Here is a 144179-nt window from a genome sequence, read left to right as displayed (position 1 = left end):
ACTGTGCCTCACACACAATACAAGTCAATGGGGCACATTTTTATTTGATCATCTGATGGTGTCCAGGCACTCGCTGGAACTATCAGAAGGCTCCAGCCTCTAGAAAAATCACAACGGGTACCTGAGATGTGCTGCGGCACTGGGGCACTTGTACAACAGGTCTGACCTGGCATACAGTCGTGCCCTAGACTGTGCCTGAACGGGTGCAGGTGGAGGACAGTAACACCCAGCACGGGCTCACTGCATTGCCTGGCAGCCTCCCTGCCCAACCAGCACAGTTAGCAGAGTAGGTGCAATTCCTGGCTTTGTGGTGGGAATTTCAATAAAATCACATCTTTTATCTGTTTGCAGGTGTTCAAACCATGATAATTCCCCCTTATCTGTGCTATAAGTTTGACAGTTTGTTTGGCTAACACACAGCACACATATACAGTTGTGCGTGTGAAGCCTTAGGTTACATTGACACAATGTGTGCCCACCATACCGTATTCACAGCGGGCTCACGTCAGCACTGGGGAGAGGATGGAGTCTTTAGTGTGGAAACACTGACACACATTTACTAAGGGCCGTGCGACGGTTTTCTTTCAGATTTTGCAAGTTCTTTTCAGTGCCAACTGCTTGCATAGGTATTTAAAAAGTATCTGAGACATGTTTGGTGCATGTGACCGTTTTGTGGCGCAGGCTGCACTATACCCAAAGTGAAAAAAGTTTCTGCACTGATATGGGCATTCCAGTGCTCGTTCGGACCTTGCACCACTTTTATCATGCAAAGTCCTACAGAAATGTGCTGCACTCCCCATGTTAAAGCTGCACCAGAAAAAAATGCATATAGTGCCCACTGCACTGTTATTAGTAATTGTGCCCCATTATTCACTCTGAGCTTTAGTGAATGTTGGGGTATTATTCAGTGTGGAAGGGTAGGGGGCACATTGAGGGCACTTTTGTGGGCAGCATTTTATGGGTATTACTAGGTGTGTGGTTTCTTACAGTCTGCTTTTTTTAGGAAGTGGGTCACATTTAGGTGACAAGTAGAGATGAGCGAGCACTAAAATGCTCGGGTGCTCGTTATTCGAGACGAACTTTTCCAGATGCTCGAGTGCTCGTCTCGAATAACGAGCCCCATTGAAGTCAATGGGAGACCCGAGCATTTTTCAAAGGGACCATGGTTCGGGAATAAAATGTGTTATTTAATTGAAATAGAATGTCTTCTGATAAGTTAGCAGATGTATGCAAACATCTACAATCTATTCTTCACTGTTCCGCGCGTATATTATCTCCCGACAAGTTAACAGATGTGAAGAACAGTGAAGAATAGAATAAAAACAGTGAACACAGGATCATTTAAGTGAAAAACGCAGTGAAAAACACAGTGAAGAATAGATTGCAGATGTTCGGCACATCTGCTTACTTGTCGGGGTGATACGCTGCCCGATGTCTCCCCGCGCTGCCCGATGTCTCCCCCGTGCTGCCCGATGTCTCCCCCGTGCTGCCCGATGTCTCCCCCGTGCTGCCCGATGTCTCCCCGTGCTGCCCGATGTCTCCCCCGTGCTGCCCGATGTCTCCCCCGTGCTGCCCGATGTCTCCCCGCTGCCCGATGTCTCCCCGCTGCCCGATGTCTCCCCGTGCTGCTTGATGTCTCCCTGCTGCTTGATGTCTCCCTGCTGCCGTTCCGCGCGTATCTTCCGACAAGTAAGCAGATGTGCCGAACATCTGTAATCTATTCTTCACTGTGTTCTTCACTGTCTTTTTCACTTAAATGATCCTGTGTTCACTGTGTTCACTGTTTTTATTCTATTCTTCACTGTTCTTCACTGTGTTTTTTTAATTAAATGCTCGATCTCGAGCAGGGGAAATACTCGTCCGAGCAACGAGCCGTTTCGAGTACCTTAATACTCGAACGAGCATCAAGCTCGGACGAGTATACTCGCTCATCTCTAGTGACAAGTGTAGATGTTTCATTGAGGGGCATTATAAGGTGGAGAGGATATTGTGGCAGGGTGGCTGCCACTAGAGAAGCTTTTGGGCATAAAATGTGCATTTTGCCTTATGAAAAGCTGAGTAGAGGACAGACCTGGAAAAGTTGGGTCTGTCTAATTAAGTTGATTAGTTTTCAGCTGGAGGGGCTGCACTAATACATGGGGCAGACTTCACACTGGGTTCCACCCTGGGGAAGAGACAGGCTACGGCAAAGGCCTGTGGAGCGGTGGCAGTGAACTGTTACTGTGTTTTTGGGGTGGCTGGCAGTAGGCCAGCACCTGGTGAGGTAGGGAACCTCGATGTATAAGTTAGTGCCGGAGAGGCTTAGGTATTATTTTATGTTTTGAGTTTGTGTACTGCCAAATAAAGCTGGCTGAGGCCAGTTTTAACCTTACTCACGTTGTGTGAATTCCCTGTGTGTGCTGGTCGTCTGCTTAGGAGACGACGATCCCGGAGCTAATCTCCTACATATGGTGGCGGTATGCTGTGGCATGGAAATCAGCACACACAGCGAGATTTAAAGGGCCAGTAGCCCTCATGTGAGAGACTGTTGTTCCTGCTGCTGGAGGCGCTGTGGTCACGGGAAGATTTGTCTTGGTGTGAGAGATATACAGAGACTGCTTGTTTGCTGTGGGAGTAATCACCATGGGTCCGATGGATGAGTTCCAGAGACGCTGCCGGCAGATGATGTGGGAGGACCTTGGAATGCCAGAAGCCATTCGGGTTATGGAGACCCCAAATGCCAAGCCGAGCGGATCCCAGCCGATGGTTCGAGATGTCTGTGATCGGTCTGCAGTTCCTGAGGAGAGGTTGCTATGTGCCGTTGCCGGGGGCAACCGACGGGAGCAGCTTTGCAGATGTCTACGGGTGAACCGGTGTGTGGCGGAATGTCCTGCAGCCAAGTGGCCACGTGTTGCAGCGTGTATGCAGCAGCGCAAAGATGTGGTTGCTAGGGGCAACCAACGGCGACAGCTTGCGGCTGTGCCATGTGAGGTCAGTGCACCTCATTGTCCTCTGGTCAGGAGACCAGAGAAGTTGCCAGTCAAGACCTGTGAGATGATAGTGGGTGGAATCCCGCTGATGGTGGAACTGGACTGTTCTCAGGATGTCTCCAGAGTTAAACCGGACATCTTATTGTTCCTGAAGTACCAGCCAGGGAAGGGTAAGACTGTCTGGATTGACTTTGAAAGTGATATTGCGATTGTGACACATAAGCTGGAGATTTGTGCAGATCTGGAGGTGGAGTTCATCCTGGGGAAAAACCTCCCTTTTTTCTGGGACTTGTGGGAAAGTATTCCAAGTAGTGGGAATAGCTGCTTTTCCTGGGAGACCCCTCTGACATCGGGTACAGTCCCAATCTCCCCAAAGGACGATCTGGAGAAGTCTCAGCGACCTGAGGTGATGGTGGGTGGAGTCTCAACAGGTTGCAGTCTGAACTGTGACCAAGGGGTCTTGATCCCACAGAAGGAGACTCTGCCACTGAGACTGATAAAGTCTGATGGACTATGTGATGATGATAATATTTGTGATGCCTTAATTTCTGAAGTTAAACCAGAAAAGTGTAATGTTGTGCATAATCTGCCTCTAACCTGTGATTATAGTGTTAACTGTGATTATATGACACTACCTGTAACATGTGACAATTCTGCAATGCCGATAACATCTGATGTTGTGAGTTGTAATGACACAGGTAGCGAGCCTGAGATGTGTAATGTAGCTAATGGCAGTTCAGATAGGGATACCGCCATAGCAAGGGCAGGTGAAGATAATGAGATCCTGATTGTTAGTGGTTTCCCTTCAGCCCAGAGTTACACAAACAGTGAGTGTGAACAGAGCCCTAGAGAAGCAGCTACTCGCTCAGAACCTGCAGGAGGTGAGGATAGCCTGTGTCAGTCACCTGTGGAGGAGTCTCACATCAGTGTTCAGGAAATGTCAGGGGGAAACCAGACATCTGATACACCTGAGGCTTCTGAGGAGATTGATGTACTGAGTTCGTGTGTGAACAAGGCCAGAAGAAGCATCAATAAAATGAAGCGTCATGTGAATACTGGTTTGCGGAATAACTGGTATAAATGCTACAATTGTCACGTGTCTTATAGAAGAAAAGATTACCTAAAGAGACATATATTACAGAAACATGAGTTGAAGATTGATATCTCGTACTGTCCTTTCTGTGATACAGTGTTTGCAAAGAAAAGTGAATGGGAGGTTCACATGTGTACGGGTTCGGGGAACAAAAGAAAGTGCCAAAATGGTGATGCCGACCTCCAGGTGTGTTCTGTCGTGATGTGGCACCAGAAGTGTCCTAAGAAGGAGACCAGGCGTAAACTAGACCCCTGTACACCTGCTGATGAACCGCAGAATACGCATGATGGCGTGCTGACTGAAATTGTGTGTGAACAGGGTGGAAGCGCCACTCTTAATCATACACCTACGGATGAGGGGACCCCAGATCCCCAGAAGGTGGTGGAACATGTGATGCACCAGCCCTTTGGTAGTTCTGCCTGCAGTGTGGTGAGTGCAGTCTACAACTCTGTGAGGGAAGGTCGCCCATGCATCCGCAGTGATCGTGATGTTGCTGAGAAGGAGGAGAAGCCCTTGACTGACGTTACAGTGACTGGATCAAGGCCTCTCATAGGCATTCTGGAGCCACCGGTTGCCACAAGTAATGACTTTGCTTGCAAAGGTTTGGGGAAACAGGAGTCCAACCTGGCTTTTCTTCAGCAGCCAACTGGAAAAGCCGTATTGAAGACAAATACAGTGACTGGTGCCCGAGACACTATTACAGGTGCGATGTCCGGTATATTGGGCTGGGAAGCTGGTGCAGGACAAGGCGGTGTGGGTGTGACTAAGTCTGTAGTCTCAACCGTGATGGCCACCCAAGTGGGATCGCTTATAACCAGTAGCCTGAATACAGTCTTGGGAAAATCCGAAGAATGGGTTGATGGTTACCTCCCGAAGACAGGTGAAGAGCTGTCTCAGCCTGCTGAACCTGTGGAGAAGGTTGAAGTGGCGCCAAGTCTACAACAAAGGGACCAGCCGAGTTGCTGTGTACGTGTGGAAGCTCTGTCGTCTCGTCTCTGTCATAGTGCATGCCAGCATTCTCTGGGCAAGTGGAGGAATACCCAGATGGGCCCTACAGAGACTCCAGCACAGCTGCACCCAACGGTAGATCTGCCTGATCATCTGAAGAGCGAAAGTGAAGATGGTCTGGATGGTGAGAAGTGCCTTGAAGATATACCGGGTGATGACTGCAGTGGATGTGAGGAGACGGTGTCTGATATAATGTCAACAGAGCCCTCGAAATTCCTACACAGGAAAGACTCGGTGAAGACTGAGGTGTTGGCCAGCAAGGCGTATGAAGGACTGACCGAGGAAGAGGTCAGCCAGGAACCTAGTGCAAGCCATGAAGAGCTTAAGGCTGCCATTGTGGAAAGTCCATGCCAGGACTTGGGTCCGAAGTCCGAAGTGTTAGCTGGTAGTGATGAGGATGATGCTGATGTTGAGATGAGTTTCACCTACACCGAGAGCGGAGGTTGTGACCTCAGAGGTAGCAAGCGCACAGCTTTGCAGACATGTGACCAGAAGCTCACCAATTTGAATCGTGCCCTGGTTCTGAACGGTAATGCCCCCTTCAATGCCAAAGAAGGTGCCGAAGCTGAAGACTGGAAAACGGGCAAACCCGTGCGTGTCGTGTGCAATGCTAAGGGGAAAAAGCACAGTGCATATGCCTCAGTGGATGGTAACCGGTGTGACGGCATCCACAAGGTGATGAAGAGATGGGGCCTAACCATGCCAAGCCCTGAGGGGTATGTGGAGTCTCCAGTAAAAGGCAAGAGAAAGAGGAGAAGAAAATCTATCATTGTTAATAGAGACATGATTGAAGATGATCAGTTGTGTGAAGGAAGAGATGCTGGGACTAATTTTGAGCTGTCTGTGTCTCCTGCAGTTAAGGAAAAAAGCTGTCATTTTCCAGGTATAGAAGATGCAGTAGATTGTAGGGTCTCTACAGTGCTTCTAGGAACCGTAGGGATTAGACCCCAATATAGGAGCTTTGACCCCGGAGGGAGAATTAAGCTTATTGATCAGGCCTACGGCCTTGATCACAGGGGGAGGATATGTGGCAGGGTGGCTGCCACTAGAGAAGCTTTTGGGCATAAAATGTGCATTTTGCCTTATGAAAAGCTGAGTAGAGGACAGACCTGGAAAAGTTGGGTCTGTCTAATTAAGTTGATTAGTTTTCAGCTGGAGGGGCTGCACTAATACATGGGGCAGACTTCACACTGGGCTCCACCCTGGGGAAGAGACAGGCTACGGCAAAGGCCTGTGGAGCGGTGGCAGTGAACTGTTACTGTGTTTTTGGGGTGGCTGGCAGTAGGCCAGCACCTGGTGAGGTAGGGAACCTCGATGTATAAGTTAGTGCCGGAGAGGCTTAGGTATTATTTTATGTTTTGAGTTTGTGTACTGCCAAATAAAGCTGGCTGAGGCCAGTTTTAACCTTACTCACGTTGTGTGAATTCCCTGTGTGTGCTGGTCGTCTGCTTAGGAGACGACGATCCCGGAGCTAATCTCCTACAATATATATACGGGATGTCATAGATACATGATAGGTGCAGATCCCTCAGGACCATCTCTAAAACAGGGGTCTTATGTGCATTGTGCGGCCAGTCTAAATGAAAAGTCAATTTGCTCTGCTTTTTTCATAACTCCCATAGACTTGACTGGAAAGTGACCATGCATGCATGTAAAACTCTGCATTCTGCCCGTCTGTGTGAATAAGGTCAGCTGCCCCCCATTTTTGAGATGCAGATCCCAAAGTTGGGACCCAAAACTATGTTGTATAATAGTAATCCATAATAAGTACTATTATTCATAATATTCGGTTTAGTATTATGACCCCAATATCACTAGATGTAATAGGAGACATCTGTACATCTCATGTGTTTTCTGTAGCTGTAAATAATATGTACTGTTCTTTGTAGCATAGGCACATGTAGGCGGAGGGTATGTAGAGGAGTTATCACTACTGAGAATTCAGGGTGCGTTCACACGTTGCAGTTAAAACTGCTTCGCAATCAGCTTTGAGGTGGTTTTAGGTGCAGTTTTGTCAATTTAACAGGTGAAAGACATGAACTGAATGGGTGAATTTGATTTTGAAGGGGAAACCTGCTCCACAAATGTCACTCACCTGTTCAGTTCATGTCTTTCCCCTGTTAAATTGACAAAACTGCACCTAAAACCACATCAAAGCTGATTGTGATGCAGTTTTAACTGCAACGTGTGAACGCACCCTCAATGTTTATGCATTGGGTCCCGTGCCCCGAATCTTTTACGACCCTAGCAACTACCCTGATGTAAATCATGTAAGCTACAAGCAGCCAAGTTTCCTACTTGTAACAACCATTGTTCATAATTGTAGCTATAATGTATGTATATAATGCCTTTTGTAACGTATGTAACCGTATCTATAACGTGTAAGCATATGTATAAAATCCCCCCCCCCCCCCCGGGATCAATAAAGATGCATTGTATTATATTGCGACATTAATTAATGAAAGAATTTGGTATTTGAAATTATAATAGAAATTGTTTTCAATTATATAACATGTAAACATTTGAAAAAATGAATGCACAGTATAAATCCTATATTATATATTTACCAATATTTCATCTGGACAGACATCAGTCCAATCCATTATTTATAATAGTAAACAAGTAATCAGTAACCAATAAATAGTATAAATCCCAATCGTCAATTTATCTGCCATCCAATGGCTAAAAGCCCCTTAACAAGTAGATCCACATCTCAGATCAGATCTTCATGGCTTAATAATACATCAATAAAATACGATGGGAATCCTAAAATGGCAGAGATACAAACAAAATGGCTGTTAAACCCTATCGACTTATTTTGAGTCAATACCTAATTTATTTTCCTCTCCACCTGCTGCCACAGAGGACCCTATTAATCTTATGAACCTTAAAACCTTTAGGATCTTTCTGATGGTGTTGCTGTATTGTTTTAGATTTGGTTATACTGCCCCATATTTTTGTCTTTGTAATTGTTCCTTTGTGCATACTCCCATCTCTCCTGATGTAGACCCACATACATTTAAAACTTGCATAGTATATGACACAAGTAGTGCTGCAAAAATTGTAGTCCCCCATCAAAATAGTCTTGATTCAAATCTTTTTGGGGGATAATATTTGCTCATGCTTGACAATTGCAGCAAGAAAAAAACATCAATAGGTGTTGCCCATTGTCCCAAAAGAATCAGGCCTATTCAGTATATAATAGTAATTTTGACTTTTGTTTCCCCTGATGAGAAAACTGACACAGTAGCCTAGACCTGTTCAAGAAGGACGCTGGAGTTATTTATTGTATTATAGACATTTATCTCTCTAAAGTCTCTCAGAATTCAGAGCATTTTCACAAACTGGCTGTTGTTCTTGGAGACACTCCACTTGTGAGTCATCATCACTGGGAGGTCACTGTTCCATATATGAATACGTTGGTGTAGGCAACTGTTTGTGGGTCTTCAAATATATCCATTAAAAAAATGGAATGATTGTGAATAAAAGGATTCCCTATATAAACATGGACCAACCAAGCAAAGTGGGCCTTCCAGTGATCTATACAGGTGAAAAACATACAAAAGAGATTTCCTTATTCATACTCACAGATTTTTGAGATCCAAATGTATTAGTGTTTTCCTTGTGGAATGGTGAACTTCTTACCCACTCAGGCCTAGATGTCCCTTGATGTAAAATATTACAATAAAAGTACCACTGCAGCCCAAATCATATTCTGACATAAAACAGCTACACCTTCCTTATTCCATCATATACAATATAAGTATATAAATTATAATTTTCATTTAGTCGTTGCTTTGATTTCTCCAGCATTTCAGTTGTAAACAGTATAAACCTTATTTCTCATTTTTGCAAAGACTGAAGACGTTTTGTGATGTTGTGCTGAAAATTGAAATCTGGGCAGTATTTTAAATAAATAGACAACTGGGTGTTACCATTGCATTTGTCAAATACGTGTGTACCTAGATGGTTTGATACACCCATAACTGGTACCACTCAGGACTCCAGGCCCATATTAGAGGTGACATGTGCTGTTTGAAAATGTTGTTGTAGCAAGGAGATGATTTGCTTTGCTTTATATGCAGATTTATCATGAATTCCCTATAAGTTTTTTTTAAAGAAATAAATATATAGAATCAGGTGGAGAATAAAGTTGTGAATTTCCCTATTAAATTGCTAATTTTACATAAAGGTTGGATGTATTGACACATTTTCAATAATACTGTTTGTATAAAATAAATTTATGTTTTCTGTTATTTATAATCTTTTTTGTACAATACATTCCACAGCACTTTACAAAGTATCCACTCAGCCTTATTTTCGTATTTGAGCACACACCAGTCCTAATGACAAGTAACAACATGTGATTAGATAATCTGAGTAAGACCAGTTGTACACAAGCAAATTTGTTCTAAAAATACTTGTGCTGTGTGTCTGCAAGACTTAGTGGGCGAACATAGAACTGCTGATCTGAACTCAGCATGATCAATTCATCAATACTAAAAGAGGACTACAAGAAAAAGTAAAGAACGTCAGAATGGTCCAAGAGATCCCTTCAGCACCCAAATCATTCTAATGTTTTTAATAGCTTGTGGGCAAGCACCCAAAGGTCCAGTTAACACCTGAAACTGGACCTCTGATACATCACTAAAACGACAATAATGGAACTTTGACTTGTTAAATTGTACTTGTACATTGACTTCAATGGTTTCTGTAAGTCTTCATTTAGTAATTTACGTAAGAAATTGCACAGGTGCTGCAGCGTAAGATAATGCAACAGGTGGAAACAAACACTGACAGTAAAAGTTAGTTGAAATCAATGAGCATTTTAACTGATCCTTTAAACTTTCTTTACAATGTTTTTAGTGATGACAACAGATGCAAGAGTGAACTGGGCCTAAAAACACATTTGGTATAATAAAAATGAATCCACCACCATTATTGTTCAATCACCCATCTGTTCATCTCTCTACCCTCCCCCATTACCCTCCTGACACTGCCCCTCACCTAACTCCCATCCCCTTCACCTCCCTACACTCTCCCCCCTAACCTCTCCCCTTTTCCCCTTCCCCATCCACACTCTTTCCACCCCTTCTCCTCTTCCCCTTACTCCCCTCCCATTCTCCTCCATCATGTTTCCCTAACAGTCACTCCATCCAATTCCTTCTTCTCCCCTTACCCACCTCATACCTTATATATTAATATTATTAATAATTCTAATAATAAAACCCTGATGATAAATTGCATGATTGCCACCTGCTGTAATGCTTACCCTCCCAAAACTGATCTCTCTTCAAAATAGACTTTTCCAAATTTTATGGGTCACTACTCAGAAAGCAGAAAAGTTCCCATTGGAAAACATACCTATTGACTTCCTGGAAACCCCAATTTTCTTTTACACTTTTATTTTCTATATCAAATAATTGGATATCACATATTAAAACTTTGTCGTAGGTCATGAAGGAAGAAAGGACAATCATGAAATAAATAAGGAAACATAGGTAGATGGTGCTTCCCCCTGCATAGGATCTCCTATTCAATTGATGATCAACCTCGTATTTACTATTCAGAAAAATGAAAAAAAAAAACATTCTCATTTAGTCCTTGGGGTTTGAGGAGGGTCTGCATATAACCCATGAGGGGTTGGGGCGGCCTAGGTTGCATATATACGGTAATTAATCCATGGGGGTAAAGGGGGCTGCATATAATCCATGGGTGTGAGGAGGCTGCATATAATTAATCAATGGGGGGAAGGACAGCTGCATATAATCCATGGGTGGGAGGGGTTCATATAAGGGACTCCTATATAGGGATAGGTTCAGCTATCTTGGTTCAGTTGAGGCCTCAGGGTTTACTAGATTTTTCCCTTTATGGGATAGGGTGTAGCAGGAATAGTCAGTCCGGGTCTCCTGGTCACTTATGATTACAATTGGCTATTACTAGAGATGAGCGAGTATACTCGTCCGAGCTTGATGCTCGTTCGAGTATTAAGGTACTCGAAACGGCTCGTTGCTCGGATGAGTATTTCCCCTGCACGAGATCGAGCATTTGATTAAAAAAACACAGTGAAGAACAACGAGGAATAGAATAAAAACAGTGAACACAGTGAACACGGGATCATTTAAGTGAAAAACACAGTGAAGAACACAGTGAAGAATAGATTACAGATGTTCTGCACATCTGCTTATTTGTCGGAAGGGCGCGGAACGGTGCGAACAAAATGTGAAGAACAATATATAGCTCCTGAGCAGCTGCAGGAAGAGGTGTGTCCCGCTCCCCTGCAACCCTCCCCCAAGACGTGCACCCTGCATGGGCTCGACATGCGGCAGACAGCCCCGCCGCCACTGATGACTGAGCCGCTGCATTTAGCTGAATCTTCCTGCCCGCTGTGTTGTATGTGTCGGACTGGCGCTGACTGTGTACCGGTACCTTGTCATGCCCGGCGGAAGAAGGGGTACAAGCCGGCAGCAACTGAGCCGATCCGCTTTGCCCTCACTGCAGACTCTGATTGGCGGGATGTGTGGCAATGGCACAGGGTTAAGAAACAGGAATGGCAGCGCTGTTGGCCTCTCCGCCCCTCCGATAACCGCCCTGATCACCCCCGAGCCGGTGCGTCACTGCCGCATCCCTGACCTGCAGCTGGACGGGAGTCTTCTTTTCAAGTTCCTCTTCTTCATCTAATCTACCTTCTGGTGTCGCTTTTCATCCAGTATATAAACATCTATAAGACGGCATCGGGGAGACTTCGGTGGAAGCAGAGGAGCGGATCCCGGGACAGCGTATCTTGCGACAAGTAAGCAGATGTGCAGAACATCTGCAATCTATTCTTCACTGTGTTTTTCACTGCATTTTTCACTTAAATGATCCTGTGTTCACTGTGTTCACTGTTTTTATTCTATTCTTCACTGTTCTTCGCATCTGCTAACTTGTCGGGAGATAATATACGCGCGGAACAGTGAAGAATAGATTGCAGATGTTTGCATACATCTGCTAACTTATCAGAAGACATTCTATTTCAATTAAATAACACATTTTATTCCCGAACCATGGTCCCTTTAAAAAATGCTCGAGTCTCCCATTGACTTCAATGGGGCTCGTTATTCGAGATGAGCACTCGAGCATCAGGAAAAGTTTGTCTCGAATAACGAGCACCCGAGCATTTTAGTGCTCGCTCATCTCTAGCTATTACCTATCCCCCTTAGTTTGTTCGTATGTACTACCTCCTTGCCTTGTGTTGTTTCTGTTTGTCTATGATTACTATGTGAACAGCATGAAGAGTTATCAATATTACCACATCAAGCATCTGAGATGGTAAGAAGCATTTTTACTTACTACTTACTTACTATTAAAGCCATTAGCTTATGAGCACATTGCTGTGTCATAGTGGCTTGGTATATATTTTTAAGTTTGTGGCTGTTTGTCTAATTACGGGCACCTTTTATTACAAAATGTACCATGTGACTAGTTTGAGGTGGAAGAGTGTGGGATGCACTTGCAATGAGTTTTTGCTCAGGTAGCTTGTGCAAATTCATCTGGACCTCATCTCAAAAGCAGTGGAGGAGATAGAACCGTGTTGGTATCTAGATTAGAGGTATTTATGCTCCGCTTTTGTCTTGTAGTCAGTGGCCTATCTACTATAGGGGCAGAGGGAGCGGGTGCTACTCGGCCCATTGGGCTTCTAGGGGCCCAGGGCCTAGGCAAGGGGTGGGTGATCACTTACCCATTCTGTGCGTGCTGTCCCAGCCCTCACTAGTAATCAGTGGTGTGCGTCTTTGGATCCATGGTATAGGGCCTAACTTGCTGAGCAGTGGGGGTCTCAGTGCTGAGACCTCCATAGATCGCGAGAACGTATTAATGGAGCAGATGGCAGCGCATGACCGTTCTTCTCCATTAATCTCTATGGCGCTGACGGAAATTGCAAGCGCTGCGCCCCTCAATGTATGTAATACAACTTCTATTAAGTCTATTAACCCTTAAGTGTTTCACATGGGTTAACCCCTTCCCGCCAAGGTCCTTTTTCGTTTTGGGGTTTTCATTTTTCCCATCCCCACCTTCAAAAATCTATCAAAAATTTTTTTTTTCCCATGTACATAGCTGTGTGATGGCTTGTTTTAAGTCTAACAAACTGCACTTAATAGTGATTGGAAGCTGAAAAAAATTCCAAATGCAGTCAAATTGCTGAAAAAATGCATTTGCGCCGTTTTCTTGTGAGCTTGGATTTTGAGCTTTCTTTTAGCGCCCCAAATTACATGTCTACTTCATTCTTTGGGTCTCAACGATCATGGGGATACCAAATTTATATAGGTTTTATAATGTTTCTATACATTTACAAAAATTAAAACCTCCTGTACAAAAAATCTTCATTTTCTCATGTTCTGGTGCTAATTACTTTTTCATACTTCAGCGTACGGAGCTGTGGGTGATGTCATTTTTTGTGACTTTGATGACGTTTTCAAATAAACCATATTGAGAATGGTACGGCTTTTTGATCACATTTTATTGAATTTTTATATTTTCAAAATGGCAAATTTGCAAATCACACATTGTAATAGATATTGTAAATAGAGACAAAGCTGTATGACCCAAAGCTGTATTGTATGACCCAAAGCTGTCATAGCAACAGATCGCCACTCCCCGATGATGGGGAGCGATGATGCAGGCCAGCAAGCCAGAATGGCCGCGCCTTGCTGATCAAATCTGATCAAAAGGTTAACACCCACTTTGGTTTCTAGAAGCATGCAATTGTTTTCCAGGAACATTATTGCAACTGCAGTGCTGGGCTTAAATGCTAAAGGTTAATCTAGGTCTTGTTCCAGTATCCCAAGGTCCTGGAACAGATGGAGTTGAGATGTGGTGCTGAGTATTGAGATGCTGTTATAATCCTTGGAGGTTCCAGAGGCTGGCTGAGTTGGAGATGAGGGTAGATGGGGCTTCTGGAGCAAGCAGTGGCAGGCTAAAGTTCCAGTCCAGTCATGGGCATCCAGAGACGGATACGGCTGCTAATCAAGGACCCTACTTTTAGAGTTATGGTAGGCCATTGAAGGCAGCAATGACATAGGCCAAAATATGGCTCAAAATAGACTGAGATCACTGGATGGGGCTGGGGATGATCCTGGGACACTTTGTTGGTAGGATGACCAGGTATTTAGTCCCGATTGGTCATACTGACCCAATGAGTAAGAAGGATGTGTCATTTGTATTACACGGTGAAAAGTCATAGGAAGATGTGTTCCAGTCTAGTTATGCAACTAACAACCCGATTGGTGCTAGCACCATTCGCAGGTGTTAACCCCTTAAGTGCATCCATCAAATGCGGTGGCACTTTTACGATGGCACCGCATGGGTAACTGTCATCTAGGATTGTCTGACATCATTAGAGGGTCCTAACACAGGGTTCCATGGCTGTTATACCATGATCTTTACAGGTTCAGTGAATTTACAATATACTGCAATACTATTGTATTGCAACATATTGTATAATTGATCAGAGTCCCTAGAGTTAAAGTACCCTAGGAAGTCCAGAAATGCAGTAAAACATACTATTTCTATGCAGTTTTATACAGTTATATTCCCTAGAACTGGTACAAAAATGAATAAACAATACAAATCATAAACTTGTTAGATATCGCTGCCTCCCAAAAATGTAAATATATCAATTTATAAAAATTTAGCTTTTAGCTTACCTAGCATCTTAAGTAATCAGTAGTGATGGTACCCAAACTGTGTTGGGGCCATGCCGAACATTGCAGGTTTGGGTCTTCCAAACCTGGACTTTAGTTAGATGTTCAGGTTTGGGCTTGGCTCAAATGCCGGCAAAGTTTGCGCAAAACCATTTTGATGTCAAGAGGAGCAACTATTGGTAGGAAAATGGCAGCATGAATTAAGAAGGTGTTGCACATTTAAATACAACCATTGATCGCGGTTGTTACCACATTATATACAATGAAAAGGTCATTATCTATTCAGATATTTAAAATACCATCCTATAGTGATTAAAGAAAGATTTTGAAGCATAAATCCAGACATTTCAGAATTCGTAACTGTAAAATTGTCTTTCTAGAATGTATTGTCAATTCAATAATAAAGCAATTGTTTATAAGCTGAAATAATCAGATAACAAGGTTAAACCTGTGTTCATTAACTCAAAGCAGGTGTAGCATTTACCTGATGTAACATGTATATCCTCTGTATACTGTGGGAATCAATGTGGAAGGTCACTAAAATGAGTTAAGAACGATGACCTGTACAGGTGTTCCAGCTTTCTCTTTTACTTTTACTTCCTGTGTGGCTTCTTTAATACTTTTGGGGCTCGTGGGTCACTGCTTGCCTTTTTAACTTGTCTATTAACTTATGAATGGAGAAAAATCTTATACATATCATTTACTTCAATTGCTAAAAGTTAGTCTTTCCTAAAATGTAATAACTTAAACAGTCAGACACTGTTTATTGCTAAGTAAATAGGCTTAGAACTACAAAACTTGTTTTAGTAAAGTTGAAATGTTTTGCAGTAGCATATTCTATTTTGCAAAAACTAATGATGATTATTAAATTACTACACGTTACAAATAATGACTTCTAGAAATACTTTATTCAACGGCCACACTACTAAACCAATGAGAATACTTATTAGTGGTGATGTTAGGCAGTACTTTAGTATTTATCCATTTACATCAGAAAGTACAAGAATTTGAGCTTTTGTATGTTTTCAGTTCATAATAATATAAATAATAATTTTGATAATTTTTTTTATGATGTATATATAGTATATCTAACCAGTCTCATATACACACTGTCTATATAATCCTTTCTTCTTTTTCAAGTATGCTTCAGACTCCTGCAGCTCCAGCTGTCATGAGTAATTAAACATTTGGCCTCCACAATTACTCTACAGTGTACATATGCCAGCATTTCAAGCCTGGAATATGCATTTCAAAGGAGAATAATTCCCTAGAAATCCTAAATTGACAGGAGCAAAGACAGCCTGAAGGAAAGTAGTCAGAGAAAACTGTAAGGTCGGGATATAATGATTAAAAAGGAAACTTCAAGAAGAACTTCAACCCTTAACTAAACCAATGGGAAAAAGAACGACAGTTGGCAAGCAGATTTCTGCATAGGGATCCTGATTAGGGAACCTCTTGGGTTAATTTATTATTATCAGCTCTGTTCACCTTGTTGTTGTATGCTTTAATATTACTACCATTAAAACCAATATTGATATCATTCTGGGAAATTTATATGAGCAAAAAAAACAATGGAATGCATAATGTATAAGCACGGATTCATGTAACGCAAAACAAAGTGTCTTTTACAAGAAAATTATTTCTGGTGACGATTGATGTTTTTTGATTTAGGAATCCATAATCATGGATTACTTATTATAGCATCATTTTTAAGCCAAAATGGAAACAGGAATAGTTGTAGTTATGAAATGTTGAAGAGTAATTAATAATGGAAACAAACAGCATGTATGTATAAATATAGCAGGGAATAATTTGTCGTTCAGTCTTTATACATGATGTACAAGTAGTTTACATGCATTAAGTTTAGTATTTTGCAAATGTACTGGAGCTGGATTCCAAGTATAAGTCAGTTTCAAAGTCACATGACCAAACTCCTAGAGGGAGATTTTCGAAAACGTCAGATTTTTGGAGCAGCTGTGAATTTGCACATTTTTCTGCGACTTTTCCATATTTGCACCACAACTCGTGGTGAACCGGTATTAGTTGGATTTGCTTTATTTGGCTAGAAATCCAGCTGGTTAGAATATAGTTAGTTGTATTGACCGTCTGCTAGGCAGGAAGAAGCAGGACAACCAATACAAGTTTTTTTTGTGCAAATATTTTTTTCAAAAGTTGTATCCTCCACACTAAGAAGCAATGTTGGCCTAACAGGCAGGAATTTTACACAAGGAGAATCCAACTAAGACATATTAGACTAAGAAACTAGACAAAAAAGGAACTAGGCAGACATAAAAACTAGGAAGAGAAAAGATAAATCCCCCCTAGTGTTTTTTTAAAATTCTAAATTTAGTATACAGTGTATATTATACATTATGCTATATTTAGGATGAAAGGAAAATTTAATGAGTTCAGGTGTGGAATTCCAGGTTACATACATGTTACACAGGCTTGTCCAAAAATATCTTTCTACTGGAACCAAGTAATTAGAACTATTGAATCCAGCGGTGAAACAGGTAGATGTTAGAATGTTTGAGACATTATTTGGGGTAGTTGAAGCAGGGAAATTCCCCTTGGGGGAGAAAAATTTGCAGACTATTGGTTTCAAGAAGTGAAAATTCTATGAAAATTTCATGAAAATTCTGTGAAAAGCCTATGAAAATTGGTTGGAATTAGCCAAAATAGTTAGGGAATACGAGAAATGGTATTATAAAAGCCTGGGGAAAATACTGGTCAAGTATATGGAGTGATCCCCCTTTCTCAGCACAAGCGGGCAGGGGGTGGGGTGTTTAGAGGGGAGGAGGGAGGGGCAAACTAATATTTTACTATTATTGAAATAATATAGGTTCCATAGGTTTGTTAAGTTTGAATTTGTATGTAAGTCAAAACTGTTTATTTTATAATTGTAGATCAAGACAAAAACATTTTTTGACTCAGTGACATTTGGAGTTTCATAATTTCTTGCTGTAAGTGGACGAAGGATTATTAATAAATCTTCATTACAGACACTTTACAGCTGATTATTGTTGCCTGGGACTATAGTAACATCCAGAGAGCTTCACCAGAGGTCACAGGGGGCAGAGGGGTTCCTCTTTAACTAGAGGTCATCTGTAAGTTGGGTGTCCTTAAGTAGGGGACCGCCTGTATATATATACAGAGTGATTTTCACTCAAATTACAGGGTCCGTTGTGAGGTATCTGTATAATGCAAATTTCCATACTTCTTTGTTGCTAAAGTTGAGAGCAAGAAATAAGTGTCAAATCCACATAGTTTATAGAGTGATTTTCGCTCCAATTACAGGGTGTCGGTTGTGGGGTATCTGTATAACGCAAATTTCCATACTTCTTTGTTGCTAAAGTGGAGAGCAAGAAATAAGTGTCAAATCTACATAGTTGATTAACCACTATGACAGACAGAAAGATGGCAAGTGGAGCAGGCAGAGGTTGCAGCAAAGTAAGGGGACGTCGCATGCAGGGGTGGCTCTGTGAGGCCAGAACTGCCATTGTTATCTAAACTTCAAATTCATTGTACCACTCTGTGGCCTACAATGTTGCTGCCACCTCCATAATTTGTCAATGTGCCACTCTGCAACCCTACTCAGGCTGCTGCCAACTGACCACTATCTCCCTGGAACACTGTGTGATTTCCATAATGCTGTTTTCACCACTCTATGAAGTTGCTACATGTATCCGCGTTTAACAGAACAGGTTCTGTCGTAATCTTTGGAACCATCTGATGTCAGTGTAAAAAGAGTGCCCTCTTTGATGTTATAGTGGGATCTTGGCCCTTAGCTCGGTCCTTTCGAGCTGGCACAGACGTTACCTTGTCAGGCTGTGTTCCCGCTTTGCACATGGAAATGAAGAGTGAAGTGATTCTAAGAGCCGCGGCTGTCATGTGTGTGTCATACTAAAACACAGCATTGTTTGAAGAACAAACCACTCTCCCTATGCATATTTAAGCATGGAACACCCTACAGGCTCTCTGCAGCCAGGAAATGCCTGTTTTTTAACGTGATTCGTCATGATTCGATTCGGGTCGAATCAAATTTTTTTAACGAATTCGGCAAATCAGGTCGAATCGAATTTCAACAAATTTACCCATCTCTAATTCTAACTTTTCATTACACAAAAAATATCAATAATTTTCTGAAAGTGGACAACCCCTTTAAAGTGATAACAACCAGTATCTCTGACCATGAGTGATGCAGTTTACAGCTGACATTTTCTGTTAATGGTGCCAGCTCAGTGTCTGTGTCTCAGTAGATCTAAAGGTATTTTACTTGCATAATCTGTATATTGTGTGGGGGGTATAGGGAGGCATTCACCTTGCTTATCTAGACAGTATAGTCACAGGTGCTGCCTAATTAATAGTGGGGTGTGGCTATCTAATTAGCAGCCTTTATATACTTCTGTGGTCAGTTTGTTTGGTGGTTTGCAGCCAGATCTTGTGCAGTGAGCTCTGCAGATTTTTGTGGCCGATAACTTTAAAAAAAAAGCATTAGCAAAGCGAGTGTATGAGCTTGGCAGCGAGTGTGCACTGATCCCAAGTGTGTGCAGTGTCATAAGTGTGACTTAGGTTTAAGGGAAGGAGTACGTTTTGGATCCTGCAACAAATAGATAAGTGCATCTACATTTTTATTTCCTGATATTCATTGTGTGTTTTTTATTGCAACCAAGTAGATCTAAAGGTATTTTACTTGCATAATCTGTATATTGTGTGGGGGGTATAGGGAGGCATTCACCTTGCTTATCTAGACAGTATAGTCACAGGTGCTGCCTAATTAATAGTGGGGTGTGGCTATCTAATTAGCAGCCTTTATATACTTCTGTGGTCAGTTTGTTTGGTGGTTTGCAGCCAGATCTTGTGCAGTGAGCTCTGCAGATTTTTGTGGCCGATAACTTTAAAAAAAAGCATTAGCAAAGCGAGTGTATGAGCTTGGCAGCGAGTGTGCACTGATCCCAAGTGTGTGCAGTGTCATAAGTGTGACTTAGGTTTAAGGGACTTAAGTTTGAGGGGCTTTAGCAGGTAACTTCTGTGTTTTGTGTTACTTTGACTGTAAATTCTTTCTGTGCATATTTATATTGTAATCCCCATTAGAATTATGGACTCCATAAGTGGCATTGCTACACGGTGTACATCCTGTGCCATGTATGCTTTCCTTGAACAGCCGTTCGAGGGGGAATACTGCTGTGTGGGGTGTGTGAAAATTGCTCATCTGGAAGCCCAGATTCTGGATCTAAATGAGCAAGTTTCAAGGCTGCGGGCAATTGATAATATGGAACGAAGTTTGCTGCTCCTGGAGCACAAACTCTCTGGGGAAGATGGTTGTGGGGAGGGAAGTATGGAGGTGCAGAATGAGGGGGCAGCTAGTTGGGTAACATGTAGAAGGCGGGGTAGAGGGAAGAGTTGTAGAGAGTCTAGTCCTGATCTGGTGCACCCCAATAAGTTTGCCAGGCTGGTGGATGAGGGGGATATCAGCTCTGGGGTAGCAATGCTGCAGAAAGACATGGCCGCTAGCAACCAGGGGAATGTCTGCTCCAGTAAGAAGGGTAATGGGAGCACAGGCAAGGTCAGACAGGTGCTGGTAGTGGGAGATTCCATTATTAGGGGAACACACAGGGCAATCTGTCACAAAGACCGTGCATACCGAACAGTGTGTTGTTTGCCGGGTGCTCGGGTTCGGCATGTTGCGGATCGGGTTGACGGATTACTGGGAGGGGCTGGTGAGGAACCAGCGGTCATGGTCCACATTGGCACTAATGACAAAGTAACAGGTAGGTGGAAGGTCCTTAAAAATGATTTCAGAGATTTAGGCCATAAGCTCAGGGCAAGGACCTCAAAGGTAATTTTCTCCGAAATACTGCCTGTACCACGTGCCACACCAGAAAGGCAGCGGGAGATCAAGGAGGTAAATAAGTGGCTCAAAAGTTGGTGTAGGAAGGAGGGTTTTGGGTTCATGGAGAACTGGGATGACTTTTCTGTGGGCTACAGGCTCTACAGTAGGGATGGGCTGCACCTCAATGGGGAGGGGGCCGCTGTTTTAGGGGAAAAAATGGCTAGAAGGTTGGAGGAGTGTTTAAACTAGAGACCTGGGGGGAGGGCAATTACACTTGTGCAGGGCAAATAGACGGTGTACATAGAGAGCTGGGAAGGGTCATAGTCCATGGGGGAGGAAGGGGGGCTGGAATGAGATTGGGGAATAAGGACAAAAGGAATACGGACAGGGAAAACCATATAAAGTGTATGTACACAAATGCCAGAAGCCTCACAAACAAAATGGAGGAACTGGAACTCTTGATGTTGGAACGGAAATATGATATAGTGGGTATCAGCGAGACATGGCTGGACAGTAGCTATGACTGGGCTGTTACTATAGATGGTTATAGTCTTTTTAGAAAGGATCGTATAAATAAAAAAGGGGGAGGGGTTTGTTTATATGTGAATTCTTGCCTCAAGCCCGTCCTGCGAGATGACATCAGTAACGCAAATGTGGAGTCCCTATGGGTGGAGATAAGAGGAGGGAAAAATAAAAATAAAATATTACTAGGGGTTTGTTATAAGGCTCCAAATATAATGGAGGCAGCAGAGGAAATGCTGATAAGTGAAATGGATGCGGCTTCAAAGCATGGTGAAGTACTTATCATGGGGGACTTCAATTACCCAGATATTGACTGGGGGGCAGAAACATGCAGGTCCTTCAAAGGTAGCAGGTTCTTGTCAACAACAAAAGACAATTACCTGTCGCAACTAGTCCTGGAGCCAACAAGAGGGGGGGCACTGCTGGACCTTATCCTTACCAACAGACCTGATAGGATATCAAAACTACAGGTTGGGGGGAACCTGGGGAATAGTGATCATAATATCATTGATTTTGTATTACGCTTTACTAAGAGCGTTAGTGAAGGGGCAACCAACACTCTAAACTTCAGGAGGGCAAATTTTCAGCAACTAAGGGAAGACCTTAAAGGCATAGACTGGGATAATGCTCTCAAGGACAAAAGCCCCCCCCAAAAATGGGACTTTTTCTCATATATTCTGAAAAAGTCCTGTGAGAAACACATACCTTATGGGAAAAAGCATAAAAGGAACAAGAAAATCCCTATGTGGCTAACTAGTCTTGTAAGGAAAGCAATAAGCGAGAAAGATAAAGCGTTTAAGGTGCTAAAACGTGAAGGTAGCGATGAGGCATTACAGGATTATAGAGAGAAAAATAAATCCTGTAAAAAGCAGATAAAGGCCGCAAAAATAGAGACTGAGAGAAATATTGCCAGGGAGAGCAAAAATAATCCCAAATTATTTTTCAAGTATATAAATGATAAGAAACTAAAAACAGAGAGTGTGGGTCCCCTTAGAAATAACATGGGGGTCATGGTGGAAGGAGACGAGGAAAGGGCCAATCTACTGAATGTCGCCTTCTCAACTGTCTTTACCCAGGAAAATCCCCTGGTGGAAGACACAATGAGGAATAATGTAAATTCTTTTTATAATGTCAACAGTTTAACCCAGGAAGAGGTACGGCGCCGCCTCGCAACCACTAAGATAGATAAATCACCGGGGCCAGATGGCATACACCCCCGGGTTCTGCATGAATTATGTACGGTGATAGACAGACCGTTATTTTTAATATTTGAAGATTCACTGAGGACTGGTTATGTTCCACAGGAATGGCGCATAGCAAATGTGGTACCAATATACAAAAAAGGATCAAATAGCAATCCTGGAAACTACAGACCCGTAAGTCTAACTGCTGTGGTGGGGAAAATATTTGAGGGGTTTATTAGAGATGCTATCCTGGAGTATCTCACTGTGCACAACCTTATAACCCAGCGTCAGCATGGGTTTATGAGAGATCGGTCCTGTCAGACTAATCTGATTGGTTTCTACGAGGAGGTAAGTTCAAGACTGGATCTGGGGGACGCTGTGGATGTTGTATATCTGGACTTCTCAAAGGCATTTGACACCGTGCCACATAAAATGAGACTGCTGGGAATAGGAGAAAATCTGTGTATTTGGGTAAGTAATTGGCTTAGTGATAGAAAACAGAGGGTGGTCATTAATGGCACATTCTCAGATTGGGTTGATGTTACCAGTGGAGTGCCACAGGGGTCAGTATTGGGGCCACTTCTTTTTAATATTTTTATTAATGACCTTGTAGTGGGTTTACACAGTCAAGTTTCAATATTTGCAGATGATACTAAGCTGTGTAAAGTAATAAATACTGAGGTCGATAGTTTAGCATTACAGAGGGATTTGTGGAAGCTTGAGGGATGGGCAGAGAAATGGTTGATGAGGTTTAATGTAGATAAATGTAAAGTTATGCACTTGGGCCATGGAAACAAAAAGTATAATTATGTTCTAAACGGTCAATTACTTAGTAAAACTGAAGCTGAAAAGGACTTGGGCGTATTGGTGGATGGTAAACTTAATTTTAGTGACCAGAGCCAGGCGGCTGCTGCTAAAGCAAATAAAATAATGGGATGTATCAAGAGAGGAATAGATTCTCATGATAAAGACATAGTTTTGCCCTTATACAAATCCCTGGTCAGACCACACATGGAATATTGTGTACAGTTTTGGGCACCAGTGTATAAAAAGGATATAATAGAGCTGGAACGGGTGCAGAGGAGAGCAACCAGGATTATTAGGGGAATGGGGGGATTAGAATACACTGACAGATTACAAAATTTGGGATTATTCAGTTTAGAAAAAAGACGACTGAGGGGAGACCTCATTACAATGTACAAATACCTGAACGGACAGTACAAGGATCTCTCCAAAGATCTTTTTATACCTAGGCCTGTGACCAGGACAAGGGGGCATCCTCTACGCCTAGAGGAGAGGCGATTTTACCATCACCATAGACAAAGGTTCTTTACTGTAAGAGCAGTGAGACTGTGGAACTCTCTGCCGCAGGAGGTTGTTATGGCCGACTCTATGTACATATTCAAGAGAGGCCTGGATGACTTTCTGGAGAGAAAAAATATCACGGGTTATGGGGATAAAACATTTATTTAATTCTTGAAGGTTGGACTTGATGGACTTGCGTCTCCTTCCAGCCTTATATACTATGATACTATGAATGATAGCACTGTAATACTGCAGTATAGTGCTTTGTGGAAGCGTCTTGCCTGCGATGTCATGTCAATATAGTACAGTACAAACTAAAATCCTGGTGTAACATCTGTGCAAGCATCGTCCGTGGTTTATGGTGTCTATCTGAGGAGAATGTCATTTTGTATCTTTATTGTATGTTATTTGCCTGTGTGAATACACACTTAGCTTTCTGACTGAATTGGAGATTGCACCATACCCTTATCCTCTTACAGTTAAATGATGTGTCAGTGCTCCGCATTTGTGTTAGCAATGCGTTTTCGTTTACGTTGAGCCACATATATCAAAGGGTTTGCACCAGTTTTCTGTCTGACTTTGCACTGAAAAGGACATGTAAACTGCTTGTCCATGTATTTATAAAGTGTGTGCACTGTGACCAACAAGCCAGAAAGAGTGAGCACCTAAAGGGGCGTGTTAGTGCTTAGTAGGAGTTTTCGACACATTTTTTTTATTGACAACCTCCACAATTATGTCTGTGCCACAGTTCTGCAGCATGAACAAAGTGCACCATAAAAAGATTGTGCACACTTCCAGAATAGTGCAGGCGGCACCAGATTAATGATGAATATGCATACCTCCCAACATTTGTGAAAGGGAAAGAGGGACAAAAGCCTAAGCCACACCCCCAATCACTCCCTGGCCACGCCCCAAATTTTAGCCATATTATAATAATAAAAATCATCTCAATAAAAAAAAAAAAAATTATCCTCATTGGGATTTGAACCCAGAACCTGCAGTGTCTATGTACAATAATGACACTGTGCCCCAACCAACTGAGCTATAATATTAGTGATTAAGAAGGTGGAGAATTTTGGTAACTAAGAACTATGACTATTGTTACACTGTGACACAGATTTAAAGCCTTGGTATATAGGGAGGGATCTTCTCAGAGATTATTGTAATTATTGAGACTATTATTATTATTATGGAGATGATGATGATGATTATTATTATTATTATTTTTACTATTATTAATAATCATCTCCATAATAATAAAAATAATAAAATTAATAATAATAATAATAATAATAATAGTCTCAATAATTACAATAATAATGTAAATGGCAGATAACATGTCTTAGTTACCAGAAATCCTCAGCTCTGTATCACTGGGCTTATAGCTCAGTTAGTTAAGCTCCTGTCTATGGTGCACAAGGTCCCAGGTTCGAATCTCAGCCTGGCCAAAACTTTATGTAATTTAATTATATAAATAGCTTGTGTCTGGGGAAGCCCTGGAGACCCATATATGGACAGATGCTGATCAGACCTGATGACGTGGTCCCTGCTCTCTCTGCTAAGCCGACACTTCTCTGAAAAGGATTCCCTGCCCGATGTCTGCTCTGGGGAATCCTAGGAGATGCAGTGACCATATATGGACAGATGCTGATCTGAAGCTGATGACGTGGTCCCTGCTCTCTCTGCTAAGCCGACACTTCTCTGAAAAGGATTCCCAGCCCGATGTCTGCTCTGGGGAACCCTAGGAGATGCAGTGACCATATATGGACAGATGCTGATCTGAAGCTGATGACGTGGTCTCTGCTCTCTCCGCTAAGCCCGACACTTCTCTGAAAAGGATTCCCTCCCGATGTCTGTAGAAGCCATTCTGTACTGTGAGTTCAAACTTTCAAAGAATTTACTATGCAGACACAGCGCCGGGACACAACGGGACCTGGGGGCAAAATCCGTGACAATCTCATAGCTGCCCGTGACACGGGGTAGAGGTAAGAAAAACGGGAAAGTCCCGTCAAAATCGGGACGGTTGGGAGCTATGTGAATATGCACCAGTTTTGATGAATCTGGCGCACCCTGCACACTCCACAGGCAAACTGCACACGGTACAGACCGCACTAGTTTTGATAAATATATGCCATTGTCTTTGCAATCATATCAGTTCTACATTTACATTGTGTTTACATTGCTTTTTGCGTTTACATCATGTTTGTGTCTACATCGTGTTAAATTCGCATTTGGGTTTATACAATGCTTGCATCACATTTACACTTGCATGACGTTAGCATTTACATTGCATGTGCGATAACATTATATTTATATCATGTTTGTGTTCACATCACGTTTACATTGCAATCACTTTGCATTCACATCACCGTTACCTCACATTTTCGCTAACGTTGCAATTGCATTTGCATTTACATTATTTTAACTTACAATTTGAGGTAACATTGGGTTCACATCACAATGGCGTTTACATCACATTCACAGTCACATCATGTTTATATCACTTTTGCGCTATCATACCTTGCAATTGCATTTACATAGCATTTGCATTCACATCAGATTTCCATTGAATGTGCACTTACATTGGGGCAGATTTACTTACCCGGTCCATTCGCGATCCAGCGGCGCGTTCTCTGCGGTGGATTCGGGTCTTCACTTCACTAAGGAAGTTCCTCCACCGTCCAGCAGATGTCGCTGCTGCGCTGAATTTCCCCGAGGCCCGCTGGAATGCCCTGAAATTCATCGGCCTATACCTGGTGAAGGTAAGTGCAAGTTTCGCGACACATTTTTTTTTAAAATGCGGCGGTTTTTCCGAATCCGTCGGGTTTTCGTTTGGCCACGCCCCCCCCCCATTTCCGTCGCGTGCATGCCAGTGCCGATGCGCCACAATCCAATCGCGTGCACCAAAAACCCAGGGCAATTCAGAGGAAATCAGCGCAAATCGGAAATATTCGGGTAACACGTCGGGAAAATGCGAATCGGGCCCTTAGTAAATGACCCCCATTGTGTTTACATTGCAATGCCATTTACATCACGTTTACATCTAGTTTTTGCTAACATCGTATTTACATCACATTTGAATTTCCACTGCTTTTACATTTTGTGTTGTGCTTACATCACGGTTACATTGCATATACATTGAGTCTACTTTTACATTACAATTGCAGTAACACTGCAATGCGTTTGATCACTATTTTGTTTACATTGCGTTGGTATTAAAATCTAGATTTACATTGTGTTTGCATTCCCATTGCATTTGTGGTCATGGTTGCATTTACATTGTGTTTACATCATGTTTACATTTGTATTTACAACGCATTTCCATTTACATCAGGTTTACATTTACATTATGTTTACATTGTGTTTGTATTTACATTGTGTTTGCGGTAACATTGGCGATTTGCATCACAATTAAATAACATTGGGGCACATTTATCTAAGTCTGGCATTTTCAGTTTTTTTTTTTTTTTTTCTGTCGATCAGATGTAGTTTAGCAGTTTTTCTTATTGATACATGCATTTGGTCTTTAGTGAATTAGCAACTTTTTAAAACAAAAGTCGCAATCAACTCTAAAGTGATTTCTATGCCTGGTCAGGGGCAGTGGTAGATTTGCGTCAAATTTGCATTTTTTTTGCAACTTTTTATCAAAGTTGCAACTTTCACATGTGTATTTAGGTGATAACTCAGGGAACATTGCCAAAATCTAGATGATGGTGAACTTGGGAGATTGACTTAGGTTAAAAAAAAGTCACAAATGAATACACAAAATTTTTTAAAAGGGCAAGCGAAAAGTTGTTGTGCTTATGTATTAGTAGAATTTAATGTGTGAGATGTGTTACAGAAAACTATCATAGCCTCTTGTGCTCTCTCTGACAGTTTTGATGCTTATGATGGTCAGATTCTGAGACTGATATCTTAGCATCCCTGGGCGCAAGTAAGAAAAGATCCACTTTAAATAACAACTCCTCCATCAAGGTCTCGCCATTCTTCTGTAATTATGGGTTTAATCCAAAATTCTTATTCTGAAATGGCATAGGCCCAGATTAATCAAAAATAGTGCAAACTGCACTACGTGCAGCTCACCTGTAGAGGGTGCAGTTTGCTTGAGTAGTGTGCAAAGTGCAACAGATTCATGAAGGCCTTGAGAAAAGAACGTGGACAAGAATCTTCATGCTCCATTACTCCATTAGATGAGGGTCTGTTGGCTTCTCATAAGAGGTGGGATACTGGAACATCTGTGCCAGCTTCATCCTCGTTCTGTGGTGTCCGCCTAAGGAGACACTGAGTTTGTCTCTCTATTTCATTTTATTTTCCTGTGTGAACATGCAAGCCATATTGAAGTTGATTGCATCACACCCTAAAATATGCACTGGTCTAGCAACGGTTACTTATGACTAACACAGCGATAAGAGCAGAGATTCTGGTCTACTATAAGTGTTTTTTTAATATTCAGTCCAGGTCCAGTTTTTGTTTATCTTGTCCTGCCTCTTTGCTTGTGAGACAGACACTGTTTGCCGAATTTCTGGTTTTCCAATCTTGGCTACTGTTCAGACTATTCTTCTGCCTTAGTGACTCTGTGCTTTGTTGCTATCTCTGTTGTGACCCATCTTGCTGACTATTCTTCTTTTTGTCGTTTATCCTTTTTGTTTTTTTCACTTTGGTATTGGGAGGGACTGTCATCCAGTTACTGGACACCACATAGGTTGGACCAATTAAGCCGGCATGGCTTTTTGAGGGGCTTGAGTAGGGTTATATGTTCTTTTTGTCTACCCTAAATCTGGTCCCTTTATTATACCTGCAGTAAATATTCTGTCCATGAAACATAATAACAGGCTAACAATTTTTCTGCAGGAAAATCCTAATTTTTTCCAGCACAGACAACTTTTTTCAGAAAATAGGAAACCACTGTTTTCAATAGATCATTGATAGGATATATCTACCTCCCTTTACTGCACTGGACACTATATCATTCTAGAAACCTCTCGCTTAAATGGATTGTACAAAATTAGATTTGTCATCCCCTATACAAAGGACTACTAGAAATCCCACAATCACAAGAGTAGGCCCCCACCAAACACAAAAACTGAGCACTTATTGATGAAGGGACAGGTTAAACATGTGTCATGCTGCTTTATTTAATACTATGACACAAAGCATGGCATCTCCAGCACTCCAGGACACATGCTCAACCTGACGCACCATCTATTAGTGAGAATGGGATTCCATGTTATCTTAGTGGGTGGGGTTCTGTTCTCATGGGCAATAAGGGTCCTAGAAGTCAGACTTCTACTTATGAGATTGCTATCCCCTATTCTGTGGAATGGGGATAACAGTTAAACTTGATACAACCCCTTAAAAACATATTGTATGGTGCTGCATGTTATTTACCGCACACAAGGGTTGTTTTCAATAGTCATGCACGTAAGATAGAATATACATTTCATTAATGATTAGTAAAAATACTTTGTATATTTCACTATCCAATTTTTATTAGTTAAAATGTTTCCCTCAGCAAGCTAAAGAAGGGTTTCTTATTTTACTTACCGTACTTTTATTATTTACCTGTTTCTGTACTCTGCATTGTGCTATACTCCCCTCTGCCATATCTAAACTCAAGCAAATTATAGAAACAGAATTACATTACTCCCCTGAGTTCAGGATTTGAGAAGGCAGATTAACTTTATTGTCACCACCTTTTTAAAAACCAAACAGTGAGACTGCTCAGTAAAAATTGAGTCAGTTCCCAGTTCATAATGGTTCAATCAAGCAGATGTTAATCAGGAAACCACACAAAAAGAGAGCAATCCTTTCTACAGTCTCTCAGCTTCTGGCCATAGAATCCATTCTTCTAATTTACAATTGGAAAAAGGAGTAGGTTTCTTTTCACTCTATGCTGTATTCAGCAATAAAAAGAGGTTTGATCATTCTTCTACCTAAACTCAGCAAAACTCATTTTCCCACAAATTACTTGGTGACCATAAACATTTCTATACCTTAAGAGATTGCTGTGCCCTGGCTTTGATTTCTGATACAGTATTGTATAGTCACTGTAAGTCACTGTAGCATTTGGATAGTGTAATATTAGCCCAACACGGTTCATGAAATCTTCATGTGTGAATATACAAGGTGCATAATATTTTCATTGGGAATGTCAGGTATCTTAATTGATATTGTCTATAGCAAATAATGCAATAAATATCACCCTTCAGGAAAAAAAATAAAAATAAGGGGAGACTCATTAAGGCTGGAGTTTATAACGCCAGTCTTAAAACTTGTGTGACGGGCCGAGCGTTTACACCCCAAACTGCCCTCTGCCCACCCCACTCCCCGCCCAGTCTCCACCCTGACACGCCCGTAGTGGCATGCAGATTCGAGAATTTAGAAGCCGGCAGGGACAAGGAGATTAAGCAAACTGGCAGAGACACAATAATGAGTTTCTTACATTATCTATTAGACAAGCTAAAAGCAAAAAAAGACTAAAATAAATTGTGTTTCTTTTCACTAATACTTTAGACAGATTTATCTATTTAAATGTAAGTGTGTTATTTCTTGCTTCCATTTCCAGGGAACACTGAAGATCTAGTTGAGTGCCAGCGCCTTGCATAACATATGCTGTACAGTATTCTTTTATTGTGGGAAGAAGTGTACTGTGTGCAGTAAATGTAAAACATTTGTATCTTGTTCATTTGAAGATCTGGAATAAATGCAATGCCATATGTGTTCTGGAGAAATATTCTGTAAACTGTACGCGTTCCATTCGTTTTATGTATGTACTGCAGTCATTTTACCGGTTAGTAGGTTTTCTCTAATGAAGAATGTTCTATAGATTGTTTGCTGCTTATAATATGGTATCATAGCCAGCTGTAGACCTGTGCTTTTCTGTAGCTATGGTCAACTTAAAGGGAACCTGTCAGCAGAAATTGACCTAGTAAACCACTACCAGTGTCAGACAGTAGGTGTTCTCCTTAGTGAGTAAGTATGCAAAAACGTTTTTCAAGGTTTTCCACTACCAGTCAGGGGCATAACTAGGAGAGGCTGAGCCCCATAGCAGATTTCTGCATGGGATCCCCCCCCCCCCCTTCCCTTTAAAAATATATACATATTTGCATAAACATGTTTATACAATCACACTCATATATACATACATTTATATCATTATATACACACACATAAAGTTTTATACTCATACACTCACTTATATATATTCGTACAAACATACACACATCTATAAACATATACGCACACATTTATGTACTCACATGTACATTTATACACTAATACGTATGGTAGATACAAAGTCATACAGTATATACACACATAGGGGGAGATTTATCATTGATTTTGCTGGGCTTTTTGGCGTATAAAAGTTGCTAAAAAGTCGCATAGAGGGCTTTGTGACTTTACATTGCTCAAAAGATGCTTTTCAAGCCACTTCACTATACTGGCTTAAACATAGAACTACTGCTAGTTCTACGCCCTGCAAAGCCAGATTCATGACTTGCATCTTTTTTAAAAAGTTGCAAAAAGTCGCAAAGTCACTCCTACCCCCTGCTGGTGCATGTGCTGCAACTTTTGGTGCATTTTTTTGCACCTTTTTGAAAGAAAAATCCCAGACACATATAGAGCATAAGAACTTTTAATAAAGGGCCAAAACCACTTTAATGAATCAGACGAGCAGTGGAGCTCCAAAGACAGACATAGATCTGTACCAAGGAGTCGCCTAATGATAAATCTCCCTCATACAGAATTTACTCATCCTTATATTTATACACACATACAGGGGCATAATTATCACATGGCAGCGCTCGTGCTTGCCCCTGCCGCTGCATTTTCGCAGCGGCATATATCAAGAGGCTTCTGTCTCTTGATGTATTGGGGCAGGCGGCTGCGCAGCTATTATTCTATGCCAGGCATAGAAAAAAAAGCAGCCGGTGACTTTTCACATATGAAAAGTTGCCAGCAGCAGCGAGCGGTAGGCCACTCCCTCCGGTCGGCTGGCCGTACCCACCCCCCTCACGCCCCTACTTTGAAGTGAGTTATAAATTGGTTGCTTAAAGTCAGGGAGACTTTAACTCTGAAAACAGATATCTTCAGTGTTAAACTCTCTTGCTCCTTGACTGTACAAAATCAATTTACATCTCACTTCAAAGTTGATTTTTTTGGATGATGCCACCACCCTTGGACATGAAGAAAACAATTACTAGAAGGTGTTATGCTGCTTGACAATATTCTTATAGTGAATTATTAAGTCAATTGCTAATGACTGGTTCGCTTTAAATGTCTGGATATTATTGAAAAAACAAGAAGTCTTCTTCTCCAGGTCTTTTTCAGTTGTTGTGTCTGAATTTTTAAACCTGGATATTAGATAATCACAAAGTGAAATTATATATTGCTCCTTTATATTTCATAAGAGAATCTAATATGGTTTATCGTTTCTGGTGTCTGGAGGCTCCTGTTCAGCCTCGTTTCCATGTCTTAAATTCTAGATGTGGCTTCTATTTTCCTAGTTCTTGGTCGGGTCCAAGTTCTGATTGAGACTTGTGACCTCTGTTTATTTCTACTTATTCTTAGCACAATTCCATGTTTTTAGAACAAGTTATGCTCGAAACCAAACATGCAGTCTTTTCTAGACCTAATAGTCAACCACCATATTTATGACTTTGAGCTAAGAACCCTGTTAAACAGAGCCTTTACATTACTAGGAAATAGTGAAAATCTGTACTATACCCCTAGCTATAAAATATTCAGTTTATTTATTCTCTTCTTATTGGGAAATGACACATTTAAACCCCCTAAGGCTACTGGGCCAGGATGCAACTGCACTCTCTGTACCCACTCAATATTTAGCCATAGCAGGCAAATGTATAGTGCAGTGAAATCCTTGATAATTATTTGCATTTTTTGTTTGAGCTATGCGTCTACAATTTTGAGGTTTCTTTTCTAAAGTCTCACAGTTTATAGTCCATTTTAGTGTCCATATTTAAAAGAAATGGTTTTTCAAATAAGAAATATCCAATATCCAACTTTTTAAAGCAAAGTAAAATCTAATCAAGTCAATTTAACATACTATTTGAACATGAAAGACACATTCATATAAGAGATATTTTTTCAAAAGTTTGATCATTAATTGATCATGGATTGAGAATAAATCAATTGGGGGGGGGTTGCCTCTTTGCCGAATGACGTATGATTTGCAAGGAAATAATCGCTGCACTTTGTACAATAGTTAGAAGATACAAAAATTACAATACTTGTCATAAAAGTTGAAGTCATCATAATAAAATGTAGTAAATTGGGGAATACATAAGCTGTATTCCTATAGGACTCCACCCATTTTTACCAGCACATGACCACTGAGGACACTGATAGGCTGAGAGAGTCACAAACCTGCATTTGTTGCATCGAGGAACTGTGGTAAAATAACATTTTAAAATAACCATTAACAGCCTTTAAACTTGAACTGGTTTCAACTGATCTGATTCTGTATGAACTTATCAAATTTGAGTTGAGATACTTGACTCTACATGACTTGGCCCTCTATGTGTTAGTTACTTAGTACTTTTGTTCTTTTGTAGCACAACTGGTATGTAGAAAGGTAAATGTACATAGAGCATATGAATGAGCTATACCAATGTCAGAAACTTAGTAAGAATAGACCAAGACCTAATTCTTAAGGCACATTGGGACACATTTACTTACCTGTCACAATCCCGTTGTGTGTTGTCCGGCGAGGATTTGTTTGTCCGAATCCGGCGAGTTATCCGACAGCCCTCCCCCCGATTTATGCCGCATGCAAGCCAGTGCCGATGCACCAAAATCCCGGGGAAATTCGGCACAAAATGGAAATCATCGGGAAACCTGACGTAAATGCGTCCGATGGACCTTTAGTAAATGAGCCCCATTATGTTTAGGACATTGAACTATGTGAAGGCTTATTTGATAGTCGTACATAACCTGGAGCCTGCCTTCTACAATAATGAAACAAAAATCAAGTTTTTATTAGCAAATGCTGGAATAGGAGAGGGCACGTTACATTTTGTAAACATTACTTTATTATAGAGTAACGGATTTGAAGGGAATATAGCTTTGCTAAATCATAAGATGTACAAACAATTATTGGCACAGGATGTGCCAACATACTTTTTTATGTGTGTTTTTTTTACAGTATTTCCCCGCATCTTCAAAGCTTGCCTTGATGGTTTGCTGAGGTAATTGAACCACTCTTGAGTTGTTTTATATGAGACATCTTATCTTTCTTTCATTATCCAGTCTGTGGCTTCTGTTTTATTCCCATGAAATCCGTGTACACACTTTAGAAGCTCTCCTGAACAAGCTTGCATCTAACTTTCACAGAGCCCTTAGCACAATTTAAATACGAAAGAGATACTCAATAAAAAGCTTTAATCTCTTGTCTGCAATTCGTCTTTCTTGCGTCACTTCATATCCCATTCTTTTAGAGTTTTTTATATACATATATAAGATGAATGGTGGATATATGAAGTTTGTTGAAGGACAAAGTAAGTAGATTTATTAAAGGAATGATACTGAAAGCTGGCCAGAAGTTTCTCTCTGGTAATATTTGAGCTAGGTTTACTTGTGCCTGAGCATGTGTGCTTCTTAAGAAATCTTTCAATCAAAGCAAGACAGGCTTTATTAACTGTGCCCTATCCCACCTCAAATGTTGCAGAGATCTTTTCTCTTACCTCTTCCTTTAGTTAACTGAATCTTCTTTCAAAGGACTCTCTGTTTTTTGGTCTCTTGTCAGACTGAATGCCTCGAAATGAGTCCCCATTGTGAAATTAATTAATAGCATGAGCTGATCGTCCAAAACCCAATCACCGTGCAACAGAGATGCAATTGCTACTTTGTGGAAAGGAAATAAGTTTAGGTTGAAGTTCCAGAAGTGGGTTTAAGGAATGTTCTATTTGAACTGGAGTAGCCAAAGCATCAGATTAAGACAAAAATAAGGTAGCCTTTGAAGTTAGTGACAAATAGTGAGTAACAAAATGGAAAGAAAAATGAACAAATGTTTATTTTATATTTTTACAATACTTATATTACTCATGGTGTTACTTGGTTTTATATTATTAAGTTATGGTATTAGTATTTTTATGAGCCATGGATAGAAATGGTCTTGCAATAATCTCGAAATTTCAAAGCATTTTTTTTCCATTTTTGTTTTTTAATGTTTTATAAAAAAAAATGTAATAATTATTATTTTTTTTCTTTATTAATGAATCAAGATGATACTAAGTGTAGACTAACTTCATATATTAGTGGGAAAAACTTGAGGTAATGGGACAGCACAAGACAAAAAATAAGAGTAGTGCTTATGGAATCTTTGCAGAGGCTTCATATGACTCTGAGATTCAGTTGCTGAAACTACTTCACAGTGTACAGCTGAAACTAAATTGGACTGATTATGCCAGTTTATATAATAGAGGCTTATATGATAATGCTCCAGGCTGCCCACACAGCACTATGCAGAGAATAAAGGCAGTGGATCTTGGCCCCAGCATAACCCAGACAGTGACAACTCTCGCTGTAACAAGGTAGTTTTCACCTGTAACTGGGAATGTACAGTAAACCCAGTTAGCTGTTTTCACCTTATGTGGAACATGTATCTTTATTTCTGCTTGGCAAATTGTCTCATTTTTGCCACTTTTGTTGTTTTTGCAATTTTTCACTGCAACTTTTGCTGTCGTTTTTCAAGTACGCCTTTGTCTGCACCTTGTGCAGTGTGCCTTGTGTATCTTTAGTTTCCAAATGTTCTATGCGACTTTTCACTTATGTATCACTTTTTTTCGCTTATTTTTGCGAATTATTACGTGCAATTCTGCACCTGATCTAGGAAAGGAAGGATTTTTTTCATGAATTATTTCACATGCTTTAAATGTTTTCAATTTTGCATAGTAACAGTTTTTTTGAAAATTCATACATTTTTGCATTTACATTTTTTAAAAATGTATTGATTACTTCTAATTGCATTTTAACTGCATCTTGAAACACATTAGAAAAACAGCTAAGGAGAGTTGATTTGTCTAATTACATTACTGTTAACATTTGTGTTTACGAAATTCAATGTGAATGTGACGTTAACACATACATTGACATTACGTTTACAATGTGTTTTGTAAACACAAATGTTAACAGTAATGTAATGCAGCAAATCACCTCTCCTCAGCCGTTGTAATGTGTTTCAAAACGCAATCAAAACGCAATGTGTGACCTCTCCCTTAACATCGTGTGTGACCACAGCCTTTTATGTCGTCATTTCCCTTGGATGTGACTACAGTGCTTAAAAATGCAGGACATGGCCTCAAACCCAAAATTTATACATATACATATGACCTTTATATATAACCTTTATAACATTTACATATAACCCCCTCACATGGTTTGTGTCCATGTGAATTGGAGACATTTGCAACAAAAAGTCTCAAAAAGAAGGCAAAATTTGCGCCTGCTAGGAATGGAAAAACTAAACATGTATCACAAGTAAAAAGACATTATCATATATAAGGCACAAAAAGAGCTGCCAAATGTGTCAAAAATTCACCACAGAAAGAAAAAAGTATGATACATGTCCCCCACTGAGTTAATTTTATAACACTAGAGTAAACCCAGTTGGCCTGGGTAAAATGAAATATGTATATGGATGTTGAGCCACAATCATAACTTGTAAATTTCTAAACAAATATCAATTTAATCAGCATAGCTATCAAAGACATTATAGACATATTGTCTATACAGGCAGTCCCCGGGTTACATACAAGATAGGGTCTGGAGGTTTGTTCTTAAGTTGAATTTGTATGTAAGTCGAAACTGTATATTTTATAATGGAAGTTCTAGACAATTTTTTTTCTTTTGCCCCAGTGACAATTGGAGTTTCAAAATTTTTGGTGTAATTGGACCAAGAATTATCAATAAAGGTACATTACAGACATCTTACAGCTGATCATTGCAGTCTGGGACTATAGTAAAGCATCCAGAGAGCTTCACCAGAGGTCACAGTGGGCAGAGGGGTCCGTCTGTAACGATGGGTTGTCTGTAAGTCGGGTGTCCTTAAGTAGGGGACCGCCTGTAATGTCTTTGATAGCTATGTTGATTAAATTGATATTTGTTTAGAGATTTACAAGTGTCTCAATACTGCATAAATATTTTTAGCATTAGTAGTTTTGATGAATTTAAATTTCTTGCTTTCTAGAATCGGCCTAGAATCAGGGTTTTAAAGTTGTCTAGGGTTTACCTTATATACTCGAGTATAAGCCTAGTTTTTCAGCACAAAAATGAACTGAAAAACCCAAACTCGGCTTACATTTGAGTCAAAAAAATAAATAAATCAAAACTCACCTTTCCGGCGCCCCATAGATCTTCTGTGCGATCCATCCGGTAGCGGCGGCAGGTCCATGCGACGTCACATGATCTGACGTCAGCCGCAGCAATGGTATTGTTGTACTGCACTACCGGGGGGGGGGTTATATACACTGGAGCAGTGCCTGTCAGGCTGTATACACTGGGACAGGGCCTGTCAGGCTATATACACTGGGGCAGGCTGTGACCAATGCATTTGCCACCCTCGGCTTATACTCAAGTCAATAGATTTTCCCAGTTTTTTGTGGTAAAATTAGGGGCCTCGGCTTATACTCGGGTTGGCTTATACTCAAGTATATACGGTAGTTGTTTTTAGAAATACTCATTATTTTCAGACTAATACTATGTTTTGACTAAGCTATTGTGACCTACATTAGGGAAAGTTGACAGAAAGCCAGCCATTGAGTAAGCATTGGGGAACATTCCTCTCAAGTGCATGAGTTATGTAACAGCCAATAACCATCTATAGAAAAATCTGGGATCAGCAAGTACAATTGTTTAAAAGAAAAAGAAAACAATAAATGTATATGTACTCAACCTCCATGAGGTGTACAGTCACCATGCAAGACTCCATTGCTGGAAAAAAAAACACGTTCAAGCGTTTTTATAACCTTTACTCAGCATGTAGACAATCCTGCACAATACTTCTTGATACAAATCTGCTGCCATCTACCAGAATTATGAAGATGAAACAAGGGTGGACATTACAGCAAGACAATGATTCCAAGCACACAGCCAATGAAAAGGCCAAGGAAACTATTAGATGGTTAGAAAGAATGGAAAAATAAAACTGCAGTAATGATCAAACCAATCACATGGCCTGAATCCAATAGAATATATATGTAAGGAACTAAAGCTAAGAGTTCATAGAAGAAGTCCCATTCAAGATTTAAAGAGTGTGTTGAAGAATAGGGCAAAATCATACCTGAGCAGTGCATGCGACTAGTTGTTCCATGCAAGTTGTCATAATCTTCAATGGTTTTTGCATAAAGTACTAAGAAAGTTTGAAAAAGCATGTTTAAAGGGGTATTCCCACAAAGACAAGTTTCTTAAATATACTCAGGATAACAAAATAACACATTCTCTAATTCAATATTATTAGCAAAAAGCCAGCATTTCACAGATATAATTCCAAGCTGTCTCTATCAGTCCTGGTGTACACAATTTCATTTGCCCCTGGTTTCCGACCCTGGATCTTTTGACTTTAAGATCATCTTGTCTGACACTGTGAAGCTGAGCTCCTCTCTGCTTCCTGCCTCTAGCCCACACCTTTTCATTCCAGGACACTGATACACACTGATACACACTGACTTCCTGCCCACAAACAATACACCACAGTGTGAGGAGACCTACAAGCTACAGGCAAATAAGTTCTTTATCCAGGGAGGGAGGAAGACCATCAGATCTGATAGTGTGTTGTGGCAGATCAGAGTTGTAGCAGTCATTGTTAATATGCATCTCATGGATCTCATCATCTCTTCTCTGATCTGTCTCTCTTTCTACGTGGAAGAAACTAGTAGAATGTTCAGAAGGTATATACATCTGTACCCTGATAATCTAAACCACATTGTCAGCACACAGCTTCTCACACAGCACTAGAGGAATCATAATTTCCCCGCTCACACTCTGGAGTCTTTCACCGACCATCACTGAATGATAGGAGCTAAAACAGCAATAAAACTGAGTAAAATTGTAAAAAATGGTTAAAAATTATCTTTATTGTGTAAACATCATTAAGGGATTCAAATTTGAGAATTTTCTTTCGTGGGCCTTCAATGCTTTTTGCTTTTATTCATGATTACAAATAACTACATTTATGAATATCTATGGCTTGATTTATTTGTTAATTGGATGGGTTGTTTAAGTAAATTTAATCTTTTGAAATATATTTACTTGTATACTCATCTCAAATTGTACGGATTAAAAGATCTAACAATATAGTTAAATAGCAGAATAGGTGTCATCTTATTCCACTAATCTGTACATTGTCCATTACAGGTATATGGAAATCTTGGTCGAAAAAACATATGTAAGTAAATCTTTTCATCTTTCACCTGCTGTATAAAGTAAAACAATTTCTCTTCTCCTTTTAGAAGATAGTAGAGAAGACATTTCCTCTACTGCCCCTACTAATTCCAAAATAGGCAAAAATAAATAAATAAATAAATATATATATATATATATATATATGTCCTTGTTGAGATTCTTGAACATACTTTACTGCAATCTCCATCAATTGTTGCTTGGGAAATGACTAAAAGCATGGTAAGTAAAAGTAAGGTCGGATTACTGATTCATCTATTGAAGAATATTTCATCATTAGTAAACTTTTGGGCCGCTTTAGCAAATTGTTTGAAATCATTGTGTAATCAGTACTGTGAAAGATATGTTTTACTTTACATGTCTTCCATGATATGTAAAGTGTTGTGAAATATCATGGTTCTTTTTAAAGAAAGATTTTTTATGATTATTATTATTGTTTAGTTGTTCTTTAAAAAATATTATCATTTTGTCTGCTCTTAATTTTCCTTTATCTCTATAATAGGTGTGTTTTGTTTTATAATGGATTACCTGATTTTCATCTTTTACCCTCATAATTAGGAATGGACATGGGCAATGGATTTTCATCAGGTTGTGTCATTATAAGAAGGACAGAGGATAAAAGGGTAATAACAGTTACAAGTAGTCTCCAACTTTTTGGACACCCAATTGACAGGCGACTCCTAATTACAAAATGACTATTCTGCCCACTGTTACTTCTGGTAACGTTCTCTGGATTAGTAAACTTTATTCCCAAGCTACAATGACAAATTGTAAGAGTTATCTATTTTTTCTACAATTAAGCTTTATAGTTAATCTTTGTCCCCATGAAAACATAAAATTTTCAAAATCAAATAGTCCCAGGGACAAAACATACAAAATATACCTGTTCCAACTTACATAAGAATTCAACTTAAAAACAAACATACAGAACCTATTTTGTACATAATCTAGAGACTGCCTGAAGCAATATCCAGCAATAAGGCCAAGGTCGGGGTAAGAGTCAAAACTAGGAACAGGGCCCAGGGAACTGTATGGACCTCAACCACAAGAAAGACATTGGATATGACAGGGATAATAGGTCACAAAGATAGATTTTCTTCCGCTTCTGTGTTTCTTAGCAACTTGGGGTCACTAAACAGAGTTCCAAGTGCAGCAAAAACAATGGCCAAAATCAGATGAGCTGCAATAGATAATTTAAAACCGATGGGCAAGGCTTGTCCAATTGCTTAGTATAGAGGGACGCAACATTGGAATCTAACTAGCTGTGTAACCAGCTACAAAAATACGATGGTCAGTTTGTGTGTTAGAAAAATTTGGAACCAAATAGCAGAAATAAATGGTATCAATTGCTATCTACGTCATTTAGAAAAACACTGTATTGCTTTATTGACAACTGATCTTAATATGAGTAAATCACAAGTAATAAAACTAAAGTGATGAATTTTATAGACTTTTACATGTGGTTTCCGGGGCTTCTTGCTATAAAAGAGGCTTAGGAAGTGGCATTAGCAATGTAATGATTGTGTAGACGTTTACTCAGATTCTGTGATCGGCTGAAGTGAAATGTATTTTCTATGAAGTTTTTATTTTAGGTGGACCAGGTTTTTAAATTCTGAAAATCCACATACATACTTCAGAATACAGTAGTTTGTGCTACTTGATTTTTTTTCTAACTGTTTTTATTATTTTTGACAATCAATAAAGGATTTACATACATGGATTTTTAGAAACTTAATTTAAACACAGCCAAAGAATCAGCCACATGTGACCATTCCCCACATAGGAGTTTCTAAGTGTGCCAACCTTTAATATATAAGCAAAGGTAAGCTAAACAGTCTCAAATTTAGCTGACCAACCCAGTGAGCATCACACAATAACATTTTATTAGCTTTATATTTCTTCTGTATGTTGAATGCTTAAGGAATGATACTTTTATTGAATAACCAGAATATTATATTATCAAGCTTTCAGAGATGTTAGACCAAGATAAGTACTTTTTGTGGGGATATATCATTAAGATAAGCCAGAGAAATAAAATTGAGGTCTTTGTTACATATATTCGGGAGGGGGGGGGTGAAGTGTGTCCATATAATGGGTCATAGCACCGTGTGGTATATCGAGTTCATGTGTCAGTGACTGGATTGTTATCACCAGTTTGAATTCCCAAGTTTCCCTCTGTAGTTGTCTAAAGGAGTATTCCGGGAATATGAATGTCTGATACAAAAACCCATAATGCTATAAATAAATTAATTATAACAAAACTCAATGTCAATAGTCACAAAATGGTGGTTAAATTACCGTATTTGATTTTATGATTCACAAAAGGTTATGTGCTTTTCACCAAGCTGGCCGCCACTGGAAACTACAAGTCCTTTGATCCTTTGGTTCTCCGTAACTCCTCTTACCTCTTATGCTCTGCTCCCAGTGATGATAACAGACTTTCTTGCTGTGTTACCATAGTAATAATGTGTATAACTGCCCTCACAGCAACAGCATTGGGGAGCAAAATTTTAAATAACAATTAATTACAAATTAGCTCATATTTTATTGACCCATTTGTATATGAATTATGTTGATTCTTGGAATACCCCTTTAAGTGACCCTTCAGTATCAGAACTATTCAAATTGCCACACTATGGCCTGGTCTAGAGAAGTGTTTTTTTCACATAGGTGTGGTTTATGGTGTAACTATGTGAATTCATTCAATATCTTGTACACTACATTGGAAGACATACAGAGAATGTGCCAGATATCTTAAAGTCCTGTTGTGTGTTGGGTTGCTTTATGACAGAGTGTGGGCAAAAGCTTTGCAATTTTTGTTATTGCAGGGAAAAGTACCCATCCCATGGGATACATTTGTTTATTTAGGACCACCACCACATTTCTTTGTGCTTTTGTGGAATTTTTATTGTAGTTTTTAATAATTTGTTCTTGATTGCTTTATTTTGTGTAAATAAAGATTGATATTATTATCTTATTTCAAGTTGTGTCACAGTTTCTGGTCTATGACTTTCTGGTGACTTTTGTCCTATATACCTATATTGGTAATGCTGCACCCGACACAGGCTTTTCCTTGGAATCCTTGTGATTCTTTAGATCTGATCATCTATGATCAGTGGTGATGTCCCTGTTATAGGAAACTACCTCTTAGTGATAGAAGGTGTCTGACGAAAAGACCTGTGTGATCTGACAGCTTGTATATTCACCTTTACTGGTTAGCCGATACATTAATGTTCCCTTTTGTTTAGAAAAAAGTTTAGAATTTTTGGCTAACAACTTGAAATGCTAGCTATTTAAAAATAATATTTAAAATTATATATATATATATATATATATATATATATATATATATATATATATATATATATATATATTATTATAAAATCATTTTTGTCAATACTATTGCTGCTATACATGTGCATAGCTCATGGAGTTATCCATAGTGATAAAAAGTAGATAAAATATAGCATAGTAAAATATAAATTCAGAGTCTGTGTTTCATTTTTTTTTCTTAAAGTGTAAATCTGCAATTATACTTTTAAAGATAAGAAGAAGCCATTAGTCATGTCTCTGGGCAAATGAAGCTGTTACATGTTGCAGGCATCTAAATTTAAGTGTGCTAAGGCTCTCCTCATTTGCATTTTGTTGTGCTACGATTTTGCTCCGGGCCTGTCTCCACAGTGAATAAGGTAGCTGTGCATGGCAGCTTTTGGTTGGCATAAAGTGTATGTCAAAGTCAAGCTGCTTCACTAATCAGCTTGCTGGGCTGGATACATGATAGGCCATGTGAAGACATTTAAACCGTGCTCTCAAGAACAGAATATATGCTAGAGAATATATAGAACTCTACAACTACCTTTTTCTCCATGGAAAATCTGTGCAGTGAGGTTCTAGTGACCTCTAAAGGCAGATGACATGAGCATTTTCAGTGAATCATCCCTGTCCTGTCCTCCACTTGTTTCCTATAAACCGTATTTCCATATTTCTGTTCCTTTAATATGTTTTCTTACCACGTTATGTTCTCTTTATTCATTTTAAGCTCATGCATGGACTATGCTAAGGATACATTCATATATCAAAATTTAGTATTTGCAAATCATAAAGCATGTTCCCTTAGACATACATTTAACCTACTTTTTTCAACTATTGTTACAAAGCGGGAAAGCCATTCACACTGATAATACCCAATACTTTCTAATTAAGGTGAAATTTGTTCTGTAAGAAGGGCTCCAGAAAATTTGAAGCAGGAATTTCCTTTTTTGCGTTTTCTTTCCCATGGAAGAAGATAGTTTCAAAATAGCCCAAATAAAGCGCCATAAAACTGAATAGTGAGAAAGATAATAACCAGAATGGTAAAGGTCCCTGCATATGTATACCACCCTGCCTCTGGCACTAATCCTGGCTTTAGGGATCTGAAATTTCCTAAAGATGTATTAGTGTCTTATACACATGTGCTCTTGTGCACTCATAATCCTTTTCACTAGGTTCTTAGCTGCTTGCTTTGTATTTAAATTTTCCTTCTGACCAAGTAAATCCCTTTGGATGAAGTGACAGGAGCTTTTCAGCACCCATAGCTGGGTGACAGCTGGTGTAGAGGCTCTGAAAGACTGCAAAGTGTTCCTTACTAGCTTTTTTCAAGACCAGTGTCAGCCACCAGCTGAGCGATTTGTTAGTTCCCCTTTGGGCATCAGTCAGCTGAAGAGCCTCACACTAAATGCTAAAAAACCACAATAGATATATAAAAGACAATGTCTATGCTACAGCTTAACTGTGCCCTTAATTGGGCATCCACCTATTAATAGTGGATTCGGCAGGGCCACAATTCTTGCATTGTAGAAAAATAGGAGCAGTTTGGAGGAAATAACATGTGAGCTGATTTGGCATATACCAATGTACATAGCACCTACATGGTTTGTTTAGCAATTCATTCATCCACAACTTTCCTGTGTGAACACCATTTTACTGTTTTTGCTTCCCAGGACTGACACATCTGTTATCCAGAGGCCTCCAGTAACTGTGCTGGCAACAAGCTGGAGAAATATCTATGGTCAAATCATTATTTTCAAAGGAAATATCTATGTACTCAGGGATATAAAAAATTCTTGCATTTATTTCAATACTTAATGTTGGCCAGATCTACTAATGCATTTCAGATTTTAGAGCCACACATTCCTGTAATATAACTAGGTGATGCTAATGTCATCCCAAATATTGGTTTTATTGAATAACAAGAACACAAATATGCAGAAAATATGAATGGAAATTAAACTGTAATTCAAAGATAATTATAATATTGTTACAAACTATAGTATAGAGTAGGATGTGTAACCTAAACCCTGAGTTCACATACTTTATGCCTGAGTTCCAACATATGGATATTTGATTAGGGGAAAGATATATTTGCATAAAAAGCTGTATTTTATTTACTACCCTATTATGTTTGTTCACATCATATGTCAGCATGGAGGACCCAAGATACATTAGTATTGGATGGGGTGGAGGGGGAGCCATTCCATTGCTCGTCTCAGGCAGTTTAGGTTGACCTTTGGCTACTGGGCTTCATTAAGAAGACTGCTTGACAGAGGGTACATACATATGTGTGTATGAGTGTATTTATGTATGGATGTGTATATGTGATGTGCATATGCTGTATGTGTGTGTATTTTTTGTGTCGATGCTATATATATATATATATGAGGTATATGTGTTTGTATATGCTTTATATATGTGTATATGCTGTATGTGTGTTTATGTTGTATGTCTCTCTATGGTGTGTGGTATGGATATACTATGTGTATATATGGTGTCTGTATATGGTAGTGTATGTATGTGTGTGTATGCTTTATGGCTGTGTATATGTGATATGTATTCTGTGTGTTTATATTGTGTAAGGTATGTATATACAGTGTGTGTTTATATGCTATATGTGTCTGTATATGGTACTACATGTATATGTATACATGTATACATGTTTATACATGTATACATATTTATACACTGTGAGTATATGGTGCTTTAATACTGTATAAATGTGTATATATTGTGTGTATATATTTTAAATAATATGATGCTTAAACTATGCATGTGCAGAATGCCGGCTTCAAGGAGATATCAGGTAGGAGGATCAATGAGGTTACTGAGGCGTGGAGTAGCCGTGCCATGTAGCCTCAGCTCTAGCTACTCCATGCCCCAGTAGTCTCTTTAGCATATTAGGGAAATAAAAGTTATGAAAAGATACAGGGGATGTGAGGATTAGTCCTTAATAGGGCTATTCTCACATCCAATAGAGGCACCTACCGCCCGATCTACCTTAATAGGTAGATCCGTGGTGGTAGGTTTCCTTTAAAGTCAACTGACTGTTAAATCTATGGTCACTATAATCCTCCATTGAAGGGTGGTTTGTACTATGAAAATTACCACTGTATTACCCCTATGATATAGTGTTCTTTAAAGGGCACCTACCACCACAAATCTACCTATAAAGGTATATTGGGTGGTAGGTGGATCAATGGGACGTGAGGATAGCCCTTTTAAGGGCTAATCCTCACGTCCCTGCACTTTTTTGATAACTTTAATTTGATATTTATTCAAATTTACTTATGCGGCTACTGGGGCGTGGAGTAGCCGCATATGAGATTACACGAGGCGGCTACTCCACGCCCCGGTAGCCACTTTACCCCTCCTACTCACCCATCTTCGGCGCGCAGCTCCGCGTAGCTGCGCGCCCTCGTCCGGCGATCCTGCCGTCTGCGCATGCGCAGAAGAGCAGGCCCGCGCCTGCGCGGTCACAACTCCGAAACAGGCGCGGGCCTGCTCTTCTGCGCATGCGCAGACGGCAGGATCGCCGGACGAGGGCGCGCAGCTACGCGGAGCTGCGCGCCGAAGATGGGTGAGTAGGAGGGGTAAAGTGGCTACCGGGGCGTGGAGTAGCCGCCTTGTGTAATCTCATATGCGGCTACTCCACGCCCCAGTAGCCGCATAAGTAAATTTGAATAAATATCAAATTAAAGTTATCAAAAAAGTGCAGGGACGTGAGGATTAGCCCTTAAAAGGGCTATCCTCACGTCCCATTGATCCACCTACCACCCAATCTACCTTTATAGGTAGATTTGTGGTGGTAGGTTCCCTTTAAGGTTTGTAATGAAATACAGCTCCCACTTCATGTCCAGTTATGTCTATCACAAGATTATTAGCTTGTTAATGCAATGTGTGGCTAAATGTGCCTATATGTTGCCACCCAGTGGCAGGTTACAGGTTTTGTATACTTAAAGGGGTTTTCCCATAAAAGAAAATTCTCCAATCTCAAACCCTGGTGATGTTAACACAATCAAGATCGATTTTATCATATCACTCAGTGATGGTCAGTGCAAAATTCCAGAGTGTGGGCGGGGATTCCCTTAGCAGACACATTATTATCCATCAAGTTCTGTGAGCTGAAAATGTGGTTAGATTATCAGGGTACAGATTTATATACACTTTCATCTAGCTTCTAAACATTTTACTAGTATCTGACACATAGAAAGAGAGATGTGATGGATGATGAGATCCATGAGATGCACACAATGACAGTCAGCTCTCCTACATCTCTGCTATTCCACAACACACTAGATCTGCCATGCCTTCCTTTGTGCCTCCACCAATAAATAACTTATCTGTCTGTAGCTTGTAGTTCTCCTCATGCTGCTGCTAGCAGGAACTCAGTGTCCATGTCAGTGTGAGCTCCATACTGGACTGAAGGGGATAGGGCTAGAGTGCAAGAAGCAGACATAGGGAAACTCAGCTGCACGCCCTTCACACAGAAATCCAAGATGGCTTCCCTGACCCGAAGTCAGAAGTTACAGGGTTGTGTCGAGGGCAACTAAAATTGTGTACACCAGGACTGATAGACAGGTTGGTGAAATGCTGTTTTTTTTTTATAACAGTGAATTAGAGAATGTGTTATTTTGTTATCCTGAGTACATTTAAGAAACTTGTCTTTGTGGGAGTACCCATTTAATTTAAGTCAGCTTAATGTGTTCCCATAGTTGCTGTCTATTGCAGCCAGGATGAGTCCTGCTTCCATACGTACAGTAGTGTATTATATTAGGTGGTTTGGGCGGTAGCATGAAATCTGTTTCTTCTCTCAATACACATGTACACAAGAGCCATTTCAGAACCTGTGCAGGGCCTCCAAAGGTCCCAAAACTGCATATTGAAAGCTGACAGAAGGAAAAAATTATCCATTCCACAAGAAACTTGATTTTAGTACCATATGTAGTAAGTGATTCCAGGCTTGTAGGGGGAATAATATTCATACAGCCCAGGGCAGCAGCAGAAGACCACACCGGGTGCCACTCCTTTCAGCTAAGAACAGGAAACTGAGGCTACAATTTGCACAAGCTCATCGAAATTGGACAGTAGAAGATTGGAAAAACGTTGCATGGTCTGATGAGTCTCGATTTCTGCTGCGACATTCGGATGGTAGGGTCAGAATTTGGCGTCAACAACATGAAAGCATGGATCCATCCTGCCTTGTATCAACGGTTCAGGCTGGTGGTGGTGGTGTCATGGTGTGGGGAATATTTTCTTGGCACTCTTTGGGCCCCTTGGTACCAATTGAGCATCGTTTCAACGCCACAGCCTACCTGAGTATTGTTGCTGACCATGTCCATCCCTTTCTGACCACAATGTACCCAACATCTGATGGCTACTTTCAGCAGGATAATGCGCCATGTCATAAAGCTGGAATCATTTCAGACTGGTTTCTTGAACATGACAATGAGTTCACTGTACTCAAATGGCCTCCACAGTCACCAGATCTCAATCCAATAGAGCATCTTTGGGATGTGGTGGAACGGGAGATTTGCATCATAGATGTGCAGCCGAGAAATCTGCAGCAACTGTGTGATGCCATCATGTCAATATGGACCAAAATCTCTGAGGAATGCTTCCAGCACCTTGTTGAATCTATGCCACGAAGAATTGAGGCAGTTCTGAAGGCAAAAGGGGGTCCAACCCGTTACTAGCATGGTGTACCTAATAAAGTGGCCGGTGATTGTATATAGTAGGTTTGAGACTACATTACTTACAGTTGTGGTTACATGTCTATATACTATACTTAAAAATATATACAAAGCTCATATGAAGTACAAATAGGCTCAACATATGTAAACTACAGTCAGGGCCAGCGCCTGCACTGGGCATACCCAGACAAGTGTCGGGGCCCAGAGCTGCTGAGGGGCCCACATGAGGCTGCACATAAGGAATCCATGGGGTTGAAGGGGGCTGTATCTAATTAATCCATAGGGTGTTAGGGGGGCTTTATATATTTGGGGATGTATAAAAAAAACATGAGGGGCTGTTTTCTATGATAAACTAGGGAATATTTTTGGTAACAGGAGACTTTTAGTTTCTGAATTTTTAATGCTGCCACGTGAGTTCACTGAAAAGGGGCCCACTGAGGCTCTGTCACCCAGGGGCCAACTGAAACCAGGACCTGAGTCTGAACACAGTGCACATTAATATAACACCCCTTTGTGCCTTAACATAATAATAGTAATAGACAAAAAAAAATTAGAGGAAAAGGCTACATACTGCTTCATACAGGCTTATAAATTAATTCTAAATTACCTTTTTTTTTCTCTTTTTCAAGATCATCAAATAGTATTTTCGGTAAATAGTTGAAACTGAACTGATACTCATAACTATAATGTTCCAGAGTGAGACTTTTCCCTAAGGTTCTTCTACCACGATAACAAGACATTTCTGCTCTGCTCGTGCTGTATGCAGATTTTTTTTTTTTGCTTTACATTTCCACAGTCTGTTTGTTTTCTTCCCGTTTCAAAAGCTAATTGTTTGTCTTTTTGGAGAGTAAAATATGAGGCATACCTGTATATTTGGTGTCTGTTTACATTTCCTGTAATGCAGTCATTAAGCATACAACGTAGACCTAAAGGATGTCAAAACTGACAAGCACACTATGATTGATGATGCTGTGCTAGACTAATTCTTACCAGGTGTAGTGTGATGTGAATTCAAATGGCTCGCGCAGTTCCTAGTTGGATTGGTTAAGTTGCTGTTTGTCAAAGTTCCTTGACTTTCCAACCCATTAAATCCATATTCTACATCAAGATTTTATTCCACCTCTTTATTCATAATGTGCACATGACCTTGTGTCATCTGCACATTTGTAGATCTGAGCAACAATTACAAAGCAACAGGCCCAAGGACATTCTCGGTGATCTAAATGCTTTGAAACTCCCGATACATTTGAGATATTTTATTTCCTCTTCACATTGTACAAATGCATCATACTTACACATTTACATAGAATGCTTGTCTACAAAAGCTACTTCTAACAAAGGACAGGATTATATCCATTGGAATGTGCCCACATGCTGTCAGCAGAATCATAATCTAATACAATTATTTTCGTCAATGATGATATGTATTGGGCTATATCTTGCTAAGTGCTCTCAATATCAATAATAACACCAAATAATAATGCAGTCTATGATGTATTACCCTAACAATTATTGCTTACTATATCCTGATGATGATAATATGACTTAATAATGATGATGAAGATGATGATGCTGACAATTATTATTATTATTATTATTATTATTATTATTATTATTATTATTATGTGCCTTCAAGTCTAGTTGACTCCTGATAACAGTAAAAAAAATTCTCAACAATGTCCTTTATTCAGTTTTTTTTTTCTTCAGGCTTCTTTACCAGAGATGTAGGATTTTTAGAAAAGTTTCTTTATTTTGTGCTGCATCTATGCATTATAATGGTAGTTTATGATTTGAAACATCATTGCCTTTTTTACAGATAGTTCAGCTGTTACATGGTGCTGAAATACAGCAAAAAAAAGTTCAGTTCTGTCCTAAATACAGATATAAATATTGATACAAGTTTAACATATTTTTTTCATATTTGGTTCATACACTTCATGGATTCCACTCACATAAATCATTTTAGACTGGGAAAATCAGACCTAATGGCAGGGCTAAACTTAGGTAGTATAATGGGTGAAATTACCAGGTCTCAGTCCCTCTATCCACGGATCTGAAACTCTGACTTGGTCACACAATTGGACACTCCCCTCTACTTACTGTGGGATCCACGCCCAAGGCTTCTTCCAGCAGGACTAACACTGTACTTGACTTAGCATGCATTAGCATACTCTGACAGTTACATTATACTACAATATACCAGTATTGCACCCTAGTAGCCTTAACAGAAGATCATTTGTACAGGTTCATCTGTATAAAAAAATGTAAAAGTTTTTTAAATAAAACTAATAATGTAAAACAAAGTCCCCAAATACAAGTTTTATCATGTTTTAATATATCTTAATTCATTAAAACCTTTGTACAAGAAAATGTCTTTATTTTGCCATCTTCTGACACTAATAACTTTTTTATACTCCGATGTAGGGACTTGTAAATGGCTAAGTTCACACTACCATTCAAAACTCTGATCCTTAACTCTGAACAGAGGTTTAACAGAGGTTTAATGTATCAATTGCACCAGGCCGTTTTTTGCTTTTGCATTTCCATTTTTCACTCCCCACCTTCTAAAATGTGTAACTGTTTTATTTTTCCAAGTAAAGAGCTGTATGAGGGCTTGTTTTCTCTGTAACAAATTGCACTTCATAGTGACGGTATTTAATATTCAATGTGTGTACTTCCCCGTGTACTAGAAAGCAGGAAAAAATACAAAAGGCGGTGAAATTGTTGAAAAATGCATTTGCGCCATGTCCTTGTGGGCTTGTATTAGAAATCACACATTGTAATAGATTGTCTACCTCAAGACAGACTCAGGTCTTTATATGAGGCTGTCATGTTAACAGATCATAGATCCCGGTGACATCACGGGGAGTGGTGACGCCCAAGCACCGTCAGCTATTTGTAGCTGCTGGCAGCTTTGCCGGAGGCCATTAAAATGTTCATGCCTGTGATCGGTGCTGTTCCCGGTGGGTATTTGCTGCATAACAGCCCTCTCCAGCCAACGTGTGATGTACTTATACGTCACAAGTCGGTAAGAGGAATTTTTGGGATGGAAACAATTACAGTGGTTGCAGTACTAATTGATGCCTGCCTAATTGAAGATAATGGATAAAATAAGATTTACATTGAAATCAATGGGATTTTTAAATAATATGTTAAACCTTCGTTAAACCTAGGTTAAACAGAGGCAAGGAATAGAGATTTGAACTTAGCCTGAATTTTGCCTGAAAACCACCAAGAAACCCAAATTCGCTTCTTCCCTTTCTGTGCTTTGCCATGTGTCCATTTAGCAGTTAACACACATGTGTGTTGTTGGCATGCTCTGGAAAAACTGTACAACAAACTATTGGGTGCATTTTAATTTAAAGGGGTATTCCCATCTGGGCATTTACATTTAATTAAATTAATTTTCTATGTAAACATTTCTTCAATTGGATGTTATTGAAATAAATTTCCCTTTGAAAAGATAATTTCTCATAAATGTAGCCATGTTGTCCCTTAGAAACGAGATAGCTTCCATGGATACGACCACCTCACATTTTGGCAGCAGTGGCCAGACATGCGCTATTGAGCCCTGCCTGACCTTCTGTCTTCAGCGATCATTACCAGAGGACGGCTGTGGGACATACAGTAACTCCCGGACATTTCATATACAAAATCTCTTGATTCTTTGTGCAATCCCTCCAGCAGAGTTGGTCATATCCAAAGACACAGCCTTATTTCTAAGGGACCATATGACTAAATTTATGAGAAATTATCTTCACTTAGTAACATTTTTTTAACAACATCTAATTGCAGGAATATATATATATATATATATATATATATATATATATATATATATATATATATATATATATATAGCAGTTTAATAAAACTAAATATGAATGCCCAGATGAGAATACCTTTCAACTCTTTGTGAATGTTCAATTTCTACGGCTACATTAATGTACAGTAATTGTTTCAAGAATAAATTTTCCCAATTTTTACCTCCATTGATTTTTAACACTGAAAGTTAACAAACTTGCAAAAAGCTGGTTTTAATATTTTGAGGGGTACTCACACTTTTTTATAGTAAAATGAAGTATGAAGTGCCAAGAAAAGTGTTCAAGAGTTATAACCAAACATGTCAGATTTGAATAATAGAATTGTGTTGCAAACATGCAAAATGGCCAATTTGTTAATAGGTCAAGGCAGAGCTGAGAACACAGGTAGGCGAGGGAAGGTGATCAAGCATGACCGCGGCGTGTAAGTTTGTCCCCCGTGGATCAGACCCCCTGGTGTGCTTACCAGGGGATCCGATCCTTTCTGCGGCAGCCCCAGAGTCCGGCATGTGCCCCAAGGCTCCCGGGTCCTCGTCACGCCGGGTTCCACCTCCTGGCAGGACCCAGCTATAACTAAATGAGCATGCGCATACTTTCTTTGTAAACTGTAAACTACATGTGTATTGCTGTGTAAGGGCTTGAACAAGTGATTGGATAAACGCTTGTTCAAGTCCAAAATCCAAAATAAAAATTGATGATTTTGAAATAGCTAATAAAATCTCATGAATTCACTATAGACCCCCAAAATGAATTATCTATACAAGTGCATTTCACCCCGCAAATAATTGTAGCATTTCTGCTTTCTGAAGCAAACAATGAAATAGCATTCTCACCACTCGCTATTAAAATCATAAATAATATGTAACTGCGGTTACTATACCACACACTTAAATATGTACTAGTCATTATAACTCACTTATATATATTTGCCAGCAATAAACATATCATACACATGTTTCACACATACAGATATACCTGTACTTGAATATAGCATACACATAAATATGTAAATACTGTATGCCACACACAAAAATATATACCAACACCTTTAAAATCCCAAACTTTTTTCTTTTTCCATGTACAGGGCTTGTTTTCTGTGTAACAATTTTACTTTCCATTGACATTGTATATACCATATATATATATATATATATATATATACAGGCAGTACCCTGGTTATGTACAAGATAGGGTCTGGAGGTTTGTTCTCAAGTTGAATTTGTTTGTAAGTCGAAACTGTATATTTTATAATTGTAGATCTAGACAAAAAAAATTTTGGCCCCAGTGACAATTGGAGTTTTAACATTTTTTGCTGTAATGGGACCAGGGACTATCAATAAAGCTTCATTACAGACGCCTTACAGCTGATTATTGCAGTCTGGGACAATACTAAACCATCCAGAGAGCTTCATCAGAGGTCAGATGGGTTTGTCTGTAACTATGGGTTGTCTGTAAGTCGGGTGTCCTTAAGTAGGGGACCGCCTGTATATACAAATGATCATGGTCACATGCAACCACAGTGTTGTCCCTGCTGCTGCATCTGTATAAACACAGGGACTAACAGCAACTGGAGAAGGAACACAAGTATAAGTTTTTTTAAAACTTTACAACAGCATTTAGTGGCCCTAATTTTTTCTGTTCTGGACATCCCATTTAAGGTATGTTATTGACCACATGTAGTGACACAATGGCCTCAACAAAATTTCTTCAAATACATGGCACATGCATTGAAACAACCATGCATTATAATTAATCATAGACAATTATAATGGGAAGCTTCTGTTTCTACTGTTTCTGAAAAGCTATTCCCTAGGTGCTGGACTACATATGGCTGAAACATGTTCACTGTAAATATTTAAGCGTTAGCAAATGCATACCGATGCCTTTACGACTGTTGTTTAAATCATAATACTTTGATAACCACAGACATTTACACATTAGTGGCTGGGCATTACCGACCATTTTGTTTTATTGCTTATAATTTTAGATAACTTTGATTTGATTTCGGTTGGTTTAGAAATCTGCAGTGCAAGTTGAAGATTTACTTTTAACCTTTTCCATACAGAAGGCCTGGAAAACAAGGAGTCCTAAAAGCTACTCTGAATGTTGCCAACATTTATAACATAATCAGACGATACATATAAAATATACAATGTCCAATATACACATCCATGCCTTACAAACCCATTGGGTGGCATTAATCATTTAAAACAATATTTTATGTGATATGTGATCTTTTGCTGATTAGTTGGCTCTGGATTTGGCTTGTGTTTTTTTTATCAAAGAGGCACACATTTATCAATACAAATACCTTTTAAAAAATACAATATTGTAGATCATAAATTAGGCGAATGCACAAAAAACACAAAAATTCACCCAAACTTTTATATTTTCATATCTTTCATGGACCTTTTTGGTAACCTTGATGTAGGAAAAAGTTGGTGGCAGTAAAAGTTGGTAATGTAGAAAAAGGCTCCTTAAAAAGTAACTGTAAAGGTTTTTTTTTCACAAATCAATAGCTCTGGGATGTAAAATAACTTTGCCTTTTATCTTTGTTACCTCTATGCAGCAGTTTCCTTGCTACTCCCCTCAGATTATCTCAGAGCTGCAATGGCTGATTCCTCTCCATGTTCTGACAAGCCCTATGAATCCGTACTTTGTTTACACTTTGTTTCTCTTTCGGTTTCATGAGAGAGGAGGAGCTGCTGCTCCCTGCTCACAGAGGAAGAGGTCATGTGACAGAGCTTTCTGTGTTTGAAGCAGAGCTGGATGATGGAGAACAGTGGATACAGATGTCTTGTGCATAGAATAGTGAAGTACAAGATCTCTCCTATTACCAATCAGCCCCTCCATTTCAGTCTGTGATTCTACAGAACTTTCTCTGCCTCTCTCCTCTCCTCATGCTGTAGCCTCTCCATCACCTTGTCATCAGCAGTATCAGCTTTGTGCGGATAAGCTATTAACCCTTAGTACTTACACAGCACAGGATATAGACTTCATGTAACTGGTGTACTTGGATTTCTTCCACTTATTACATGTCCCCTGCTCCTCCATGTGATGAAAGCTGCCAGGCTAGTCACCATATACATCCTGCATGTGCATTGCAGTTCAGTGGATTTACTTGTGGGAAACTAAATGGACTTAATGCTAAATTACTTTGAGAGAGAACGCAAAGCATCATGGGATCTGTGGGTAAGCTAACTTTTTCTAAGCCTAAGGGCATAGACTGGCAGACATTAGTCTCCACCCACTTCACCACTAGTGAGAAAGATTTTTGTCAAACATTTTCAGAAAAGAAAATGCCATAACTTTGGAAAGAAAGGGATGAGCAGCACAAAGTAGGCATCATTCAGTTTGTTTTCAAAGGGGGAATCACATAAAATCACTATAAATTTAAAGTTACGCTTTAAGTAACTGTTTAGATACTGTGCAATTACAGCATAGAGCTCTGAGGGTTTTTTCAGAAAATCGGATGACAACATGATAGAACCGATTGGACCCCATTACCAGTTAACAAAGTCTGGTGCTATTACATTCCACAATGAGATGGATTTCTCACAGCTCAATTTTTTTTGTTGTTTTGTTGTTATCTTTGGTTGAACAGAAATGTAAAATGTAAATATGGATTTCCTCTTATACTGTAAACATTACAAACAAATTTTGTAACTACTGCAAGAGATTTATTATGGGTATTTGAATAAGAAAACTCCTTTATAGAATGCTTGCAAATATAATTAGGTCCCTGGCTGTGGCTGACTGGGTAAGGGCCTAACATCAAACTACTGTAGTACATTAGACTTCAAAAAATTTGTGCCAGCTAATTTTAGATTTTGACATTATACAAGTGTACAATATCTATTGTGTACAAAATAGCAACATTTTAAAGAAACAATAGCTGACAGCATCCATATTGCTGCCTGGAATTAGATGATTATGGTCATAGGTGCTAGTGAGTAGAGTCTGAATGTCATAGAAGAAGTCTGATGGAGGGCACATGCATGTATTCTTAATTGGATTTGGATATAATCTCTAAAGGTCATAGAAAAAACATTCATCATGTGGATGTGGTCACTATAAGTTGCACGCTGTCACTTCTGTTTCAGTAAATAAACCTATTTCACAATGTATGGAAAAACCTTCTTTCCTTTACTCCACAGCTGTACGTGTCAGTCCCCCTTTGAAACAGTATCGGTATCACAATTTGGTTATTCTACTGCAAGAAAAATTTTCAGTGTGATAGATAAATAGGTAGAAATCAATCATCTTTTTCACCTTTTCATCTAGATCCTGGCACTGTCCTGCCATGCTTGGTACGCCAGTATCACCTAGAAAAGAAGCTTATAATCAGAAGCATGGAGCACGGGAAAAGATGTCCGGTGCTCCAGGCTTCTAATTATGCACACCCCTGTACCTCCCTCTCCTAGTGCCAATATTTAACATATATAGCATTTCCAATTTCTTGCCAATACTCAACAAATCAAAGAGCAGAACTGCAGCTTCTATTTGTGTATGGACTAGTAGGCAGGTGCCATCACCAATACATTTTCTGATGGTATGCAGGAAATTACACACATCATTTTTGAAATTTTTTATTGGATTGCTTCCATCAGATATTGGATAATTCCATTATTCAGAATGTACAAGATGATTGTTCAATCACTTTGGAGTTGAGCAATGGTAAATCTCATTTGTACTTTTCAGCGTCAGAGTTTGCCTAGAGAAAAACAAGAGTTGCAATATGTAAAAGAATACTGAAAATAATAAGGCAAAACTTTTTTCTCTTACCTTCTAGTCTAGACAGCTTGCAGCATTTTGGAGGTTTCCAACAACACACACACAGTTTTGTTGTATGCCAGTCAGGTCCACGACTTGCTAACATTACAGAAAAACAGCTAATAGTTACTTCACGCAGTACAAATATGGAGAATAACTTCACAAAAGTCACTAAAACAATGGCATTATCAACATCTTTTGTTCAGTGGAACCAGCAGCATTGTGCGTTCTGTCGAGAAGTCATATATCATATTCAGTATTTTCAATCACATCGGTTAGATGATTTTGTTGTTGTTTTATTCATTTTATATTCATTTTGCTGAATCGGCTCAATCTGACACAAATATATTGCATGTGCTCAAGACTGTGGTAATGTATTCAAAGAAATATTTACCCTGAATTCTTAAAAGTGTGTTTTTTCCTACAACTAAAACGTCTTTAAACTCACATCTAAAAGGAGACAGAATTGTGCTCGGAAAGTGGCAGATCAAGGTATGACTATAGACAGTTCTGCAGCTTTCGAGGCATTCCGATGAGTAGGAATTCACTAAATGCGGAAAGAAAGCCAAGCAGAAAGTGGATCTCTTTATATGTGTCACCTGTTTCGCTTCAAAATAATCCCACACTGCTATACCCAGTAATTTTATGTGTACTTACTATATTATTACTCACTATGCACAGTACTTAGAAAACCCAAATTTAAGATTTTTTTTTTGTTATAAAGTATAAAAATATTTATTTCAACTAGTAAATTAAATATTGCAAAGGAAAATACACACAATTAGTCAATCACACTGTCATTATAATTTAAATATTGTCTATGAGGTGTAATTTATACACTATTACAATTTATAATAATATGCAATTATGAAAATATCTTATATTTAATTACAAAATCTCCAGGGGAGAATAAGAAACAAGCTCCTGGAAAATGAGGTTTATTTTAAAAATCAATAACAATATATTGAGATTGCAAAGCATAATACCTATAATATCTACTCTACATCTATATGCAAAGAAATGGGGTTTGGGATAAATTTACATTTGGGTTTTTAGGTCAGTTTTTAAAATTTCTGTTACAGCAAGAGAAGCCAAAATGTATGGGCTCATCAGTACAAATCATATGCACAGATCTTACCTGACAGAGAGTATTGGCTATAATGGAGTCCCCTGGGTTTATATAATTTTACTGCAAAAATTATTTTTGGTCATGTAAAATAGCTTTTTTTAATGACATTGGATATATGTATTTTATGATAAGTGTTGAACACCATCATTGCCAAGGGTGTAGGGGTGGTCAAGTTTTTTTGGTCTAATCTAGGAAAACCGGAGAAAAGTGACACTACCTCTGTTTCACAATCCAAAAAATGACCAATAAGCTACAGTACAATAAAACTATAGGTACAAAAAAAACAACATACAATATTATCATGTATGGAAGTAGACTCTCACAGACACCACCTCCCTGGCCCCCTTGTAACCGCATTTCACTTGCTAACTTTTACAAGCAGGACACAAAATTACAAAAAGTTAAAATTTTGTCCACAATACCATGTGCCAAAAATGCTACCTTTTATCATCTTTTACACTACAAAACTGACATACAATATCCTAATACATATGAAATCTTCCCCATTTATTTTGCTTTACTGTATTGTATTGTCTATATTTGTATCCTAAATTTGCTGTGAAATTTGAAACCATAAGTTAGTGGCCCACATTTTATTAAAGTGTTTTTTGCCAGTTTTCTGTCTGACTTTGGACTGAAAAGAAAGTGCAAACTGGACATGCACTTATAAAGTGTCTGTGCCAGTTTTGCTTAGTCAGGGTTTGCACCACATTTATTACTGGCGTGCGCCACAATTCTTCAGCATGAACAAAGTGACCCAAAAAATAAAAAAGCTTCACATTTCATGAGCAGTGCAGGGGCACCAGATTCACCAGATTCTGGTGCACTCTGCCCACTCTGCACTAATTTTGATATATATGGGCCAATGGGTTTTGACCGTACTGAGCCCAGTTACCCATTGATTTATGACATTGTTACAAGATAGAACATGATAAAAGCAGAATAATCCCTTTCCGGGCTACTTTCTAAACTGAGCTCATTAACCTTTCTTTTCAAAAATTGATCGGTTAAAGGGAAAATAACAAGCCATAATTTGGAATAATAACTCTAAGACAGGTAGGTTTTTTCATCAAAACAAATATGAATATTCTGAGCCTACAAATATTCTGACGTTAATAAGACATTATTATTATGCTAAATTATTTGTTCTCAAATTTTGACATTTTCCACCTTTTTCTGCACATATATTGTGGGTAATAATGTTGAAAATGCACACTGTCTTATATTATGGATCTTTAAATATATAAGAATTGAGAAGGGGGTACTCCTATTATCTGTAGATTTGGATCTCTAACATTGCTTAGGAGATCTAGGGAAAATCTTAAATGATTTTTCAAACTTGTTATTGAGAGTTTGCAAGCATTTTCCTAGTAATTAATAAAGTTTGGTGCAAGGTATTTCAGACATTCTCTCGAGCAATTGACTAAATAAATTTAGTGGACATGTAAACTTGTAAACCTGCCCCAATAGGGATCATTTTTCAGGGTTTCTGCGTAGAAACCGTGAAATAATTGTGTATCTCTAGCATTTGCTATTATATTCCCTTTCATATCAGCTCCACACCAGGGGGCTGGTGAAAAGTTAACTTTTACAGATACATTTGTCATTATTTGTGCTATGTTGGGTCATGACAGAATCAACAGCAGCCTCTTAGCACTGACATCCTGGCAAACGTGTTTCATCATGTGATCACCTGGATGAAAAGAGGCAGTGGCCATTATTCTCTGATATGCACTTGATTGAGTAATTGAAGCAGAGGTATGGAATTTGGCTTCCTGATCTGGACTGGGACCATTGTAAATCTTAAGGGTTGGTCAAAGCATTTTTTAACCTAATAGTATTTGGAAATAGTCTTCCAATTATCCCTAGGTATATACCTATAAAAATGGAGTGTGTACTGAAGGAGGTGCCTATTTTGTAAATATTTATAAGTGTCTAGTGATGGGTGATGCATTTTTGGACCACATTAAGTTTTTAAAAATACAAAGGATTGCTCTGCTTTCCAAGTAGAGGCAGATAATTCATCTACTGGATTTGATCTGCCATTTTGGATATGATTTTCAACCTGTGAGTTCCTCAGGGTGGCGATCGGTTACTATGCTAGACATACTCTCACCGGCCACTTTATTAGGTACACCATGCTAGTAACGGGTTTGACACCCTTTTGCCTTCAGAACTGCCTCAATTCTTTGTGGCATAGATTCAACAAGGTCCTGGAAGCATTCCTCAGAGATTTTGGTCCATATTGACATGATGGCATCACACAGTTGCTGCAGATTTGTCGGCTGCACATCCATGATGCGAATCTCCCGTTCCACCACATCCCAAAGATGCTCTATTGGATTGAGATCTGGTGACTGTGGAGGCCATTTGAGTACATGAACTCATTGTCATGTTCAAGAAACCAGTCTGAGATGATTCCAGCTTTATGACATGGCGCATTATCCTGCTGAAAGTAGCCATCAGATGTTGGGTACATTGTGGTCATAAAGGGATGGACATGGTCAGCAACAATACTCAGGTAGGCTGTGGCGTTGCAACGATCCTCAATTGGTACCAAGGGGCCCAAAGAGTGCCAAGAAAATATTCCCCACACCATGACACCACCACCACCAGCCTGAACCATTGATACAAGGCAGGATGGATCCATGCTTTCATGTTGTTGACGCCAAATTCTGACCCTACCATCCGAATGTCGCAGCAGAAATCGAGACTCATCAGACCAGGCAACGTTTTTCCAATCTTCTACTGTCCAATTTCGATGAGCTTGTGCAAATTGTAGCCTCAGTTTCCTGTTCTTAGCTGAAAGGAGTGGCACTCGGTGTGGTCTTCTGCTGCTGTAGCCCATCTGCCTCAAAGTTCGACGTACTGTGCGTTCAGAGATGCTCTTCTGCCTACCTTGGTTGTAACGGGTGGCGATTTGAGTCACTGTTGCCTTTCTATCAGCTCGAACCAGTCTGCCCATTCTCCTCTGACCTCTGGCATCAACAAGGCATTTCCGCCCACAGAACTGCCGCTCACTGGATGTTTTTTCTTTTTCGGAGCATTCTCTGTAAACCCTAGAGATGGTTGTGCGTGAAAATCCCAGTAGATCAGCAGTTTCTGAAATACTCAGACCAGCCCTTCTGGCACCAACAACCATGCCACGTTCAAAGGCACTCAAATCATCTTTCTTCCCCATACTGATGCTCGGTTTGAACTGCAGGAGATTGTCTTGACCATGTCTACATGCCTAAATGCACTTAGTTGCCGCCATGTGATTGTCTGATTAGAAATTAAGTGTTAACTAGCAGTTGGACAGGTGTACCTAATAAAGTGGCCGGTGATTGTATAGACAGGTCATTTAGCCTGATCTCTAGGCATCCAACAGAAGTATAAGAGATCACTAGCAAAACTGACTTGACCCAAATGTGTTTTTTCTCCAATCCCAGCCCAACACAAATTCAAACACAAATCAAATATACAGTACATGAACATCTATCAAAAATTTTAGACAAATCCATGTGTTTCATGTCATTGCCATCTCCATCAAGGTATAGATTATTTATGCCATGGACTACTGATTGTGTACAATATGATGCATTGCTTGATTAAAAACCAATCTTCTCAGCTCATTCCTGTTTTGTGGTGCAGTTACCAACTGTCTTTTATTGCCAGATAGGTAAAATCTGAAATGTTGACTGCGCTTTACTTTATGATTAAAACCTTACTCTGTGCCCTTTCAGAATCCTATAGCTTATAAAAATATGTGTCCACCCTACGTAAGGCTCCGGGAAGACCTATTGCTTGCAAACAAGAAATGTTGTCTGAATAATTTAGCACTGCCAATTATGTACGTGCTAAAGGAAATCAATAATCAAAACCCATCATGATAAACCAGGGGAAACTTACTCATAGATCCAGGCACTGTTACTGTGCTAATCTTCTTATATTTGTTATCTATGGCCTCCTTCCTTCTAAAATCAACTTTTAAGTAGTGTTAATGAGACTCTCTGTTTTGCAGCTCCATAGGCTGTTACACTGTGCAGGAGCACTTCCACACTCCCATGCTGTGCTGAAACTTCCTCTGCTGCAGTGAGATTACAGCTAGCTAATTGATTAATAACCTGAAAACTAAGAAAAATAGGTAAAATATAGGGAATGCATTCTTTCAAAATATGGTAAATATGCAATTTAACTGTATCTGGAGGTTCATGGGTCATGACCCTATGTGCCAATGATAATAAAGGGGTTGGACACTCTATTATATAAGTTGCCCATGTGTCTTTACTGCCTAAATAATAATCCCTTAATGTTCATCAAGTGATTCAGCTTTCCTGCTACATACATTAGTGTTCTCTGTGAACTCTCTGTGCATTTGTTTACATGTCTGATGAATAGGAGGTGCTGCAGCAGTTCTGACCCCCCTCTCCTCTCCCTGTGTGTTTCAATGAGATGGACTGTGAGAGGCACAGTGGGTGACGGCATAAGGATGGACTGAAGGAGTGAGAAACAGGAAGCAGTGTATATATGCAGAAGGAAGCATGGTGAGAACAGGGAACGGCAGAAGCTCTCATAGGAGGCAAAGTCACAGGTACATATACATGCAAAGACACGTCAAAAGTAACAGATTTATTGAAAAGTGGCCAACCCCAGGCGCTGCACCACAGAACATTAGTCACTGGCCCGTATCCATAGTAAGTCACTGTGTATTATAGTCAAGTATTACATAAGTACTAGAAAAAATTAGCAAATGTTTTAATGTTTGTAGGTTACAGGAGAAGTGGTTTAAATAAAGTCACACACATTATTACTACGGTTTTGCAGAGCAGAGTTTCTACAAATAGTAAAAATTGCATGTAACAAATATTGTGATTATTATTTAAACAGAGTAATTGGACATAACAGTACAATAAATAATATTATGATTTCTATCAGTATTCCCAGTGGTGCTATCCTAGCTCGGTAAATGGTTCCATGTCACTTGCTGCATCACAATCCCAAAGCCATGAAACTCGGTGGCAGCTAATCCTCTGAGCCTGTTAATAAGCTTAGGAGCACGTTCATTGAAGACTGACGCGTTAGTCACAAACAGGGAGAAAATATCTACTGGGGGAAGTTGAATTGGTTTTAATCATCTGCTAATCACCAGTAATGAGACCTACTCTGGGGAAGAATAGAAAAACAGATAGTCAGAGCAAGGTTTTGTTCCTCACTGCAGAGAAACAGGGAATGAGAGGGCAGCTGTTATTAGAACAGAAAAGAGGCAAAGAATAGATGGATTTGGCCAGAGCAGATGAAGCTTCTTCTGTGGCCCAGTGTTTTGTTAGCTGAGGGTTTCCTTTATATATCCTCACCTATTTCAATATAACTGCTTTTATATCTTTTTGCATTCTTGTCCTGCAAAGTTTTTCTCTGTTCGTATACTACAGTCACTTCTCCATGGTGTCCATTACCCAAAAATCCTTTGAATACCTACAGGGAAAGGATGGAGAGGAAAAAATGAAAGAGAGAGAGAAAGGGGTGCCTTGTGGTACACGTGTTAGAATAATAATTTCAAAAAGTCCCGGTTGTAGTGTCTAGCCATCGGCTGGGGAAAAAATCTGAGGTCCCCGTTAAAACGTGTGAAAGCAGAGTATAAAAAAAAGAACACTACGAGAACGGTTGTGTTGTCCATAGTTGATATCAGTCAAAGATTTTATTGTCATTAGGTCTACACATTTCAATGTCAAAACTGTATCTTGGTCAGGCCACATATAGATTAGCAGTGCATGAGCTGTGACTCAGTGACGTGTGGTCAGAGTCACATTTTATGCACTGCTGCTGTATTTTTGGCCTATTGAAGATTCTACTTTGATGCTGAAACATGTAGCCCTATTTTCAATAGAATCTTTGAATATTTAAGCTTTGGACAACATACCCTTTGTTCTGGTAGCACTAAGATATAGGCCCCTGTTTTATAGCCTCCATTTTTCCAGGGTATGGACAATATATACATTAAGAGGGGTATCAGTCTGTGAAGTGTGTGCTGCTTAAGGCCAACTCCACCATGGTTCTAATTTCAGGATTATCATGTTTATAATGATTCAGGCTTATCGCAACCTGGTCAGGTCATGCTTTAATGTTTTATTATTGATCCAAACTTGATCTACTGCATGTGGGGTGAGGGGGAGGTACTTGAAATCCTATTTGTACTGACCATTTAAGAACCATTCCTTGTTTCCATTTTATACTCTTTAACCCCTTAACGACATGTGATGTAGTAGTGCATCACACGTCAGCTGCAAGTGGCAAACAACAACCACACCGCAACTAAAGCTAATACCACCATCTTGGCTTTGAATGTCGCTCCCCATGATGTCTATGAGGAGCAGCGATCTGTTGCCATGACAGCCTTGGGTCATAAAAAGATTCAAGACTCTCTGCTTTTTACCCTTCTATTACAGTTATAGATTTTTGAAGGTGGGCAGTAAAAAATGGAAACGTCAAAACGGGCCTCGTTGTTAAGGGCTTAAAAATGCGTAACTTTTTTTATTTTTCCATTAACATAGCTGTAAGAGGGCTGGATATCTCATACACAGCAGCTGTGGGATGGTGCAACAATTGATTACTTCTGTCTACCAGTGAGTACATCATTCTCCTGAGCAATGTAAGAAGAGAAGCGCTAAGCCAAACACAGGGAGCGACAAGATATGATTCTGCATCAGTGTCGCTACAGCAATCTCAAGGTATGTTTGCTTTATAATGCATCAAATCAAATGGTAGATTTTCTTTAACACTCAGTTGATGCAAGAGGGTGTTGGCTGCAATGTGCACCATGTATGAAGAGAGCTCAGCCCCTATGCCCTCTTTATACATCCTTACATCATTATGACATACATGTACATACATGTACATCATAATGCTTAATAAAAAAAACATTATTCAAATACTGTATTGCTAAAAAAGCTCAGCTCCTTAGGGGCTGAGTCTGCATGGACATGTCCACTGGCTTGTCCATGTGCAGAAGTGCCCCTCTGCCTACCTATAGATGGTACTAGTGAATGGTGCCATGCACAGTCTGGAGGCATGGTTAACATTAATAATCAGTGTTATGGCCCTTTACTTTCAAGATATTCTGAAAGAGGTCTGCCACAGTGTCCCATCCACCTGCTTATTTAGAAAACTGCTGTGTATGTAGACCTATTATGGTATCAGCTCTGCTTCTCAGCAGAGTCAGGTAGCAAGAAGACCACTAATTAGTGAAAACATAGAAAGTAACATAGCACTAATCCAGTGTTATTGCCTCTTCAATCTCAATATAATTAAAGGATGTGTTGGTCCATGATCTTCCAAAATAATAGTGTGTTTGATAGAGCCTTTGTTAGAACTATTGGATAAAACACCAGAAAAGTGCCCAGAGCAAGCTTATTTAGCTTAAGCTGCATAAAAATCGACTCTACTATTCTGGTACTGTAAATGACTGCAGGTTAACAATCAGCAATTTCGTTGTGGCTTACTCATGGAGATTAGGCTAGATGTGTCACTGGCCTAAAACACATAATAAATTTGAAGTAAGTACAACAGTTTTTTTTACATATAGTGCTCAATATTTTTGCCGCACATTCAATATTAAATGTGTCCCATTGTGTGTGAGGCCTTACTTTTAATGCATTGAATAAGGCTGAAAAAGCTCCTAAAATACAGTGGGTGCAGAAAGTATTCAGACCCCTTTAAATTTTTCACTCTGTATTTCATTGCAGCCAATTGGTAGGAACAAAAAAACTTCTTAATTTTGCTTATTATTGTACACTCTTCACCCCAAAAAAAGTATATATTTTTGCTAATTTATTATACAAGAAAAACTGAAATATCACATGTCAATAAGTATTCAGACCCTTTTCTGTGACCCTCATATTTAACTCACATGCTATCCATTTCCTTCTGATCCCCCTTGAGAAAATTCTATTTCTTCATTGAAATCATTGGAGTTGATTAGGAAAGGCACATACCTGTCTATATAAGACCTCACAACTCACACGTCAGGGCACATGAGAATCATGAAGTTTAAGGAACTGCCCAAAGATCTCAGAGACAGAAATGTGGCAAGGCACAGATCTGAGGAACCGTGTTAGGAGCTCAGAGACAGAAATGTGGCCAGGCACAGATCTGAGGAACCGTGTTAGGAGCTCAGAGACAGAAATGTGGCCAGGCACAGATCTGGCTAAGGTTACAAAGGAATTTCACTTTTATAAGTGCACAGTGACCTCCATTACCCTTAAATGGATGAAGTTTCGGACAACCACAACTCTTCCTCGACCTGGCCGTCCAGCCAAACTAAGCAATTGTGGTAGAAAAGCCTTGGTGAGAGAGGTAAAGAAGAACTCTTAGATTATTGCAACTGAGATGCAGTAGGGAGATGGGAGAAAGCTCCACAAAGTCAACTATCCCTGCAGCCCTCTACCAGCCCGGGCTTTTTGACAGATTGTGCCTACGGAAGCTTCTCCTCAGTGCAAGACATATGAAAGCCTGCATACAGTTTGCAAAAAACATATGAAGTACTCCCAGACTATGAGAAATAAGATTCTCTGGTCTTAGGAAATGAGGATTGAACTTTGTTGTGTTAATTTTAAGAAGTATATAAGAGGGTGTTTTTTAGCTGCAGGCAAAGGTTGCAATTGAAGAAATTATGAATGCAGTCAAGTACAGGGAGATCCCGATTTAAAACCTTTGAAAAAGCACCGGAGATCAGACTGGGCCAAAGTTTCACCTTCCAACAAAACAATAACCCTAAGAACACAGCTAAAATAACAGAGCAGTGGGTTCAGTACAACCCTGACTATTCTTGACCGGCCCAGTCGGAGCCCTGACCTAAACCCAATTGAGCATCTCTGAAGAAAAATTAAAATGGCTTCCACCAACGTTCAACATTCAACCTAAGGGAAATGGAGAGGATCCCTAAATCCAGGTGTTAAAAACTTGTTCATTCCCAAGAAGATTAATGGCTGTACTAGCTCAGATGGTGCTTCTACTCAAAACTGAGTAAAGGGTATGAATATTTATGACCATGTGATATTTTTCTTGTTTCATAAATTTAGTAAAAATATCTCCTTTTCTGTCAAGATGGGGTGCAGAGTGTATATTAACTTTTTTGATCTTACAAATTGGCTGCAATGAAATAAAGAGTGAAAAACATAAACAGGTCAGAATATTTTCCATGCCCATTTTATACACACTGCCATTGTTAATGCTATAGCAAAGCTCAGCATTGCCCTTATCTATAAAGATGGCCACCAAAAAAACCTACTGGGGTATAATTTGTTGACATCCACTTCTAAATGTTTACTTCTAAAAATGAGGGTAGAACGTAATGTAAATAGAGCCCTAGTTGCAGTTAATTAATTGCAATACCAAACCCGCTGAACTGGCCTGGATAATCAGACACAAGTCAAGCTGTTCATTTCAACAGGCACCAAGGAGTACTGAAGGAGAGTGCTGTACTAAAAGTCTCAAGGGCTATGCAAGGTGAGTGAATCAAAGAGATCAGTCAATCAAATCTCACACAGTATCTAACAAGGAAAACAACTTTAAAATGTTGTTACTATAAGAACTATTTATACCAAAGAAATGTAAATTTTACAACAACAGGCTGAAAAGTAAAAATCACATAAAAAGCATTTTAGAAAGGCTGAGAAGCTTTAAGCATTTGCATGTAACATTAGGCAATTATATGCTTCTAATACGCTCGTACACAATTTATTGTTTAAGCCCAAAATAAAAATGAGTGTTATAATCATAAAAGGAAGATAATGTAACAATATATTATACACTAGTGATGGTGAACCTTTTAGAGGGTGAATGCCCAAACTGCAACCAAAAACCTGCTTATTTATTGCAATGGGCCAACACAGCAATTCAAGTAGTAACTTAAGGCAATCTTCTTTCTCCATGCTATACAACAGCTTTCAGCGGTCCTGAGGACACCAATATCTTAGTCAAAAGAGGGAAAATTTGGATTGCCACTGGAGCCTCCATTGACAGTCACCTGAACAGGAAGATTTGAGGTGCCTGTCTACACCGTCTCTCTCTCTCAGGTTGCCTCACTTTAAAATAATGCTAAGGGTGGAACATCCAGGGCTACCTGGGAGTGCGGGAGTCCTGTCAGGCACTAGTGCCATAGGTTCGACACCACTGCTTTACACTATACAAATAGAATTAATTTCTACTAACATGATGTGGGATGAAAGCGAAGCCATTGTATTTATTCCAGAAGGAACAGACAGCTCTGTTTTGTTGTTTTTGCATTTCATCAGTACAGTGTAGGGGTCTGCGCTAGCTGAGTGAAAGCCTTGCGACTAGGATAAGGAAGTAAGATGACCAACAGTAGCGTGGAGACAGGAGATGAAGAGACATGCATTTATTTTAGCAGAGATCAAGACTAAGAAATAGTGCTGAGGTCAAACTGATCCAAGAATAACCCACAGAACTTTAAAATCAGTCATATATGTATAAAAGAAAAAAATAAAGTTAAAAAAGCACAAAACATCAAAATATAAAAAAAATCCAGGTTTAAGGTATTTAATATTACTTTAACTTGAATCTCTATATAATAAGATAACTTAGTAACTTATAACTTCCAGATAACTATGGAAACATTGGTGTCTATATATATTGACCTGTGCTTAGTGCATTGATCTTATGAAACATCCCAGATCTATGGAGGTTCCAACCTCCAATAATTGAAATATATGCCAGCCTATTCCAGCCTCAGGTTAACGCTACAGCCTTTGCCAGTTTTTGTGCTCCTCGTTTTGCTCAGTTTAAAAAGTTGGGAATGTGGCACAAATCAGCCAAAAAGTCTCAATTTCAATGGCTTGCACCAGGAATACTCATTGACATGTCATGCATGATACATTGACATGGGGAAGACTTACTAATACTGTTTAAGTCTCAGTTAATGTATCTGTCATGTCTTCAATTATTTTGAACTAAAACCAGGTATGGTCGAACTCATAGTACAGGTGCAAGGGTTTCCATTAAACTTTTCCGCTGTAGACTTACACCTTTTCTGTGTGTTTCAGCACACTGGGTTTTGACTCGCACAATTTGCAAAAAAATAACAAAGGACATAACAGACATGTGAACGGAGCCTAACTTTTAGACAGTGCAGGCTTAAAATTCATCTGAATAATTAGAGAGGCTGATGCTGGATTATGAACTGGTGCATTGTTAATCAATCTACAATGTACCTCTATAATGTACATCAATCAATCTACAATGTACATTTACACCAGCTTTGTTTTGCCATGTGGCAAATCTTTGCACATATTAAACCCCACCTTTTTGACAATTACACCTCTTTTTCAATAAGCCCTCTCCTTTATCAGACAAAACACATAAAATCACAAAGTATTTTAAACAGTCAATAAATTTTGAAATAGTAAATCTGCTTCTTGGTGTTCAAAGTTGGACACTATCTTAAAGCTTATAGGGAGCCTTTCCATTACTGACTTCAATATGTCTCTCTGATCTACCTCCATATCTACCACTGAGCTATTTATGCATCTCATAATTGCCACTAAAAAAGGATAGAAGTCATTAATACTTTTAAGAAATCATCTCTCATTAAATCGTGAAGGTACAGTGTAAGATATCTTGAGAGGAATAACAAGAAAAGATAGGCAGATATTATTATAAGGGATTAAATAGCTGAATATTTTTGGAACCGTGCCACAAAACTGGCATAGAAATACAGACGATATGCTTGTTTAACACACTCAGTTATTACAAGATCCCAATCAAATTATAACGATTGTCCAACTTGTTGAAATCATGTTGAACATGTGAAAACCTTAACATAAAAATGTTTCATCTAAAATCCTTCTCAAGTAATGTTTGAGCATTAAATATGCAAATAATTATCATTACACTTCCAACAATTACACATATTTGCGAGCACCATGTCAAGTACTGGCAGCAGTGCAATCATTTGTAAAGACAAATATTCCAATCCAAGAGATGTCATGCTGCTTAGAACATTCCTTTTTGTATTAGTAGCCTCACTGCTGCTTCATAAAGTGTGCAAATGAACGTGACAGTGCTGCCAATAGCTGCCAGCTTCTTCCCCTTTGGCAGAGCAGATGTCAATCAAGCATCCAAAGCAGACAAGACCCCAGCACCACAGCAGACATAAAACAAGGCGGCTGAAGAGGAAGGGCAAAAACAACACAGCAAAGTACACAGGCTCACTGCACTCTTGCCTTGCTTTAACCTCCTTTTTGCTTTCCTCTGGAGATTTCAGCCAACTTAACTAAAGAATTTTATTACTATATTATTATATATGTGGAGGAACCATATGGCACACATATGAGTAAATAGCTATATAGATGATAGCTAGATAGATATTAATGCTGGTGTCATTACAGTAGAATAAATTGATTTATTATCTTTTACTGTACATTTACATTACCTGTAATATTCCTACTTTCTGATGTACATAGTTAACAGTTTTGTTTGTAAAGTTAAAGGTTTGAAAAAAGCAAATGGAAGAGATCTATTGAGTGTGTGTAGTGTGATAGTTACATATTAACTACATTGTGTTTTTATGTTAGATTTTTGTCTGCCTTGTCCAACAAGGAAAAAGGGCATGGGACAAGGGGGCTGATTAATGAAGACTGGCACTTTGTACACCCATCCTAATTAGGAAATAAGTTCTGGTATAAGATAAGTAGGTCTGTTTAGCCATCCCCACCTGCGGTGGTCCTCCCAAGTGGCAAGCAGGGTTCAAGGTGTCAATAAAATTTTTGGTTCAAAAAAGATCATCTAAAAGCTGGTCTAGAGAGTTCTGTATCACCTTCTATTTCAGTTATAATCCTTTTTGTTTGTGTACCAACTCATTAATCCCTTGGGCCACAATCTTAAATCACACTGAAAATTATAGCACACTTCCGGCACCACTGTGCGCCCAAATTAATAAATGCCCCCCAGGGTGTCTAGAAAACAACCCTTTGACACAGGAAATAGTGACCCCCAATAGTCAATTTTAATCATGCTGTAAATTTCTAAGAGGAATAAAGTAAAACAAATCACAAAGCAGAGTCCTAAAAACAGATGGGTCAGAAAAGTTTTACATAATGAATATGCAGTGGAGCTGACTGATAGCATGAAATAGAGCTAAAAGAGATGGCACACTTATATTATGCACCAGAGAGATCAGATTCAGTACTGTGTAACTTTTATCCACTAAGACTCATGCTTCTTCTGACCTTATGGGGTTCAGTTCCAAATATTTGGCCATTGAACTCCTAGATATAAGAAGAGGAAGATTTTAATGAAACACAAGTCATACTAAATCCTTCCTCACAAATTTATATATTGGTCTGCTCAACTTCTATAACATGTCACCAACAGATAACATATTGTATGTCTCATAAAGTTCATTGACCATGAAAAACATGCAAAATACTGGATTCCTGGAAAGGGGCTAATACTTTTATTAAATACTTAATACGTTTTACTAGCACTGTATAACTGTTCCTATTACACAGTCCACAGTCTGTACCAGACAGAATATGATTTTAGAAAGACACCATGAGTAGATATAATAAATTATTATTAGAGAAATAGTTGTAAATGAGATACACTTTAGCATATATAGTAAAAAAAAATCTTTACTATGGAGCCCCAACATATTCTGCTGCACTGTACAGGTCATGGGGTGTATATACACATAAAATAAGACGTTACAGAGTAATTACTTGGTCAGATTAAACTATAGGAATGAGGACCTTGCTCACAAGACCTTGAGATCCATATTTAGTTTAATCAAATTAAGTGAGTATGGCTGAAAGGATCCTGCCTTCTCATACCATTCCAGGGGGATTGTCAATCCCCGATGACTTCATTGGTGAATGGCACCATACCCAAAATTATGGTCCGCAGTGCTGCCGGCATGTAATTGGCACACCCAGCCACGGTAGTTTAAATGCAGCTGACAACTTCCCCAGAAGCACATACACAGTTAAAACCTGCCATTGGTGTTAGCAACAATCACATGTGTTACTGGTTGGGATTCCGTGTTTGGGCTGGATAAGATTTTAAATTCAAGTCCACTCATCACTATAAAGCAGTCATTACATATTTTCACTTAAAGGGGAATTCTCACTAAGACCACATTCATAAATATACTCAGGATAACAACATCATTCTCTAATTCAATGTTATTAACAAAAATACATTTTACAGATATAATTCCAACGTGTCTCTATCAGCCCTGGTGTTTATATTTTGGTTGTCCTTGGATATGACCATAAACTACTGGTTGGGCAGATTTCTCTCTTATGAATAACTTCTCTTGTATTGCATGGGGGAGAATCAGGAGAGAGAATCGGTAGAGAACACTTCCTGTCCAGCAGCAGCATGCAGAGGAACTACAAACTTTACAGACAAGATAAGCTCTAGATCCGAGGGGAGGGTTCATAGCAGTTCTGACTGTGTGTTTTATTGATTAGGTCAAATAGCAGAACTAAGTGTGTCATTGTGTTTTATTACCATTTCATGACTCTAATCTGTCTCATGTGTCTTTTTCTATGTGTCAGTACTAATAGACTATTCAGAAACTAAATAAAAGTGTAGCTAAACCCTGTACCCTGATATTCTAAGCACATTGTCAGCACACAGCATCTCACAGCACAAAGGATTTAGGAAGTGTCTGCTCAGATAGTGCCCACCCAAACTGCTGAATCTTACACTAACCAGTCTAGGCAATGATAGGAGCAAAAACAGCAATAAAACTTAGCCAATTTGTAAAGTAAAGGGCTAAAATTATCTTTATTGTGTAAACATCACTAGGGGATTCAAATTTGAGAACTTTCTTTCATGTGCAAACCCCATTAAGCTTAGTTCCTTTTTTCAAATAAGTTAAATGACATCTACATCTTATTAAACCTTACAAAACCCTTAACAGGTTGCAATCTACAACACAACCCCTGGGTGGTCACATGAAGATAGACATCTTGTGCTACAATATCACAGACTCATATTTCATCTCTAGTTTCTCTTATATGGTAAAGTCCAGCTCAGAGTATAGTGAAGGAAGGACACATCTTCATGTACTGATTTCAGCTAATAGAGAAAACAGTCATTGTAACAATAAAGACTACAATGCTAGATGCAAAGTTTTATCAGTTAGTATTAGTTCCCCTACCAAATGTATGAACTCTGCCCATATCAAGGTGTTACAATGGTGCTATATAAAAGATACTTTGAACTACTTTATATGATCAACTTTTGTTACACAATCTTCTTCATGTGATATGTGTGAATGTGCTCTTATTAAAATGGTGCAGAACTTAAAATAGCAAATCCAAAAATCACATATTCACAACTTAGGCATTACTGATTTATCACTATTCACTATTCTCCAACAACACAATTAAGCAGCCAGAGGATCAGGACAATTGGTTACACCTGTGAATGCAAGTAAACGGTTACAGGATATACTGTATATCGTATTGATATGATGCATCTACATGTTTCTAGAACTCATAGACATTACAACGTTGAAGAAAATATATACAAATAATGTGTAATTATTAATATATCATTGTATAATGTAAAATTGAAATAACCTCCTTAGCAGTCAGAAGCAGGTAACCAAGACACAAATGCCTATATTCAATTAGCTCACAAGACAACATGCAATATTGTACCATGTATCAATAAAATGTTAAAGTTGAGAATAATGGATTTCTAATGATTGTCTTTCCCATGTTGAACCTATACCTCCACCTAGTGGCCTAATTGTTAAATTAAACGAATCTAGAAAATGCATGGCTTGCATTACTATATGCTTTACCATTAGCATGAGATCACAAACTGTAAATATCTGATAAATTTACCAAAGTTTAATGATACAACTAGAATACTAGAGTCATATTTGTGACTTGTGAGATTGTTTAAAATTAGTAATGGCATCACTTTGGTATTTATTAGGAAAGGTTGTATCTACAAGGAAATGTACACTCTGAATGTGGAAAGAAGAATACTTGTGTAACAAGATAACAGAGTTTGGCAAACGAGCAACTCTGCTCTGCTACATGGACACACCTAAAACCGCTACATCTGTTAGGTTATTATGTTCATTCACAGCTTTTATTCAACAAAAAATCATCATATGGTGAACATTCAGGACACATATAATACTGTAAATATAGTACTGCTCAATATCTATCTATCTATCTATCTATCTATCTATCTATCTATATATCTATCTTTCTATCCATCTTCTTCTGCAAAGGTTTAAATGTACCATGGGACTAATCTGAAATAATTGGCTACATAACATCTGTGTTTGTAATGAATTCAGTCTGTCAGTAAGAAATCTTAAGTAATCAAGAAGGAAAGAACGGGTACAACCTTCCTTTCTTAATTATTTACAGAGCATAATTCTCACTTGAACCTTTGGTAAGTGATAGAACACTTTCTGCTGCACTGAAATGAATGGGGACTTTCAGTCTTTGAATAAGTAGTGCTGTTTTGGGATTTAATTGTCGGATTTCACTATTTCTTCTCATCCTACACAAGTAAAGCAGGATTCACAAGCCTGTATTTTCTATTCATACCATTCGAGAAGTTGTTTCTTTACACTTCCTGTTCCAAGCTGTCCAAAAATCTGCTTCTCATTAAAGCTAATCTTAATCTTTATATGGAGGTGCAACAAAAAAAAAAAACAATTCTGAAAAATTAACATCTGTAAAATTTCAAGAACAGAGACAAACCACAAAACCGATCCACATTTGTTAAAACCTTGTCCTTTTATATCATGTTCTTAAAGAATAACATTACTTTATTTTTTAAAGAAAGGATTACATATCTAAATGTTTTCCTATTTGCTTGTACTTATTAGTTACCAGGAGGTGTAGAAAAATATCAAAAACAAGTCACATTGTGTGTCATCATGTGAGTCATGGCATGGCATACAATATTCTAATGTAACGGCTCAAAATGGATGTCATGACAGTGCAGATAGATACAACATTTATTACATAAAATATAGTTTAACTGATGGATATGAGGTACATGAGGTAGATGGATAGATAGATATGAAGATGAAGGATATTTATTTACTCTACCCATTCCGTAATGTATTTATCTTTATTTTATTTACTGCAGCTTATTATTTTCTGTGTATTTTGTATTGCATTTTGTACAGGACTATCTATCTATCTATCTATCTATCTATCTATCTATCTATCTATCTATTGTCTGACTATCTATCTGTCTATCCATCCGTCTATCTCTATGTCCCTTCCAGAAACAGTGTACATTAGATATAGTTTTGTTACCTTATTTATTTGTTTCATGAATTTGATATAAGAAATCTCTATGTAAAACAGGCACAAAATCTTATAACTAGATTTACTTGATTAATATCCCCCCAGAAATCATCCTCCAAATGTATGAGAACCAGATGAGCCAAGTGATGTAATGTTGTACTGTATTGCTGTGTTGCTGCCAGCAGTGTCTTACAGTGTACCACACCCATCACTGTCACCATGGGGGAAGATGAACAAGGAGGGAAACTATATAGAAACCTATATAGTGCAAGAGAGACCAAGTCCAACTTTCTATTCAGGAATTATCCAAGTGATTCTAATAAGATATTGACAAACCGGCCTATTCAGTCTTCTCTGCTTCTATTCATAGTACTACGATAAGGACTAAACGTAGAGAAGTAGAATGCAAGACAGCTGAAGGACGAGTAGACTACATGTCAGCAGCATATTTTAAATTTAATTTACTGCAATATGGAAAGAACTGAAGAAATCATGTATTTACTATCCACAAACATATTGGGGAAGATTTACTATGCCTTTCCTGCTAGTTTTTTGGATGTTTTCGTATTTGCATGTAAAAATCCTGATCCTGATGTAAGAACATGCCTCTCACAGTGTATGTATGTAACTGATATGTTAAAGGGGTGTTCTCGTCTGGGCATTCACATTCAGTTTCATTAATCTGCCATATATAAACATTTCTTCAATTAGATGTTATTAAAAAAAAGTTCCGATGTAAACATAATTGTAGTGATATGGTCCCTTAGAAACAAGACTGTGTCCTTAGATTGGCCACCTCTGCAGGAGGGATTACACAAGGAAACAAAAAGTTTCTGAATATTAAATGTCCTAGGAGTTACTGCATGTCCCACAGCTGTTGTGTGGTAATGATCGCTGAATCCAGGAGGTCAGGCAGGACTCAATAGCGCATGTCTGGCCACCGCTGCAAAAATGTGAGGTGGTCGTATCCGAGGAAGCCATCTTGTTTCTAAGGGACAGCATGACAACATTTATGAGAAATTATCTTCACACAGGAACATTTTTTTGAATAACATCCAATTGAAGAAATGTTTACATATGGCAAAGGAATTCAATTAAATGTAAATGCCCAGATGGGAATACCCCTTTAAGCATCTTTCTAACTGTATGTAACAATTGTCGGGTCACTATGTAAAAGAATCCACACCCCCCCCCCCAGGGGTTAGTAAAGTACTATTATATTGTATTGTATGTTTTGGGGAGTATCTGACCAGCAAGCCTCTTTGAGCGGGATGGAACACAGTGCAGGGTGGTTAGAGGGTTTATGAGGGCAAGAACATCCAAGTCAGTGATATATAATATAGTCTCTGTCAAAAAAGTGGTTGAGGCTATAGCTCAAGCCTCCGCCAGGTAGTACTGGTCTGAACTAATCTACACATCTACTAAAAGGGTAGAGTCTTGTAGTAGAAACAGGACACGGTAGAAAACATCAATCTTAATAAACTCCACCCATTGCATCTGGAAAGGCTGACAATTAACAGCATTTAACATTAGAGGGATAAAGAGGTATTTGCTATCTGGATTCCTAACATATCAGTAGGTTAACATACTCATTTATGATAATAAATGATATCGTATGATATACTAAATTATACGGTAACTTTAAAGGATTTACAAAAGACATATTGGATCAAGTAACTGCTTTCTATACGAATAAAGTACATGTGTTACAATATTCTATATAATATTGTGTGAAAGTATACCTAAAGACAGGTAGTACATGAGTATGTGTATATATATATATATATATATATATATATATATATATATATATATATATACATATATACAGTGTGTATATATATATATATATATATATATATATATATATATAATATATATATATTCCTACACACAACTAAATGCAATAGTAATCTGCGCAGATGTGCTCGGCTAGTATCCCTGCAGCTGTGTTTTGTAGATGGCCAATTGTCAAATGGAGCTAGAGACAAGACAAAATCAATTAAGCCATGATGGCTGAGAGAATGAAAATAAGCATCACTATGTGAGACAGGACTCCCATATCTCATGCTAATCCTCCAGTTCATCCCATAATCCTTAGTGTGTAAAACCAGAACCATTGCCCGGCGCACCTTCTTAGCATAAAAGCTAGAATGCTGTATCCATATTTACTACAGGTTACAATGTGCTAAATAGCAAGACTGTTAAATATGGATGAATTTGCTGGTAAAGTTCCTGTGTTATGTAATTTGTTAGTAAGATTATATGTTTGACATCTGGATGGGCACCGCATTAACGCGTGCATGGTATTGACTGTGCCCAGTTATGACATTAACCCTTTTGGGTCTAGTCGTTCCTAAGTGCTAATTACCTCAAGCGCAGAAGAAAGGTTTAATCTGGGGAAATAATGGCAGGCATTCAGACCTGCGCCTCGCTTTGTGTTTTCATAAGTATCAGTGCCTGAGTGCCTTGGCTGATTTTCTTACAATCACAACTAATGATTAGTTATTGAATATTTAACTGCAATTGATATCCCACTTGCTAAGAAATCCATTAGAACACGCTGTTTGGGTAATGTGAGTAACATAATCCTTCCTCATGTAAATGCTAAACTGAAGCTGAAGGAAACAAATTGACTTGTATACATTGTGAAAAGATTGCCTATTGACTCATTCAACACATATTTTAACATGATTTACCTCCTGTTGTCAGGTTGGAGCTCAAAGCATTAATCTATAGTAAGATAAAACAGCTGGAGAAAAACAAATCAACTTCCCAATTCTTTAGATGTTTATACCAATATATGCAATAATATTCTTATGAATTAGACGCCATTCCTTTACTATGGGAAGACTGATATAAGATGGTTACATTCTTATTATCCTACATCAATGCAATGGGATATGGTATATTACTATGTACAATAACAACAACAGAAAATAAAGATATATGAGTTCTCATTCACAGGTTTAGAAATGCATGAAATATATCAATATAACTGGACATAGAAAAAACATGGAAATGTAGAGATCCTCCAATAAAACATCTTCATAAAAGCTAAAATTAATATCACTTAATGTCTATGTAATTGTCCGCCTTCTGTTCATGGCCTTATGAGACTTCCGGAATATCTGTGTATCTGTAATAGATAAAAATATCTATCTATCTATCTATATCTATATATATATATAGTTTTATTTTTTAAAGCTACATGACAATAGTTATATACTCACAATAGATACTGTATAATGAGACTTGCATTACTACATTTATTCTCAATGACAATTTCTACTTAAAATTCTGCAACCTTGGTGTGAGGATTGAATTCCTCCTTGCTGTCATCATATAATCCCAAGGGTCCAGTAAATTATAATTATTTTACAAGCCACCCGTGATGCCGGTGACTACAGTATATAAAAGAAACAAGCAGCCGGTGACTGTCAATATCTGTATAATTTATAAAGGAGACCACATTTGTCTTTAGAATAATAAAGGAGTATGTATGGAGAACATTGCATTAACTGCCTAGATGATTGCATTTACAATGACTAAATTTGGAGACAAATATACAGAGCATTCACATGCTGCAGAGGTGTCACTTTGCTATATCTCAGATCACATTAGAAGGGGGATATTTATTGGAGAAAATATTCTCTATTCTTTCTGGAGGACTGGTTTATTCACACATTTAAGATTTTCCAAGTCCTACAATTGATTACTAGAAGCTTCGCAAAAGACATCTGCATTGAAGGATCCATAGAAGGAATAATCCCATTTAGTGTTGCTAATTCAGATCTGTCTCACATATTGCTTTTCTGTGTAGAAAACAAAAGAATGAACCTACTTGGACTTTTGTAGCATTAAGCCATCTGAGGCACCACATCCAAGGTACATCTACTACTTTTCTGCAAATTTGCTTTTCTGACTCATGTCTAGTGGCTCTGGCCCTTCTCCGCTTGCATGCTGGCAGTAAACCATGCCCCATTATTTTGACTGACAGCTCTGTGTCTTGTCTCTTCAAACCACTGCTGTGCCTCCTTGTGCTTGGGGACTGTCTGCCAAAATTCAACTACAGACATATAAACCTCTATTTACTTATAAGAAATATTGTGTCTAATGTTTTGCACTGCGCCACAGTGTTAGATTCACGTCATGTGACTAGAGTGTCATCATCACAGGTCCTTTAGTCTTCTAACAATAGGAAACTGAACACCATGCATGTGATCACTTAAGATCACAGCAGCCTCCATGTAGGATGGAGAGTAGTAGAAGTCCATGGCGGCCGCTGTGACATCGTGTGGTCAGATACATGCATGGGGTACAGTTTGTTATTGTTAAAAGACTAAACGACCTGAGATTATGTAACCCTGATTACCTGACTTGAACTGCAAAAATAGTAAGGATGTATAAGGTATAATGAGGAGTAGATGGGAGGGGTCAGTCGATCAGGATACACCCCCGCTGATGCCAGGTAATATTAAATAAAAGCTGATTTATGTGGATGTAAGCTAAACATTTTTTAGCTAAAAGTAGGGTAGCAGTTAGTTAATAGGGCTCTATAGGAACCTGTCATTGGCTATATATGTGCAAATGTGGTGACAGGTTCCCTTTAAGTATTTGGCCATACAACATTAAGTAATCGGTAATCTAGCACATATTTGCTGGAAAAACTGCGGTATATCTAGAACCATTAGAACACCAACAAACACAGAGCATGAAATTTTACTATATGTTCACATTTTATGTTGAGTTTAAGTCAAATAGATTTGTTACAATAATAAATGCCTTATATAGAGTTTTAAACACTGTCCTATTCCTTTCAATTACATTTTTCTATGTAATCCGATGTTAACTGCTACCAACCAAACTAAGGGCAGTTTATTGAAATACCTTGATTTACTTGTTAAACTGTTAAAAAAATAAATTTGTATAATTCATATTTATAGAATTAAGATAAATTCACATGATTCACACCCAATTTGCAATTTTGTTGCCTTTCACTAGATGTGTAGATTACACTATAAACTGTTTTGTTTGAACAACTCATTTAATATATCATTATCATCATTTAATAATCACTGTCAGAGAAATACTAAAGGGATATTCTGAGAATATAATCTGAAATGAAATAAATTTGATACAAAAACCCATAATGCTATAAATAAATGAATCCAACAGCGATAAATGTCATTAACAAAATGGCGCTTAAATAGTTTGCTTTTATGATTTACAAAATGTCCAAGATGGCACTGTTGCGCCAATTATCACAAGCTTCTTATTAAACACTTTACTTTAGGCGCAGTTTAGGCACAATGTTAGAATCAGGCACTTACATGTGAACCTCCGACAAGCTCCTCTCTGCTTCTCTAACACACCCCAGCAGGAGAATAACCCTCATAGCAGAGCCCAGGTGTGTGACACCCTGCACCCAGTGATTTCTTAAGCAGGAGCTTCTCCTTGAGGGGATCCTCCGGTGCTGATTTCTGCTGCTCCCTTAAGGATTTGTACCAAGTTTGCAAGTTATCCCCTGCCAAAAATTATGATTTTTACCTATTTAATCCACCAAAAATTGCAATAAAAAGTGTTAAAAAAACATATGTAGTTCAGAATGATACTGTTGCAAAGTAAAACATGCCCCACAAAAAACAAACCATCAACCAGCTCTGTAGCCAAAAAAGAAACAATGTTATGCCACTTGGAAAACGGCAATGCAAAAATGATAGCTATTTCCCCACATTAGGGTTTTGTTTGGCAAATTTAGTAAAACATAAGAAAAAATATTCAAGTATGATATCCCTGTAATCGTATCGATCCAAAGATAACATGATTATTAGGCTATGTGGTGAACACCAAAAAAAAAAAAAAAAGGAAAAAATCCAATACAGAATTGATGCTTTTCTTCTCCTCAAAAAAAGTTCGTAAATTTTCAACAATAGGGAATACCAACCCCAAAATTGTAACTCTAGAAAAAGCATCCCATCCCGCAAAAAAATGCCATCACTTGCTAAAGATTTCACCTTTCACTCGGGAGCACATGGGTCCTTTCAGAGATTAGACTATATTTTTACGCAAAGCAGGCATCTGAACCTAACAAATACACCAGAAATAGGAGTCCTTTCCATCTGTGATCATGTCCCAGTCACAACTGATTTCTCCACTCCACAGTTGCCAGTTCGTGACTGGACATGGAGGCTTAATGAAACATTGCTGGGAGACGCGGCCTTGTTGAAAGAGCTGAAGGAAAAACTCCCTGAATTGATAAACTTAAACACCACACAGGGTATGGAATCCCTGCTGAAGTGGGAAGCTTTGGAATTATTAGCAAGGGGTTTGTTAATGGAAATGGGGGCTAGAGTCCAGAAAAAGAGAAAAGGGAAGAAACTTATTACTGAAATTATTATCGTTAGAGAGGTGTTATAAAAGATTGCAGGCGGTGACAACAAAAGAAGAGCTACTCCGCACGAGAGAGCTGCTCAAAGATGTACTCAATGTACAAACAGCAAAAATATATATGAGAGCAAAACACAAGTTTTACTCCCATGGGGATAGATGTAGTAAAGTAATGTCTGCCCTCTTAAAGAAGCCTCAAGTGCGGACTTTTGTCTCTAGCATCAGGACACCGAAAGGGGACGAGGTCACTACCTCAGATGCCATAGCAAAAATATTCCGCGAATATTATGAAGGGCTGTACAATTTGAGGTCCGCAGAAAGGGAACAAAATGAGGAATCCAGAGAAAAGGAGATTGGAGTTTTCTTAGAGAACTTAAATCTGCCTTCCTTGACAGAAGACCAAAAAGAAAGCCTATTGAGACCAGTTACTATTGAGGAAGTGAGGAAAATAATTGCCTCCATACCAAATGGAAAGAGCCCGGGTCCAGACGGGTTCTCTATAGCATTCTACAAAAAGCTGGACGAGGTAGTGGTACCTTATCTCACAGAAGCATGCAATGCTCTCGTACAGGGCAAATTGCCGCATCCACATATGTTAAGAGCCCACATCACAATCCTCCACAAGGAAGGTAGGGATCCAGCTCTAACAAGCAACAATAGACCAATATCGCTCCTCAACGTAGATTTAAAAATTTGGGCGAAATTACTGGCTAGTCCAATGTAACCATTGCTCTCAGGCATTATATCCCCAGAGCAGACTGGATTTGTAAAAGGGAGGGAGGGGAAGCATAACTCAGGGAGATTGTTGAGAGCCATTCACCATGCACGCAAGACAAAAACGCCTTTGCTCCTTCTCGGCACAGATGCCGAGAAGGCATTTGACCGCGTTGATTGGAAATTTATGGCAGGGACCCTGGGGAAATTTGGTTTCCCGGAGGCGTTCGTGAAAGCAATACTCACTCTATACACAAATCCAACAGCACAGGTTCGAGTGAATGGAGTACTTTCCCCTTCATTCAAGATCAGTAACGGTACTAGGCAGGGGTGCCCCTTTTCCCCAACCTTATTTATTCTCAGCCTAGAAGCGACGGTACAGCACATAAGGCAAGACCCCCGCATTCACCCACTTCAGCTGGGCACAAAAACCTTGCACCTTGCAGCGTTTGGTATTTTTGATCACTAACCCCAGAGAAGCACTACCAGTAATGTGTAATATTTTTGAGAAACTTAACCAGCTGACAAATTTGAAAATAAATCTGACTAAATCAGAGATTTTAAATATCTCACTGGACCCCCGGACGGTTTCAGAATTAAAACCCCTCTCCCCTATTACATGGCAACCAGAAGCTATAAAATACTTGTGGATCAAGCTCCCAGCCGACCCCAAAAACATATATAAGCTTAATTTCCCACCCATATTACACTCCGTTAAGCAACTGCTGGACACATATGATCTACCCACAATTTCCTGGATAGGTAGAAAAAACGTGCTGAAAGCATATGTCTTCCCTAGGGTAATCTCAATGCTCCCCCTGCAGATACCGAAGAAGTTCTTCACGGAACTTCGTAAAATGTTTTCCAAATATTTGTGGAGGGACAAGAGACCCAGACAAGCGCATACGCTGCTGACAAGGAAAAAGCAGAGAGGAGGTATGGGGCTCCCAGACACACATCTATACTTCTGGGCTGCTCAAGTGTCTAGAGTTCTACCGTTAAGGAATGAAGAAAAAGGGAAGTTCCCTCACTTGTTAGAAGGGGGAGACATGGGCCATTTAATTAGGTGTGGAGCATGGGTACCACCGCCCGGTGTGGAGCATGGGTACCACCGCCATCTATTGAATAGCCCTACCCCTGATGAAGCCAGCTTGCTGGTGAAACATGTCGGGGGGCTTATGTGATTTTTCCTTTTAATCAGCAGTATTAGTCAGGCTCTGAGTCAAACTCACAGTGTATGTACATCTAGTTTCCTGCCCTCAGTCTTAGCTTAGTGAGGTTAGTGTTACGTTACTAACTCACAGACTCCTGCTGTGTAGGGCTCTGGTCACTTTACATGACCAACCCAAGTACACCTAAGGGGGCCAGCACTAATCGGCCTTTTGACTCTCATACATGAATATTAGTACCGAGTTATGTAGGGGCTCACCCCGAGTGCTGGAGATCTAGCGGAGTCCATTACTTTACCCCTCACGTTATAGCTATGCGTTCGAGTTTATACATTGCAGGCATGATGTCTATGTGACATACTAATAGCGAGTGTATACTCCTTATTGACCCATGGAGCCGACTCTACTGTGTTCTTAATTGCAACCCTTTAAAGTGCTTTGCAGTAAACACGTCCACACAATTCCTTTTTTATTTTATTTTTGATATTTAATAAAAGTGACGTTTTATAATAAGATACAATATTGCTTGTCCGGATATGGGTATCTTCTCTGCCTGAGGCAGCTTTGCATTTCCCTATGTAACTAACTCCCTGCCGTGACAATTGGTCCCCTTTTTTTGTAATATAATGAGACACAATGGACACATTTACACTAAATGGGGCATTTAACGAAATGTAGTTTGCCTGCAGTTTGCATCTACAGGGGATGCCAGATTCACAATTTCTGGTGCCCGTTCCTCATGAATCTAGCTCTCCCTGCACTGCTCCAACAGGGTGCACCAACTTACTTTTGGTGCACCTTTGTGGGCTTGCGACACACTTGCATGTTGCATGTTAAATCTGGTGCACGGTCTGACTGAGCGCCGGAACGTCCCCTAATGCCTAGTGCAGCTTCACCACAAAAGGGTCATGTGCAACACAAATGGGTCACATGCAACACTTCTTAAATACCTGTGAAAGCAGTTTGCACCTAAAAGAATGTCCATAATCCTCTAGAAAAATGGTGCAAGGTCCTCTGTAAATGTTCCCCAATGTTCTCATTGCATGAAGTCTGTGCACAATGCATGTATTTGCCAGCAGTTAACTAGCTCTTCCAGATTGGTTAATTCACCCTGAAGATGTATACAAGGATTTTTCATCCAAAAACAGTCAATGTGGTGACACTGGTTCAGTTTTGGAATGTGTAGCTCAGGTTTCTGCTGTCTAAGAAAGGATTAGTAAATCTGCCCCAGTGCAAACATTCAACATTAACTATGGATTTATCATCTAAATCTAGTGTGCCATAAAGCAGTGTGAAACACAAGATCAACTTTAGTGGGGTTACACTTTTAGTCATTGGAAGTAGAAATGTGCCAGAACATATATAACAAGGTAATGATAAATTAGGTGCAAGATAACATACAGATCTACCAATTCTCAATACCGTATTTTTCGGACTATAAGGCGAACAAATAATCCTTTGATTTTCTCAGAAATCAAAGGTGCGCCTTATAGTCCAGTGCACCTTATATATGAACCATATATTGATGGTGCTCCTTATAGTCTGAAAAATATGGTACTTATTTACTGTTTGGTTAATAGATACTGTCACGGGGAGGAATTCATAGGGACAAGTGTGTAAGGGAAAAGTCTCTTTGGGAAGAGTCTGTGGACCCTCTGGACCATCACGGGGGTTCATGCTAGCCGCAACCTGGGACCGGAGTCTAAGTGGCACCTGATCTTAGCCAGAGCCCACCACAAAGCAGGATGGACTTGATGCGGCAGGGTGCCACCAGGTTATACTGCAGGTGCGACTAGTCCAGCAGTGGCAGTCAAGGTAGGATGCAGGACACCTTAGCGTAGGGACGCTGGAGACACCAGAGGAGTATAGGAACACTGAACATTGAACGCAGGAGGCACAGAGGCAGACTGAAGACACAGGAGCATATGGGAATGCTGGAGACAGGAACACGGAGGTAACGCTGGAGACAGGAACACAGAGGAACACTGGTAATGCTGGAGACAGAAACACGGACGAACACTGGTAATGTTTGAGACAGGAACATGGAGGAACACTGGAGACCCAGGAGCGCATGGGAACGCTGGTGACAGGACCACAGGAAAATATGGGAATGCTGGAGACAGGAACATGGAGGAACACTGGAGACACAGGAGTATATGGGAATGCTGGAGACAGGACCACAGGACCATATGGGAATGCTGGATAAGGAACATAGGATCGTATGGGAACGCTGGAGCGTATGGGATTTGCTGGATGGCTTTCTCTTCCACAGGAACGGCTTAGGGAAGCCTGGCATGGGAACCATAGAAGATCCTAGGAGAAGATCCGGCAGGGAGTGAAGGGAGGTGCCGGATTATAAAGCGAGACCGGATTAGCCAGCCCAATTAGAAGGACGCTGGCCCTTTAAATGAAGTATGGAAGGAGGCATGCGGGCGAAACACCGGGAACCGTGCAGAGCCAGAAACCTTAAGAGGTGAGTATGGGCAGAGGGGACACCACGCCATGTAGGAGGGCACGGGTGTACCGAGCATCTCGAGTACGGCAGTGACAGATACAAAGAAATTATGCCAATTTGACTCATAGGGGCCGATGTATCATGTCTTGTGTGACATTTTTATGGTATACAAGGCATTAAAACATTGCAGTTCCCAAAAGTTAAACCTTTTCTCCACACATGGCTCTTTTTTACAAAAGAAAAAGGAGGTGGCAATAAAGTTGGTTCTAGCATGTTGTGTGATGAGTGCATCAATGAGCACATTGGGGTGAAATTAGCAATACAATTTCTCTTTAACTTGGTTGTCTATGTTCAATTCCAGGGGCATAACTACAGTGGTGGCAGCCATAACAGCTGCTATGGGGCCAAAAGTGTCAAGGGGGCCCTGACAGTCAAACTGACTAACGAATGGAGGATGTGCACCATTGTTCATGTTATGCTGCACATTGTACAGCAAATTATGTATATAAAAGTGCACATTTTCCACAGGACAGATTTGTGGCCCAACACAACCTTGGGAGAAGATGACATCATGAGACTAAGTATATTCGTATGTCAGTATAAATGTATGGATGTAAATATGGAATATTCTGTATGTTTGTGTATATGTATGTATATGCTCTGTATGTCATGTGTATGTCATATATGTGTATATGGTGTATATACTATATGTCTGTGCTCTATGTCTCTATGGCACTGTACGTATATGTGCTGTGTACATGCTCTATATGTGATGTGCATATCATGTATGTGTATATACTATATATCTGTGCTGTATGTATCTATACGGTACTATATGTATGTGTTTGTTATGTATATATGCTCTATATGCGTTTATGTGATGTGTATATGCTGTACATGTGTGTATATACTATATATGTGTGGATATGCTGTATGTATGTATGTGGTATTGTATGTATGTGTGTATTTGCTGTATGTGTGTATATGTGATGCGTACATACTATATGTGAGAGTGTATTTGATGTGTAAATTCTGTTGGTGTGTAAAAGAAGTATACATACTGTGTGTTCAATTCCAATTTTGTTTTATCAGAATTCATCAAGTGAGTCTATGTATGTTGTTAGTTTTTTTGGTTTGTCTCATAACATTGTTCTTTTTTTGGAGCAGATGTCCCTTGATAATTTTGTTAGTGGTTTTTCTCCTATTTCTACACCAGGGGTGACTGTAGTCATTGGGGCTCATTTACTAAGTGTCCGAACGCCGCACTTTCGTCGGGTTTCCCGAATATTTCCACCAGATTGCATGCGACAGAAATCGGGGGGCGTGGCCATTGGACAACCCGATGGATTCGGACAAACCGACGAATTTAAAAAAAGGTTTTGTGTCACAAGATCAAGCACTCACATGCACCGGGAAGAAGCAGGTGAACTCTGGCGGACCTCGGCGCAGCAGCGACACATGCAGGAACTTGGACGCACGACCTTAGGGAATCACGTCGGACAACGCAGCGCGGGATCGCGATGGGACCTGGTAAGTAAATCTGCCCCATTGTGCGCCCCATTGTGCACCCATTTTTGTATAGAAGAACTACGCGTTTTGGCGCTGCACAAGCGCCTTCGTCAGGTTCAAGATAACAAAATGGAATAAAACATATAAAAAACATTCGATGCTAAAAAATTTTAGCATTGAATGTGTTTTATATGTGTTATTCCATTTTGTTATCTTGAACCCGATGAAGGCGCTTGTCCAGCACCGAAACACGTAGTTCCTCTATACAATAATAAAAAGGATATGATTTTAACGGAGATACGGTACTACTGTGGATTTCTCTGACTTGCAAAAGTGATCATCAGTAAGATGCATTTATCTTCTATTCCAGATGTGTTCAATGTCGCAAATAACATTTATCTTGTTAAATTCTCTACAATTTGCAATATTTCTTGGCGCAAAAAAATCCAGCTGAACTCATATTTAAGGAAAATGTAAAAAAATGGAAAGAAGTGACTTGAGACATTTGTGCAACATTTTTGAGACATTAAAAAAGTCACAAAAAAATTAAATAAAAACAACAAATTTAACACAAATTTAACACACTAAAATACATAATAATAAATGAAAAGGTTCTCAGAGGTTAAAAAGTTGGGCAAAAACTAGCAACACAACACAGAGAAAAGATAAATGACCCCCAATGAGTCTCTTAGTTATCATGTTATGGTTATGGAACTCTTGGTACTCAAGTCTGTGGCATTTGATGCAGCATGCTAATCCAATAGGCATGTGAAAATACAGTATGGACCTGTTGTGCAACAGATTCATAATAAAGTACATGTATATGAATAATTATGCAACTTTTGCAAATATCTGTAACTATAGAACTTACTGAACACCTTTGTGGCCAATTCATGAGCTTACTGTAGCCTTTCTATTGTGAGCAAAAGCTCCCATGACTAGAACAGATAAAGAATAGAGATGAGGGAGTATACTCGTCCGAGTATACTGCTCGGTCGAGTATTAGCATACTCGGACCGGCTCGTTACTCGGACGAGTATCTCGCCGGCTCGAGATCGAGCAGTAAATTAATAAAATAAATTGAATAAAAGTATTTTTATTGTAAAAAAAAAATATTACACATGTTTGCAGATGTTTTACTTGTAAGAACACATTGAAATAACACTATTCTTCACTTTCCAGGTGTTCGCGCGTGTCTCCCGCTAAGTTAGGAGATGTTCGGAACATCTGGAATGTGAAGAATAGTGTTCTTTCAATGTGTTCTGCACTTAAATGGTCCTGTATTCACTGTTTTTAATGTTTTAATTCTATTCTTCACTTTGCAGCTGTGCGCGCGTATCTCCGAACCTATCGGGAGACACGCGCGCACACCTGCAATGTGAAGAATAGAATTAAAACATTAAAAACAGTGAAAACACGAACATTTAAGGGCAAAACACATTGATATAACACTATTCTTCACTTTGCAGATGTGCGGGCGTATCTCCGAACCTATCGGGAGACACGCGCGCACACCTGCAATGTGAAGAATAGAATTAAAACATTAAAAACAGTGAACACAGGAGCATTTAAGTGCAGAACACATTGAAATAACACTATTCTTCACATTCCAGATGTTCGTGCACATCTCCTAACTTAGCGGGAGACACGCGCGAACACCTGCAAAGTGAAGAATAGTGTTATTTCAATGTGTTCTTACAAGTAAAACATCTGCAAACATCTGGAATTGTTTTTTTTTGCACTGTTCTTTTACTGTTCAGTTTTATTAAAAAAATGCTCGGGTCTCCCATTGACTTCAATGGGGCTCGTTATTCGAGACGAGCACTCGAGCATCTGGAAAAGTTCGTCTCGAATAACGAGCACCCGAGCATTTTAGTGCTCGCTCATCTCTAATAAAGAAACATATTTTGCATGTGAATCTACAATGTCCAGTTGATTCTTATTTATGCTGTCCCTTCAGAATCAACAATTATTCCATCACTTCATATAGACATATGTGTAGCTCCACCTTTTTCCTTAGTAGATTGACTACTGAGAGATTCTACTGTAATACTGTTCCAAATCTCACCCATAGGTGGTTCACAGTGGCCCAAATTAATTAACCGGTTAAGGACCGGGCCCTTTCCTGTTTTTTCATGTCCATTTTTCACTCCCCACCTTCAAAAATCTATAACTTTTTTATTTTTACACGTAAAGAGCTGTGTGATGGCTTGTTTTCTGCGTAACAAATTGCACTTCATAATGATGGTATTAAATATTCCATGCCATGTACTCGGAAGCGGGAAAAAAATTCCAAATGCGTCTTCCACTGAGCGCCCCAAATGACATGTCTACTTTATTCTCTGGGTCGGTACGATTAAGGGGATACCAAATTTGTATAGGTTTTATAATTTTCATACATTTACAAAAATTAAAACCTCCTGTACAAAAATAATTTTTTTGATTTTGCCAACTTCTGGCGCTAATAACTTTTTTATACTTTGGTGTACGGAGCTGTGGGTGGTGTCATTTTTTTTCGAAATTTGATAATATTTTCAATGATATAATTTTTAGGACTGTACGACCTTTTGATCAGTTTTTATAGATTTTTTTAGATTTTTCAAAATGGCAAAAAAGTGCCATTTTCGACTTTGGGCGCTATTTTCCGTTACGGGGTTAAACGCATTGAAAAACCTTTATAATATTTTGATAAATCGGGCATTTTCGGACGCTTCGATACCTGATGTGTTTATGATTTTTACTGTTTATTTATATTTATGTCAGTTCTAGGGAAAGGGGGGTGATTTGAAATTTTAGGTTTTTTTATTATAATTTTTTTTTTTTAAACTTTTTTTTATTTTTATTTATACTATTTTTCAGACTCCCTAGGGTACTTTAACCCTAGGTTGTCTGATCGATCCTATCATATACTGCCATACTACATATGGGGATTTTCTTCCTCATTCATTACAATGTGCTATCAGCACATTGTAATGAAGGGGTTAAAACGAAATAGCCTCGGGTCTTCGGAAGACCCGAGGCTACCATGGATGACGTCACGGGGAGCGGCGATCCCAGGTAAGATGGCGGCGCCCATGCGCCGCTATCTGTTTGAGGATGCCGGCAGCTTTGCCGGCAGCCCACGCTGTAAAAACACCCGCTATCGGTGCTAGCACCGATCGCGGATGTTGCCGGTAAGCCTTTGCTGCAATATGCAGCAAAGACTTACCGACTATGGAGAGGGCTCAGCCCGTGAGCCCTCTCCATGCAGCGCGACGCGAACGGGTCGCGAACCGGTTAAAGTCCCTGCCCCAGTTTTCTGTATGACTTTGCACGTTCTTTTCAGTGTAAACTGCTTGCACAAGTATTTATAAAGTGTCCGTGACACATTTGTGGCGCAACTACACTATACCTAACACTAAATTCGTCACTGAAAGGGGCATTCCGGTGCACAGCCGGGCCATCTGCTGCATTTATCATGCAGTGTTCAACAGAATTGGGTTGCAGGCTCTATGTTAAAGGTGCTCCAAAAAAAGTTGATGCACTCTGTCAGAGCATTGCAGGGAGCGCTAGATTCATGAAAAAGGGACACCACAAATCATGAATCTGGCACACCCTATACACTTTACAGGCAAACTGAACCTAGTGCCTAATGTGGGCCAGTACATATCAGTGTTCATAGTTGTATTTTACAATTTTATTACGCAACAATGAATGTGTATGCATTCCTGAATCCAGTGGAGTAGAGATCGACTAGTTAAATCAGATTGGGCAATGTATTTACTTTTGATTTAATACACTATATTCAGCCAAATCCATATTTCTGATAAACCTTGTATTATTGCAAGTATCTAAATATTGTATCTAAATCTATAATAAATCTAATCTAGATGAACAACAGGCTATGATGTGGTAAGCTCATGCTTACATCAAGGGTTTATGGCTAAAATAAACAATAGTGTTTTTTCTTTATGGTTAATGATGCAACCAGTTTTCACTTAATTACACATATTGCCTAAAAATTATTTACCACTGATTTAAACCACATGTACTGTAGAATATAACTAATTATTATGCTCTATTATTTTTATCCTTTTTTTTCAATAAAAAGTACCTTATATACTCGAGTATAAGCCTAGTTTTTCAACACAAAATTTGTGCTCAAAAACCCTAACTCGGCTTATACTCGAGTCAACTAAAAAATAAAGTCAAAACTCACCTTTCTGACATCACCTGTAGGTCCTCTTCTGTCTGGGACAGTCTGAGACAGAAGAGGACCTATGGGGGACGTCGGAAAGATGAGTACAGTGTTATTTTTTTTCCTACTACAGGGGCTGGGCAGGCTGTATGCTACAGGGGCTGGCAGACTATATACTGGGAGGCTGTAACCAATGCATTTCCCACCCTCGGCTTATACTCGAGTCAATAGGTTTTCCCAGTTTTTTGTGTTGGGGTTTCGGCTTATACTCGGGTCGGCTTATACTCGAGTATATACGGTAACTTGATTTTTTTCTAGAACATGTTCCATAAGATCTACCTACTTTATATTTCTAACTATATCAGATATATTTTTATCATTATTATATATGTTATCTTTTTATCTGACAACCATTTATCTTACATGCATTATTTTATCTATATCATAGATCTTTAGGTTTCTATCTATAGCAATATTTACAGATTTTGGAGGCCAAATCATAAATTGCCAATAGTAGTATGCAGGGTGACCTAGATTGCCTTACCAATCCACTTGTGAGGTTTTACAGAAGAAAGTATGTAGATGTGACACACAATCTTCTTTACATGTTGAAGAATGTTTACAGTACACAAACAGACAGCTACAAATTAAGTGAAATTAGCATCCAATGAAAATGCATAATAGTTCTGGGATTTGTACTATGTGTCATTGTTTGACAAATTATGATGATATTTTAAGTTGGTTCACAAGGGTGACTACTGCTAAGGGCGGTGTATTTGCCTGCGCCCTATATGAATACTTTATCGGAACTTGAATATGAAGCCTGTCTTGAAAATGAAATGTGTTTTGTTTATTCAGGGGGGGGCAAATGTTACGAATATCATCCTCATCATTTTTTATGGTTATTTGTATTGACATTTTTCTTTTCTTTTCACTACATTCTTTCAGTGTTTCAAGTTGGCATGTCAGAAACTGTGCTTGCAGAAATGAAACTATCCTCATTATGCAAATGTGGGCTCTACTGATAGGCATGTTCTGTTTTATAAATTACATCCCCTTGTCAGAAGTCAAATTGTATTTGAATAACTTCACGGAAATTGTCACCAAGATTTGAAATTGTGTGCCTCGGATGCCATTGTTGATCTAGTCAGTGAATAAAAAATGGACATGTTCATTTTTAAGTGTGTGCATGATTGTTTTGTCAGAAATGTTATTTAAATGAAGCCTAGATCCATAAATAATAGTTCATGTATATTTTTGTAAAATTTTGCATCACATAAATATATTAAAGTGTGTTATATTTCATAAAATATGCTAACAAGTACTAGTTGTTGTATATTTTACTACAAATAAGTTTATTTCCTTAAAAGAACTACTTACTAGATTCCTGTAGGGTAAAATACATATACATGGACTGATACAATTATTAAAATTAAAAGAATTTCAATGTAACCCGAATTCAGAATTATGAAAAGTACTTCTCTGAAAAGGCAACGATTAACATTTACATAGAACATTTTCATAAATTTGCAAAAAAAAAAGAAAGCACAAAAGCCAACATAAAAGTTAGTACCTTCTAGTAGTTTACTATGTTTTCCTTTTGTGACAGATTTAGCTGGTCAAGCTTCAAGTTTCTAGACTCTTAAAGCCACATATTGTCCTGTGATAATGTTCATCTTTTATACTCTTTCTTGATCAACTGTCATGCTTACTATTTTCTACAAAGCCTCATTTTTATTTTTGCCAAAATATAAGACTTAAAGCCAAAAAAATTTAGATGACATTGGCTTTGCTGTCTGCCTACATTTAAAAAAACCCGAATGTGATCCATTCATGCAATAGCATTCCTTAGAAAACGAGGGGAAGTCCAAAGTATCACACTATGTTTGCTTTATTTTTCATAGAAATTCTAAAGTAAATTTATGGTACAGCTTTCTCAACAATTTAACTGAGTTTTAAACCCTTGACAGTAACAGATACAAATTACACCAGCCCAAAAATTGTTGGGGCTAATTTTAATATTAATGAATTCCTTGCAACCTCAGTTCAGCAGTTTCGATTAAGCTTTAATTAGTAGCCAGAGGGAAATCCAAAACAAAAATAAGGAGTTGAATTGCTAATTAAGCCGGTTTGATGAGGTAGAGTTTTAGTGACTGGTTGTTACATGCTCTACTATTTGTGACATGATAAAAATACTAAACATTTCATTTTTACTAACATACAGGATTGTATTGTACAAGGTCTGGAAATAGAGCATAAACATAATTAATAATGAATACACATCATTGTATTGTCAATTTGAAGTTGTAAGCAATAAAAGAAGTGTAATGGTACAATTGAGCTCATATTATGGCTACTAATAAGGGATTATGAATTGTGTGACTATTATTTAAAATGTTCACTTTCAGACATGTGTCTTTCCATGTATAATCACATGTCTTTTTACTTTTTTTTTTTTTTGGGGGGGGGGGTGTCATGCTTTCTTCATCATGTGCTTCCCGGCTCTTAATGGATCTGTCACAGTATTTATTTAAAGATTTCATTAGAATATTATTCATTTACAATATGAGCATTTACAAGCATTAATTAGAGTTAATATTTAACCCTGCAATATGAAGTTAAGATTGTAAAATTATAACATAAATAATCATTTTATAGTCATTTTAGATGTTTAAAGTCGTTATTAATATAGCTCATAATAAATACATTTTAGAGAATAATTTGAAAGATGGTATAAATAAACAGATAGGGGAGAGGTATACAGACAAGTAGTTCGAATACATACATCAATGAATTTAAAGATGATAGATAGATAAATATGGGATGGATAGATAGATAGATAGATAGATAGATAGATAGATAGATAGATAGACAAACAAAACCAGACACAATCCACCATGTTCTTTATGCCATATGTATATGCATATTGCAAGTGGAATAAAGACCACAGAGGTATTCACATTTTTGCAATTGGAGTGTTTCTACTTTCTTTATGAATAAACATGGATCTGTTGGTTTGCACATAGCTGTGTAATTTGCTTTCCTTCTGTAAACTTTCTATAAGCAGATAGGTAGATAACAGAGACACAGCTTAAGCCATTGATTCTTGGGACATTTTCAATCAAGCTTAATAGATTATCAGAAGACAGTAGTTAAAACAATATATATATATATATATATATATATATATATATATATGTATATATTATATACAACATATACAACAGATATACAATATAGTCGAGGATAGGTATATAGACATATTCAGACACAAGGCAGTTAGATGAGATAAAATTCTGAAAGACAATAGTACAATAGATAATTAAAAAAAGTATGTGCATAAAAGTAAAAATAGGATGTAATAGCACTATAGAGTGGTGAAATGCAAGGACCTCATTATCCAATGTACATTGCAGTGGTGAGTATATTTGCTTTAATTTATGGAGGACATCTATTAATATGCAATACATTTTCTATTTTATATACAGGGTTTCCCTTTCTGTGTTTCATACTAAAATGATAGATAGATGATATTTACTTCAAAATAAATAAATGTATAAAATAAATGTAATAAAATGTATAAATAAATATATTATTATTTATACAAGATAAAACAATAATAATTAAGATGAGACATAGTTGATGAATAGATGATAGATAGACATAGAACATTAAGATATTCAGGCAGCAGGCAGATACATATGAGACAGAACATAAGATAATTGAGTTATGAAATAGAAAGAAAGTATCAAACAGCAGAGAACTAGATACATTGCTGTATCATTAATCATTGGCAAATAAGGGTTGTTCTACATAGTTTAGATCACATGTGTCTCTATAGATTTAATTTTTCTCTATTTTTTAAACTGTAAATTAACTGATGCATACCATTACTTGAATGTAAGAACTGTGTGTGAACAGCTATTCCCCAAAGATTGCTAATTATAATTAAGGAGGTTTTCTCATCATTGCACTACAACCAACTGGTACATGTGGTTATAGAAAGCAGAACGGCTGGATAGCTTAAGTATAGTGAGGAATATAATTTGGTTTTTCTATACTCAGATGCTTTTTGTAATTTGTAATTCATCTTTTTGCTTAAGGTTCTAAAGCCTGCAAACCCAATAACTAAGGGATAACAGCAGGCAGAAAATAAATGATATTGTTTCTGGGGGTATTAAATATAAGCCAAGCTATCAGAGTCACATAGCTCCGGCGAATAGTAATCAGGTACTTTGACTTAACAGTGTTTTGTTTTATAATAAGAGTGGTTGCCATATGTTGAAACCCCTATCTGCCTGTGTCTTAGGGGCTTCATACCTTTGTAACAAATCCAAAAAACTCATTTCATAATTCCCTAAATCTACCCATTGTAATGTAGCTCCACTAGTGTAAATCCACAGCAAACTTTTCTTATGAAAGCTGTTGGAAGATTACCGATGATATGATTGAAACAAATGGGAAGCAGTGAATTAGGATTCAGTAGATAGAGCAAAGTAACTTTGAGAAAGTCTTTTAGTGCATAGTTTACCATTGTATTTTACTCAGCATGGAATTGATTAAAAGCACATGTAGGACTTTCTTAAAGAATGCTTTGCTGAAACAACCACATTGTTTAATATGTTTACATCCTCAAACGCGTCGGTATCGGGATGCCAACTGAGCTGTGGCTTGATTAGCAAACAGAGAGCTGACTCCTTGATCCAGCAATCTGAATAAACAAATATATTGAAAATAATATTTTCCTTGTAATTCATGCAAGCCTTGCCAGGAACATGATTACATTATAGTCTTCAATGTACACACAAGAAAAGCTCCTACAAGCACATGTGCTATGCAGTTTGTTTTTAATAGGATTGAAATAGAATATGCATTAAGGACAATGTATTTCAGTTTCTACATTTCCATTACTTATTCCCTTCCAGGATAGAATTCACTAGCTCCAATTTGAACGGCAACATAAGAAAGAGAGAAACAAAAGGCCTTATATAATTTAGATTTGCTATAATTATGGAGGTTTTCTGGAGATGAAAAATACATAAATAAAAATGTGCAGAACAATAATATTATAATACATAAATAATATAATTTTGAATACTGGTTTCTTAAAATTTTCCTTAATTGGGTTGTCTGAGATAAAGGAAACAAAAGTGTCCCAAATGTCTAGAACTAAAATAATAAAACATTAGTAATCTCCAGAGGAGCTCCTGGTCTTTGATATGGCTCAGGCAGCATGTTACTGCTTCTGCCAAGCAGCGGCTTAGTGGTGACATTCCAGAGTAACTAACTTGATGCTTCTCTTCTTTCAACTTAAAATTTCTGTAAATTCCACCAGTTTGATCATGGCCTGCATTCGTAACATAACTAAAGTGGCAACGACTCTAGAATGTATTTAAATATGTGACAACCAAAAGAGTGGCTGCAAAAGTGTCAAAGTAGAAGAATTTAAGGCTAATAAATAAGCATCAACTGATATCTAACAGCAATTGATAGATAACAACAAATAAAGTAACTATATATTATCTAATATCAGTAATAGTAAACTAATAATAGTATCAGTATTAAATATGCACGTTTCAAAGGTTGGGCTGAAGAGAGTGAAGGAACAAGTCCTGTAGAAATATATGGCACAAACTTGGGCATTGCGTTTCATCGGAAGCATTTTTATTACTGACACGATTCATGACTGATGTGTGATATATAGGCTGTTAAGCTCATGTAACCAAATTAACATATGAAAGAATATGATATGATGGTTCTCAAAAGCAGAATGCATTAAGTCGACATGACAATATGTTTTTACTAATATGTTAGGTCAGGTACCAGAACCTAAGAAGAGTTCCTTCTAATGACCTAAGAAGGCTATCAATGTAATGAAATGTAGTGACTCTTGCAAAAGACAAGCAAAACTAACAAGGAACATGGGAGAGTGCGAACGAATGTGAGCATTCTTTATCAGATAATTGTGTCTAATGAGCTCTAACAAGAGAACCAAGCCTAACTACAAACCAACTAAAGGCTCCTGCTTTTTATCTTCTGTCACATTCTATTTTACCATATTACTGATGATGAAGTTTCAATAAAAATGGTATTCAGAGATAATTAGGGTATAGCCCTGTAGTGTCAGGAATAATACAGGGCAAGTGTGGGTTCACAGTGGTGTCCACCGAGGCGTGAAAAGGTCTGTTCCCAGTCCAAGCTTCTAAAGTCATCCACTTTACACAGGATACAATGTGGCAGTGAAAATACCGCACATTTACCCCGCTGAGATGAGAAAAAAGACAAATTAAATAAATTATTTCTGCCCACATGGATATTTTTAATCCTCTATGCTTGATCATTAGCAATATATCAGATAATGTGATTACAGGAAAAAAAAAGTGTCAATAATTGTCCAATCTTTGTCTTTCATTAATTATCGCCTTAGTGTGAATACAAACCTGTGATCCTCACTTTTTATAGGTGAAATATTATTGTTAAAATTCAAGTGCTACCTAAATAAAATGATCGCTTTTGTTAAATAAGGCGTATGAAAATTAGTGTCTAAATATTTTTCCTCACAATATAGGGGAAACATTCTTCTAAAATAATTGTCTGTAAATAATACTTTCGTAAATTTAATTTGTTGTTTTGTGTGAACTGAATTCTTTAAATAATATTCTTTTTTCAATATATTGAAGTTTAATAGTTTTAAAGGCACATTATGGATTTTACATCATATTCTATAAAATAGGTTTATTACATGGGAACAATAAAATATACAGCAACAAAGACTATGTTGTGGAAACCCTACAATAGTAAAATAAAACTGCAATATTTTCAGATTATTCTTACATACTGATACCTAAACTCATATTATCATTATCATATACTATATATCAATAATACAATTTCTTTTATTGTATATTATTTAATATACTTTAATGAACCATTTATAGAAGTAGGGAAGAATTTTGGAATTTAACATGCCCTATCCTTTGCTTTTAATAAAATGTAGCTGGGATTTAACATGGCCTATTTCTGAAAATAGCCAACTACTCTGCCCTCTTTCCCAGTTGTGGTGGGGCAGTACCGGGCCATGCAGTTGACTAGCACATGAAAAGACATGAAAAAACCTATGTACTAGCTATAGCCTGTCTGTCCCAAGTGTGGGTGCAGGCTATAGCACTGTTGTGTATGCAAGGTCCCACTGAGCTGGGTGCACAATGAGTTTGGTAATTGTGGCAAAAACGTTGGATAGATCAAGAGGGTGCTGAGGGGCGAGTTTGGTTCATACCCTGACACATGATGCACCCCACAGATTTCTGGCAGAGACTGTATTCATGAATATAAGATAGGTCTGGGCAGATAGAGATAATATGCAGATATCCATCTGCAGATATTTTATGGACAGCAATGTCTGCCTGATGAGGCAAAAAACAGGAGGCTTCATGTAACATATCAAGAAAGCGATGCAGTACTTTTAATAGATGTATATTGGTAAATGTACTAATATCCTGCCCCCCACACTTACAAACACATTACAAAAATCTTGAGGTAAAGTATCCAACCCCTTTAAGCATTTGTAAAACTCATATATTTTACCTCTCATGACAGTAGTGAAAAAGTGTGAGTCCTAAGCTTACCCAACCTACTTCCATGGACCCTACACTAAACTGAAAGTATCCAACTAACTGGATCCACTCCAAGATGGAAAAGAGGTACAAAATCAGGTGGCAAGAGATTGCTTAGGCACCAGGTAAATTCACAGTTCACAGGTGAGTATACATACTTGGACGCCACCATTGGTCTGACCAACTGGTCTTCCAATTGGCACTTGTGATACCACCCCAGTTCCATGAGGCAGCTAGCTTGTCAATACAGCCTCAAGAAGAGTGTGCTAACTGACTGTACACTGGCAGTACCTCTCTTGGAGCATTTACCACTGCACTTCATTGAAGACGTATATTTTATAGTTGCTTTACATTCTTAACTTTTCACGCATGTCTTAATATAACAGGTGATCCCATGAGAGCTAATCATTATATGTAAACATTTAGCAATTTCTATATCAATATCCAATCTACTTCATTTATTTCCAAATATATTGTTTAAGCTTCTAAACTATAATATCTTCCTGTCAGAAATCCTCCCAGCTATTATATGCGTTGCAAGAGCTTTCAGCTCACGGCTGTAAATGAATTTAACAAGTTTCCTTCCAGCTTCTTACGTGGGATCTAAAAATGCATATTGTGTAAATATACACACATGAAGTAGACATTAAGAAACTCATTAATCATGTGTGACAATTCCTCATTCTTGTATTTATGTTTTGCTAGCATTATATTTTTAACAGTGTCAAGAAACTGACAGCTGGAGGTTAAACATTAGTTCATAACCTACACTATGAGTTGTTTGCATTCCTCAACCATTTACATAGGCTGTACTATAGTTACCATAGTTAGGTCCTTATGTTTACATTCAATTTCCAGTATTGAATTTACAGAAAATGCAAAACGCTGCTTTATAGTGGAAGACATGTAATATTTTATTTGAAGAAATAATCTGCTCCAAATCCAATTCCACAGCTTGCATTTTATGATTGTGCAGTACATGTTGACTTAACCTATTAATTCCTATGAAAGAAGACTTGATCTCCAATGGACAGACACAGTCAACACTGACCAGTTCTCTTTCACCAAGGCTAATAAACACGTCATGCATATTGTGAAACTTAGAAAATGAAGTTGTTAAAAACTGAAGCTTTATTGTGCTGCTGAATTAAATACTTCAATTCTAGCTATTTAGCCCATTAGACAAAATAGAATGGTTTCATTATACTTACATTTTTGTCAGAGAGATTTTACACTTGGATTTCAGCTCAGATAGGGTTTTCCATGCACTAGATGGCTTCTATATTTGATATATAGATGAGTATTTACTTATAAAGGATGTCCTGCTAAGTTTCTAAAGTGTGGTGTCCCTGGTTGGATGTCACCTCTACTTTTGACTCCTCTGACATATAGTAACAGTTTCTCCCTTTTACATGTTATTTTGTACTGATAAATGCAACATATGCAACATATAGGACTTGGCTGACTTGTTTTTGCCACTTGTAATATGGGTTTGTATAAGCTTAAAATGATAAATATACAATTCAATACCGCCTGTATGTGTTTTGGAACCAGGATACAATTATACATATTTTCTAACATGTCAGCTGAGCTCCGTGTAAGGTCAGATCTATATATACCAGTTATACTTCTATAATGCCTTTAATTATTAGATTTAGGGGCTCAGATCTACTGTTTGTATGGTATATACCTACGTAAAATTGTTTAAATACTAACTTTACACAGTGAGAAGTGATTATGCTCCATTTACTTACTTCATCTTTTCTGAATGTAGCGAGAATACAGTAAACAAGAAAAATTATAATCTTTGTAGCTGCACAAAAAATTCTCAACATTTTTGGTTTATGGACCATTTGTATAGAAAAGCAGTTTCCTTCAGCTAGTCATTAGCACACACATTACATAGAATAACTTATGCCATATTCCTCCATATGTAAATCTACTATGTCTTATCCTTTACAAGACTAAGCCCTCATGTACACAGGGTTTTTATTTGTCTGCTACCTGTTTTTTAACAAAAGTACATGGACACGGAATTTCTATGGTCCATGCACATGACTATGTTTCCAGGGATTCATGTGCAAGTTATAAATCTGAGACGTTAAATTCAAAGCATTTAAGTTCATGGGGATGGAAAAAAAAATTCCAGCACATTGATGTCTTCGATCCAATTTTTCTGACCTGATACTAGATTACTCTGAGAAGGTAAGGCCTAGTTCAGAGTCCTACCATTAGCAAAAGGACAGTGGGCTGCTGCTTTTGTTGTCATAATGGGCGGACTACAAGATGAGAAAGAGGTGGCCTCAAAACATTTTAACCATAGGAGGGACAAGACCATTACAAGCTGAAAGCACTCCTAGCATGATAAGAACACTGTGGAGACTCTGCTGTGGTTGAACAAGATGAGCAGATGAAAGGCAGACAAACCCCAACTGCTGAGCCTAAGGAAAGAAGTGCATGAGCCCCATAAGTTTTTTTTCACTCATGGGGTTTCCCTGGCATGAATGCTTGTACATGTTTGGCCCAGATGTTGGACAGAGATAAGGGGACCTAACTCTATATTTAAGCGATAAATAGATTGTATGCATGGTGTATATTTGGTTTTATATGTTCATCTATTATTTGATTGAGTTCTGTACAAGTATGTGAGGGGTTATGTATACATTAAAAGTATAAAAACAGTGAGGCATGGCCAAGCTGAGTATGTGAGCAGACGTGCACTGCCTGAGCTCTTGCTATACATCCAGATAAAATCCTGACTTCAGCCCAAAAAGAGGGACCTATTGCTTCCAAAGAGACTCAGCCCGTCTCTAAAGTCCAGCAATGGTGAACAAAGCAGTGAAAAGGCAAGTCGGGTGGCAAGACAGATGTGGCCATGACATCTTAGCAGCTCCATTACAGGAGCTGCTAAGATCGCTAAAGCCCCTAACGTCCTGGACGGGGTGGCTCGTCTGGAGCAATTCGCCCAAGCATCGCTGCTGCATTGCGTACCTGCCAAACATCCTACCGCAGGTGTGGAGCTGTTGAGTTAATTAGAGACCCAGCGGGTCCAAGATGGAGCCTGAGGGATAGTGGAGAGGTGGGCTCCATCCCCTAAACACATGCCTGTGGAGCAAGAAAGCTTGGGTGAGAGCCAGGCAGTGGAGTGCAAAGTGGAGAAGGAAGAGCCTACGTTGGTTGGCTGACATTTGGCAGAAAAGCCCTCACACCTCTGTTTGGGGTGGAGCATGCGCACATAGTGCTCACGAGCCCCTTGCCACCAGGGAATCAGCCATGTCCAGTGCTACTGAAGCTTCTCCACTTCAAGGACAAGGCTGGCCAGGAATAAACCATAGCTGTGCATTGAGTGGTGAAATGTCTCCCTCTTTCACAATTTTTCAGCCGAGGAAAAGTGCTCAGTTCCAGAACGTGAAAAAAAAGCTCTGGGAACTACAACTGCCTTACGCGATTTTCTACCCTGCAAGATTGGGGGTGTTTGCTATGGGAACAACCAACTTCTTTTTTTAGTCATCTTTGGAGGCCTTCTCATTGTTGGATTTGAATAAAACAGAGCTCCGCAATTCTCGTGCCCAAGATGATCCTTGATACCTGGATGACAAGTACACAGCATAATTCCAGATGAGACAAAGTTATATGAACTTTCGGTCTTATGTCTGTTTGAAGTTCCAGATTCAGTCATAAAGTTACCCCTTCCCACTTTCTTTCTTCTCATTGGAAGAGCTGTTCTGGTTATACAGAAATGAGTAAATAAAGATGCTACCTGAGGCAGTTTTTGAACTGAATTGTTTGTCTTCAGGAGATGCATATGACATCAGAGACTAGTCATCTGGAGAGCTAGACACCCAGAGGAGAGGAGAAATTCATGCCTCTCTACATCCTATATGTCATTATCACATATAGTTTTAGCTATTGGAAATGATAAGTTGATGCAACTGTTTACCCAGGTAAAATAACTTACCAGGTCCCTCGGGATCATGTCCCGATAAAAGTGGGATAGGCCCTGGGTGACTTGAAGCGTAGGAGGCAAGATGTGTGGAAAATAATTCCACAGTGGTGCAAGAATACTTTGTTGATAATATTAATTCAGTCTCCACAGCTGTATTATTGGATGCCGCAAAGTCACATTTAAGAAAACAATAAATGAAACACACTACAATGGTTAAAAAATGTTTAGCTGTTCAGGTTACCCTAAAACAGCAGGTAGATGAAATGGAATCTGCATTTGTAAGATCCCCTACAGAGGCAGCTAAAAATAAATGGTTAGACTCACAGAGACTCCTTTCCGGAGCATCTAATTCAACAGGCAGCAAACAAGCGCTTTTTCACTAAGCAGCAGTATTTTTTTGAGGTTAAAAAAGCGGGTCACCTATTAGCATCTGTAGTCAATGCGCTGGCTGGGGTGGCACATATTCCCTGCCTGACCTCCCCTGATGGGGAATTGCTAGTTGATTCATAGTCAATTGTGGCAGAACTGCAGCGGTTCAATAGAGAGGTATATGAGGTGACCAAGAAATTCAGGCCTACCTGAATAACCTAACTCTTCCTTCCTTGACAGATGAGCAGAGAGTGCAGCTGGACGCCCCCCTGACTCCTGCTAGTTGAGGAACTAGGGGAGGCACTTAATACCTTTCAAATCAACATGGCCCCTGGCCTGGTTGGCCTTCCTATAAAGGTCTATAAAGAACAGAGAGAGGTGTTATAGCTGAAACTATTGGAAGTGCATGAAAATGCATTTGAACTTGGGGTACTCCCCGGCTCAATGAGGGAAGCAGTGATAGTGTTAATACTTAAACCAGGAAAAGATACATGGCTGGCGGAACCATAAAGGCCCATCTCCCTTCTCCCAGTAGATGCTAAAATCCTGGCCAAAATATTAGGAAGGCGGCACAGAGGGGTCATCACAAAACAGGTGCATGTGGATCAGTTAGGATTTATGGTGGCAAGGTCCACCGCCATGAACCTACGTAGGCTGTTCTTAAACCTGAGAAAAGAGAAAATTTACTCTGACCGGAGCTCCAACAATCCTTTATAAGTTTTTTACAATCAAATAAAATGCATTGCTTGGTGTATCAATCTTTTTCAATGAATATTGTATGTCTCCAAAGATCTCCAACAAGAATAGGTCACCATTCAGACCAACTCCATCGCGTTTTCTAATGCTCCTTCATTACCATTCTTCTTTAAGGCAATTTCACTAGAATAAATATGTGTATGGATAGGTGTAGTATGTTCTTAGTATTTAGAATTTTATTTAAAAATATGCATATATATTTGTAAAAATGCGCATATCTAAGTAAAAGTAGGACACCAGTCTTACATGTCCCCTCAACCATGGGTTTCGCCAGCACGGCTTCTTCCGGAAGATTGATACACCAAGCAATGCATTTTATTGGATTGTAAATGACTTATAAAGGATCATTGGAGCTCAGGTCAGAGTAAATTTTTCCTTTTCTTCTGTTTCAACTGTGGGACTTTTGTGGATTCAGGTATTGGCCAGGTTTTCGGATTTTATAACCTTGAATATATTACCCCTCATGTACACATTTGCCAACAAGATATGGACTTGCAAGTTACCTCTGTCTGTTATAGGTAGAACCAACTTAACAAAATTGATTTTGATGCCGCAATAAGTTTCAAACCCTGTTTATATGTTCCAAACCCTGTTTTTGCATGTTCAATAAAAACCTATTTGATTAAAAAAAGTATACAAACAGACAGATTATAATATATTTAACACTCCTTAATTAGGCTATTTTCATCTTCTTTCATCTGTACTTGTTACACAATAATAATCAGTTATTAGTATTTCTGCCGGAAACTAGTTTTGTAAGAAAAAACTGTTAAAAAAGTGTAATATACAAAAAGAAATCAAATTTTAAAAAAATATTTCCAGGATTCCCTAGATTCCCTATACTAATAAAGGTCTCTACATCAATGAGGGTACATGTGGTTTATTGAAGCTTTAATAAACAATCCTGGTACTACGCAGGCTATATGAAATAAATGTATAAAAAGGTCTAAGCACCATTGAATGAATAGAACATAGCAAGTATACATATATATGTAGTGTATATACGTAACAAAGTCAATTGATTGAAGAATATTAATCGATATAAATCACATTTATACAAATAAGTAAATAAAAAATACAAATTTAATATTGCAATGCAAATTTTCAATGTATTGTAGATATACAGCTTTAGCCATAGAGAAGTTGGTATCAGTGGTAGTATTTTATTGTAAAACAGCTGGAGTGAGTATTGTTGTTCCCTACCTTGTCACTTCTGCTGTACTTCCCCCGTACATTCATCCTTAACAGTCTTGAAGGAGTAAGGGTTTTTTTCTTCCACCTGCAGCCTGTAGTAAATGTTTTAAATGCACAGAAGGGAATGTTACTTTTTAGCAGATGATCTCAAATGGTTATGCTCTTATTAAGCAATCACCCTTTTTTGTGGGTCATAAAGCTTAGTCAATAGAATATAGCAAATTGGATTTTGGGGCTACCAAGCTCATTCCTCACTTGCAAATTTTCAACGTAAACAAAGATTTATTGTATACCTGTATAAGACAAGGCAATATAAACAAATAATGAAATAGAACAAATTGGGTCCCAGCCAAATTAACTTCTGCCGTGAATAGCATTCATTTGCAACATAATGGGGCTTATTTACTAAGGGTCCCGCGGCCACATTTTCATCGGGTTTCCCGACTCGGGCATCGCGATCGGATTGTGTCGCAATCGCGACGGCTTTCACACGAATCGGGGGGCGGGCCGCCGGACATTCCTACGGATTCGGACAAGTGTGGGATTTAACATTTAAAAGTGTGTCGCAAGCCAAGCACTTACATGCATCAGGAAGAAGAAGGCTAACTCCGGTGGACCTGAGCAGGGGAGCAACACATGCAGGATATCGGGCGCACAATAGTGAATTGCGGCAGAGTTCATCCTCGTCAGACATTTCAAATCACACAGGGACCAGGTAAGTAAATGTGCCCCAATGTCTCTCTCTGAGGACACATAAGGTTCTTGGATATACAGGCCTACCTCTCCTGGTCTTCCAGGATAGGTCTGGTGCAACGGAATCAAAAATGGAAACACATCCCCCTCCAGCTTAGATAAAAAGGTGTGGACAACACAGGCTTAAATAACCAACTTTACATATTCCAAATCCAACTGTGCGTCCCACAGGCATACTCAACATTTTTAGCTCAAAACCTTCAGCAGCCATAATAATGAGAGGTGCAGGAACTCCTCAAGATTCCAGCAGTTAAAATCTATAAAAAAAAAATAAAAGTAAAGAAAAAAAAATCACAGGAGTGAGGAATCTGCCAAAAAAATGAATGTAAGCTTTTTTTGTTGATAGCAGCATCAGGGTAAGACGTGAACAATGGGAAAAGGTGCTCACTATTAACTTAAGGGTGATGTAGAGCCATCTTTTAGAGTAATGGTGTGGTCTCTGAATAAGTACGTGTGGTCTAAGTACTGCAACATTTTCTGGTGCAAATGAAGTCAGCTAGGAGACGCAAAGCTAGACTAAAAAATTACACCTACTGGGCACAAAAACTATGGCCACAATATCTGGCGCTGTATAAGACAATGGGGCACATTTACTTACCCGTCCCCTTGCGTCTGCCGATCTGGAATGTCTGGCGAGGATTCCGAGCAGCTACGGTCCGCCGAAGTTCACCATCTTCTTCCTGGTGTGTGCTGATCTTGCGACACAATTTGAATTTTAAATTCCGGGGTTTGTCCGAATCAGTCAGGTTGTCCGACGGCCACAATCCTTTGTGCGATTCAGCGCAGAACAGAAATAGTCGAGAACCGCTGCCTGCGGATCCTTAATAAATGTGCCCCAATGTCTAACTTTTGACATTTTTCATTTGTATTAATAAACAATTGTAAACAATTGAAAGATTTTTTACTTACATTATGTAAATATTCCAATCCCTTACCTTCCTTGGTTGAACTTGTGTGTCTTTTTTCAAATGTATAAACTATGTAATGCTGTGAGTAAGAACATAACAAGAAGACTTAGAGAATGATTAGTGGGACCCAGCTGTAGACCCCACTCTACTGGACCAGATTGCCACTTTGTGATCAATATGAGTTGATGCATGACTAACTTTACCTTATTTACACACATTTCATGGTTTCAATCACCTAAAAACTTTGACGGAGATAGCTGTTAGCTTGTTCCAATTACAGGATTGATCTGATTGTTTCAGTGCAGCCATCCAAAATGAAGATGCAGTGTGCAAGCGCCAGTGATCCTGAGGGCTCAGTGACATCACCAGCTCTCGGGAGGGAGTCGGGAGAACTCTTAGGCACGCGAGACGCGTGAATAGTTATGCTAGCGACCAAGTGCTGAGCGCCCTGTGCCTGGGCAGAGGAGCGCCAAATGGGGCATTTATCTATTGCATAAAATCTATTTTTAGACAAAACTGCTTATTTCTGGGTCTAAACAAGACAACCTCCAGCATCAGTTTACCTACACCTATGTAAAGGTATGTTTAGGTCAGAATGACCAGTTTCAAATGGTAGATTTCCTTTAAAGTGAACCTTTCAACATGTTTTACCCCATTAAACTACCACCCCCCTTTAAGTAGTGTATGAAATGCCATTTCTAGAATTCCCCATTTACCAATGAATGGGGATTTCTCACTTATTTACCAATAAATTTCCTCCCACAGTCAAGCAAATATGAATCTTCTCATTTCATTTAACTTGAGATGAGTCAAGTTTAGTGATTGCAGTGGTTCAGTGTCACTTCAGAAGCGCCTAATTTCTGTTCTATAATACCTAGACACATGTTTTTTATGTCAAGGATATCATCTTTAAGATTACATCAGACTTATGGCTGTGTGAGCTACAGAACCAGAGATAACACGCAGATAAAGACATACGGTAGTTGGAAAAGCAAGCTGCAGATAAAGATAACAGGGAGTAACTTTAGGAACCTGTACACTGACCCACAGTGGCATTCGGACAGGTTTCACAACTATGTTCGGATGACTGTTACCTCTTTTGACCATCATTTTGGGGGACCTGCGATTGGGGATACCAACATGAGATGGTCCGTCACACCCGAGGAACGGCTAATTGTGACACTGAAGTACGATTTTTCAATTATATACATGTTATAAGTTATAAGTTATAAGTCAACAGTACTGATTTTCTCTATCAATTTTTAGGTTTCTTGTCACCGGGAATCTGTTTGCTTTACTACATTATGAGTTCCTGCTGGGTGTTTCCATCAATTTGTTGATTGTGAGAGCGACCTACAAAGTGATATGGGAGCAACTGAGAGCTATGGTGATGCATGAGCCAACTCCTGAAGACTAGATCTAGATATCTGAATGTTTCCAGGAACCAGCACAGTCTCCGAATTGCATCAGGGCCGTGGAAGGGAAACATATTAGTGTGGAGAAGCCGGCTTACTCAGGGTCCCAATTTTTCAATTATGTGGTTTTGTTGGCTTTGGCTGACAGTGACTACAAGTTTATAATTGTGGATATTGTGGATATAAAGTTTTTTTTATTTAACTAACGCTTGAGCTGTTGGATATTTGGGGGGGGGGGTTTGAAGAATAAGAGACTGTTGAGTAGGACATTTACACACAACGTGTATACATGCTGCATGGTTGCATGATCCCATGGGCTTCACACAGTGCTGTGGATACGAGCAACTGCATTAATGCATTGTATGCAAACATAATGTAGGGATGATCCCCCCTATTATAGTGCCGGCCGGCCCTGCACCTTGGGGATCGCGCAGGGATGGCTAAGTAATGCTGGGACTCCCATCCACAGCACTATGCAGACTGTTGGATTGTGCCACCATACTGCATGTACACACGGGATACACACAGTCGTGTGAAACTAGTTCAAATAATATTTTTTTTCGAAAATCTAAAACCAGGATAAAGAATTGTAAACCAAGCAGACTTTTATTGCAGGATTGTGCTTCAAATGTAGAAGAGCAGATCCAACTCCCTCCCAGGTAGAGGGGGGCTGGGAGGAAATTGACCACCTGCTCACTCCCGGTGCTTATCCAAAAATAATTCCATTTCATTTTTATGGCAGTAGTTAAGATTCAGGAAAATTTGCAAAACAGCAACAAAGTTTAAGTTTTAAGTCAGCTGTGTGTTTACTCCTTGCAGAGATTTAGGCGGTGGTGGTGTTGCTGATAATGGCTGTGTGTTTATTATTGGGCACAGATCTTCTGAAGCGCCTTGTTCTGTTGCAGGGGCGTTGCTAGGGTGGTAAAAGATCTGGGGGAAGGGGCCCCAATACATATGTAGCACTCTTACATTAATGTCCCCCCAGTACATAACCCCCTCACATGTGGTTGTGCCAATAACAACTTTACTTCTGGTATATACAGCTACAGAAGACACAGGAGAAATCCCTATGTGTTCCCTCCAAAGACTGCAGGTGACGTGTCCTCCATCTTCTCCATTAGGCATCACCACATCTTATGTTCCTCATTGTCCCTATATCTTGGGACACTGGTTTCACTAGAAACGCAAATGAGATCAAACCGAGGCCTGTCCTAGTACCACGTGTGAACATTCCCCAAGAAATGTTTCCCACATGGCTGGAGGGAGCACATGCACATAAGTGGAGGGGACACATGCACATGGCTCGATGGGACACATGCACATGGCAGGAGGGCTCACATGCACATGGCTAGAGGGGGCACATGCACATGGCTGGAGGGGACATATGTAGAATGCACATGGCACATCTACTGGACATGGCTGCCAAGTGGGTGCTGCACATGGCTTTAGAGAACTTGATAGGGACATGAGCGACAAACACACTCACCAAGTGCTTAGTCATTACTGCTGTGCTCCATTCTTCTGACATAATTTGCGCAGTCACCTCTTCCCATACTTTCACCTTCCGCCCATGGTCTGTGTAGGTGTCCAAAACCAGTGCAGCAGACACTTCATTGAGACAAATGGTATTATCACTCTCCTGTCAACTACTGTCAAAACTGCCAGGACATGCTCTATATTTTTAAATGGCTAGTACAGTATGGTGCAAAGAACTGGAATTCAAATGGATGTATGTAACCCAGAAAAAAAACGGTACAGTACAGGTAGCATATGACCATTTTAAAATGTTTGTGTGAATGCAGTCTTATACATTATTTTTTTTTCTTTTTATAATGATCTTATTTACCATCACATGGTGGTTGATATTTTTTTCAAGTCTGCTAGTGTTGCTGAGTTTCTTTTAGTTTCTTTACAATTTACCACTTCTATTTATCATATAAGTTGCAGCACCTCATCAAGTGCATATTATTATTTACATTAAAGTTTGATTTGTGTCAATACCTCTTTGTGAGTTTTTCTTTATAAGAAGTACACAATGGCAGTAGATTGAGGTTCATATAAAATTTATTTGAGGTGGGAACATTGGGGCTTATTTAGTAAGGTCTCGTGGCTGCATTTCCATCAGGTTTTCCGACATTTTTGAGGATTGCACCGGGAAATGTGTCACACCCAATTGAATTGTGTCGCAATCGAGCCAACTTTCCGACACAAATCGGGGGGGGGGGGGCGTTCCATCGGACGATCCGATGGATTTGGATACCAATACCAAGCACTTACATGCACTGGGAAGATGAAGGTGAACTCCGGCGGACCTGAGCGGGGAAGAAACACATAGAGGATCGGGGGCACACAATCTTTGTGAATCACGGCAGCTGTGCAGGATTATCAGACAACGCACCTTGGGGATCGCGCAGGGATGGGTAAGTAAATGTGCCCCAATTATTTCCAGTAAGCCAAAGTTATGATGTCTTGTTTGTCATGCAACAACTTGTTGTTTTCTTGCCATTTTGGTTGTACACAGCCACAAACAGTAGATATTGCAGTGAAGACCCAGGCAAATATCTAAACTGAAGAATGTATGTATTTCATGGCTGGATGAAAGTAGTTAATCCATGGCATGATATGTCCTAAAACAACACAGTGCACATACATATAAACCACGATCAACTCGTTATAATAAGACTTTATCAAGCAAATTATTTCAATAGAGTACATTAAAACTAAGCCTAATTACTACCTTGTTACTATTATTGATTAAAATGGAGCTTATATTATAAATCATAACTCCCTTTTTAGTTTCTGATATATCTTTACAAAATGCATACAATATTTTGAACAGGTATAAGAAAAATGTATGCAATGATGTTCATTAAGAGAAATTCATTTATTTTTCATACATACATTTTTAAACACGTTAGAACTACAAAAACAAATTGTGCAGCATAATGCAGTTGATTTGACAGGTTGATTATTTCCATTATTTCCACATGTGGAGGGTAAACTCAGCATGATTTGCAAATGTAGCGATAGTAATATCTCTTTGAAGGCAAATGGTAAACCTTTTGTGTAAAAATATTTGATCAACCAAAACACAAGTTTGTACGTTAAGGCTCGGAATATTTTTTTTTTTAAATCTGGCATGTGTCACATTATATGGTTATAACATTTGAACATCTTGCTCCAATAAATTTGAGATGTTTTTTCTTGACACATTTTACTTTTTGTTAATGGTAAATTTTGATTCATATGTTTTGCTTTTATTTATAAAAAAAAACCCTAAAATTTGTTTGAGAAATTTGTAATTTTTAAAAATTTTAAATTATTTGCTTTAAAGACTGCAAATTTTACCACCCAAATTAGTTACCCTATTGCTCTACATTTCTCATATCTCTACCTTATGTTTTCATCATTTTTAAAATGTTCCTTTATTCTAATACAAAGTTAGCTTACAAATGAAACAGAGATTTTTCGTTTCATTTTTTTTTCAAAATGTGTAAATAAAATTTTTAGGATAATTTTTTTAATGAGTTTGAAATACAAATGATTACTCTCCCCTATGAATTTTCAAAACATTTTCATAAGTACACCCTCAAACTATTAAAAACTGCTTTTAGAATGTTCTAATTGTGTCAATAATACATTCAATTAGCCCTGAAATTTACACATTTCCAAAAGATAAAAGAAGAAAACACACCTTAAAAAAGTTTATGCATCTTCTCCTGAGAACGGAGAGATCCCACATCTGGAAGTAACTTGTTGAGTGGGTGCACAGCAATGCACACAATGGAAGTAGAACCAGTTGCCAGTTTTGTCCTATAGAATGAAACGTTTTTTGATTTCTTCAATGGCAACCTTTTGTAGGCTATAAATTTATTGTTTTTACCATTACTCCGACCATTTTTTTTGCGGATCGTGATACATTTTCCTGTGTTTTCAGGTGTTTTTTTTAGGGGGGGGGAGTAGAAAAGTGTCAATTCTGTTATTGATTTTTGACTTTTTGAAATTTGCTAAATAAAAGTTATAATGTGGGGAAAAATCTATTGTTTTTGCATTGCTGTTTTCTAAGTGGCATAACACTTCTATTTTTTTGTCTACCAGGCTGGTTGATTACTTGTTTTTTGCAGTTAATGTTGTACTTTACACCAGTATAATTCCCTGTTTAGTGGCCAGGTCCAGTAAACCAGTTCGAGAACTTGTACACTTAAATAGACCCTGACCTGCATAAAGAATATGGAGGTGGCTCCGGGATCTGTTAAACAACAATATGTAAAATAAACATATTGGGGGATATAAGGGGCTCAGCCCCTTATGGAGGGGGGATGGGTGAGCAGCGCTAACCCTCTCCTGCTCCAGCCAGATTGCGGCTCACTGCACATGTCCGCTCATGCTGACGTGTGCATGGAACCTAAATTAAATATTTAATTAAAAGGTAGCTGCTTATTTTTAGGAATGTTTTATACATAGTAGGGAGCCTTGCGTATATTGCTTTTGCTCATTTTTAAAATGGATTGAAGAGGGCAGATAAAATGGCTTCTTACACTACCTCAACTACCTGTTTTACATGTCATGAGGTCAGTCTACGGAAACTCTTGGCTTGGCTAGCTGGGCCAACAGTGTCGTTGGTTACATGACCATTACTGCTAGTTATTTATCAGTAAATGTATAAAAGAATGAGTATTATATTTGCAATATATTGTAAAATGCATCTGATGAAGTTAATACACTGAACAAAAGCATATTATTGGCACTGGAGGGATAATGGCCATTTCCACTTCTTTGATTGAACCAGTTAAGTAGACTATAACTTTCAGATATGATGTCTTTATTTAAAACCAAATTGAATGTTGGAGATCATAGTGCAAATATTTATGTAAGTGAAAATAATATAGAATGCTGTCCCATTATACAACTTGTTATCTTACATTAATCTGTTAATAACATGGATTTTGGTACCATTTTGATTGTGTCAGTGGAATTATTTGTAAAGGCCATTAACTTGTCTTTGTCCTTAATAAAATGCTTAATTCTAATGAAAGACAATTTGCTTACATGGAACTGAAGATATTTATTAAAACATCCAGCTTGGATCCTTGACTTTGATACATTGATAGAGATCCAATGCAGACTTAAATGTATAATAACCTCTTCAAACAAAAGCAAAATCAGGAGTTGTTGACCAATATGTCATCCACATTTAACAACCAAGAATATAAAGGCTGGGAGGATGGAGACACAAAAGGGGTTGGGATAACCTGTGCATTTGTACATTGGCAATGGAGGGAATTTGCCAGTATCAGAGTACACCCTCACTGGACAATTTTAGACACCTTGCAAATCCAGTGGAGTATAAGTATCCACTTTGGATCTGACTACTGGCAACATCTGACTCCTCACTTGCACTTCAGTGACTACTCTGTTAACATGGTCTGGAGATCTTATGGGTAAAGTCTACATTTCACTGTAGAAGTTTAGAGTGAAAAATAAGAGAATCCCATATATTCCACACCCAAAGTTCTACACTTCATAGGGTATGTGTACATTAGCAAAACTACATCAAAGATACATTGCTTCAATATTTCAATATCATCTGTTTAATACCTGTACTGCTAATCCCTTATAAAATATATTATAAGTGTGCTAAATTTTCAGTTTCTAACTGCTGGTCTGCTTCAGAAAGTTAGGGCCATTTAAATAGACACCCATTGTCAGTGTAGGTCAGTTGTCAGAAATATGCAAATACATTTTCCAATGTGGGAAATAAAAAAAAATGCCTCCTTTTGCTACCTTGAATGTCAGCCTCTTTAACACCAAGTATGACTTACAAGAAGTCTAATAACATGATGTGGGATTAAGCCAAACCAGTATATCTGTTCCAGACAAAGCAGACTCCCAACTGTAGACAGCACTCTTTCGGCCTGGTTGGGTCTCCTCAGTACAGCGTAGGGAACTGCTTTGGCTCCCACCTTGGAAAACACATTCGCATATTTCCCAGAATTCCCTACTAGAGCTTCAATGGCTTTAAGACTCCACACGCCTATAAGGCGGCTTTAATTTGCAATCTCTCCATAAGGAGAACTCCTATTTCCTGACCCTAGGTCAGTTCTATGAAGCTATTGATATTGTGCCAACCTAAAGTTCTATATATTATTGATATCCTTCCCAAGACACAAATGGGAAGATTCTTCTTTTCTCGTTCTAGTTTTCTTATTAGTCTACTTCCTTTTTTGCCTTGTTTCTTTGTCTAATTGTCTTAGGTGTATTTTCCTTATGTTAAATTGTACCTGTGTCTGTCAGTTTAATATTACTAAACAATTAAAGATATTTGTTATCCTTACAAGATGCCAATATAAGGTACGTTATCCTAAATGGATCAAACATATAACATATATTAAGAATAAATTCAAGCAGAAAAAAGAAAAAAGAAAAAGACAGGGGGCACTACTTCGTATTCTCAAGCTGTCAGTCTCTATGGATCAGACTAGTGTGGAGTATGCATCAAGGTAGAGGTAACCCGGAGTGGTGGTGCTCAAATTCTGAAGTAGTACATGAAGTGGATATGAGAAACAGTAGAATGGCACTCACCCAAAAAACTTCTTATTTCATTCCGGTTTATTGAGGTATACTCACAAGAAGGTTAACATTTCCAAAGGAAACACATGACGTGGGGAGGGATGGACGTAGGGACTCACAAAAACAACAAGGTGACAGCTGTTTCGCGCCGCAGCGCTTCGTCTGACTTGCCTGTTCAAACAATTGTAGGCATATGGCCTTTTAAACCTCCCGGGGGCCCGCCCCCCATCCACTGAAGGCATCCCATTGGTGCTCATGGAACCATGTGGTTCCTATGTATAATAACATAAACGTGGCCTAAAAGCATCTTGTAGAAAGAACGGAGCGCCTCCGTATTAGTACTCACCTCAAGTGAATCGCGTTCCGGTAGTCCACTCGCGGGGGACGCTCACCTTACGAGGTGGATGGCCGCGGCAGTGCCAACCCCAAGATGGCGCCGACTCCGGGGCAAGCGCTGCCAAGCCGCACCCCCAGGGGCGTGGCTAGCCGCGGGTCCACTCACCAAGCGGCGTGCGCTCCGGAGTAGAGACGCCGGTATCGCGACAGCTGAGGTGGTGCTAGGGCGCAGTTGCTAGCAGGTTGCTATGGGAACACTGTGACGTTTGGGAAACATGTCACTGGTTCTACTTAGCTGATATAAGGTATCAACGCTGTAATAGAGGGTAAAGGCAAAGGTGGGGCGGGTATTATAGGGAGGTAATGGCCATTGGTGAGAGGTTAAAAAGTGTCACTTGGGGATAGTGACACAGGAGTCTGGGACAGTGTCTCTAGAAACTGATATTTTTCTGTGAGACGTTCCCAACATTTGAACCAATACAGAATGCAAATATATGTAAGAGGAAATACATAAATTTTTAAACGTGTGCTAGTTCAAAAGAGAAGTGGAATGTTAAAGTGAAATCTATTAAAGAAAAACACTCATATCTATTCTGTCATGTAGTCCTATTGGTCCTAGGGCCCCTGTTTGTAAAATCCACCTCCCTTCTTTTTGCAATAGGAGGCGCTGTCTATCACCGCCTCCTCGTGGGATGGGGACCCGTTCAATACCAGCGAACTTTAGAGATTTGGGGTCTGAGTTATGGTGTGCTCTGACGTGCTCAATTAGCCTGGGAGCCCCATGGCCTGTTCTAAGGGATCGGAGATGCTCAGTAAAGCGAATATTCAGTTTCTTATGGTTTTCCCAATATAGAACCTGGCACATGTGCAGAATATTACGTATACCACAAAATCAGTTTTGTATGTTATAAGTTGGTTGATCTTAATTTTTTGATCTCCACATTTTACCTCTTTGTTTGCAAAGAACAGGCCATGGGGCTCCTAGGCTAATTGAGCACGTCAGAGCACACCATAACTCAGACCCCAAATCTCTAAAGTTCGCTGGTATTGAACGGGTCCCCATCCCACGAGGAGGCGGTGATAGACAGCGCCTCCTATTGCAAAAAGAAGGGAGGTGGATTTTACAAACAGGGGCCCTAGGACCAATAGGACTAAATGACAGAATAGATATGAGTGTTTTTCTTTAATAGATTTCACTTTAACATTCCACTTCTCTTTTGAACTAGCACACGTTTAAAAATCTATATATTTCCTCTTACGTATATTTGAATTCTGTATTGGTTCAAATGTTGGGAACGTCTCACAGTAAAATATCAGTTTCTAGAGACACTGTCCCAGACTCCTGTGTCACTATCCCCAAGTGACACTTTTTAACCTCTCACCAATGGCCATTACCTCCCTATAATACCCGCCCCACCTTTGCCTTTACCCTCTATTACAGCGTCGATACCTTATATCAGCTAAGTAGAACCAGTGACATGTTTCCCAAACGTCACAGTGTTCCCATAGCAACCTGCTAGCAACTGCGCCCTAGCACCACCTCAGCTGTCGCGATACCGGCGTCTCTACTCCGGAGCGCACGCCGCTTGGTGAGTGGACCCGCGGCTAGCCACACCCCTGGAGGTGCGGCTTGGCGGCGCTTGCCCCGGAGTCGGCGCCATCTTGGGGTTGGCACTGCCGCGGCCATCCACCTCGTAAGGTGAGCGTCCCCCGCGAGTGGACTACCGGAACGCGATTCACTTGAGGTGAGTGCTAATACGGAGGCGCTCCGTTCTTTCTACAAGACGCTTTTAGGCCACGTTTATGTTATTATACATAGGAACCACATGGTTCCATGAGGACCAATGGGATGCCTTCAGTGGATGGGGGGCGGGCCCCACGGGAGGTTTAAAAGGCCATATGCCTACAATTGTTTGAACAGGCAAGTCAGACGAAGCGCTGCGGCGCGAAACAGCTGTCACCTTGTTGTTTTTGTGAGTCCCTACGTCCATCCCTCCCCACGTCATGTGTTTCCTTTGGAAATGTTAACCTTCTTGTGAGTATACCTCAATAAACCGGAATGAAATAAGAAGTTTTTTGGGTGAGTGCCATTCTACTGTTTCTCATATAACATATATTATCAGAAGGGAACGGCACAAGAAGGAACAAAGTGGTAAGGTCCGTCAGAAAAACCACAAAGAGCAACAGTCATACAAGTAATGGTGTTCCTCTGCTTCAACGCTCCACTCTTCAATCCAGTAATGATAGATTCCAAGACAAAAGGAAAATATACAGTACCTCTTTCGGTGCATTCACAAATCACAGGAAATAGATATCATGGTTGGTCTCCACATCCTACTGAGTTCTCCGGCCAGGCAACTCCGATGGAGTAGCGGCAAGGTCTCGTGTGACCACTAGGTCTTCTGACTAGGAACAACCGCTGGTTCACTATTGGTTCCGCTTTCTAATGGTCCGTTTGGATCTTAAGCTCAGAGGAGGAGAAAAGAAGATCGCGATGGTGCAATAAGGTTTTGCAAGATTCAGGAAATTTATTTCTTATATTATACTCACAAAACATAGGAGTTAAAAAGCTTTTTAAAATATATAAGATGCACGCTCATGCCCGACTCCGAGTTTCGCCTGGTACGGCTTCTTCCAGGCTTTCCGGCGTGCTCAGGTGCATATCTTTTATACCCACAGAAAAAAGGAAACTCCATACAAAAACTTAAAAACATATAAAGATCATGAAAAGTTTCACGAAATATAATCTATTTAGACTTTTCAAATCTCACATTAAAATTAATCCTTAATACTACTAGTTCCGAAGAAGTTAACTACAAAGAGGTTTGTGATATCTTAATTCTGAACTGTAGTAGCAAAATACAAAAAATATTTTAAAATTTTGTAAAAAAATTTTTAAAACAAGGACACGTACATAAAAAAGGGGATAACATATATACACACAAGGACACATAAAAGATCTTATAAATGTCGTGAAAAAATTAAATTAAAGGAAGCACTTAATCTCAAAATCAGAATTCAAGCCTAGGGGAGTTAAGGTTTTTAACTGGTAAATCCAGAAAGACTCCTTTTGGCTCACCTCTCCAATGAGGGGAGACTAATTCTATACTGAAAAATATTGTTCCTTTGAGGTTCTTATGATGAAATTGTGCATAATGTGCCAAAAGTGAATGATCTGGTTTCCCTTTTTCTAATATTTTTAAGGTGCTCATTAATCCGTGTTTTCAGTTTCCTTATGGTCCTACCCACGTATTTTAGACCACAAGGACAAATAATCATATATATGACATTCCCCGTGTCACAAGTGGCAAAGTGTTTAATATCATAAGTGCGATAGTTGTCAGATGTGGTGAACTGTTGTATACCCTCAGTTTAATATTACTGCCTGGTTTTGGAGGTTGCGACTATTTTAAAAGTTGGTTGTCCGGCTTCTTTCTACCAAGTTCTCCACCTGAGACAAGGCAAGCTTTTGCACACTTTTTTGCAATTTTTTCTCAAGTCGCAGATGGCCAATACAACTCACTTTAGTCTAAACAGCTGCATTCATTAGATAAATAAAGAGAAGCTATCAAAAAGCTGCGCAGCACGAGTTGTGGTGCAAATAGCTGCATAGGAAAAGTTGCATAAAAAAGTGCCAACTCACGACTGCTCAAAAATCTGAGACTTTTTCATACTAAGAAAAAGAAGAAAAATAAAAGAAAAATATCCCCCAAGGGTTTTACAGGTAATTGCCATGCAAAATGTGGTAAGTTAAAGTTTGAGTAACAAATAATTAGATGTATATATGACTTTACTAGCTTTTCAAAAAACTTTTTACTTGGCAAACAACTGCTGAGAAAATTTGGCACAAGCATCACTTAGCTTTTCTTTTAAAATTATGCTACATGTATGTAGGATTTGCATGCACTTCTATTTACATGCAAGGTATAATAATATTTAAATGACAATATATAGTTAAGGTTTCTACCAGAATATCATAATTTTGTAGAACATTTTTTAGAAAAAATTCATTCCTGGGCATACAGTTGTGCCAATATTTGCCCATAACACTGGTTATTCCCCAAGTTAAATAATATTCCTGTAAAAAAAGATTTCACTTAGATCTACATAATTAATAATATTTCTGGATCTTTGAAAGGAAAGGAACCCATTGTTCCAAAGATTAACACCACAACATAAACTATGTTTTAAAAATTCATTGGGAAACAAGGTACCCCTAATCTCTCCAAAAATATTTTCAAGCAAAAAAGCCACCATTAGATGCACCAATATTTCCAAACCACACAAAAATTTTTAACACAAATGAAGTCAGAAGCCAAAGTTCTCATTGAATATTTTCATAGCTATTTAATATTGAAGTACTCTGAAAACACCATATGTAGGTAATATTAAAAAAAAAGATGGTATTATATGTGCAGGTGAAGATATGGAGGAAGGAACACTTTGCATTTATTTAGCTAGGCAAAAAACACAACGGTTGCTGAACCACATGAAGGTCATTATTAGCCTGAAGGTGTATGCAAATGAATAACATTACACAGTGCAGCAAAATCTGAATTCATAAAAACTGAAAAATAAAAGCAATAAACCATAAAGCTTCTATAATTACAAGGAACAGGGTAGCTAACGATGCCAATGTTAACCATTATATATATATATATATATATATATATATATATATATATATATATATATGTATATATATATATATATAGGTATAGGTGACAATATGTGCATTATTTATATCTAACAATGTAATAGGCTACCAGCAGCCTGATCAATAAATGCCTTGTTCTCATGGCAGGTTACTTTATTGCTTTCTCCTCCTTCTCCGTTGCCCTATGTCATTCTTCTTTTGGAGACACTAAGCATATGATGAATTTCAAATGACCAAGCCTTCACAATTTTCATATCTGCCAAATAGCAATTCATCCTTCATAATTAAAGGTGACAGGCTGACAAAAAAATGAATGTAAAAATGTATATGTATATGAATTTTTGTGTCATGCTGCCGTCTGTGCACTTGTTTTGTCTTACCATAGCCGAAGGCTTATATCTCAGCACTTAGATTACATTTTTATATGGAGGCCATCAGACAGCTCCCCTTCGCCCTGGTGAATTTGCTGATTAATTTTGGATGCTCCTCTTAATTAACACCCCAAAGGAAGTCTGGATTTTCTAGCCTATACTCCATGTAAAACAAGTGAATCTGAAGAAGAATGACCTAAGGAGACAGCCGCACTCTGTCCGAATGACATTACAAGAACACTGAATATCTCACAAGTCAGGACTAGTACAGGCAATGCCTAGAGAAAATGCAGGCCTTTAATCACGGCAGAAATGAGTTTCCTAATAGTCCAAATTCATTTACTTTATTTCTGGGGAAGAGAATCCAGGATGGATGACACCTGACAGTTGAAACATGTTGTCCTGTATAGATGCGGGTGCCAGTGGCCTTGATTAATTATTGGGACTATCTTCTTTTCCAGGCAGATTAGTTGATGATGAATGAGATTAGTATGGTGAAGTGATGTATAAGGGATGTACAAATCAACTGGTAAAATGCACATACCACACCAGACACCACATAGTGCTGAGGCTGATAAGTCAGCCATATACAAAATTGCTTCATCTTCTAAGGGGCATATGTTAGTGGAAGTGCAATAGTTTGGGGAAATAATTCAGACAATTCAACACCAAAGACATTTATGGGAGAGGGTATGGTAACAAATATAACACCCCCAAAATAAAAAAAGTGATGGGAACAGTGATGGGAATCGGATTTCCGTTCCGATTAAAATAATAAAAGAATATAAAATAATATCACATTTTGTGTAAAAAATTTGATAAATGAAAAGATACAATAAATTATTTTAAACTACAATATATGGTGCAAGCGAATAATTGAAAACAATTATTTTAACAGAATACATAAAAAACAACAAGATTATTTTCTCATATGTATGATCTGAATGTGATCTGTTTTTATAATGATTCACGTGGGTTTTTTAAACAGTTTTTTAAACTGAAATCATTCCAACCACCTAACCCCAGTAGCTTATAAAGAAAAATGATGTAGCTCAATCCACGGTATCATGGATTTCCACTGTTATCTATAGATGTTACTATTCAAAGCAAAGTCCCCCACATTTGACACAGAACTTTCCTGGCATACCTGAGCGTACCACAAAAATGTGATATTTATGTTGCCTTCAATGCACTATTCTTTAAATGTATAAATGTCTGTTTTAAAGACAATACATTGAAACAGCTATAACTGTAGTCTAGAAGAGAATAAAATAAAACAGCTATAACTGTATTCTCAAAGGCCCACAGTCCCCAACCCGTAGCAAAGACTGATGGCAGTCAAATACATTTTACATCTCAGCGTTCTCTCCCAAGCTACCCATAACCATGAACATACTTACATAAAATCTGAAAGCTTTCAAATTCAGTTTTAATCAAAGTTTGGCTGCCCCTATTCGTTTAAGATGTAATTTTTTTGTATATTGAGTGTCAGCGGTTCTATTCAAAGTTAAGGGGCTATATTCAGATGGGCATTCCCATTTAATTTAATTAATCTGCCATTAATTTCTTATATTTATGTTATTAAAAAAATGTACGTGGGTGAAGATAATTTCCCTTGACCATAGTTTTCCCGTGATTGTAGTCATGTTGTCCTTTGGAAACCAAATAGTTGTCCTTGGATACAGCCACCACCACACTCTTCCAGCAGTGGCCACACATTCACTATTGAGGCACCCAACTACCTAGATTCAGTATTTATTATCACAAGACAGCTGTGGGACATGCAGTAACTCCCATCAATTACATATGCAAAAACACGTTTGAAGGTTTGGAAAATTGGGGGAAAGTCTAAAACATGTTGATAGAGAGTTCCAGAATATGGGAGAAGTCCTGGATGTGGTTGTGAGAAGAGTGGATGGTAATACAGTGAAGCTAAACGGAGATAACGTGTGGGGCGGTATTTCCTGATGAGTTCAGAGATATATGGAGGAGACGGGTAGTGGGCTGCTTTTATGTCATAGTTAGCATATTAAATTGAATTCGCTGTGCAATGGGTGACCAGTGGAGAGACTGGCAGAGAGGAAATGCAGAGGAGAATTGAGGAAACAGGTGGATTAGCCGGGCATCAGAGTTTAGGATAGATTGAAGGGGCGTTAAGGAGTTAGCTGGGAGTCCACAGAGAAGAATGTTGCAGTAGTCCAAGCGAGAGATGAAAAGGGCATGTATTAGTAATTTTGTAGACTCTGGATTGAGGAAGGGTCGGATGTGAGAGATGTTCTTGAGATGGAGGCGGCAGGTTGTAGTAAGGGCCAGGATGTCAAGCTTAAAGGATAAGGCAGAGACTAAGATGATTCCAAGGCAGCAGACTTTAGGGACCAGGGAGTGTGGAGCCATGAATTGCGGTGGTTAGGTCTTGTGGAAGGGATGTGTTAGGTGGAGGAAAGATTATGATTCTGTTTTTTCCATGTTAAGTTTTAGAAAAGGGGAAGAGATAAGGGAGGAAATAGCTCATAGACACTCTGGAATTCTAGACCAGATATCTGGACCAGAAATACAGATCTGTTTGTCATCTGCATAGGAATGATTTTGAAGCCATGGGACTTCATTAGATTTCCTAGGCCAGAGGTATAGAGGGTGAAGAGCAGGAGTCCCAGCAATAACTACAGCAGAGGTGGTCTTATCTAAGGACAACAATTTCTAAGGGACTATATAATTACATTTATGGGCAACTATCTTCACAAATGTACACTTTTTAATAACAGGCAACTGAAGAATTGTTTGCATATGGGAGATGAATAAAATTAAATGGGAATGATGTCTTGGGAATATCCCTTTAATGTATATAGGATAAAGATATCCAAACTGTAGCCATGCGTAGCTATTTCTACCAGCCAAAGAGACTGAATGGAACACTAGCATGCATGTATGACTAATGTTTTTTTTATTTCACAATGTTTTTATTGATTCTTTAATTTTATAGGTAAACAAAGTAACAATGTTTTTTGCTTGTCTTCGAATAATTGGAGTAATTTGAGAGAACAACCCATCTATGGTTGTTAATGTTTAAACAGCAGAATGTGCAATAAAAAAACAGGGAGGGTAGGACCAAGGGAAGATAGGGAGGGAAAAGGCTTGGCTTGGCATGAGAGTCTGGCTTGGGACTTTAGACACTAGAGTGGTACATGATCCATGGTTGCCATGTTATCATTAAACAGAGCTATCTTGTCACTAGGCATAATAAGGCATTGCAGTATATCGTTCCCCACGATCCACATTAGCTTATTTTTTATAAGAATTAGAGGCACAATGGGTTTCTTTCAGGAGGTGGCTATAGCTATCTAAAGGACATGAATCCCCAGAGATATTACAAATCTTTACGTTCAATAAGGCTTGACTTGATGAGAGAGGCAAATTTAACATAGTGATTGAATAAAGCATATGGTTTACTCACCTCCAGTATCTTCAAATCTTGGGGCAGTCCCACCATGTGTGAAGGTGGGTGATCCTACCCCCTCAGCCTCTAAAGCATAGTGGAGAATATGTAGGGACACCTTGTGCTATTCATACCATGTACCACAGTAATAAAACTTTATAGTTAGCTTCCACCAAAGCCAAGTGAATAGAAACTTTTGCTGTGTTTTTGGAGACAATTTGATATGATGGGGCAAACCCTATGACAAGATTAGGAACAGAAAACACAAATCATAAATCCTGCCCGTTATGATCTTGCTGAAACAAATATCAAAAATGTTTGTAATTTTGTCATAGCAATAATAGCAGATGCAAACCTGCACAACACTGTCTATATTCATCGACCACAAAAGCTTAAACTGCACAACCTATCTGTAGTACACAAAAGTTTTGCACTAGTTCATAGTGGTTTAACATTGAGCTGCATAGAAATAGAGATCATTGTGATGAGCACACAAGAGGTGACCCTTTAAATCGTCTTCCATGTTATGAGATACTGGGAGCATAATCTTCAGACCTTGTTTCCTACCACGGAGAGTATGAACAAACAAGTTCATACAATGTAATTTGTTTTTTAGGGGTATTTAATTTCAGTTCAATGTAATGATGTAAATGAAACCCGTAAATGAATATGGCTGGAACATTTGGTAACTTGCTCTGTTATCTGAGGCAGTGGCAAAACTTTGGTTTCTATTGCTTGTTTAATGATGATAACAGTGTGATTTGCAGGTATAAGTAACAAATGAACTCAATTAAGGATCCAAGACCGGCACCTGTCTAAGTGTAGGGTTGCACTAAATGATTTCCCCATCTTTGTTTCCTGTGCAGCCTGCCATTCGAAGGCTTTCCCTCACATGATATATAACAATGGAATACTTGTTCCCTAATGGTCATGAATGAAGAAAGTAGACCTTATCCTGTAGCCGTGTACTTGATTGTTATCTCTTAGAGAAGTCAACTATATTCTTACTACTGTCTTATTCGAACAAATAATCTGTTTCTTTGGTGCACTGACATGGATTTCGCCAATTTGTTGAAAAGAATTTCCTCAATGTTACAACTTCTTAAATTATTAACGATTTAAAGATATAGAGATGAACTTGGTTCCCTATTGAGGAACTTACATTTTGGATAATAGAATTATAAAATACATAAAGTGGCATAATACATTAGGTGTGCTTAATACTACTTTCCCTATGTGCAGAATTAATGAAATATTAAGGGCAGAAATATGGAGAGTGGAGAGAAAATAATCAATAGTTTTTATAGACCATGTCATGAAATAACAGTCGTGGGTCATAAATGTAACTCCAAAACACCAGCTTATTCCACCTATTCTGGACTTGCCTAAAGCTACTAGACTATTGGAAGGAAGTGAAAGAAATAAAAGATCAGGAGGGCTTTATCAATGAAGAACCTTTCTAGCCATGTAAATTCCATAGCCTCCCCCATGTCGGTAAACTCCTTTTGCAGAAAAAAAGCAATGCTGCTTAAAGGGGTTATGCCACGAAACAATTGACTACAAAAAGCTGTCAAAGAGGTCAAAATATTTCAAAAATCTATATGTAATGGTTACCTGGAATTAAAAATACCTTTCTATTTGTTATTATGATGCTTGTTCAGCCTCTTTTCTGCTCCACACAGAAGCAGATGTGGGAGGGGCCTAGCCAGGCACATGCACAGCACTGACAGCAACAGTTATTTTACACCTCAGTACTACAGAGTGCTCAGCCTTCAGAGTCTCCTTCCATCTGCTGTGCTCAAATAGTCCCTGCATTTACTGATCCAATAGAAGTCCAATAGAAATGTGTCATACGCCCCATGTTAAAAGTGCACCAAAAAAAGTTGGTGCAGTCTGTCAAAGCAGTGCAGGGGGCACCAGATTCATGAAGAACGTGCGCCAGAAATCCTGAATCTGGCGCCCCCTGCACTATACACAGGACACTGCACATAGTACACATGTACTATGTATTCTCACAGCATCATGGTCGGTCAGGCTGACATGCATGGCGGAAGTCTAGATGGGTGGAGGGGAGGCAAACCTCAAGTGTATCGTCACTCCAAAGTGACACTTACCCCTGAGGAAGTGACTTCGAAGTGAGGATACGCATGGAGTTTGCCATCCCTGCATTTTTCTAGACCTCCGACATATTTACACTTTACTGTCCGCCTGACAACCATGATGCTGTGAGAGTACATTGTTTTGCTCTACTTGTATGCACTGATTGTACAAAATTAGGTGCAATAACATGGACCTTTTCAGTTGTTTTTATGACTTTTACTAATAAACTTTTGTATTTTTGTATGTTACTTTGGGGCCGTTAATTGCATCTCTTTCTGTGTCTTTTGTAAGGAATTGCAACTCAATCACTAGATAGATAGATAGATAGATAGATAGATAGATAGATAGATAGATATTTATGAGATAGATATGAGATAGATATTTATGAGATAGATATGAGATAGATAGATAGATAGATAGATAGATAGATAGATAGATAGATAGATGATAGGTGATAGATAGATAGATAGATAGATGACAGGTGATAGATTATAGAACTTGGATAAATAAATAGGTGACAGCTTCTCACATGTTGCTGATCTTTAGCTACTTCCCTGCTAGTTAGGGACAGGGGCCCCTTTGCAGGAGAGCAGGGTAGCATGGAGGGACAGTGCATGGTGGAGAGTACAGGAGGAGGACTGCAGGACAGCAGGGTAGCATGGAGGGACAGTGCATGGTGGAGAGTACAGGAGGAGGACTGCATCAGGTGTTATCTCTGCAGCCTCCTGTGTGACCTGACTAATGGTGGAGGGAGGAGAGGGCTGCTACATTGCTATAACTTATGTTAGGGGAGGACTCCTCTGTGCAGAAGCTAGTCATGTCTGTGTGGCTGCAGTTACCTTATATCTGCTGCTGGAAGAACCTGTGGAGCTGGTAAGCAGTGGCCATCACAGCACAATCTCGGCCCCTCCTCCTCTCTCACTTCCTATTGGCTGCACTGTGTCAGCTGATGTCTCAGTGTGGAGAGGAGCTGTGAGAGAGATCACCCATGGAGTGATCTGTAGTGCAGAGCAGCTGACTTCTTGTGCACAGACTCAGCCAGATCAGCTGTAGCTCAGGACGGGACACAGCTACCACCAGGGGGCGCCAGCAACCAGGACAAAAGCAGTTATCTCAGTAAGCCTGCATATTTTGTAATAAGTGTAAATGGTGAAAGTACTTGTCACAATGCATTGGACCCAATTACAGCCATTTGCTATGGGGACACAACCCCTTTAAGTGGTTAGATGATGAACTCCCAGTACCTGAAACAAAGAAAAGCTTGTACAAAAAAATTGTTGGATCTGGAGGACTTTAAAAATGAAACACTGCATACCAGGGCACTAAAACTTTAATTTTACCATTGCGACTAGAGGGGATAATCAAGGAATCTAATAAACTTTGCGTATTTTTAGAAGTATCTTTTATGTTTTAAGAAAGATTTAGTATTGAAATAAATGCTGTTTTGTTTTTCTTTTCTGTATCAATGATAAAAAAAATATAATTTAATTAACAAAAACTCAATGAAAAATTTAATAAAATAAAGAATGTGGGTGTATTTCAAACAGTACATGTAGAAATGCATGCAATTTGAAGTTATAGATAGAAAAGAAGTACTGTATTGCATTGAGGCATAGTGGAGTAGTAGTTTATATCAGTCACTCACTACATTTTTGTTTATTGGTCGCCATGACTAGGTTCATTTTGCCTTTCGTTTGAACCTGTTACAATTCATCTCTTTATATGTTATGTAGTATTAGAATGACTATTGAGGTTTGCAATCCTGGGAAAACTTTCTTGTCAATATTGAGACATTTATTTGCAAATAGAAAGGGCTCATTAACGGGCTCATTAGCTAAAAGCTCAGCCCGATATTTTGGATTCTGACATGCGTTGCTTTATATGGTTATAACTTTTGAACACTGTTATTTATCTAAACGATTCTGACATTACTTTTCCCCCACATGTTGTACTTCATTTTAGTGGTAAATTTTGGCTGATAAGTTTTGCGTTTATTTACAAAAAAAAAAAAAGAAAAAATGATGCATTTTCGAAATTCGAAATCATTGCGTTTTCAGGCAGATAGATTTACCACCTAAATAAGTTGCTGAATAACATTTCCCATTTGTCTACTTTACAGTTTCATAATTTTTTAAATGTCTGGATAATTTATTTTGATGTCACACGGCTTACAAATCAAATATTGCTTTTCCGGATTTTCAGAATTGACTATTTTGGGGATAAATACAGTTTTGAATGAAATTTTACATATTTAGCATCCCCTATTTAACCAACCCATTTTCAAATCTGCACCCCTCAAGCTATCAGAAACAGTTTCTACGAAGATTGTTAACCCCTTGAGATCTTCATAGTAATTGAATCAAAATGGAGGTGAAATTTAGAATGGTAAAATTGTGCCGGTTATACGTTCTCATTTCCAAAAGATAAAAAGAGAAAACCCAGCACACAATTTGTTCTATAATTTCTCCTGAGTACAAAGACCCCCACATGTGGTTGTTACTTGTTTTATGGGGGCACAGCGAGGCGCAGAATGGAAGGAGCACCCTGCAGCTTCCAGGATTTTATTTTCCTCATTGGCCCCTTTTGTAGACTATAAAATTTTAGTTTTTGCGTTATTGGGCCATGTGACAGCATTTTGTTTTTGCGGGATGAGATGCTTTTTCCAGTGTTACCATTTTGAGGTTGGTATCCCCTATCCAGTTCATCAATTCTGTACTGGATTTTTTACTTTTTTTTTTTGGTGTTCACGTTTAGCCGAATAATCATGTTATCTTTATTTTACGAGTCGATACGATTACGGGGATACCATACATGAATATTTTTTCTTATGTTTTACTAAATTCCTCAAATAAAACCCTAATGTGGGGAAAAATCTATCATTTTTGTATTGCCGTTTTCCAAGTGGCATAACATTGTTACTTTTTTGGCTATGGAGCTGGTTGATGGCTTGTTTTTTGCAGGACATGTTGTACTTTGCACCAGTATCATTCTGGAGTACATATGCTTTATTGATCACTTTTTATAGCATTTCTTGTGTAATTGAATAAGCAAAAATCATATGGGTTTATAATAATAATTATTTAATGTTATTCTACAGGTTGTTACGGACGCGGTGATACTATATATGTGGGGTTTGTGTTATGATTTAGACTTCTTTTTTGTGTTATATATCTCTTTATATGTTTTGGGGCTTTTGGGCATTTTTATTGATTTCTTTCTTTCTTTTTTTTTACTTTTTTACTTTTTCCAACATGGGACATGAACAAGCAATCATCTGATTGCTTGTTCATTATAATACTCTGCAATACTCATGTATTGCAGGGTATTAGCAGTGTCAGCCGATGCACATGCATAGGCTGGCACTGTGCCAGTAAGATGACGTCATAGGAGCCATCTTACTGGCAGTTCTTTCAGGCAACACTGGGGTCCAGATCAGACCCCAGTGATGCCACAGCAACTATCGGCGCCCCCCGAAAACGGTTCGGGGGGCAGATCATGGCGGGAAGACCCACCGGGGCATGTTAGATGCCGTGGTCCCGCTGACCATGGCACTTAACGGGTTAAGCACCCGCGATCGGAGCGGGTGTTACAGCCGGCACCCCGTGTTTTCCAGTGCCAGTTTGGCTCAGATCTTGAGCTGTACCGGGATCGGCTCTGCGTCCGATATATCAGACGCTGGGCGGTAAGTCACTGAACTCAGCGTCCGATATATCGGACGCAGAGTGGGTAGGGGTTAAGAAGGCTGTGTGCTCGCCCAGACCAGATCTAGGGCGACCACAGAACCAGGAGGAGGAGGTGGGAGGGGTCAGCACTTCTCAACTTATCTCCCTCCATAGGCAGACAAGCGGCCCGACTCGGTCACGTTGCTGTGAGACAGCATGTCCTCAATGGGAGCCATAGAACTTACCAAGCTATTTACTCATGGATCCAGGCACTATGCATGTGATTACCTTCCTAGATTTGTTATCCATGACAAAATCTACTTTTAAAATGATGCTTATGAGCCCAAAGGGGTATTACCAGAGACCCTCCATGCTGTAACTTCACAGGGTGTTACACTGTTCAGGAGACCTTCCCCCCTCCCATTGTGTGAGATTACAGCAGGAAGAGGTGGCTGTGGAAATACTGAAGGAGCAGCGGTAGGGAGACAGTGAAACAACAACATGCTCTGGTCAACACCAAAGTTCAAATCACCAGCTCACCCCTTTATCCTTGTGGCTTTTATGCTCGTGGGCACAGATCCCCTAGCTGGAAGGTGCAGCTCAACATTTTAAAAAGATTCAGATCCAGCTCGTTGAACAGATAAAAGCAGACTTTATTGGAAATACGTGTGGCATCCAAACAGGGCCGGATTAAGGTTGGTGGGGGCCCCTGGGCGCAAAATCTGGTGGAGGCCCCCACTGAGTGTAGCGTACATACACGTCCTCCTGCTTCCTTTCCACAATCCCAGCAGTAACACAGCTACATACAGCCGCCTCGCCCCCAGTAACACAGCTACATACAGCCGCCTGGCCCCCAGTAACACAGCTACATACAGCCGCCTCGCCCCCAGTAACACAGCTACATACAGCCGCCTGGCCCCCAGTAACACAGCTACATACAGCCGCCTCATCCCTAGTAACACAGCTACATACAGCCGCCTCATCCCCAGTAACACAGCTACATACAGCCGCCTCGCCCCCAGTAACACAGCTACATACAGCCGCCTGGCCCCCAGTAACACAACTACATACAGCCGCCTGGCCCCTAGTAACACAGCTACATACAGCCGCCTCATCCCTAGTAACACAGCTACATACAGCCGCCTCATCCCCAGTAACACAGCTACATACAGCCGCCTCGCCCCCAGTAACACAGCTACATACAGCCGCCTCGCCCCCAGTAACACAGCTACAAACAGCCGCCTCTCCCCCAGTAACACAGCTACATACAGCCGCCTCTCCCCCAGTAACACAGCTACATACAGCCGCCTCGCCCCCAGTAACACAGCTACATACAGCCGCCTCTCCCCCAGTAACACAGCTACATACAGCCGCCTCTCCCCCAGTAACACAGCTACATACAGCCGCCTCTCCCCCAGTAACACAGCTACATACAGCCGCCTCGCCCCCAGTAACACAGCTACATACAGCTGCCTCACCCCCAGTAACACAGCTACATACAGCCGCCTCGCTCCCAGTAACACAGCTACATACAGCCGCCTCTCCAGTAACACAGCTACATACAGCCGCCTCTCCAGTAACACAGCTACATACAGCCGCCTCACCCCCAGTAACATAGCTACATACAGCCGCCTCGCTCCCAGTAACACAGCTACATACAGCCGCCTCATCCCCAGTAACACAGCTACATACAGCTGCCTCACCCCCAGTAACACAGCTACATACAGCCGCCTCATCCCCAGTAACACAGCTACATACAGCCGCCTCGCCCCCAGTAACACATCTTTGTATCTACCTTCACCCCTACCAGATATGCAGTCCCATTTAACATACACCTCAGCCCACACCAGACACCCAGTCCCACAGTTTATACAATTACACACATTTATACACTGATATATTCACACCTTTATATACACACATAAAGTTCTACACTCGTATGCTTGCACCCATATATATACAAGTATACACACACATTTATGTACATATACATTTATACACTAATACACAGAGTATACACAAACTCATAAAGTATATACACACATACAGTATATATACATCACACATACGGCATACACATTATGTATGTATATATATATATATATATTCACACATTCAGTGTACACTGACCATATATACATATACATGCAGTATAAAAACACCATATACAAACATGCTGCATATACATACAGAATATACACACATACAGCAAATACAGACACATTCAGTATATACAGCATGTTCACACACATATGGGAAATACACACACTTTCAGTATACAGAGCATATACATACATACCATATACACAGCATATAAACATAAACATCATTTATACATACATATATATATGCATATATTTAAATGTGCACATATATATGCTTATACAAATAAATGCGTGTATAAATACAGTATATTCATCTATACACAGTATTTACATATATACACAGTAGATGCATATATACACATATATACACTAGCTGCATATATACACAGTATATACACATATACACAGTATATTCAAATACACACTTTATATACACAGTAGAATCATATATACACAATATATAAATATATAGACAATAGATGTATATACACATATACACAGTATATACACATATACAGAGATACACAGTATATACATATATACAGAGATACACAGTATATACATATATACAGAGATACACAGTATATACATATATACAGAGATACACAGTATATACATATATACAGAGATACACAGTATATACATATATACAGAGATACACAGTATATACATATATACAGAGATACACAGTATATACATATATACAGAGATACACAGTATATACATATATACAGAGATACACAGTATATACATATATACAGAGATACACAGTATATACATATATACAGAGATACACAGTATATACATATATACAGAGATACACAGTATATACATATATACAGAGATACACAGTATATACATATATACACACAATATACATCATATATACACACTGCTGAATAAATATGTAATGTATACTTACCCTATTAGGGTGTTCGGCTGTCCCGTCAGGAGGGTGTTCGGGCGGGGGGGGAGGGGGAGCTGAGGACGGCTGCTTGTTCCAGCGGGCGGGAGAACGGCTTCTTGCTCTCGGCGGCGGGGGGGGGGGGGGTGTCTTGGTGAACGGAGGCCAATTGCATGTTACCGGGGGGGTGGGGGAGCGTTGGGATGCGGAGGATGACTGCTTGATACCTGGGGGGGAGGGGGGTGCGGGATGGGAGGTATTGGACGGCTGAATGTTCCGGCGGGGGGGGGGGGCGGGGAGCGGAGGACGGTTGAATGTTCAGGCGGGGGGGGGGGCATCGCGCGCGGGGAGCGAAGGACGGCTGAATGTTCCGGGGGGGAGTGCGGGGAGCGAAGGACGGCTGAATTTTTCGGCGGGGAGGAGTGCGGGATGCGGAGGATGCACGGTAAGGCTACTTGTTCGGGGGGTCGGGGGGAGTACGAGCGGGATTCCGAGCGGGCGGGGATGCCTGGCAATACAGCGGGATGGGCGGGCAGGGGGCGGACAGCTCGGCCATGCAGCTGAAGGGAGGCGGTAACTTGTGCCGGGGGGCGGACAGGTGGGCGGGCAGGCCATGCAAGGGGATATGCGTGGAGGTGGTGACGTGTGGCGAGGGCGGCCGCGGACGACTAAGGGAGGCGGCGGCTGAGGAGTCAGGGACCGGGGGACGCGATCTGGTGGGGGCCCCCTGGGGGGGCAAGATGGTGGGGGCCCCGGGGCTCTAGCCCCGGGAGCCCCGCCTATAATCCGGCCCTGCATCCAAAGCAAATTGCAGGTGACAGGGTAATAGTCAGTAATGTTTGGTGTCAGTTCTTGCATTGCATGCCACACTTATTTCCAATAAAGGTAGCTTTTATTCGTTCAACAAGCCGGATCTGAATCTGCTCTGGTCAACAACCCCCACAACCGTTCAGGTTCATTAGCATAATTATAAAAATTAATTTATCATACTTGATTTTGATGGTAGATTTCCTTCAAACTAGACATATTTGTTATTTTGCCAATAACTGTTTTCTAATACACTGCATAATACCAGAGAGATTTGAATATTCCTTGTATCAATTTTATTTGCACTTAAATGTTTTATTCATTTATGTCCATGTTATTTCTGAGTATTCTGCATCCAGAATCAGGCAATGAAAAGCGCATTCTTTTTTTATCTCTAGATGGCCACCAGATGGCACTATTACGATCTTTACTTCCAACATACATCCCACCAGACCTAAAGACATTTAATTGTGCCAGGATTAGATTCATTAAACACCATAAAATCAGTGAAAATAGAAAGATCTTACCTAAAACAGTAGCAGATTATTGAATAAGTTAATCATATGCAAATTAACAGTCATAGCTGGCTCATTAGATGAGGGTTAGTGTCACATTACTTAAGAATAAATGTGCTATAGTCAAATAATGTGACATAATTGAGCTGATGATATTACTTCCTTCACAATCTTATAGCATATTAACAATCTTAAAGAACTGACATATTAAGACTTTGTTGTGATTTTCAATGTAAGAAATTTTACTCTAAAAAATATAAATTTTACTAAGAGGCAATGAAATGTTGTGGAGTGGACAGAAGTCCTGCATTTATTGAGTAACCACAGTTATATTTAATCAGTGCAATTTTTCATGTACGTATCAAGGTTACTATTTTGGCAACATATGTCAGACATGATCAAGATTTCCATTATACATTGATACATCTATACAACTCTGATGTTAACAGAACCCTTTATATATTGACTAAAACCTCACTTACATGTGTTGCAGATTTAGAGAGTTTAAGACATTTTAGATGGCTGTGTAATGACTGTGTCTTATTTAGCAGTAATATAACATATGTAAGGGGTTGGGGGTCAATACATATATTATTGCTATCTTTATACCATCTGCCATAGAACACCAATACAGTTTAAGGGCTTATTCACATGGCCGTCTGCGGGGACGTACATGCGGCCACAAATTTGGCGTGTGTGCGGCCGTGCGGCGCTATTCTCTATGGAGGGAGGAGGGGTCACCTCCTGCTCCTCTCCAGCACACGGCGGTATGCCCGTACGGCGGGCATACCGCGTGTGAATGCACCCTAAAACTGTATTGTGCTGTGCAAGCCAAATAAGCCCTGTGTATTTCACAGCGGACATTCTTAGTGTTCACAATTGGAGATCATCATAAAGTTATTATAAAGATGGAGCCATCTATGAACAGGCATCAGAGAAGTAAGTTTAAAGCCCACTGCAAAATTGCAAGGCACAAACTAGTTGACATGGAGGCCTGGTACCTTTGGAACAAGGAAGATATTAATATTGCAATGATAAATGCCACAGAGCTAAAAATAAAACAGTATAAAAAAAATAAAAATAAACAATAAAGAAATTAAAATGAATGGTATAAATTCAGCTAAAAAAGACCCAAACTAAAAGCTCTGGATTACAGCCACCATGCAGATACGGCTGCCATAGCCTGTTAAATAGCAGAAACCAAGGTCCATTATGACGGACACTTCCGATCAAAGACCATTAACCCTACATTAATCAGATTGGACCTTACGAGTGAATGACATAACAAGTCACTCTGCGGGACCATGGTGATAAATCCAATGGGGTTCAGTTTGGAATGGCAGAGTTTACTTCCATCGTGACCTGAATATCATTGGTGTATCATCCAAAATAGTTCTATTCTTGGTCCTGGCGGCTCCTCTTCTCTCTTCTTTCTTCTCTGTTCTCTCGCCGGCAGAGTCACGTCCAAGCGATCTGCGGCGGACGCACACTATGATGTGGCGGTGTCGCCGCTGATGACGTCATCAGCGGCGACACCCCTGCATCATAGTGTGCACCCGCCGGCAGGTCGCATGGACACGACTCTGCCGGCGAGTGAACAGAGAAGAAAGAAGAGAGAAGAGGAGCCGCCGGGACCCGCGCCGAAGATCGGAAGCCTCGCGCTGAAGATCGGGACCCGTGCCAACAATCCGGACGCCGGAGGGTGAGTGTTAATTTTTTTTTTTGGCAGGGGACTGTCTGTATACTACATTGGGGGCTGCCTGTATAGTACATTGGGGGGCTGCCTGTATACTACATTGGGGGGCTGCCTGTATACTACATTGGGGGCTGCGTGTATACTACATTGGGGGCTGGCTGTATACTACATTGGGGGCTGGCTGTATACTACATTGGGGGCTGGCTGTATACTACATGGGGGCTGGCTGTATACTACATGGGGGCTGGCTGTATACTACATTGGGGGCTGACTGTATACTATGTTGGGGGCTGACTGTATACTACATTGGGGGCTGACTGTATACTATGTTGGGGGCTGACTGTATACTACATTGGGGGCTGACTGTATACTACATGGGGGCTGGCTGTATACTACTTGGGGCTGGCTGTATATTACACCCTCGGCTTATACTTGGGTCAATAGGTTTACTGAGTTTTGGTGGTAAAATTAGGGGTCTCGGCTTATACTCGGGTTGGCTTATACTCGAGTTTATACGGTAATAGCTTGTTTAAAACATCTAATCTAAATGGAGGAAGATGCCAACATAGCTTGCATCCTCTGGTGTTGTCCCAATATCTAAACATTCTGGCTCAAGTTATAAAATGTTATTAATGAGAAGTTACAAATCAATTTAACATTCAATGTGACAATCATTGAAGGCCCTATGTCCATCACCATAGGGATGTCCAGAAATGAATGGGAACTAGTGAACAAGTTATTATTTATTGGGAGGGTGATTCTAATTACAAACTGGATAATGGATCAGATAAAAAACATGTTGATCAGATAAGAAAATACAATATTCTCCTTGGAAAGAGGGACATTGTTCCCTCTCATTACCTCCATAAGGGAGGTTACAGAGCATTCTGATTTATTTCAGTAGTTTATAAAATTTTATTATACATTTCCTGGCTCCTTGCCACTAGAGTGTGGTGAGTCTCAGGGAAGGCGCAGTTGCAGCCTTTGTGTGCCCTGTGTATTCTCATGCATCACCCTTCCCCATCTGCTCAATGCAAATGAGAGCAAGATGGAGGGCTGAGGAAGATGGATGAGTGTATAGGAGAGGGGACTGAGACAGGCACACACAGGCTGAAGCTTCTCTTCCTCCACACATTACTGGTGCCAGGTTTGCATTAACCAGTTCACACTCAGTGTCCAATATATCGGACAATATATCGGACATTAAGTTCAGTGACTTAATGCACAGCATCCTATATATCGGGTGCTGAGCTGATCCCGGTCCAGCATGGGAAATGAGCCGAGCCAGGACCGGGATACACAGGGTGCCAGCTGTAACTTACAGCCGACATCCCAGTGTAACACCCGTGGTCGGAGTGGGCTCCGATCGTGGATGTTTAACTTGTTAAATGCCGCGGTCAGCGCAGCTGCAGCATTTAACTGCCTGTAAGGGGTCTTTCCCCCATGATCGCCCCCCTTCCTCCGTGCGCCGTCTTAAGGGGGCACTGATCGTTCCTATGGCAGCCCTGAGGTCCGATCAGGACCCCAGCGCTGTCTGCTGGCAGTGCCTGTAAGATGGTGTCTATGATGTTATCTTAAAGGAACAGTGTCAGCCTAAGCTTGTGCATAGGCTGACACTGCTTATACCCTGCAATACATCAGTACTGCTGAGTATTTTCATCTGATTCCTTGTTCATGTCCCAACGTGGAAGAAATAAAAAAGTATTAAAAAGTACAAAAAGTTACAAGTTTTATATATAAAAAATACATTAATAAATTATTTAAAAAGCTCCATAACATATAAAGAGAAATATAACACACAAAAAGTCTAAATCATACTCCATTATATATATTATCACTGTGTCCATTACAACCTGTAGAATAAAAGTAAATAATTATTGAACCTGCATAATGAACGCCGCAGAAAAAAACCTGTTAAAAAAACCACCAAAAATTATGATTTTTACCTATTTAATCCCACGAAAAATGCAATAAAAAGTGATCAAGAAAAATATGTACTCCAGAATGATACTGTTGCAAATTACAACATGTCCCGCAAAAAATACGCCATCAACCAGCTCTGTAGCCAAAAAAGTAAACATGTTATGCCACTCGGAAGACGGTGATGCAAAAATGTTAGATTTTTCCCCACATTAGGGTTTTATTTAGCAAATTTAGTAAAACATAAGAAAAAATATTCATGTCTGGTATCCCCGCAATCGTATCGACCCATAAAATAAGGAAAACATGATTATTAGGATATACGGTGAACACCAAAAAAAAGGAAAAAATACATTACAGAATTGATGCTTTTCTGCTCCTGCCCTCAAAAAAGAGTTGCTAAATTTTCAACAATAGTGGATACCAACCCCAAAATGGTAACACTGGAAAAAGCATCTCATCCTGCAAAAAAATGGCATCACATAACCCCAATGAGGAAAAAGCTAAAATGTTTTTGCCTAGAAAAGGGGCCAATGAGGAAACTAAAATCCTGACAGCTGCAGGGCGCTCCTTCCCTTCTGTGACTCGCTGTACCCCCATAAAACAAGCACCGGCCACATGTGGGGGGTCTCTATACTCAGGAGAAATTGCAGAACAAATTGTAAGGTGGGTTTTCTCTTTTTATCTTTTGGAAATGTGCAAATTTTAGGGCTAAATAAGCATATAACCAACAAAATTTGACCTCCATTTTGATTCAATTACTATGAAGATCTCAAGGGGTTAACAATCTTACTAAAAGCTGTTCTGATAGTTTGAGGGGTGCAGATTTGAAAATGGGTTTAATGTATAGGAGGGTTTTAATGCTAAATATTAAAAAAAAATCATTCAAAACAGTATTTATCCCCAAAATAGTAAATTCTGAAAATACGGAAAACCGATATTCGATTTGTAAAATAAACTACCCAGACATTTCACAAATGATGAAAATGTATAGTATACATGTGGGAAATGTTATTCAGCAATTTATTTATAGAATTTCGAAAATGGCAAATTTTTCCCAAAATGCATAATTTTTTCTTTTTTTTTTTTTGTAAATTAACGCAAAACTTATCATCCAAAATTTACCACTAAAATGAAGTACAACATGTGAGGAAAAAACAACCTCAGAATCACTTTAATAAGTAACAGTGTTCAAAAGCAATGCATGTCGCAATCCAAAAATGGGGCTGAGCCTTAAGCTACAAACTGGCTGTGTCCTTAAGGGGTTAAGAATATTGAATGTATAATGTTAAAATGTTTCTATTGCACTATTTTTTTCCAAGTAAAACTAACTCCTCTATCAGTGTCCGTTCAGACTTTATTTGGCCCTATGCATTACATGAACTATGGCTAACCATCTAATGAATATGAGGGTGTCTCAACTCTCCCCACAGTGTTGCTTGACCTTACAAATTTGCTTACTCTTGTTTGCACTGCTGCTACTATGTTGGTTGTGGTTAGTATGTGCTGATTGTGTGTCGGTATAATCTAAGCACAATTATAAAAAAGATTTTTCTCAGCGTGTTTACATTTGTTACAGGAATATCTGAGAGTGAATATCCCAATTTAAATAATAATGTATTGTGTTTCTTTTTATTTCATATTTGCATATTAAAGGCATTTACATTCAGTATAAATGTGTGCCAAAAATATCAACATATATGCTTCTGAAACATCAGAAGGTGCTGCTGGGATGGAAACATATGTGGAAAGGCAAACAACCTAAGGCAAAGCACCAACACATGGAGGAAACCGCAGAAACAATTAGTGGGGCACAGGCCAAAGGGAGGGAGGGAAGGAGGGTGACCGCCTTGAGGGATGAGAGATCTAAGGAGCAGAGCATGAGAAAGTGAAGTCAGCCAAATCTAGACATACATGTGAAGGCTGATGAGTCAGAAGAGGTAAAATAAGCTTTCTATATATATGTATATACCTTAGGACAGTGATGGCGAACCATTTGGAGATAGAGTGCCCAAACTTCAACCAAAACCCACTTATATGTTGCAAAGTGCCAAAATGACAGTTTAAGCTGTAACCTGCTATATCACAGGTTTCAATCGTATTGCCGTCCGGAGTTCACCAATATAATAGAAATATGATGGAGAAATTTGGATTGTAGCTTCCTCGCAGAGTGCCCTGAAAAGGAAGAATCCAGGTTCCCAGACCAGGAGCTCCAAAAATAATCTCTCTGTCCACACTTTCTTGTTTCTCCTGTAGCCCTGGCAGCAAGGGATGTTACATTAAAATGGCGCTGAGGATGGCATGTACTGAGCTGTATTGGACCGCAGGAGGAAGCCCTGAGTCCTGTCTGGCAAAGTCTGTGTTTGGGTGAAAGCCTGGGTGCCCACTGAAAGGGCTCCGAGTGCCACCTCTGGCACCCGTGCCATAGGTTCGCCACCACTGCCTTAGGACATTGTCAGAGGAGATGCAAAGGAGGGGAATTAGCTGTAGTAGGTTAAGAGATAGATCCTCAGGGTACAAGGAGCTAAAGGAAGCCAGATCAACAAAGATGCTGAGGATGTTAAGAAACAAAAGTGAAGTCACACTTTCTCTTGTTTATCAGACAAGGTCTCTTTAAAGAACTATCTGTCATTTATGTCAAGTAATGATGCTGAAGAGACAACATGTCTACTTCTTCACACTCCATAAAAGGGAGCACAGATTATTTCTAACAAATTAACAACCAATTTATACATCTGCATTGCTTGGATAATCCTCCATGTTCGGATGCAGTGCCATTTCGCAATGACATTGCAATGTTACTGTGTTCTTAACCCTAAGGCTGGATATACACACAGCATTTTAGCACCTTTCTTGTGCAGTCTTTATTGAGCTTTTTCACTGCTACAATGTTATGTTACTTTATATTCTTTTGCTAAATACTGAAATGTCTTTATGTCTTGATAAATCGCTTTATGGTGTTGTTCCAGAAACCTTTTTTAAATACTGAAAAATAGGTGTGAAGTCTAGGAATTTGGCAAAAATTTTGAAAATGAGTCACTTTTAGAGATGAGCGAACATACTCGTCCGAGCTTGATGCTCGATCGAGCATTAGCGTACTCGTAACTGCTCGTTGCTCGGACGAATACTTCGCCCGCTCAAGAAAATGGCAGCTCCCGCCGTTTTGCTTTTTGGCGGCCAGAAACAGAGCCAATCACAAGCCAGGAGACTCTGCACTCCACCCAGCATGACGTGGTACCCTTACACGTAGATAGCAGTGGTTGGCTGGCCAGATCAGGTGACCCTGGGATAGACTAGCCGCTGCCCGCGCTGCTCGGATCATTCTCTGTCTGGATGCCGCTAGGGAGAGAGCTGCTGCTGGTCAGGGAAAGCGTTAGGGTGTTCTATTAGCTTACTGTTAGGCAGGAGTGATTCTACAACAACCCAACAGCCCTTCTTAGGGCTACAATAACGTTATACTTTTTTTTTTTATTTGCTTGTGGCTGGGAATGCTGGCACTAGTAGTGCAGCTAGTACCATATTGTGAGGAATTTGCAGGGGGACTTGCTACCGTTGTGTTTAGCTCTTAGTGACACACATATCCACCTCAAACACCAAAGTGGGAAAATTTATTAGGGGTTTGATTTCAATTAGGCACAGTCTGGCAGTTTCTTTTTATTTTACGTTTATTTTTTTAATAACTCAGTGTCATCTCATCTTGCATAGTAGTGTGCTTTAATACTTGGCTAGAAAATAGCCATAGGAGAATCCAAACGGCTTACTTACGCCTACAGTAGCGTTATATATATTTGATTTCTGGTTGATCTGCTGGTGGCTGTACTTGCTGCAGTGCATCTACTAGCAAATTGTGAGCAATTTGTAGTGAGACTTGCGACCGCTGTGTTTTGCACTTAGTGACGCACATATCCATCGCAAAGACCGAAGTGGGAAAATTTATTAGGGCCCGGGGTTGTATTTCAATTAGGCACAGTCTGCCATTTCCTTTTTTATTTTACGTTTATTTTTTTCATAACTCAGCGTCATCTCATCTGGCATAGTAGTGTGCTTTCATACTTGGCTAGAAAATAGCCATAGGAGAATCCAAACGGCTTACTTACGCCTACAGTAGCGTTATATATATTTGATTTCTGGTTGATCTGCTGGTGGCTGTACTTGCTGCAGTGCATCTACTAGCAAATTGTGAGCAATTTGTAGTGAGACTTGCGACCGCTGTGTTTTGCGCTTAGTGACGCACATATCCATCGCAAAGACCGAAGTGGGAAAATTTATTAGGGCCCGGGGTTGTATTTCAATTAGGCACAGTCTGCCATTTCCTTTTTTATTTTACGTTTATTTTTTTCATAACTCAGCGTCATCTCATCTGGCATAGTAGTGTGCTTTCATACTTGGCTAGAAAATAGCCATAGGAGAATCCAAACGGCTTACTTACGCCTACAGTAGCGTTATATATATTTGATTTCTGGTTGATCTGCTGGTGGCTGTACTTGCTGCAGTGCATCTACTAGCAAATTGTGAGCAATTTGCAGTGAGACTTGCAACCACTGTGTTTTGCGCTTAGTGACGCACATATCCATCGCAAAGACCGAAGTGGGAAAATTTATTAGGGCCCGGGGTTGTATTTCAATTAGGCACAGTCTGCCATTTCCTTTTTTATTTTACGTTTATTTTTTTCATAACTCAGCGTCATCTCATCTGGCATAGTAGTGTGCTTTCATACTTGGCTAGAAAATAGCCATAGGAGAATCCAAACGGCTTACTTACGCCTACAGTAGCGTTATATATATTTGATTTCTGGTTGATCTGCTGGTGGCTGTACTTGCTGCAGTGCATCTACTAGCAAATTGTGAGCAATTTGGAGTGAGACTTGCAACCACTGTGTTTTGCGCTTAGTGACGCACATATCCATCGCAAAGACCGAAGTGGGAAAATTTATTAGGGCCCGGGGTTGTATTTCAATTAGGCACAGTCTGCCATTTCCTTTTTTATTTTACGTTTATTTTTTTCATAACTCAGCGTCATCTCATCTGGCATAGTAGTGTGCTTTCATACTTGGATAGAAAATAGCCATAGGAGAATCCAAACGGCTTACTTACGCCTACAGTAGCGTTATATATATTTGATTTCTGGTTGATCTGCTGGTGGCTGTACTTGCTGCAGTGCATCTACTAGCAAATTGTGAGCAATTTGGAGTGAGACTTGCAACCACTGTGTTTTGCGCTTAGTGACGCACATATCCATCGCAAAGACCGAAGTGGGAAAATTTATTAGGGGTTTGATTTCAATTAGGCACAGTCTGCCAGTTTCTTTTTATTTTACGTTTATTTTTTTCATAACTCAGCGTCATCTCATCTGGCATAGCAGTGTGCTTTCATACTTGGCTAGAAAATAGCCATAGCAATAGAATAGCATCGTTTGGTTTTAAAAACTAAAAAACACAAAAAAAACAAAAAAAACAAAAAAAAGTTAAAAAAAAAATTCAAGTTATAACTCTCATTTTCAAAATGTTTAACCCGAGGGTTAGGGGTAGAGGACGAGGGCGGGGACGTGGGCGTCCAACTACTGCAGGGGTCAGAGGCCGTGGTCCTGGGTGGGGTGAGACACCACCTGCTTATGAGGGAGCAGGGGAACGCCGCAGAGCTACACTCCCTAGGTTCATGTCTGAAGTTACTGGGACTGGTGGTAGAGCACTGTTGAGGCCAGAACAGTGCGAACAGGTGATGTCGTGGATTGCCGACAATGCTTCGAGCAATTTGTCCACCAGTCAGTCTTCCACGCAGTCCACCCATGTCACCGAAATCGGCACTCCTCCAGCTCCTGCACCTCAGCCTCCTCCCCCCCAGTCTGCCCCCTCCCAGGAAAATTTGGCATTTGAACCGGCATACTCTGAGGAACTGTTTTCTGGACCCTTCCCACAGTCACAAACCACTTGTCCGGTTGCTGCTGAGCAATTTTCCGATGCCCAGGTTTTCCACCAGTCGCAGTCTGTGAGTGATGATGACCTTCTTGACGTAGTGGAAGAAGTGTGTAAAGAGGTGTCCGACGATGAGGAGACACGGTTGTCAGACAGTGGGGAAGTTGTTGTCAGGGCAGGAAGTCCGAGGGGGGAGCAGACTGAGGGATCGGAGGATGATGAGGTGACATACCCAAGCTGGGTTGATAGGCCGGGTGAACACAGTGCTTCTGAGACGGAGGAGAGTCCTCGACCAGAACAGGTTGGAAGAGGCAGTGGTGGGGCCAGACGGAGAGGCAGGGCCAGACCTGGTGCATCAGCGCCAAATGTGTCAACTAGTGAAGCTCCCGTGGCGAGGGCTCCTGCGGCGAGGGCTAGATTTTCAGAAGTCTGGAGGTTCTTTAAGGAAACACCGGATGACCGACGGACTGTGGTGTGCAACATTTGCCAAACCAGGATCAGCAGGGGTTCCACCACTAATAGCTTAACTACCACCAGTATGCGCAGGCATATGAATGCTAAACACCCCACTCAGTGGCAACAAGCCCGTTCACCTCCGGCCGTGCACACCACTGCTCCTTCCCCTGTGTCAGCTGATAGTCAGCCCCCTGCCCAGGACCCTGCCACAAAAACCCCATCGTCGCCTCCACGATCCTCCACAGCATCCACCAGCGTTCAGCTCTCCATACCCCAGACGCTGGAGCGGAAACGCAATTATAGTGCAACCCACCCGCACGCCCAAGCCCTTAATGTCC

General features: G+C 39.3%; 1 long non-coding RNA gene across 1 annotated transcript; it reads left to right on the top strand.

Moving 5' to 3' along the window:
- The first annotated feature begins 35030 nt into the window (after positions 1–35030).
- On the top strand, positions 35031–92666 carry LOC140116572 (uncharacterized). The gene is made up of 3 exons (XR_011852825.1): positions 35031–35146; positions 38967–38997; positions 92393–92666. It is a non-coding gene; the product is annotated as an uncharacterized lncRNA (long non-coding RNA).
- Positions 92667–144179: the final 51513 nt, after the last annotated feature.

Source organism: Engystomops pustulosus, chromosome 2 (assembly GCF_040894005.1).
Source record: "Engystomops pustulosus chromosome 2, aEngPut4.maternal, whole genome shotgun sequence".
NCBI lineage: Eukaryota > Metazoa > Chordata > Amphibia > Anura > Leptodactylidae > Engystomops > Engystomops pustulosus.
The sequence above is the reverse complement of the archived record's forward strand: the minus strand, read 5'-3'. Positions and strand labels throughout refer to the sequence as shown.